Here is a 134,602-nt window from a genome sequence, read left to right as displayed (position 1 = left end):
CTGAGCTTTGCAGAACCGCTTCATCTGGGCTTCCCTGGCCCGGCGGGTCAGCGTGCGCTGCCAGGTGGGGTATTTCTCCTCTTCCCCCAGATCCAGGCACTGTGAAGGGACGGTGACACGGGCAGCGGGTCAGTCCCTGTGCCGGGCACCTCCTGCCCTGGCAGCCATGGCAGAGCCGGACCCAATGGCTCTGTGAGAGGAGATGCTAGCAAAAGCCCCAGCCACTGGCTGGGCTGGTGGGGCCACCGCTGCTCGGGGAATGCACTCACCAACTCTGCCATGATGCCAAGGTCTGTGCCTTGCTCCTCCTCCTCCTCCTCTTCCTCACTGTCACTCTCCTCCAAACCTGCCCCAAGAAAAGAGCCATTTCAGGCCGGTGCCTCATGAGCAAGACGTGGGGCATGGAGGGACCCAGAGCCCTGCTCGGCCAGAGACTCCAGGTTGTAGCCACCTACCTTCCTCCACAGCCCTTTTCTCCTCCTCCTCCTCCGAGGCGTCTTGTCCCCGCCACAGGGCAGGGAGGACCTCGGGTGCTGCTTGGAGCCACAGACGAGCCGGCTTTGGCGGCGGCTCAGGCTCTGTTTCACTGGTGAGGTTCAGTGTGGACAGCTTGAGCTTCTCCAGCGGCGTGAGGACAATCTTCCTCCTGCCCCCGCTCTCCTCACCCTCCTCCGCCACCCCTCGGGGCTCCGCTCCGGGACCCTCCTCCTCCCTCGCATCCCCCCTCGGCTGTGCCAGCAGCCTCTGCTCCTCCATGTCACCAGCATCCGCAGCATCCTCCGCTGCCCTGGGCTCTTCCTCTGGCCATGGGGCTGCTGGTGGGGGCTGCAGGGGACTGGGTGCCCCCTCCTTGGGGGACACACAGGGGCTCCCAGCATCTGAGGGTGGGCAGGTGGCAGCGGCATCCTAGGGCAGAGCCAGCGGCGGAGAGGTGATGCAGCACAGGGCCGTGCCCAAGCATCCCCCTCCACCTTCTACCTTTCCTCCATCATCTATGGGGATTTATGGTGACTTACCCCATCGGGCAGCGCCAGGGGCTCGTCCCGGGGCACATCCATGCCGGGTAGGTTGGGGTAGTGAAGCGAGCAGTAAAAATGACCTGGGGCAGGGGAGAGGGGGGGCAAACCCGTGTGACAACCTGCAAGGTGGAGAAGCCTTGCCCGGAGCATCCCCTCTCCCCAAAACCCGCCTCACCGTCTTCCTCGTTGAAGGCGTAGTCGCCCAGGCGCAGGGTGGCCCCGCACTGCCAGCACTGGAAGCAGCCGCGGTGGAAGAAGCGTCCCTCGGCGCTGGCTCGCTCCAGGATGTAGACGCGGCGGCCGCAGAAGTAGCAGGCGTCGCTGCTCTCCCCGCGGGCTGGTGGCTGCAGGGGGAGAGGACAGGCTGGGGTGGCACCGGGGTGCTGGCACCCACCCTGCCCCTGAGCTTTGCCGGCAGCTCAGGGGGTTCAAGGGGGTGGGGGGAGCGCTTTGCCCCTCTTGCAGAGGTGGGTCTGGGTGCTCGGGACGGGTTTGCTGGCACCAGCGAGGGAGCGGCAAGTCTTGGCTCCGGAAAACCAGTTGGGTCAGGAAACAGGCAGGGAGGAGCCGGGAGCCTGTGGGCGTTCGCTTGCGCAGCCCAGGTCCCAGCCCTTGGCTCGGCCCCACCAGCCGCCGGTGTCCCCCCCAAGCACCCACTCGCCCACAGCCGGACCACCCACCCCAGGGTGACACGAGGACCGACCTGCCCTGGGTCCGTCGTGGTGGTTTGCGGTGGCTCGCGGGCACTGTCCAGCGTGTCTCTGTCCAGCCCTGTGTCCAGCTACGAGCAACCCGAGGGGAGGGTCAGCCCCCCACTCTCCCCCTGGGTCGGCTGCACCCCAGCAGAGCACCCCTCGAGGCACCCAGGGCAGACCCACCTCAGCATCCCTGTGGCTCCTCTTGGCCTCAGCATCCTTCTGGGCACTGTCCTGCAAATGCAAAGGGGGTGGCTAGGATGGGGAGGGGGGGCATGGTTTTGGGGTGTCACGAGGGTCTGGGTGGGGGGGTCCCTCACCTGGGCACGTTTGTGTGTCAGGTTCCGGCTCTTCTGCAGCTTGCTGAGGAAGAGGATGGCCCCTCGCGTGCCATGGGGAGACAGTGGCTTCTTGCTGACCTCCTTCGCCTCTGCACAGAGGGGACACGGCCATGCTGGTGGGACCCACCCTACAAAGCGGGGGGCACCCAGCCAGGCCCAGTGGGGCTCAGGATGGGATAACACCACCACCACCCCCCCCCCCCCCCCCCCCCCCCCCCCAAAATCTCACACCTGGAGAGGTCTTGAAAGCTTCATAAAACTGGCTGAGGTAGGTGATGAGCCCCAGGCGGTCGGGCTCTGCCATGGTGGCCATCTCGGTGCTGGAGAGGACGGGCTGGATGCCCAGCTCCTGCTCCGCCATGTCCAGCATCATCTGGTGGGTCCGGATGGGATCCTGGGGGTCCACGGAGTCAAAGTCCCTGTGGGGAGACACAGGTGCCATTAGGGTGGGCTCCGCAGGGTGAGGGGTCCCAGGAGGGGTCCCAGGCACTCACACCAGGTCGGGGCGGAAGCGGTGGACGAGGGCACAGAGGGCCAAGCCGCTGGTCCAGGAGGTGGTGAAGTTGCTCACTGCCACGCCACGGTACCCGGCCGTGCTGGCCTGGCACCAGCTCAGCAGCTCTTCATAGGCATCTCCGGAGACTGCTGGGGAGGCAGCACACATGTCCCCATCCCAAAGAGGCAGGGGACACCCCCTGCAGCCTGCTCCCCCCACCCAGCATCAGTGCTTTAGCAGGGAAGGGGTCCCATGGGAGTGACGCAAGACGGCCCCCCCATGCAACCACCTCCCCCAAGGCTCAATAAATGGGTTGATAAAGCATCCATCAATATTTCACGGCTCAGCATCAGTGCAGGCCAGAAGGAGGGGGACAACCCACCCCCCAAAGGCAGCTGGGGGGCTGTGTCCCCGCGGGGCCATGGGCAGAGGGAATGGAAACCAGCGGTGCCACTGGGATGGAAACACAGCCGCTGCTGGGAGGAGCGCGGCAGCCAGCTGGACACCGGCCAGGGCTTGAGAAAAGAAGGATGGGGAGGAAAATCAGGGCAGGAACCACTCTGGCATGGGCTACTGGGAGGAATGGGGGGTCCTGGTGCCCGGGGAGCCAGGGCAGGACCAGTTACTCATACCGGTGCTGAGCCGGTTGTCGCTCTTCCTTTTGTGGTCCACCTCCACCATGCCCACGAGGTAGAGGTCCCGGACCTGCCGATGGGGACACACCGGTGGCAGGTCACCACCTGCACAGAGCCAGCGGCACCATGCAGGGAGCCGGCCCTGGCAAGGGGGACACCCAGACCCCCCCGTCCCTCCCCAGAACCACCCACATCTGCAATGGGCAATGCATTAGGTGCCCTGGGGACCAAGAGCTTCAGCCTCACACCCTTTGGGGACAGGGGACCGTGCAAATTGGTGTCACCCTGATCGCCGGGGAGGCTGGGCTGGATGGCTGCCCCATGGCAGGACCTGGGCTGGGTACCTGGTTGGCTTTGATGGCCTGCAGGTTGATGTTGGGGTAGCGCGTGGCCGGGTCGATGCTGTACTGGCTGATGTTCTTGTTGGTGTTGTCCGGGGAGGTCTGTGAGAGGTGCTGGTAGATGCTCTCCCTGGGTGCAAGGGACAGGGCTGGGCTCAGTGCCACCATCCTCACCCACTCCGGAACCAGCCCAGCGGGACGAGGACACTCACCTCTCGGCCAGCACCTCCAGCGGGGGGGTCCCGGCCGCCCACCGCCGCACCATCCACGCCGCGTCGAAGGCGGCGAGGAAGCCCCTGGCCACGCCGGTGCCCAGTGGCCAGAAGGGCTGCAAAGGGAAAGGCAGAGAGGGATGGAGCTGGAGCCGCGCGGCCGGTCGGGGCAGCTGGGAGGAGGCTGGCTGGGAGCTGCTGGGCTTGGCCGGGGATGAAAGTGGGGAGCGGCGGCAGGACGCGCAGGGAGAAGATGGGCGGCCGTTTCCTCCCCGGCCGGTATGGCTGCGTCTGGGGAGGAGCTGGGCTGCTCCTCCACCCTGAACCCACCCCAGATCTCCAGTGGGGCCGGGGAAGGGGATAACCCCACCAAAGCATCCCACTACATCCCACTTGGGGAGCCTGCCCCCGGGAATGGGGTGCACCGGGCAGTCGGGGCAAGAAGCGCTTAGGGAGGGGGAATATATTGCAATCAGGGAGAGGGGAAACTGAGGCACATGGTGCTGCAAGGGGGACCCTCACCTCCACCAAGCAGTCGCCCACCAGCCCGATGAGCAGACGGGCCCCGTTGTGCTCCCGCACCAGCGCCGCGTTCTCCGAGCGCGTCATGCAGGTGAAGTCGAACATGTCGACGTCTGGCAGGTCCCGGTGGTTAAGGGCAAACTCCAGCTCGGGCAGGCGGTAGTTGGTGGAGAAGTTGGCAGCTTCTTTGGCATAGCTGAGGAGGGCGTCCCGGTTCACGTTCTCTGGGGCCAGGAGGCTCTCGATGTCCGCTTTGTCCTGTGGGGATGGGGTGAAGCTGGCCGGGATGCAGGAGGTGGTGTTTGCCCCCCGCCTGGGTGCAGCCAGGTCCGGGGTGAAGCCGTGCCACTGGGCTTGGGGCTGTGAGCCCCCCAAAAGGAGTTTTTCCCCCGGCACAGGCATCGGCTGCTGAAATCCCCCACCATCCCAGGGGTGCACGGTCAACCCAGCACCCATGATTTGCATCCCATCCTCCAGGCTTTCAGCTGCCCATCGCTATGGGATCCTAGGGCCAGATCCTGCCCTCCTCACCTGGAGGATGACCCCCTTCTTGAGCAGGCTTTGCTTCTTGGCCGTCATGACGAAATAGTGAGTGTCATCCTTGTAGTAGACGATGTTTTCCAGGTCGATGCCTGGTGATGGGAAAGGGGCTGAGCTGAGCCACGGGGCAGAGCCAGGGCTACAGGGAGCCCCCGCACTGGGCTCAGCCACCAAATGTCCCCTGCAATGGGGTACCATGCGGGGACATGCATCCCATCACACAGGGGACATCCCGGGGCTGAGCCTCCAGTTGCACCAGGAGGGGACAGGGACCCCCAGCACCCCCCATGCCGGGGCCAGGACCACTGACCCGTTTTGTTGTAAAGGTTTTGGAAGAACTTCTGGTTGTAGATTCGGGCCACGCCGCTGATCTCAGCCACCTCCACCTCGGCCCGGCTGTGGCGGTTGATGAAGTTGGTGGTGATGCCGATGGCCAGCTTCCCCCGCGTCTCCTTCCGCTTGAACCCTGCGGGATGGGAGAGGCGTGAGCCCCCACCCGGCCCCCATACCGGTCCCGGGGGTGCAGGGACCCGCTGCTGTCACCTTCAGGGACAAATTTGCCACCGCCGGCCGAGATGAGGACGTCGAACTCGTAGTGGCTGAGAGGAGAGGAGCTGGGCTGCAGCACAGCCCGCCAGCCGCCTGCGGGGAGAGGGACGGTCATGAGCGTGCTGGGTCTCAGCTGGGACCTGCTCCAGGGAGGGGAGAGGCTTGCATCTCATCCCCCCGAAAAAGGCATGCCCCGGGCTAGCAGAGGGACTGGGGAGCTCTGAGCGGCCACCCGCAGCCCTGTCCCTGTCCCCAGGGATGCCACCCGCCCCGCAGCGATACCTTACCCTGTCTGCCCACCTTGCCCGTGGAGGGGACAAGGCCCTTGAACTGCACGTTGATGTGCACCTCCACCCCCAGGAGCAGAGCCACCTTCAGCAGGATCAGCTGGAGCTGCCGGATACCTGGGAGGGGAGAGAGGGCACCCAGGGTTGCACCCCCCATTCCCTGGGCTCCCCACAGTGGGGGGGACCCTGGGGGTGCAGAGCTTGGTGCCCCCCCCCCCCTAAACTCACTGATGTGGTCCAGCGTGCCGGTGCAGAAGCGCCCATAAAACTTCTTGGCGCCCAGCGCCCGCAGGTCGTGGATGGTGAAGGGCCAGAGGTGCAGGACGTTGTTGCGGGAGAAGGAGTCCCGCTTCTCCAGCAGCACCACGCGGGCGCCCAGCAGTGCCAGCTCGATGGCCGCCCGCAGCCCGCAGGGGCCGGCCCCCACCACCAGGCACTGCGAAGGGGACGGGCGGCGTGAAGGGGACAGGCATCCCCCCCCAAGAGCAGGGCTTTGGGTAAATCCCCAGGGAGCTCAGCACCGCCGCAGGCAGCGTCTCCCCCCTTCCCCGGGTCAGGATCTGGCCCTTTTCCCCCGGGCTGCAAGCACTGCTTCTCCCTGCAAAGTGGGGGGCCCTGTGGGGTGGCCCCCGCCTCCTCGGCTGCCTGAACCTTGCCTTCGCGTGCGGCAATGGCAGCAATTAAAGCGCTCGGTGAGATAAGGTGTGCACATCTCCTGCCTGCTGCAGCCCGGGAATGGGGAGATTTCACCAGCAACAGGCTCAAAACTGGGACTCGGGTTTGATCTCCTGCCAGCCTCTGCACAGGGCTGGGCGGACGATGGGGCACCAGCAGTGGGGACAAAAGCCATCAGCTCTGGGACACGGGGACAGAAATAGGGTCCCCCAGCCCCAGGGGGATATCCTACCCCAGCGTGCTCCTGTCTCCTAGAAAGGGCTCAGCAGGTCCCTCTGCCCCTTTGCAGCCCGCCATGGGATGTCCCCAGTGAGGAGCAGCCGGGAGGAGGAAGGACGCCGCTGGCACGGTGGCACCGAGGTGGCGTCACGCCATGGGGAAGGGAGGGGCACTAATTAACAACCTGTCCCATTAAACCCCATCAACCTCCCACCCGGCACATCCCGCATCCTCCAAGGCTGGGGGCCAGGGTACCCCAATGGATGCTCTCACGCCGGGGACAAGGATGCAGGGCAAGGAGGGACCCAAACGCCACACCCCATGTCCCCGGTACCTTGGTGCTGGCACAGGCTGTGCCCTGGTCATAGTCCTTGTGCCCGGCTTTCTTATCCAGCTTGCTCCACAGAGCCTTGGCACTCCAGTAGTTGAGGGCAGCCTTGAGGCCATGGTAGAGCTGCAGCCCACTGCCCTGCAGCCCCAGCTGCTGGCACAGCTCCCTGAAGCAGCCCAGCACCTCCCGGCACTCCCCGGCACGCAGGAACCTCTCGAAGACGGCATGGGCTGGGTTGCCCGGCTCGTCGGCCGGCACACTCATCCTGCTTCACCCAGCAGCCTGGTGAGGGATGGCAGAGGTAAGTGTGGGGGACACACACACACTCTCCTGGACCCCCATCCTCAAACCCATCTGATACCAGACCTGGTGTCTCGGCGTGAGGTTTCCCAGCCAGGGGTGTTGTTGGGTGATGGTTGCACCAAAATCGGGGCCTTTCCAGCAGCAGCTGGCGGAGCCTCCCCTGGGTGCTGCACCCAGCGAGCCACAGTGTCACCCTGCCGTGGTGACGTCAGGGGAGCAGATGGGGAGGGCTGCGGTGGCAGCAAGTGGCTTCTTCCGTACAGCGTGTACCTGCAGCAGCCGAGAGCAGAGCAAAGATGCCGATTCCTTCCTCTTCACCCTCGGCCTTGCTGGGGGAGGGATGGGGAGGGGGGTCCCGGCCACAGGGACAAACCGCAGCTGCCCCAAAAACCAGCAAGACCCAGCCTTGGGGCAGGAGGGAGCAGGATTGGACCCATCCCACCAGCCTGGCTTTTGCAACTGGAGTGGAGTGACTTTCCCCCCCACCTCCGCCTCTGCCACCCCCGGAGTGGGGCGGAAGCAGATTAGCACAGAGGAAGCACCGGTGGGGAAACCAAAAAAAGCTAAACCACTGTATGAACGGCCCCATCACGCCAGGGAACCCGCGGGAGGAGGGGTGCAGTGCATTCCTCCCTGGGCACCCCAAACCCCCCCCGCCCCTGGCATCTCCAGCACTCCTTGCATCTGCCTCCCACTCCTGCCACCGTACCCCCAGCACCGTCCCGTGCCACCCTCTGTCTTGCCAGCCCGAGCATGAAGCACAAAGCTTTGCCCTTTCCAGCCGTTGTCACCAAGCCCCGGGGCTGGGAAAGCCTCCCGCAGCCCGGCGAAGCAGCTGGTGGAGACGTGGCACTGCCAAGGAGGAACCGGTGCAAAGGCTCGGGAAACCGGAGCGCTCCTACCTTTGAACCATCTCTCTTTGCTCTCTTGCTGCTCGGTGTTACTGGCAAGCATGTGGTGGCACCTCGAAGATGCCACAGCGGGATGCCAGAGGGGGAAGGACACTGAGTCTGAGCCAAGCTGCCTTCGATGGGGCAGGGGAAAGGAGGCATTTAAGCCTGGGTTTAAATTTGGGCTGGAAAGCCCAAATTCTACCTGGGTTTCATGTTCGGTCTCACTCCAGCAGCTTCCCAACACCCTCACGTGCTTTGCAAGGCCAGCTGGAGCCACGGAGGGGATGCAAAGCACTTCTGCAGGTCACCTTCCCTCCCCAGCACCACAACCAGGAAATCCTGGCATTTTAACCTCTTCCTTCCTGGGCAGACACAAGGATAAAGCATCCAGCTGGGCCAGAGCAGGAGCTGGCACCCACCCGTCCCCAAAGCGGCAGCGTGGCGACAGAGGACACGACACGAATTGGCAGGGCTGTGAGACCCGGGGATGGATTTCTGCTCTTCCCCTGAGCACTGCCAGCCCTCTGGCCCTGCCAGCGGGACAGAATGAGGAGCCTGGGGAAACTGAGGCAGCGCCGCAAACCTCACTGGAGAGTGCAGGCATGCTGTCCCACCAGCCACCCGCCCTCCTCCCGCAGGAGGCTGCCTGGGCAGCCGTGCTGGCTGGCTGGGCTCCAGTGCCCCGTGCTGCCTGGGCACGATGGATTTTCCCCTGGGAGCTCGCGTTACTGCACTGGCACCTGCTGAGGCCACCACGCAGCAGACCCAGGGCGATGGGGAAAAGGCAGCTCCCTGGGCTCGGAGCACCTACTTCAGCATCACCAGCCCCTGGCTCTGAATAAAAACCATCTCCAGGCCTCGATTCACACTGGACATGATGCCAGGGGGGAGCACGCCACCCAGGAAAGCTTTCCAGCCCCAGCGCTTTGGCAGGGAGGCTCGGAGGAGGCAGAACAACAAGCCCTGTGTTACACCAAGTTTCCTACGGAAACGATGCTCGTGCTGGCACACCGCATCCCCTTTGGCATGCTTGAACGCCCCCCCCGCCCCGACAATTGCAAGCAAGGACAGAAACCCCCACGGATACTCAGTTCCTGCAGGTTTGATGCAAATAAACAGCTTGCAGCCCACAAAGGCCGGTGCCAGCAAAGGAGGGCACGGTGCTGAGCCAGGCTGCCTCCGGCTCCGCTCTCCCCATGAACGCCTTTTGCATTTCTTCCCTTGAAACTGCTCCTGCAAACTGGAGGGACGAGGTGGGGGGGGGTTGCAGCCAGCCCTGACTCAGCTGATGATGGCTCTGGTTGGAGTGGCTGCAGACATGCCTACGGGGACATCACCCGGGACTGGCACATGCGGAGCATCCCTGGAGCAGGGACACCCCATCCCGCTTTGCATGTCAGGGTCTCCCCCCTGCCCTTGCACGGAGAGAAGCAGCCCCTTGAGAGATGGCGGGGGGAACCGCCCCGGGGGTGCTGGGCCGCTGGCGAGCTCACGTGTCTTCCAGGCACGTGGAAATGGGGTGGGAAAGGACACAGCTCCATACGGAGCTAATGAAAGCCGGGAAGATTTCCAGCAGCAGCAGATCCCCTTCCAGCTGAACCTCTCGCCTCGCCGCTGCACTGGCTCCCAGCATGGACCAGGCTGCTCTGGGTTTGGGATCCAGCCTGGAGACCCCTGGGCCAGGCTGCTGAGCTGTGCTGGACCCCGGGAAAGTCTTTCCAGCAACCTCAGGGATGGTCCCAAGGCCGGCGGGCAGGATGGAGGGTTTCTTGTGGCCATCCAACAGCTTGGCCAAAGATCCTGCTTTCGGCCGCTGGCTGAGCGGGGCCAGTGCCAGGAAGGGGCGAAGGCAGCGGGCGCTGCTCTTCCCAGCGTTATTGTGCTCAGAAGAAACATCCCAGGCGTGGGACCGGGCAGGGAGATCGCCTTGGCCGACCTCATGGAAACCTGCCCTAATTTGGCTGGGTTTTAATCCTTGGAGGGAGGGGAAAAATCCCTGTTGGCTCCTCTGGTTTGAGCCGGGGATGTGGGTGCATGGGCATACCCTGGCTGAGCCCCCCCTTAGCAAGCCCCCAGCGTGGAGCTGTGGGGAGAAGGGCTAAGGACAGGGGACAAACCTGCCACCAGCAGTGGCGAGGGCAGAGGCTGGCAGCTGCAGGGACGGGGTGTTGCGGTGGAAGGGGTTCCCTTTCCAGGGTGCATAAACCCTCCCCCCCGAAAGCACGTGCCAAAGTCCCTCCTGGGAGATGCAGGACCCAGCCTCAGCTCCTGCAGCCGCCGGCAGCAGAAGTGAGCACTTCTCCGGGGCATTTTGGCGTTGCCCTTTGCAGGGGATTCACAAGCCACAACCTGGCCATGTCCCAGGGAGCCCTGAGCAGGGACAACACTTGGGGGGGAAGCAAAACTGCCCCCCTGTTTTGGCTGCTCAGCTTTGCCCTCCTGCCTAGCACCAGTCCCACGCAGGGAGCTGCCTCTTGCAGCCCAATTTTGGCGTGAGAGGAAGTCTGCTCACGGCCAGGTTTTGCATCCCGCATCCTTTTCCTCCTCCTGCTTCTCCTTCGCCCCCAGCCACAGTCGTCCCCGCCAGGTCGGCAGGAGATGTGTCTTGGGGTATGGTGGTGAACCCCGGGTTCGGTTACCCAAATGTACTGAGGCTGTTATCCAGCCCAGGCACAGGGACTGGGGAATGTGTCCCCCAGCCTCAGCCCTGGGATGGGGCACAGCCCCGAACCCCGAGCTGGGGCTCGCTCCCGGGGGCCCATGGAGCATCCCTCCCCCTGCACCGGGCAGAGGGGTCGGGATGGGGGAAAAGCGCTTAGCAAAGCTCTCCCTTCCCACCCCATCCCACTGGGCACTGGGAGCACTGGTGGTACTGGGAATGGAGTCGAGGAGGAGGAGTGGGGGCTGCTCTCTTTTCCCTTTGTCCCGGGGGGGAGTAGAGCCCAGGGGCTGGAGGGAAAAAGCAGCGAGGACGGGGCGGGGGGACCCCGCTGCCCCCCCGGGAGAGGCTTTGGGGAGGGGGCAGCCGGAGACAAAGCACTACCCCGCCACCGAGCATCCCTGCTCGGCATCCCGGGGACACGCAGGACACGGGCACGGCGGGGCTGAGCGCCGCCCGCCCCCCAGCACCCCAAAATCACCCCTCGGTTTGACAAACCCCCCCCCGATCCCCAGCCTGCGCAGCAGGGCGGGCCCGGAGCGATGCTCTCCGCGGGCGGAGGGGACCGGCCGGCGGGATGCTGTTCCCTCCGTGCCCGCATCCGAGCGGGGAGACACGGGGGTGGGGGGCAGCAGAGTCCTGAACCCCCACCCCCCAGGGATGCTCTGCCCATCCCCACCCCCGACTCACCTCCAGAGCCTCTCGGAGGGGGAAACTGAGGCATAGCCCGGGGGGTGGGGAGGGGCTCAGGGCTGCTTGCAGCCGGGCGAGGACGAGCAGGAAACGGGCTCCGGCTCTGCAAGGAGCTGCCGGCTGGCCTGGCCCGGCCCTCCCCTCCCCTCCCCTCCCCTCCTCCCCCCTCCCCTCCCCTCCCCTCCCCCACGGCCGGGGGACCCAGGCGTCCCGGCTGCTGGAAGGCGGTGCTGGGAGCAGCCCAGCTCATGCCGGGGCTGGGGCTGGGGTGGGGGGGGCCGGGGTGCTCCGGCTTTGTGCCGCTGCAAATGTTGCTGCAATTGGGTTTTTGCAGTGCTGGAGGCTGAAACACCGCCCCCCTCCCCCCCACCCCCCACCCCCCCACCCGCGAGTGGCAGCCCTGCCCTCCCCACGCCGCGCCGGGAGGTTTGGAGCAGCGGGATGAGGGGATGCGCAGCGCAACCCCGGCTGGGTTATTTTGAATTTTAGGGTGAGAAACCAGTCTTTTCGCAAAGCAAACGAAAAGATTCCGATGATGAAACCAAACCGCTTCGCTTTCCGCCCCGGCTCTGGCCGCTGTGCCGTACTTCCCCCCGCAGCCAGAAATAGAGGCCAGGAGGGAGTTGCGGGCGCGGGGGGGGACCCGCTCAGTGCCAGCCCCGGACCCCGACCAGTGTCCCAAACCACCACAGCCCTCGTGGAAACTTTTGGGATGATGTTTCCACCTGGGTCCCCTGGGTGGGAATGTCCCCAGTGGGGTGAATGTACCTTGGGGCAGAGGAAGGAGTCACCGAAGATCGCTCCCGGCTGGGTGCTTTTTGGGGTTTTTCTGGTGGCGGTGTCCTTGGGGTGCTGCTGGCTGCTTGCCACGTTCCGGGGCGGGTGTCACGGTGAAGGGGCTCGCGGGCCAGTGACGCACAGGGACAACCTGACACAAGGCTGGGGATGGTGACTCAGGGACACGGGGTGAGCTGGCATATGGGGCAGGGGTTACGTCGGCAGCTGCCCGTGAGTCACCCGTGGCACTGCCGGCAGCCACGGCGAGTGGGGCCAGCCAGCCCAGCACCTCCATCCCTCCTCCCCGTGGCCCCCTCAGGCCTCTTCCTGGGGGTCCTGGTGCAGAACCCCCCCCACCACAGCCCCCTTCCAGCTCGGCCGGGGCGTTTCGAGCCCACCAGCCCCCTGCAAAGCTGCTGGGTGCAGGCACAGCGGAGCCCACCCGTGTTTCAGGGCTGTGAGAGGCCGGGGCGGACACGGAAACGGGGCGTCTGCGTCAAACCAGGCGATTTTCCCAGGCGCCGGAGCGGTCGAAAACAGCTCCCTCTGTTTGTGAGCCCTTTGTGGTGCCACGGGAAACTCTGAACACTGACCCACTCCTTCCAGCCCCAGCTTTGTCCCCCGGGGCAGCAGCAAACGAGCATTAGATCTTAATTACAGATCCTGAGGCAGCACAGACCGAAGATATGCCGTGGTGGAAGGCACCTGGCCAGCACAGTGGGGCATGGCTCTAATGCAAACCCGCCGTCCGTGGGCAGCCCGGTCTCTGTTCCCCAGCACAAGAGGATGGACGGTGGCATCCCTGCACCCCATGGTGTGCCGAGAGAACAGGCAAACTCATAGCATCGATGAGGGCTGCTACAGCTCCCTGAGCCCTTCACGCCTGTAAGGAGGTGCCAACCAAACCTTAGATCCTACTACAGGATATTCCCCCCTGCTCCAGCATTACAATTCCCCCGTTTTTCCTCCAATTTTATTATTCTAGGGTTTTGGTGTTTTATGGCATGGGGAAGGAGCAGCGACGGAGAGCAGGAGCCCCCCGGCTGCCTCCCCCTCTCCGCTCCGGCTAGGCCTTGGGTGATGCCGCAGGCTGCAGCCGCTGCAGCTCCAGGACACGGACGAGGAGGAGGAAGGCGATGCTCAGGAGAAGCAGCCAGAAGAAAACCCAGTAGTGCTGCGGGAGGAAGAGCCATGGCCGCCACAGCTCCGCCGGGGACCCCTTGGACCTGGGGAGAAGGCAACCGGGGACACTGGTCATCCAGGGCAGGAAAGCAAATCCCACCTCTGCCCCAGCTGGGGATGAGGAGGGTGTTTAACTCAGCCCCAAACCTCACTGGCCCTTTTGCAAACCCAAATGCAACAAGCCCAGGGAGGGCACGGGTGACCTGCAATGCACAGGGGAAACTGAGGCAGAGCAGGGTCGAGCTGGGGCAGCCAAGCAATATCCCAGCCTTCCATCACAAAATCCTCCAGCCCATTTCCCACGTGCTGGCCACCATGGGACCACAGAGAGTCCAGTAGCCACAGGGGGGATGCTGGGCACACGCAGAGTGCTGCTCACGTCAGCCCAAGCTGCTCCGGCTCCTCGTCCCCTGCACTTGAGCCTCTGCCATCTGCCTCGGCCACTGGCTCCCCGGTCACGGTGCTGCTCTGGCCCTGCGGCTCCAGCTCGCTCCTGGGGAGGGAGAGGACAGGGTGCTGTGCCGTGCTCTGTGGGCCAGCAGCAGCCGGTGCCGTGGCCTCCCCACCACCCAGCGTGGTTACCTCTGGATGCTGGGCCGGCGCTGGGCCCTCTCCCTCTCCAGCTCACTGGCCAGGGCTGCTCGGCTGTCCGGGCTGGTACCTGGCTGGGCACCAAAGGTGGGAGCATCAGTGGGGACCCAGGTCCCCGGTAGCACCGAGCCTGGGGACACATGTCTGACAGCAGGGCACAGCTCTTGTCCGTCCCCCCAGCGCGTGTCCTTACCAAGAGCTGCTTGGGGATGACGGCGATGCTGACTCTGCGCCGGGCAGACCCCTGCAATGGAGGGGCTGGGGGTGAGCACCGTGCCGGCTGCCTCCCTGTGCTCCCCATCCCCTTCCCTCCCCATCGCCTCCCCAGCGCAGGAAAGGGACACCGAGGAGAAGGGACACTGCCAGCCTCCCACCGGCCCTGGCGCTAAGGGAGGGAAGCTGGAGAGCTGGTGAGATGAGGGAAGGTCAAAGCCAAGAGGTTTGCGCCTGTCCTTATCGCTTCAAGCCATGCCAGTGGGGCTGCCTAACCCCCTCCCCGAGCGCTCCCCTACCTCTTGAGCTGTAGGGGAATCAGTGCCGAATTCGAGCTGGTGCTAGAGAACAGCCAAGCCTATGGCTCTCGCGCTATGACCCTGCAACGGAGAGGGACCTGCCTGAGACCTCCTGGACAAGCAGCCCCCAACCCCGGGCACCCTGTCTCCCCAACCCCGGGCACCCTGTCTCCCCAGCCCCGGACACCCTGTCTCCCCAACCCTGGGCACCCTGTCTCCCCACAGCCCTCCGAGGCCGCCCCTACATTTTGCCTCATCCCCGGCATTTCTAGCAGACCTTGCCCACAGCAAGCAGCTGGCAGGAGTGGCATTGCCTGGGGACTAGTGGGTGCATGGGGACCGCCGGGCAAGGGAGAGCGGCAGGGCACGGGGAGGCGGTGGCTCTGGGACCACTGAACTGGGACCAGTTACCTGCTGGAAAGTTCGCATCACGGGGTGAGGCCTCAGTCGTGGCTCCGCGTCATCTGGGAGCAAAGAGAACCAGCCTTACATCACCCCCAAAAATTGAGACAGGGCTGATGCACAGACGGTTGCAAACCTCCCTCCGGTTGAAAGCTGTCCTGGCCACGTGCTCTGTGCTTGGCACAAGTCACAGGGGTGCCCCGGCCGGGCAGACCTTGCTTGCATGCACGGCGATGGCATGCATGGGGTTTGGTGTCCAGGGACAGAGCATCCTTTGTGTGCCCAGTGCCCCCCTGCCCCGCATTCCCAGCTGGGCCGTGGGACGATGGCTCTCTGGCCACCAGCACCTGCTCCCACGCTGCGTCTGCTGTTACAGCGGCCCCTCGCATTTGTCATCGGGTCCCAGCTGTCACCCACCCCCGGTCCCCAGCTCACGCAACCCGCTGGATCTGCAGTGTGGGGTCACACTGACCCCCCCGGAGGGGTTCGGGACCAAATCCCGCAGTGTTGCTCCGTGCAAACCCCGCGCGGGCCCCGGCGGCAGAGCCCACCTCACCCTGGGTCTCCGCCAGCTGCCGGTTGCGGGAGTTTTGCTGGATCAGGCGCTTCATCTCCTCCAGCTCCGCGTGCTCCCGCATGTGGTGCCGCTTCAGGTTCTCCACGTGCTGGACCATCACCTCCGCCGCTCGGCTCATCCGGGCCTCCTGTGGCCGGGCAGGATGGGGGATCAGGCCCCCCATCTCCTGGTCCCTAAGGATCCATGTCCCTGCCAGTCCCTCACTGTGCATCCTACGGTGCCTCCACCCAGGGGGTGTAAATGCACCCCCTTCCTGCTCCCAAGGCAGGCAGATCCCTTGCAGCCCGGTACGTGCAAACATGAGGTCAATGCCAGCACCACGAGGAGGAGGGACAAACCCCAGCAAGCCCAGGGATGGGTCCCCAAGCCCAGCCGCAGCACCCTCCGGCCCTCCCGGCCCTGGCAGGGAGTCCCAGGCTATGCATAGACCTGATGTACGGCCCCCAGCTTCTCCGCGGCGCTGGTTGCCCGCTCGACAGCAGCCGCCAGCACAGCCAGGCTGTGCTGCAGCTGCTCCAGCGTCTCCTTGCAGCCCACGTCGGCGCAGGATGGGCCCAGCCTCTGTGGAGGGAGAGGACGGAGCTGCCGGAGCCAGGACTTTGAGTTGTCCAAACCCCTCTGGGGCTGGATGTCCCCAGCAGATGCCAGTCCCCTGCCCTGGTGCCCACCTACCTCCAGGGCAGCCCGGCACTGCCCCAGCTCCTCCTGGATGTTTTCCTCCGCCGCGTCCCGTGCTCGTTTCTCCACTTGCAGCCGTTGCCGCAGGGTGAACACATCGCAGCGAAAAGCCAGGGCGAGGTGGGCAAAAGCTGCCTGTGGGGTGGGAGGGCGAGAGGTGGGACACAGGGCGAAGGGGAAGCCACTGGGGCCATGTGCTGCTGTCCCCAAGGCACAGACAGACCCCCCTAGCATGCCACCAAGCAGGGCAGTGCTAAGGATAATTAGCACTTGTCTTGCCCCAGCACCCGTTAGGCTGCTGCACGCTGGGGACAGTCCCCATGAGATGCCAGCCTGACCGTGACATGTCCCCCAGGCAGCTGATAATGCATGGAAATCCAAAGCCCTCCTGGCAAGAGCAAGCGCCGGGCAGACGCCAGCCCTCGCTGCAGGTCCCAGCTGACAGCAGAGCCTGACTCAGCCCCGCAACTCGCAGGAAAATTATTTTTATTAGCGTGGCTTCCACCACCTCCCCAGCTAAGGGCGCTCTCAGTGAGCTGCAGAGCACTTTGTGGGATTGCCGGGCACGCAGAGGACGGGCTCATCTTGCCGTGGCAATGCAGCTGCCTTCGAATGCCAACAGCATCACCGGGAAAGGGATTCGTAAGGCGGCTGCCAGGGGACTGCGGTGCCTGGAGGGCAGCCAGGAGCAGGGCACAGCCCCGGGACTGTGAGCCAGCAAAGCGTCCGTCCCTCTGTCCCCCTTCCCCAGCCCACCCGCGGCCCCTGGCAGCCCTCACCTCCACATCCTGCTCTGTCAAAGCCACCCTGCAGAAAGAGAAGTGCTGTCAGGGATGGAGGCATCATGGGGACTGCATGCTGAAAATGCCCTTGGTCTGCTCCCAGGGGTGCCAGCCACCACCAGAAGTGGGGACCCAAGTGCCCCTCGCCTGGAGAGCGGCTCTTGTGCAGTAGAAAAGGAGGAAAGTCCAATCCCTGGACAACACGGTGCCCTGGCACCCCCCTGTGCCATAGCCCCCGGAGGGATGCAGGTGCTCGCTGGTCTTACCTGTGCAAGCCTAGTCTCTCCAGCACCGAGAGCTCACTGGAGAAACTCAGCAGCGGCTCCTCCGGGGTTTCTGCATCTGCAGGGAGGCAGTAACGCCACGGGAGAGACCACACGTGAAGGCTTTTGCTTGGCCTTTCCTCCTCCCTCTGCCCTCCTGTCCTGGCAGGGAGCAGGTGCCCGTGGTGTGGGACCAGCCCAATCCTTCCCCCAGCATCAGCAGGGTTTCGGGTCCCCCCAGGCCAGTCCCCCCTTTCCCCATGTCTCCACCAAGGGAGATGACCCCCAATCAGGCCACACTGTTCCCACGCTCGTCCCCAGCTACTTCAAGCTTTCCCCTAAGGGGACCCAGCTGGGATGTGGGATGGGGACTCACTCACCTTCCTCGGTCCTGTCAGTGTCCCCGGTGCGCACAGCCAGCTCCTGCCTGTCCGTGCCTGGCACCTGGGGGGCACAAGGGTGCTATCGGAGCAAACCCCTCCCTGGTGCTGGACAGCATCCCAAAAAGAGCAGCACCAAGCAGCTGGGGGTCCGGCTGAGCCTGAGGGGCCGGGGAGGGAAGGGGTTCCCCAACCTGTCACCCTCCCCTCCCTCTCACCTCACCGACGTGCTCCACACTTTGCTCGCTCCCGGCCAAAACCCCGTCCGGGTGCCCCTGGGGACTGCTCATCCTCCCTGGGGACAGAAAAGGTGGTGGGAGCTGGGCAGCAGCGTCCCCTCCTCAGCCTGACACCACTTCAAGGGAGACCCCCAAAAACACTGCTGGCATTTCTGCAGCCTGCAGGCTCCCAGGGGGGCACGGGCTGGCAGGTGCCCCCCAAAATACCCCTGTGGGGTTAAGGGAGCTGCAGCTAGGCTGGGCTAGGGCAGGAGGAGAAGGGCGAGGGATCTGGTGCAGCGGGTGGGTTACAGCTGGCGAGGCAGATCCAGGGGACGGGTTGGGGTCCCAGGGCTGGTAGGGGCGTAGGGTTGCAGGCAGGTACTGGCAGGCCAGGGGACACCCTCCTGCTGGACCCGTGCAATGCTGCTCAGGGAGGGAGGGTGCAAAAATCACCCCTTTCCCCCCATCCCCACCCTGGGCTGCCCTTACCTTCATCCGGAGACGTGGGGAGCCCAGCCAGCTCTGCCTGCTGCTCCCTGCAGAGAGAAGCCTGGGTAAAACCCCAAAGAAACTCCAGCAGCAGAGGCAGCATCTCACCCCCTCTGCCCTCCCCGGCCGCCACAGCACCCCTCGACAGGATGCTGCTCCGGACCTGGGTCCTTTCCGAGCATCCTCTGCAGCCCGCTCCGTCCCCGTCCCCGCTCTCCCTGGCACGGGCGCAGCAGCCCCCTCCGCTCCCACAGCCACCGCAGAGCCGCCACCGAGGAGCCCGCCGAAGCCGTTTCCAGCCAGCAATGAGTCACCGGGCCCACGGCCGTGCTTCTCCTCAGCACATTATCTTTTTTTTTTTTATTTTGCCCCAGCTGCCAAGTGGACCTCACTGCGAGCCGGCCTCTTCGCAGGCACCACAACAAACCCGGCTGCCGGCAGAGCCCGGGCGCCATCTCACGTCACTGCCACGGGGACGGCAGGCCTTCGCACATGCTCTTGCCCCCCAGAAGTGCATCGGGATGGCCTCACCACCCCAAAACCCTGTCCTGGGCGCAAGGAAGTCTGGCAGCTCTGTAGCATCCCTGCTCGCTGGGGCCGGGGATGCTGGAGCACACCAGGGATGGCAGGTCACCTGTGCGCAGAGATACAGGGGCTGCCGTGCAAACAGCCCTCTGCGGCCTCGTGCTGGAGCTCAGCACCCACTTGGGAAAGGATCTGAACCCCCAAACTTTGCTTCTGGCTCTGGACAGGGCTACAACAGGCTCTTCCCTCTCCTCCCTGCAAGCCTGGGGGTCGTTCCCCGGGAGCGGTGGCCACAGGAGAAGGGCCTGCTGTGCTGAAATGATACTCGGTGCCTCAGAGTGGGGTGATGCTCCAGCCAACACCCCCCCTTGCCTGGCACTGCCGTTCCCGTCCTGTCCTTGCTAGCACCCCGAAAGCCACGGGGCGAGCCTTTTGTGCACATACCTCCGAGGCGAGGGGCTGGGTCGGCAGCTTGTCCTCTGCCGCGGCCACCGTCGGTGCCCCCGGGTGAGTCCCTGTGCCTCCTCTTCCCCCTCTCCCAGCGAGGTCCCTGCGAGCGGCTTCATTTGCAAAGCGCGGAGGCTCCAGGACCAGCACACCTATCATGAGAGACACATATTAGCTGTGCGCAGATGGGAGAACGCCTCTAAATGTTATATTTTTAAAGCATTTTCTCACCCAGCAGGAGCTCCAAGCTCCTCTGCTTAGCATGGAGGCATCTGTGGGAAAAGAGGTGGGGAGGCCCGCTGCGATTCAGGAGGCTGCTGCTGGGATTCGGGCGGGCACGGAGCGAGGCGAGTGAGGAATTTAATACAAGCCCCATTTCTGTGCAGCGCTGAGGGTGGACTTTCTTGCTCGCCACCCCTGTTTCCCTCTTGGGGCTCGTGATGTGGGTTATCTCCGTGGGGGGAGATAAGTTTGCACCCACCTACTGGTGCGAGCACCCGGTACAGAGCCGGAGCAACCCGCTGTACCCCAGGCAGGGGACAGTCCAATCCCCGAGCATCCCCCTGCCAGGCCGGCTCCCAGATAGACAAATATAAGAGATTGCCGAGTCCAAGGGAGCTTGGACATCTCATTTAAGCTGTTTTGCAATGTTTAAAAATCAGAGAAAGCCAGCAGAAAGTCCACAGAGTCCCTCTCCCAGCCCAGGGTAAAGTCACTGTGCAGAAGGGACTCTCCTGCAGGATGCGACTCCTCGGGAGCTGTGCCCACGGACGTGCAGATATGGGGCAGAAGGAGAATTTTTTTTTTGTTGGCCGGGACACAAAATGCAGCAGAGATTTAAGGGGACATAGAGGAGGGACTGGTTGAAGCCCTGCGTGCCTGTGCAAAGCCTTGGCCAAGCTCAGTCTAAGTCACCCCAGCACCAAGCGGGGCCATCACCCATCTCGCCCCCGTGCCGAGTGGGGCCATCACCCGTCTCCCAGAGCCCGCTCAGCCCTGATGGAGGTGTAAAAGCAAGCAGCACTTGGCATCTGCCAAAACAAGCCCATTTCATGCCTATACGCTGGAAATTGTCCCTGACACTTCTGCCCGGGGGCTTGGGAGCCCCCAGCCACCAGGGATCAGCCAAACTCATCACATCAGTGAGCATCAGAGTTTTCCCAAGGGCCGGTCCCTGCTGCAAAGCACTTGCTCCATAACAGCCACGGCAGACCCTGCAGCCTGCTGATTTACTACAGCTCAGACAGCCTTACAGACACTCGCTCCTTATCTTTGTTTTACGGATGGAAATACAGAGGCACGCAGCTTGTTTGCCCAGCATGCCATAAATAACCCCCCGGGAAGCCAGACCGAGCGCTTTCCCTCGGCTTGGCGACTTTACCAAACGCTCCTCGGGTCGTTACCTGCCTGAACTTGTCTCAAGCAGCCGAAGGCAGATGCTGGGGCCACCCAGCTCGGACCCGGCACTCGCCACTGTCAGGTCCCCAGCAGACCTGGGAGGGAGGTCAGGGGACGCGGTGTGGCCGGCAGATGGTGGGTCGGGGGGTGCCGGGGCCCCACACGGTGCAAGCTGCCGGCGACAGATTCTCCCCGGAGGGGAGAGCGACCGCATCTGCGGCAGAAGGATCTGCCAGGGAAGAGCTCGATGCAAGAAGACCTTTAAAGGACATGCACGAGAGCGGCTGGGAGCTCCCTGTGCGGGGCCGGGGCGGGCTGAGCTGTTTGCAGGTGGCCAGGAGACCTCTGCTTTCAGTGCGGGGCCAGATCCTGCACCCGCACTTTGGAGGCGAGAGCTGTTACTCAGAGCTGGGAGAGACCACGACTGCTCCCTCCGTGCCCGGTGTCTGCAGAGCAGAGCAAACCTGAGTCTCAGCATCTCCCTGGCAGGAGGCTCAGGGCAGGGCGGTGGCACTCAGGACCTCCATGGAGATGGGGGATCCCCCCATGCCTTCATGGTGGGCACAGCATGAGGCTAAACCAGGATGGCTGATGAGAAGCCCCTGCAGCATCGTATTTCATGATGCAGGGAAGCCACTCTGCCCAGGACCCCCATCCCTCCTGCCCCTCTTAGCAGCCCCACTTTCCCCCCAGCCATCACCCCCACTGCTCCTTCCCCTGCCCAATCCCTCTGCTCAAATCCATCACATCCTCTAAAGCTGCTTTCTTCCCCTAATGAGCTTACGTGGAGTCAGACTCGATGCTCAGCGCTACAGAGGACCAGGCTGCAGGCAGGCAGCCGCTGTTAGCCCAGGGACCCTGATGTACCATGAGGAACAAGGCAGGTCCTTGGGGTCTGCAAATCTCTTAAGCCCTGAGAGGTCAGCCAGCAAACGGCATCTCCCAGCCCCGGGGCAGGGCTGGCCCGAGCGCAGGATGTGGCCCCAGGGCCAGGGAGGGCTGAGAGAGCCCATTTGCAGCTTTGAAGCAGGAGCTGTGCTGTGCCACAGTGGGATGAGGCTTTGGAAATGGCCATCAACAATGGTCCCCACCAGGTCAGGATTTCAAACATCCTTGAAGCTTCAGGGATGGGTTTTCCCCTCTTGGGGCAAACACTTCCTGCTCAGACCTGACCCAAAAGCAGAGCTGCTGAGAAATCATGAGTTGTCTTAGGGGAAGGATAGCCCCAAATTCCTGTGCTATCTTCCCTATAACACATGCACCCATCAACACAAGCTATGGTATGCATGATTAGCACCAATTAATGACAGTTAGCACATCGTAAGTTCACACTGCCAGCACCAGGGAGACACAGGACATGCTGAAAGGCAGGCTGGCACTGTCACCCTCTGCCTTATGGTCTTATATATCCTCTGCTTTTCCTTAAAAATATGTCCCCCGGGATTTCCTCTCTTCTCCAGCCCTTTCAGTTTTCTGTCCGTCTCCATGAGTTTCCAGGCGCAAGGGTTGACCACTTGTGCTTCTTTTCAGAGAAGGATTTGCCAAGACACACTTCCCGGAGCGAGCAGGTCGCCTGGCCCAAGCAGCGAGAGGATGTTCAGGGCTTGCGATGGCAGGGCTGGATCCATCCCACAGCTGAGTACATCCATGCATGTCCGTCCAGAGGCACCCGTCCCTGGGTGCTGTGCAGCAGTGATAACCCCGAGCAGCAGAGCTTCCCCCCTGCCCCTTACCACCGGTGCTTTCCCAGCCGCTCAGCGAGTTTCTCAGCTGGCTGGTATCTCAAAACACAGATGAATTCTCCAGGCATGAAGTCAGGTTTGCATTAGCACCGCCAGTCCCGTCACTGGGCTAACGCGCCTCTGGGCACCTCTTTGTTTCAGAAAGGGGAGACCCAAGGAGATGAGAAGACCTTTCCTTTGGGCTGAGACTCAGCAGACGGAGCCCAGTGCCCCATCGCCCCGATGCCATTCTCCTCCTTCAGGACCTCCCCGTGCCCGCAGGGTCTGCTTGGGCATATGGGTCTAAACTATATATTTTATTGTTGAGTGCTTTTTCTAGCTGAGCATAAGGTCTCTCCTCAGCAGAGCCTGCAGCCAAGGCTCCCATAGCAGGGCACGGAAGTAAAAGCACCTTCAAAGCATGATGCTGAGCAGAGAGAGGGTACAAGAACAGGAGGATGGAGGACAGACACCTTTGCATACACCAGTGCCTTGCCATCAACACAGCCTGGTCCCGCTTCCTCCCTGAGAGTAGCAGCCTGGCACCGGGCAGGCAGCAGATCAGGCTCTGTAGCCTCTGCTCTAGTGTCCTGGCAGGTCCACGGCTGCAGCAAGTTGGTCTGTGGGGGACACAGACCTAAGGACACCATTACATTGGTTCCCCACACCAGAATACAACCTTTCTGCTCAAAAATTCCTCTATTCCCTCCCACACACACATGCTGAGGGGTTCAATAAGAGGCAATGCCTCTCTTCGCAAACCATGCCATTCAAAGAGCCTCTAAAAGCGTTTACTAAAAGCACCCAGGGATTTTTATGGATTCTTATTTTTAACCTGGGAGCATCTAAATCATGATTGCAATCTAGGTATCGTAGGGCCTCAAACAAGCAAATGCAGCCCACCTCCCCACGCACAGACCTGTTCAGCAGGGATAAATAAGACCCTGCTGGGAGATCTCCAGCCCAGAGTGGTGAGCAGCAGCAAGGGGCTGCGGGCCCTGGCTTTGCCCCTCGTGTCTCCTTCCAGGGAGGTCCCACCGGCGATGCAGCAGCCTACTGCGATGGCACCTTCCCAGGGCTCCTCCTGAAGCTGCGCTGAACTTGCAGCTCAGATCGCAGAGACCGTGGTCATCTGGATTATCCACTTGTCAGAGGAAAGCTGCTCAGACCGACACTGGCTGCTACTGCTGATGCGGCAAACGTGATTTATTAGATCTGTGCAGGGGGCCCAACCATAAAGCAACACCCCAGCCCTTCAGCAAATTCATCTTCGTGTGGCCCTGGTCTCCCCAGCTGACAGGGACCTGGCAGCCACCAGACTACCCAAGGGAGAACATGATTCTCTTATTATGATTAAAAGGTTGTTGGCAAAAAACAGATGAGAAGGAGCAGTTTTGGTTCAGTTTTAAGTTCCAGGTTGGGGGGGGGCGGGGGAAGACTGCTGAGCCTTCCCCAGAGCAGTTCAGCCTCACATCTGGGTGTCACAGCCACCAGATTTCAATGCAAAACTGCATCAGCATAGTGGGGATTACAGGCATGTGATTACCAGGTTGTCACTGAAACACGGTTACCTCCAGGGAGAAGCAGGGTGACTTTATCAGCTCCCAGCATTGCTGCAGAAGGGGACACAGCAACTACCTGGACATGCCTGCAGCTCCTTCTTGGAAAGGGGCAGCCCCTCAGGGGATGGATACGGACCATTTTGAGGAAAGCAGCTGAGTTCCAGCCCTTTCCAACAAGGTGTTGTACGGATCAAGGTGGTCTGGCTCCTATGTGGCTCTGACGTCTGGCATTTAACATCCGGGGATGCAGCGTTCGCATGCCTCTGCCCACCCGAAGGAGGTTCTCTGCTGTCCGATCATGGCACCAAGATGCCAGTTGGGGAGTGGAGAGATCATCTTGTCATGAAACTGGTTCAAAAATCACCAGGGGAGGATGAGGAGGCAGCAGAGTGGACAGATAACCCATGCAATTGTATAATATTAATTTCCTTTAAAAAAACCCCCAAACATTAGGCCAAAAAGGGAATTCCTCTCTGTACCATGAAGGAGGTAAATCTCTACGAACAGAAGAGGCGGCAGACAAGGAACTACTGTCAAATAGCCCAAGTAAATTGGCTGAAAATTATACACTGCCTTCTACCTACAGCCTGGGAAACATCTAAGACAAAACTTCCGACCTTTCCCTTCACCAACACTGCTAATAAATCAGGACAAGGACAACCCAGCCCTGGCTCTCCCTTCACTCCTGGATAAGGGTCTGCTGAACTATAAAACCTGACTGGTGTTTTATGCCATGTCCACTTCTTTGCACTGTTCAGGCTGGATTTTAAAGTTCTTGAGAGGGTCAAGAGGAGCCAAAAGTAAAGTTTTCCATGCGGGTGCTACCAACCACCACCTAAACAAGCAGTCTTCCACCAGCATGTCTAGCATCTCCAGGGTTTGCTTCCAATTGTCCTAACATGACTGTTATCTTGCACATACACCCCAGAGGAATCCATGGTACATGATAAGCTGCAGCCAAGAGCAAAAAAAGGGCTAAGAAGTCTCTTTCCACAAGCCAGAGTAATGCTTCCCAGCAGAACAGGAACCCCCCTTGCAGTTTGCAAAGCCGATCCCTGCTTGACTACTGTTTCTTGCAAAAACCACGTAGGCTGGCCCAAAACACAGCTCCCAGTATCTCCAGATGAGTTGGAAGTGCAAGCTGCATACGGCACGTAGCAGCCAAGAACAGCCTGTCAAAATGAGACCGTTGCCTAAAGAAACCAGTAAGCAGTTACAAAACCAAACATCCATCAGGGAAGAGACGCACACAGCGGCCAGGAGATTTCAAACCATTTATTGCTGCCCAGTCCACAGAGATGCCGGGGCTTCCCTACGGTGCTCTCGATATACATGGCACACACGTTCTTCCAGTTCTTCTTCAGCAAGGACGACCAGGAGAATTTTGGAGATGAGTTTGTCCTCGGTCATCTTCATGTGACCGACGGCCACAGCCAGACGGAGCACTGGGGACAATGACACCGAGGTCACTTGGTAGAAGCTTTGCAGGGAAACTGCAAAGACCGGAGCGTGCTGCCTAATAAAGCCAGAAGAGCAGGCTCAGATCTTGATGATCAGGGCACAATTTCTATTTATGTCATATTTTGGGCAGCCCTACAATAGCTTCAGTATACTCAGCCACTAACTCGCTGGTATGGAAATACATCAACAATTTGGCTCCCTGGAGGTTTCTTTCCTCCAGCTAACATACTTTGAAGCCTCATCAGTCCACTGTCACCTAAAATAGGTTAAGAGATTCTTACTGTAAAGAAATCTGTGCTCTCAGCATTAAGAGCATCACTTCATGCTTCAGTTTCATTCCTCTGGCTGGATCTAAACATTAATGAGCAAACTTGAAGCAGTAACATGTCACACCTACATGTTTTAATCCCTCTTCTCCCTTTGTAGATGTAAATGTTTATGAATTTTTAAATAGTTCCTGAAGCATGCAATGCTTCAAAACCTCCACTAAAACTCTAGCACTACCTCCCTCAGAGTTCATCCACTCTGTCCCATCCTTATCTTTCCAGTCCTCTGACCAGAAGATGCCCCGACAAGGTTTCCAGTGGGTGTTTTCAAGGATACAGGATAGAAATTTGGAAACAGTCATGCTATAGAAGCACTTTTTATTAGCGTGTCACTAAACACCTTGCAATGGGAAGTGTCATCATCACCACATTGAAAACCAGAAACGCCCCGGCAAAACAGGAAAAAAAAAAGGCACATTTAAAGCAGAAAATTCAAGTTTACCAGCTCCTCATCTAAATCCTGCTCTCCTGCATCCCAGCAGACCAGATAACCAACCCAGCAGGTCACCACTGTACCACCCAGAAATCAGCTTAGCCATCGGAGAGAAATGCTGACGCGCACAAAACGTACAACTTGTGTCCTGGCTCCTTCGAGCCAAGATAAAACCATGATGGTCAATTAAGCCTGGTCCAGAATTATCTTCAAACAGCTGCAAATCAATTTCTGTCTTGATCCAGCGATGCGTTAAGGGCATTAAGAACTAAGGACCTGTGAACTCCACCACGCAATATTGCTTGCCAGGTGCTCCGGGCCACCACAACATTGGAAAAAACACTTAAAATATAAAGGTTTTGGACAAGATGACTCTTCGCCTTAGCTACCGGGCTGCCACCGTGAGCGAGGAGAGAGGGAAGTTTCCCAGCTTTGTGCAGACCTGGAGCCAGCAAGGAGCAACCGGCTTCATCGAGGGTTGACGCAGGGAAGGCATCGTACTTCTCAGCCGTGAGAAACAAAACAAGGGTGCAGGTACACACAGGAAATATTGCAGCCATGTCACTCCATTTTTAACCAGGAAGTGGATCTAGGTGGATTAAAAAAAGTAGGGACGCCTGCAAACCAGACTGATGAGACACATGGATGCTCAATCAAGCTCTTCAGATTATCAAGTTATCGGAGATGCTGGCGCAGGGTATGAGACATCACATCATCCAGCACACTCATCACGCCAAAGGGGATCTGAAAGCAGAGAAGGGCTTCTGCTTCTTCTGCAGGTTCTCACTGCCCGGTCAGGTAACGTGGGGACCTGCTCGACAGAAAACCCTTTTTTATAAGGGAACATTCAGGGAAAATGGGCAACCTTTCCTCTCTGAGGGGAAATGGTAGCTGGCCTCGGGGCCAGGATCGCTGCAGCCCACCTTCAGGCGCTCTTCAAGCACTTGTGTGCCAACATTACTCCATCGATAACACAAAAATAATGGATTTTTTTGTTTTCCTGATTAAAAAAAGCCACCTTTTGGGCACAAACCCTCTCCAAAAGAGTCACCTTTATGCAATTACCCCCCTCCAGGCGATGCTCAGCCCGGTCACCCCTCACACCCGCAGGCCCGGTGCCAATGTGGGGCAACCCAGGGCTTTGAGGTGCCCACACCGCCGCAGGCTGGGAGAGGGAGACGAGAGCCGCTGCCCTGAGCCATCCTGCAGCCCGGCCCCTCCACAGCTCCTCCTCTGCCGCCATCTTGGGAGAGGCGGGGAGGGAGACGCCATCTTGAGCGTGGCAGGGCAGGAAGGCAGGAGGTGCCATCTTGAGTGCGGCAAGGCGCCCGTGGCAGTGGGCTCTGAGGCGGCCCAGAGACAGACCAGACACAGAGATGACTGGAAACGTATTCATTGTTTAACCAAGAAAACCCTCATCTTCAAGCCTCAGGGTGTGCGTGGGGCTGGGATGGCGTCACCCAGTGATAGCCCACCTCAAACCAGGCTGGCTGAGCATAAGGCACCGCTGCAAGGCCCCGGGGAAGAGGTATGGGCACTCCGTGTGCCACAGCCCACGCTCGCTGGGTCTCCATCATGCTGGTGGTGAACTCCAGTGAGGGACTGGGCTGCAGCTACGACCGCCTAATGAGCACCTTCTGCCCAAGGAAGCCATCGCCTTGTGGTTCCCTTTGGTGGTCACCTGGGAGGAGGAGAGCGGAAGAGCAGAGAAATCAAGAAAAGGGAAACCCACCGCCAACCACGCTCCAGCACGGCTTCTGCCAGCGCTCATCGGTTTCCCACCACCCAGGGCAGATCAGGAGTGTGGAGGCTGCCATCCCCCATGAGGGAGACCGCAGCCCAGCCCGGAGGGCGCAGCATCCATCTCACCTGGCTCCTTCCAGCATGGCCTGCAGCGATTTCTTCAGAGCCGCGTTGCTCCGATCCAGAGCAGCAGCCAGACTGCTCCGGTGGGCTGGGGTGACCTGGGATGGAGACGAGCAAGGAGCTCAGAGAGCTGCACTGCCAGGAGCCCATTGAGACCCCGGCCCAGGTCCTGGGTCAGCTGCCAGCTCACCAGCTGATCTGCAGGACCCAAGCCTGGTCTCACTCACTTGGCTTTGGTACATGGTGAGCACAGCCGTCACCAGCTTGGCGTAATTCAGCGACGTGGCAAAGGCTGGAGCCTGCCGGCACAGAGTCAGGACCAGGAGATCGAAGAGCTCGGGGGGCAGCACCTCCTGGAAGAGAGCCACGAGTGGGGAGGAGAGCTGGTCCTTGTTCCAGCGCTGCTGGAGCCAGCAAGGAAACCTGGGGGTACAAGGGGGGGGTCCCCTCACCTGCCGCTCCAGCACGGCCTGCACTACCGGCAGGAGCTTCTCTGACAAAGGCACCTCCAGGACTTGGCTGCAAAGGACAGTGAAGAGGAGATGCGATGCTCACACGGCCTCACTGGTGCTCCTGAGTAGCTGGAGCCAGCCGGACCCATCAAGGCAGGCGCGAGGGCCGAAGCAGAGCTGTCGCCCCTGTAATCTCTTACCTTAGCACCAGTCGCACACAGTCTGGCTCCAGGCACTCCTCCACGAGCTCGCACACCAGCTTGGTCTGCTCAGTGCCTGCAAGGGCAAAGCAGAAAGGGGAGAGCCTTCAGAGGCTGCCAAATCCATGGGGATGTGCCCAACCCTTCCTGGCACCCCTTCACGCAGGGGTATCAGTTGGGACACCCAGAAACCACGTAGTGCCCCCTTCTACTGTTCAGGATAATCCAGCTTCCTTTGCCCATCTGCAGCAAGGGTTTAATTAGCACGAGTCCCTAGGAAAAGGGGATGCTACTGTGACAGGGATTCATGCAGGACCCTCTTCTCGTGCCAGCAGAGCCACCTTGGGGCAGTTCTGGCCCCAGCATTAGGAGCTGTCAGGAATCCTCAAGTCCATGGAGGGATGGCAGCTGTCCTTTGGGAGAACTGATGCTGGAAACCAGCCTGGCCTTCCCTCCCTCTCAAGCATCTGTAAACCCATCTCCCATCCTAACTCCCAAGTGTTCACCTGCCCAGATAAAACCAGCACCATTCCAGATAAAACCAGCACCATTCCTCCGTGGTTCCCAATGCATGTTTTGGGTGATAAATGCCACCCAGGAGACAGCACTCTGCAGCTGGGGCTTCCCTTCCTGCTGGATGCAGCCCACGGCCCCTCTCCAGCTCCCTCAGTTGCTCCCAGAAGAGGCCGTGCCTCCTGCGAGCCCACCGCACCTTCCCCCGGCTCCCGCAGGACCGCAGCCACCAGGACTCGACAGAAGGGCTGGGAATACTTGGAGCAAAATGAAGCGAGGGCAGCCATGAGGTGGCGGGAGGGCGGCTGGGTGAGGGACAGGACCTACGGACAGAAAAGGCAGGAGATGGGGATGGTGGTGAGGGAAACGGGGTGCAGGAAGCCTCTGCTGCCCTCACACTTACTCGCTTGAGGAAGAGCTGCTCTGCCAGGATGGCTGCGCTGGTGTAGCTGAGGTTGGGGGTGAGAGCCAGCAGCCAGCTGCAGAAACGCACCAGGAGGTGCTCCGGGCACGTGGAGAGCTGGAGGAAGGAGCACAGCCCCTCAAGCTGGGGATGGCAGAGGGGACAGGGACATTAGGGACAGCAGCAGGCCCTCCGTGGCACCGGTAGTTGCAGCAAGGATGCTGAGGCTCACCTGGCCAGGAGAGCAGTTGTTCAGGACGAGCAGCTCGGGTGGGATGCTCAGCTCTGAGTGCTGCAGGGAAACATGGTCCTTAAGTAATATACCAAATAAAGCAACCCACAAAATACAGCTCCAGGGCTTTTCTCTTCCCTACCGCCCCCCACTTCAGCCAGCACTGACCCCGCAGCCTTCCCATCATACAGCAAATCCCCGCGAGGTGGAGGCAGGTATTAGTACCTGAGCCCAGAGGAGGTGGCAGCAGGGCTGTCTTTTTATCCCCCTCCAGTCATCCCTGCAAAACCCACCTCCTCTCCCATCCCTTCTGGAGGCTCTGGCATGAGCCCGTTTAGACCATCACCTCCAGGAGAGAGACAGAAGCAACCACTTACATTGGACTCCTTCTGCAGCAGCATTTTCAGCCTCTGTCCGTGCATCTGAGGAAAATGAGATGAAAGAATAGAAATCAGACTGTAAAGGCTCGCTGGCTGGAAGGGGAAAGCAAACCCTGCCCGGTACCTGGAGAAACGACTGGACCTCCCCTGCCAGCTCTGCCTGGGAAATCTTCCTGGGCTCCCTGGCTGCATCCTGCTGGGAGTTTTCTGGAGCAGCTCCAGCCGGGCTCTGAGCAGATCTGTCCCCTGAAGGCTCCCCAGGCACCTCCTCTTCCACCTCTGCCACATCTCCACCCTTCTGGGTTCCCGAGGGGTCAAACACCACCTCCTCCAGCAGCAACCTCTTCCCCTCTCTCTCCTCATCCAACTCCAGGCTCTCCTCCGACACATTCTTGCGCTTCCCACCTTGAAGCACAGAGTCAGCCACATCCTCAGCAGCACCGGGCAGCTTGCTGAAGCACCAGTTTAGTTTTCTTCGCCCCTCTGGTTTGTTCTGGGCGATTTTCCGGCACAGGCACCTAAGCTGCTGCTGGCATGCAGAAGACAAGGAAGCGGGAGGTGGGAAGCACTCCTCTCCCCTTGGTCCCCGGAGCAGATCCCCCAGCGTCCGCACCCAGGGATCCACATGGGAATCCTGCTCCATGGCCTGGAGCAGCCGGCCGAGGCAGCCCCCTGGCACCATGGCTTGCACCACGAGGAGCAGGGAGAAGAGGTTTCTCTGGCACACGACGGGGAGCAGCAGCAGCCGTGGCTTGCTGGAAAAGGGGAGAAAAGGGAGAGGCGACGCGTCAGAGCAAAGCCCCGAGTATGTTATTGCCAACCTGCCCTGCGGAGCAAGGTCTAATGGGACTAGGAAGTGAGAGGAGGCAGCAGACGCCTTCACCAGCTTTTGCAGACACAAGCTGGAAGACCGGCAGGTCCCTGCTACGATCCTGACTGCTGCACCGGAGGGAAGAGGATGCACGGTGCCGAACTGGGCACCTGACGCGCCAAACCTCCCACAAAACACGGAGTTTTGGAAACACATCCGACTCACACGGCCAGGGCCCCCTCCGGCCCCTCCAGCGTGGGCTCCTCGGCACACAGGGCTGCGGTGAAGGTCTGCCAGGGAAACGCCTGCCCCGGTCCCTCACGGGCCTGGACCCGCTGCAGCATTCGGAGGGCGGCGAGCACCCCGGAGGAGCCGGAGGCAAGTGCGTGGAGCAGGAGGCGGCACGGCTTGTCAAAGCTCCGCAGCCAGGGCAGGGAGGGGGCCTCCATTGCTGCTGCGGGGGCTTCACAGCTGCCTGTAAGAAAATTAGGGAGAGCCTGACATGGGTCACATCGAGAAGGATGCAGGGAGGATCCGTACATCCAGGACCTAGCCAGCCATGCTCTGGAGCAAACCCCGGGGTCCTCCCTCACCAGCTGCAGTTTCGGGGGCTGCCCTTACCTGTGCACAGGGGGGGCCGTGGTTATCCTCATCACCCGAGGATGCAGAAGCATTACCGAGGATCACAGCCAGGCCAGAGGACCAGGAGCTCCTCTGAGCCCTCTAAAACCACTTCGCTTACAGCTCCCCCATCACCAGCTCAACGCTCCCCCCGCTGCCCTCCCGGGGGGGCCGAGAGGGAGAACCCCTCCTCCGGGAGCAGACTAGCCCTAACCCCCACCCCCCCCCCCCCCCGCCAGGGGCCCGCAGCCACCCGGCCCTGGGGCTGGACGTGCACTACCCCGGTTATTGTTATTACCGTGCCCCGGTTATCAGCTCCCGTCTCCCGGCAAACCAGGCCGGGCACAAGCCGCCCGTCCCCGGGGCAGCCCGCACCGGGCAGACACTCACCGCGGGGGGAAGACGGGGCAGGGAAGAGGATGGAAGAGGATGGGAGGGCACCCGGTGCTCCCCCCCCGGCAGCCGCCCGGTGCCCGTGCCCCGGGGCCCGCCCGCCCGCGCCACCCCCGGGACCGGCAGCGCCCGCCACTTCCGGGCCCGCCTCACTGGAAAAGCGCGCCGCGTATGCAAATCAACCCCGCAGGCAAAATATATACATTATGCAAATGAACCCTTAAAGCCAAACCCCCCAGCCCCCGGAAGGAGAGCGCCCACCTCCAGGCAGCGTGACGTTACACAGCCCATTTTATTTCATAATTTCCAGATTTGGCTAAAAGCAGTTTAAAACAGTGCCCCACAGCTGCCCGGCTCCCCCCGCCCCCGCCCCGTGTGCATTAAAACCCCCCGCTGTCCCCCAGCACCCAGCCCAGCCCCCCCGCCTCGGCTCCCATGAGGACTCCCATGGGTGCAGAGCGCTGCACCACCGAGGAGGCGAGGGCAAAAGAAGAAGTGGGGCTGTGCCCCACTGCCCTGAGACCTCCCCAGCTCTGTCACCCCCCCGGCTTCCTGGGGGGAGCGGGGATGCGGGACCCGCTGGGGGTTCAGCCGTCGACACGGGGGTGGCTGATAAATACCAGCCAGACTATTTCCCCATCCCACCCCATCCCTGCAACACCCTCCATGCCCAGAGCCAACCCCAAACCAATGCCGGGAGCAGCTAAACACATCAAAAGCAGATGTTTCCCCCTCCCAGAAGACATTTCCTTGCCACCAACAGCATCCAGGCCCAGTGGGGCACCCCATGGCTTAGTTGGAGTCGCTGAAGTTGGTGAAGAGCATTTGATGGCCATAACTCGAGTACCGAAAGTCCACCTCCGCCAGGGTGAGAGCCCATTCGAGCATGCAGAGCTCCTCGTCCTCCTCGTCAGAGCTCTCCGAGGGAGAAGGGCTGAATTCCTGCAGCACAGCAGAGAGGATGAGCCCCGGCCCCGAGCCGCGTTGCAAGGCCATGCCGTGCCCCAGCCCCCCGGGACACGACGCCCCACTTACGACGGGCATCCTGGGCCGCTGCTGTTGGCGCCGCGGCAGCCGGCCGGCGGGCAGCTCGTGCAGGTAGATGCAGTCTGACTTGAACGGGCAGCGGCCACGGTTCCGGACAAAGAACTTGCACCTGATTTTCCTGTGGGATTCAAAGCACAGTTGTGAGCGCAGCTCCTGGAGCAGCACAGAGCCCGCAGCCCTGCAGCCCACAGTGCCACGCACTCACCCTGTCCGTGCCTTGAAGGTTTCGATGAGCTTCTCCTTCTCACCCGCATCCGAGACCCAGTATTTGTGGGGAATGTAGTAACTGGAGGTAACCCGGCACTCCGGGCAGGCTCTGGGTAAAGGTAACGGGTGCAGGTGGGTCTCCCAAAAAGGGAGCAGGGAGCACGGGCTCAGCACCCATGCTGGGTAGTCCCACCACCACGGCCTCATCCGGCATCCCCGTCCCCATCACAGCTTCCAAACGCCTGCTCCCAAAGGAAAGTCGCTCCAATCCCAAAGCCACATCACCAGACCCATGGAAAGATTTCAGGGTGCAGAGGGGGTGACGGTGACCACCCTGCCAGGTCCCCATCCCCACTCACTTGATGACCGTGCTCTGGAAGTCCCGGCTGCGACGCCACTTGCGGATGCAGCCCACGCAGTATGCGTGGCTGCAGTTGGGAAGGATCCCGAAGAGCCGCTCCTCCGGCAGCGGTTTCTCGTACACCCGGTCCATGCAGATGCCGCACACCACGGCCTCGCTCCGGGCCCTCAGCGCCGCGGTGGGGACCGGGGCTGCCGCAGCAGCCGGCTCCGTGGGGACCTGCAAGCAGAGCAGCGCGGCACAGCAACCCCCCGGCTCCATCACTGCCCCGGCCTAGGGGACCGATGCAGGGTGATGGGGACTGCCCGGCCGCAGGAGACCCCCAAGCCCACCTCTGCAGGGTCAGTCCATGTCGCTGTCTCCACCACTGCCTCTCTGGGGTCAGGAGAACTTGGATCCAATCCCAGCTCTTGCGGTTGGGAGCCTGCAGGCAGGAGAGCTCTTAAGAGGGGAAAAGCACATCCTGCCCATCATCAAAGAGGCAGGCTGGCTGCTCAGAGAGCACAGGCTTAGCAGTTAAGGCCCCCACCCTAAAAAAGCTGCTAGGAGAGCTTTCCACAGCCCCAGCTGGGCCCTGCCCAGAGATGGAGGGAGGAGGATTTGGGTCAAGGGCGGACACATGCACAGGATGCTCCACTGTGACCACCCCAGTATCCTCAGCCCCGCTGGTCCCCTGGGCAGCCTAGCACCTACCTGAGGCACCCCGAGCTCGTGCAGGGACAAATGCTCCGCTGATGGCCCCACAGGGGATGTTATCAGGTGCTGGGATGTTCTCCTTGTCTTTCTCTTCCTCCTCAACCTCCATGCTTGCGAACTTGAAGGCCACGTGCATCACACTGGGGACAGGGTGGGCCGAGCTGCGCCGGGCTCCCCCCCAGCCCCGGGCCACTGCTGCAGGCACACGGCTGGGCTCCAAGCCCCAGTGGCCGCGGGGCACGTGTCCATAATGGGTCCCCACTGGCACTGGCACCTCTCGAATGTGCTCATAGCTGGAGGAGCCCAGGGACAGACAGACAGAGGGTCCCGTCAGCCCAGCAGGACACCTCCTGGCTCCCAGCCCATCCTCGTGGCATCAGGCCCCCTCCTCACTGCCCCTTACCCGCACTGCTCTCCGTAGCTGCAAAACCCGCTCTGGAAGTACCTGCAGATGTGGGCTGACTTTCTGTCGTGCGAGAAGCGGCAGCTCTGGCCCCATCGACAAGATCCGCGGGCAAAATTCCTGCCAGCCGGAGAAGCCGCATGGCCGGGGTCAGACCCCCCCTCCAGCCCCGCTTCACCGGCCACCCTCAAATCCCCCCTGGGTACCAGCTTTGCCTGGATGGGGCCATATTTTTGGAGCCCCCAGGCTGGTGTCTGGGTTCAGGAGCCCTCACCAAGGGCAGAGCCCAGCGGGGGAGCCAGGGCTCTCCCTGCCCCATCCAGCCTCATCTCCCGGCTAATTGCAAAGCAAATGAAGCCCAGGGCTGGACTGGCCGAGGGGACTCGAGCAGCCGCTGCGCAAACCTGGGGGCTCTCCCCAGGGCTGGGGGAGCATGGAGACAAGCTAGGGCTACGGAGGGCTGGGGCAGCCCCCAGCTCCCTGTGGGGGCATGGAAAGGGGCAGGAGCCCTCGGCTTGGGGCTGGCAGGGAGGGGGTGCCTGGCTGGGGTGCTGCCAGGGCACCCCCAGCTCTAGAGGGGGGGCAGCCGGACAGACAGGCTCTCTCCCCTCCAGCCCCTCACCCTCCAGGGGAAACGGGCAGGGGGGGTTTTCAAGAACATCACAAACCACTCTCTGCCCCCACAGCCAGGGGCTCACAGCCCCATCTCCAGCCTATCTGCCCCAAAAGCTGCTCCCAGCTGCCCCCTCCCACCAAGCCCTACCTGCACAGGGGTCTCAGACAGCCCCCCCGGGCCCTTAATGCCCCAGATGCCACCAGCGAGCCCGGCTCCATCTCCTCCCTGGCAGTCAAGAGGGCTGGGTGACCTCCCAGGGCTATTTATGGCCTTGGATGGTGTCCTGGTTTCGGCTGGGATAGAGTTAATTTTCTTCCTGGTAGCTGGTACAGTGCTGTGTTTTGGATTTAGGATGAGAATAACGTTGATAACACGCTGATGTTTTAGTTGTTGCTAAGCTGTGCTTACACTAAGTCAAGGACTTTTCAGCTTCTCATGCTGGCCTGCCAGCAAGGAGGCTGGGGGGGCACAAGAAACTGGGAGGGGACACAGCTGGGACAGCTGACCCAAACTGGCCAAAGGGATATTCCATACCATATGATGTCATGCTCAGTCTATAAATTAGGGGGAAAGCTGGCCGGGGGCCGCTGCTCGGGAACTTGCTGGGCATCGGTCGGTGGGTGGTGAGCAATTGCATTGTGCATCACTTGTTTTATATATTCTAATTCTTTTATCATCACTATTATTATCATTTTCCCTTCCTTTTCTGTCCTATTAAGCTGTCTTTATCTCAACCCACGAATTTTACTTTTTTTTCCCAGTTCTTTCCCCCATCCCAATGAGGGGGGGGGGGGGACGGGAAGTGAGCGAACGGCTGTGCGGTGTTCAGCTGCCCACCGGCTTAAACCACGACGGATGGGCCGGTGGGCGCAGCCGGTCCCCACTTGACCCAGGTAACCGTCACCTGCCCGGCAGGCACAGCAGCTCACCCTCGCCCTGCCGCTCCCCCCGTCCCAGCTGGGACCTTTCGGGCTCTCTGTGCCCCCAGCTGCCTGGGAAAGGCTGGGGGCAATGGTACACCTTCCCCTGGGGGCACTCGAGCAGGGGAGGAGAGGGAAGCCTCGGGGTCTGCAGCTGCTCCCTGCAAACTCTCGGGGGTTCAGACCCGGCCAAGAGCAGAGCCTGGTGCCAGCACACGGCCGGGCTGTCCCTGAGCCCATCCTCGCCCATCTTGGGGTGGCTACGCCTGGGCTCAGCTCATTGCCCAGCTTCACCCTGCAGCAAGGGCTACGGCAAAGATTTGGGGCAGGGAGCGCTCGGTTCTGAGGCCAGGACCCTGCTCAAGACCGGCTCTTGCTGCCTTTAGGTTTGATGGCAAACGCAGGCAGGAAAACCACAGCAGCTACGAGACCCGGGAATCACGGAGACCTGGGAATCATGGCAAATCCCTGGAAATCATGGCAAATCCCTGGAAATCACAGCAAATCCAGCAAATCCCATCGGCTCTGCTGGAAACCCTCCCAAGGGCAGCCCCCCTGGGGCCGAGAGAAATCCCACAAAGAAAGGCTGGATGCTAAAAGGTTCTTAAATACTTAGTTCAGATTTATTTAAAGTCAAGTCAGTTTGTGGACACTATTTATATTATTAAAAACACTTGGAGGTTTGTACTTCTAGCAAAAATATACATTTCAGTTTGAGGGTTGTTACACTGTCGAGGAGGGAAGAGCAAAAAGTTCCCCAGGTGATGAGCACACGAGTCCCGCATGCCGGCCACAGCGAGGGATGCCACCGGGGGCTTCGGGAAGGACAAATCCCCCGGGCTCCATCCAGCACACGCACATCTCCGGTGCCTTCCCCAAGAGGGCTTCAAAGTGCTTTAGAAACGGTAATTCATAACACCCCTGCGAGGTAGGGAGGGGAAGGGGCTGGGCGGGCAGAGGGCTGGGAAACTGAGGCACGGCAAGGAACCAGAGGGCAGCGGCAGGGGCAGGTTTGGGACCGGCCAGCCCTGTGACACAGAGGGGAAGCCCAGCACTCTTCCCCTTCAGCTTTTAAAGGAATTATTGCACCAGGGAAATCTGCTACCCTGAAGAGGAGGAAAATAAAATAAAACTGACTAATTTGCTCCCACAACCCCTCCTTGGGAATATCAGTATTTTAATAAGGCTGCTCGGGACACACGGGACCACAAGCTGCAGATGGGTAAGCGCCGCTTCTTAGGTCAGACACCGTCATCCCGAGAGGGGACCGAGCCCTTCCCGGATCCATCCTCTCCCCCAGAGCCCGGGTGACGCAGCCCCCCACGCAGGGGTCCCGTCCCAGGCACAGGCAGCACCGTGGCGTTTCACTACAGCTGCGAGAAGTTGCGAGGTAAAGTTCCAGAATGGCTCTGGGTTTAGGCAGACCCCGAAGCCTGGAGCTGTCCCCGCACTCGGGATGGCGGCAGAGGAGGACAGGGCAGCTTCCCCGACCCGGCTGCGCTCGCCAGAAGCTCCGGCTCATTGTGAGCATCCCACCTTCTCCCTCCCCTTTTATAAATACTTGGCATTTACACTGTGTTTTACAGCTGCAAAGCTCTTTGCAACCAATGCACTAATTAATCCTCGTGCTCCCGCTCCGAGCAGAGAGCAGGTGACAATCCAGCTCCCTTTCACAGAGGGGAAACTGAGGCAGGGCAGTTAACAGACAGGTCAATGCCTTTTCAGCATCATGAGCATTGTGGGCTGGCCGTGGCTTTCCCCTTGCTGGCGTTGCTGAAGGCTTTGCTTGCTGCGGTGCTCACAGGAGCCCTGCCGCTGGGGAGCCTCTGCTGCCCGCACCGCCCTGCAAAACCCCCAGAGCCCCCCCGGGGCTTGGGAAGGGAGCTGCAGGACAAGCTGCAAGCCCTGCCACCTAAACCCCGAGCAGTCCCAGGCCTGCCCCTGGCCCTGCACAGACCTTTTTGGTAACTCACGTCTGTGCAGAACAGCCTGGGGAACCAAACAGATTCTGGCCTCTGCTCTGAAGGTGAATTTTTAGGAGTCGACCCCTTTCCCTCCCACCTCCCCATCCCTCTCCCTCTCATACTGAGGTGCAGAGGGGCAGGCTCCCTCTGAAATGAGGGTACCAGGAGCAAGGGCTCCCACACGGCACTCAGGGGAAGGCAGAGATCACGCAATCCTTCTGGGAGACAGGAATATGCTGCCCAGCGAGGGGAGGCTGCGGCTGAGGGTCTCTGCTAGGACAGCCCTAACCGTCTTCAAATACTCTGACTTTTCTTTGGGAAAGAGAGAAACTTCCTTTCATTACACTGTCCTAGACTTCACGGCTCAGGACTGTGTCTTCGGAGTGCAATACAAAAAAGAAAATAAAGACAGGCTGTAAGTGCTGTTGCTGGCCCCGCCGGACACCCACACCGTGCTCGCGTCTTCTCATGACCAGAGCGTCCCCCACCGTGCCCAGCTGCCGCAGGAACCCCACCGGCTGGGCCATGCGAACCGGCCGGCTGCCCCAGAGGCCCCACGAAGCAGCTGAAGAGCTGGGCCACAGTAACGGAAACAATAGCTTATGATTTGCCTTTGTAAATTAGTTAGTGTGTGTTAGTGGAAGCCCTGGCCTAGCAGGTGGTGGCTGCAAAATCTTACGGCATCTTGCCCTATGTACTGTACCTCAGGGTCACATAGAAAAGAGTTTCCAGTAGAAGAAATGGAAGACATGGGGAAAGGTTTTCTTTGTTTCTGTACAAAGAGTCTTGATGGGAATCCATGGCTTCATTCTCATAAATAACAGGTCCTTAGTACATGTCCTTGTAGATCTCCTGCAGAAGCGGGTGCAGAGATGTCTCCGTCTCCGTCTTCTTGATCTTCTGCACCAGCTGGGCGTGCTCCGTCACCAGCTGCCGCAGGTCGGCCATCTTCTGCAGCAGCTTGGGGAAGAGGTACTGGGCATCCGGGTGGTTGGACTGCAGGTGAAACTCCAGCGCTTGCAGGATGTTGTCTTGGATCTCCTCCACCTGCTTCACGTTCATCAGGCCAGGACGGTCTGCGGAGAGGAAGCACGGTAGCTGTAGCGTTATGGTGTAGCCCTGCAAAGCACATGCTTCTCCTGGGGAAAGGGAGATGCGGACTGTAACCCACCCACCGTGACTCCAACCTCGTCAACTAGACAAGGGGAGAAGTGTGCCCCTGGACACATATCCCACAGCAGCATACGAGAAGGAGATGCCACTTCTGCACTCCTTGTGCTTGGTTCAAGCTTGCTAGGCGTCACCACCACGGAGAAGCTTTGGTTTCACTTCTTCTCTCGTCCCCCTAAGACTTCCCTGGCTGATCTCAGGGCCAGCTGCAGCTCAGCTCCCCCAGCCCACCCCAAACCACCTCTAAGTACGGGAGGACTCTTCCTGACACTCGCGTGGCCAAGAGCGCCCGCTCACCTCCGCACAGGATAATGGCAGCCACAAACAGAGAGAGGTCACTGTCATCCAGCTCCAGCGCGTTGAACTTCACAGCAAACTCAAATTTGGGCTCCATGATCTCGTTGAAGGGCTTGCGAAGGCTACGCAGGAACTCGCGGGTCACGAAGCCATTCCCATCGGCCACCAACAGCCCATCCTTGTTCATGATAGAGGCCAGCATGGCGAAGATGGCCTCGTGCACCCCGTACTTCAGCAGAGTCACTTGGTCATTCAAGTAGAGGCCTATGAAGCTGGGGATGCTCTTGGCGAACTCGGTGAGCTCCCGCACAGTTTCCACTGAGGTGCACTGGCAGCGGTAGAAGACGTGCACCCCGATCTCCTTGTAGGGGGGAATGCCGTTCACTAGCTGTTTCCACACCAGCCCCTTTTCTGCCTGCCACAAGGTGTCCATGTCATGGATCACAAAAGGCTGCTTGAAAAAGAAGCAAGAAGTTAGGAACCTGCCGCGGGGACTCGAGATACCAGCTCTGCCAAGGACACTCGCATTTGTCTGCCTGTCCTTTGCTGTTCTCTCCCCACTGGGGCTGACAGTGCCCGGGCAATCTGCACTCCCCCATAACAGCAGAAGTCTGCAGAGCAATGGGAATTTTCTCAGCGAGGGGCAGGACGCGTAGAGCCCACCTGGCTGCAGCTGGGAACTGGTGCATGTGGAACAGCTACAGCAGGAGGGAGACGAGCAGCATCTCCCAGAGAACAGCCCCCCTACGCTGCTCAGGGCCAACCCCGCCTGCCCTGGGGAGGGAACTTACTGGGGTGCTGCTGGCCTTCCCGGTCAAGATACCTCTCGCCTTCTTTTTGGTCATGTTGAAATTTTTCAGGTAGGCGTTGTAGATGTGCTTGGAGAAAGCTTTCAGGTCAGCCACCTGCGGGTTCTGGCAGCTGATCTCGCTCGCCGTCAGCCCTGCCACCAGCTTCCTCTTCTCTGCCTCTGGCATGCGGCCGAAGCGGATTGCTGTGGGGGGGCAAAACCGGCGGGTCAGGACACTGGGGATGACCCCAGGAGACGCGACCAGGGAGGCAGCAGTCTGCTCTGCCACTGCAGACAGAGGTCTGCTGGTGAACACCTGCAGCAACGCAACACGGTGCTTCTCCAGGCCTGCAGCTCCTCCAGCATCGACACCTTCATGAACCAGCCGTTACTGCTACCCTTGCCAACACAGCCTCACACTCCTCTGGGCTCTCGCACAAACCCTGCTTCCCACATAAACACCTTTCCTTGGCCAGGAACAAGATGGTTACACCTGAAGTTTAAAAATCCCAGCATAGAAGAGCAATATATGTCCAGTTCCCTCTGGGTGAACCCGTAAGGGACAGCCACGTGCCGACAGCCAGCCTGCACGGTAGGAATGAACAGCCGCTTCTGGTAAAGAAGAAGGGGATGAAGAGTCAAAGTCTCAAAGCATTGGGTTTGAAAGATGATCCCCTAGCAAGAAGAGAGCCACAGGATAAAGCAAGCTACATACAGCCTCCCCGGGCGAATCCTTCATAGAAGGGCAGATGGCCCCGTGGCACCCAGCCGGCCAGGCCTGTGGACAGCGGTGACACTCACCGTTATGTGACATGCCCAGCGAGAGGCATTTCTGGAAGCGGCAGTACTGGCACTTGTTCCGGTTCTTCTTCTGAATCTTGCAGCTCCTCTCACATTTCTCGTACTTCAGCTTCATGCGGATCGTCCGGCGGAAGAAACCCTGCAGGCAGGCGGCACAGAGAGGGACGGGGAGCAGGGGAACAAGGGAACAGCAGCGTTAGCACCTGTGGTTTGGGACCAGGCTGGTTTCTTATCCTCAGGAGCCTCACGCAGGTTCAGCCGGGTGGGGAGGAGGAGTCCTGGGTCTCTTTGACACAAGCAGAGTCTCTGTCTCAAGGAGAGGTTGTGCGGTGGGAGAAGGGGGCTGCAGAGGAGGAACCGTGGAGGGCAGCCCACGGTCCGGTGCTGGAGAGCTGCGTGTGTGATGCTGCAGGCAGCCAGCAGGGAGGGATGGAGGAACAAGCTGCGGGCCAGCCCCAGCCTGCAGGAATGTCTGGCAGGACCTGGGCCGCTAACACAGCCCCGCTGGCATCTGCTGTGGGGGAAAGAATTTCAGAGGCACATCCAAGCTGCTGGCCAGTGATCCCAGGGGGATAAACACACAGCTCACTGCTGATCTGCAGCACAGAAAGCATCTTTAAAAGCAAAGCCAGGGTCCCTGTGGGGACAGACGGATTTGCCTTACAAAGTAAAGCATGACAGGGCAAGATTTGGGCTATACGCATCTCAGCTGCCTCCCCCAGGACAGTATTTGCGTGCCTGCCTGTACTCTCCACACTCTCTGGACAGGTTGCAAATGAGTTTTTTACAATCACTCAATCCCGCATCCCTGTTTTGCTGCAAATCTGCTTGTCTGAAGAGACAGCATGGTCCCTGGGGTCTAATCTCTGCTTGGTGTGGCTGAACCCAGCCCTCCCCAGGGCGTACGTACCTTGCAGCCCTCGCAGGCGTGCACGCCATAGTGAAACCCCGAGGCTTTGTCTCCGCAGACCCTGCACTCCATGTTCAGCGCTCCCGAGGCCGCCTCCTCGCAGCCCATCTGCAGTTGGTCCGACAGGGAGGGAGAGGAGCTCTGCGAAAGGTCTGCAAACACACAAAGGGATATGTCCTTTCGTGTAGTAGCCACAAGCCCAGCGTTGCGTCTAACTCCTCCAGCCATGGGGCTGACGAGGGATTTCCAGCACTGTCCCAGCCTGCCGCTGGCGTTGCTTCTGAGCAGTTAACCTCTGAGATCAGGCACTGGCTGCAGGCAGATGCCATGCACAGAGCCAAGAGTACCCCCAGTGCGCCCAGCAGCTGAGAGACTCCACATCAATGCTGATTTCTTCCCTCCGGCATTCACGTCTAGGCAATGAAACCCAACCAGCAAATTTTATAATCCCCAGTTGGCAGGCAGCTGGCACCGGGCTGCCCAGCTGCAACGCCCAGGGCTCTGCAGGAGCCTCTTCAGCACCAACAAACCTTCTCCCCCAGCTCCTACAATCAGTTTGTACTGAGGACTTCAAGAAGTGGCCAGGGAAGCATTCTCAGGCACCCCGGGAGTCTCCTCACTCTGGGGCACAACGTTACCTGCCTGTCCTTTTAATTTCCATCTCCCAACCCACTGCTAACAGCTGTGCAAGTGACCGCCGAAGAAGAAATAAGCCTCTCCATAACTTGGCTCTCGATGCATTATTTCCCAAAGGGAAGAGATTAAAACAAGCCAAACTCCGTTCACGGGCAAGTCCTCTGCCCATGCAGCTGAGCACGCTGCCCAGAGGACGTGGATGCCTGGATGCTCCAGAGACAGATGAGCTCCCGTGGCTCCACTCACCTGTGTAGCTGCTCGAAGGCAGCGAGCTGTCTGGTCCTCCACTTGGGTCCGAGGCTCCGCTTGCCACCATCACTGCCTCTTCCTCCTCCTCTTCCTTGACCTCAGGTACTTCCTCCTGTAGTTGTTCCATAATTGATCACCCCTCAGTGCCAAGACTGCAATCCCTGTCATAGCTCTGGCATCATCCACGTCTATCCGAGATGGACCCTACCAGGCTGTTCCTGCTAGCCTGCGGGACAGAGGGAGAAACGTGCGGTGTCAGCTCTGAACGCCCACACAGAACATCTCAGCAGCAGGGCGGTGTGTAACCACGCTAGTTCTGTTCTGCTTTCTCTCCTTATCCAGGGAGACAAGCAGAACTCGGAGCCTTTTAAAGGGTCACTTTGCACTCTGGTATAAACACTCTGTAGGACTCAAGGAAGCAAAAGCTCACCGGAATCGTATTTAAAGCCCAGGAGACAGAGCCCAGACCACGAACCAGCCCAGACGCCACCCAGGGACCTAGGCTCCCCAGCTTGCAAGTCCCATAGCAGAAACACTGCCCCAGACAATGTCCCCCAGAGCCGCTAGTGCCCTGGGATGTCACGGTGGTAGCCAAGGCTGGGGTTTGACAGAGCCAACACCACCAGAAAGATTAAGGTAGGGCTGGCTTCACCCTCCATCCCCACCCAGCCAAGGCAGAGTTCGGATCGAGGGCAGCAGCTCAACAGGGAGCAGCAGTTCCGTGCCCACGGGTGGGAGATGCTGGGGGAGCAGGGCTTGGTGCAGCAGCAGGCGGTGGCTGAAAGCCCCTGGCCCGTGCGAGCCATCTGCAAGACCGATGGCTTCCTGCCGGCCCCCGTGCTCACGCTCCTTCCCGTTACAGCACTGCCAGTTACAGCATTTGTGTTTATTTTCACTCATCGTGTTGTAACTGGCCCCAGCTCCTCTGCCAAGAGCCGCTGGGTTGAATGTGTTGCTGTTGCTCCGCACAGCTGCCGGGCCGTGCTCAGCCACGGGGTCCAGCAGCGTGATCGTGATGGCCACACAATCCAGCTAGTGTCTTAATCCTGGGTTTCCTGTGGGAGGAACGGCCCCGTCCTCCCGCCCTGCGTGCTTCCGCTCCTTGTTTGCCTTAGTCCATCCCAAACAGCCCACAAAAAACTCAAGCCGTGCAAGCGATGCATCGCCGGTACCATGAACATCGCAGAGCCGTTCCCACCTCCCTCCTAACCATGCTGGATCTCGCCCGAGTGTCCACCTCACGCCGCAACATCCCGGCACTCATCTACCTCCAGATCTTGATTCCTAAACTGACTCTTGCTTGAGTAATTAATATCTCAAGTCCAGTTTATGTAAAGTTGCATCCACTTCCTTAAAGGAGCTATTTTTAAGTGGAGAAATATCCATCGGAAAAGCCACTGAAGTCCAGCTTCCACCAGGAAAGCCTCAATTTGCAGGCGCAAGTTAAACTGATGCGGCATCTTCAAGCCTGCAACAGAGTGAAGTGAACAAGCTACTCACAGGGGACTCGCACAAGGGCAACTCCCAAGCACCAGGACGGTCTGTGACCCATGCCCAAGCCCACGCCGCAGCACAGGGCTTGCTGGGGGAGGGCAGCAGTGACCCAGGACTCCCTGGACTCGTTTTCCCACCCGCAGCAGACCCTCACGCCTGGCACTTCGAACTTGAGCCGCAGCCAGCTCCTTGGATTCGCTGGAAAGCTGTCAGCGCCGAGCAAGGTCAGAGCTCCCTGCGAGATCAAGCAAGCAGCCGAGGGAGAGGACAAAACCTGCAAGTGGGAGGTTGAATGCAAACATGTCGCAAAGCCAGGACACAAGTCATCCCCCGGAGCCGGCGCTGCACCGGAGCCTGGGTCTCCTGCGAGCGAGGGGGCTTTGCTTTTCCCCTCCACGCTGGGAATTCAGGCTGCAGGACAGACGGCTTTGTTTCAAGGAGAGGTACGTTAGAGGCAACTAGCAAGCACGACTGCCCTGCTCTCCTTTACAGCAGGAGCAGGCAGAGGGGTGCTCAGACAAGGGCAGAGCGCTCCCTTCCCGTGCCTCTGCAAGAGCACTAAGGGACCATTGAAGGGCTGTGTTATCCTTGGCCTCCTCTCACACATCCCACGCGGTGGGACATGGCACACAGGCAGGAAAACCTATTCATCGGAGATGGAGGGTAACGAGCTCGATCGTTTTGAAGGCTATATATAAATGAATGTACAAACATCAGGAAAACGCTTTTGCCTGGAACAGCAGTTAGTGGGGGAAGCTTGTGGCAGGAGAAACTAGTCTACAGTGGAAAATACATCCAGCAGCAGCTTAATGAGCTTCTTATTAGCTCTCCTTTGTCTCTGGCATCGAGCACAGGCCACTTGCTTTAAACTCAGCGCAGACGGAGCCCTCCGCTTCGCCCCAGATGCCTCATGGCACGTTGCTGTTGGAATAACGTGGGCACATTCCTTCAGCCGCATCCCTGGCACGCTGTCCTCCATCTGCTGGGTCTACTCAGGGTCATGTACTCCTGCGGTGGCAGCGAGTTTGTGACACACAGCTTGCTCCCCAAAACCCACCAAAGCAACCCCAAAACTGTGCTTGGAGTTGGTCTGGCTAGAGATGGGCATGCAGCCCTGAGAAGGGGGAAAGCAGAGGGCGAGATGTGCACAGACAGCAATGCCAGGCTCCAGCTAAGGCTCCCCATGTGCACGCAGGCATTACGGGAAGGATAAGGATTGGGATCCCACCCTTTGAGAGTGGCTGGAAAGCCAGAGAGAGAAAAGCTTTTACCAGAAGGCTCTGAATGTATTGTTTTAATATCTCCTTGCACGCGAAGAGTACAGGGGCCTGGGCAGAGGGAAGCTGCGAGAGCTGTTTGCACACCTGCCTTTCCCTTAACCGTTCCCCTGTTTTCTAAACAACAGAGATAGAGGGAGAGGAGGGGGAAAAAGGAATTGTTTTCACACGGGAGGCTGCACCCCCTGCCTTCGGCAGATGAAAGGCCAAGGCAGCTGCCGCCTGGACGAAAGGCAGGGCACAGGCCGTGCCTGCGCACCCTGGCGTGGAGCAAGCCGGCTTGGCAGGGCCCCCGGAGAGATGTGGACCCCCAGGCCTCCCCTCCGGGACTGCAGAGATTCACACAGGCTTCTCCGTTCGCCTGTGAGCCCGGCGGTTCAGAGTGGGGTATCCTAGGAAGCTGGAGCTCCCCAGAGGTTCGTCCGAACTCTGTCCCTCTGAGTGTGAGGAGGGACCTGCCCTGCCAGCACAGCCACGGGCAGGGTTGTCACAGCCCTGCATCTTTGTGGGACGGCACCGGGCATGGCTGCGTGGATGGCAGAGGATGGCCAAAGGGTCCATCTCAACCCCAGGACCTCTCCATCTGTTCGGTGCCTCCACATCCAGCTGCTGAGTGAGCACACCCAGAGGAGGGATAACTCGGTCTCCTCCCCTTGGCTAAAAAGCCACCCGCCGGAGCACAGCACACAAGCTTCGAGCTGCAGGGAGAAGGGGAGAGACTCCTGCCGGGCATAGCCACCCCCTTTTTCTGTTCAGTAGCTATCACAGGGCAGCGATGGAAAGAGAGGATGGAAACAAGGACGGGGACCATGAATTCCTTCCCAAGCTTCTCCGGAGAATCTGGCAAAGCTGCTTCCCTTCCTCTTCCCACAGGATGGGAACGAGCAAGAGGGCAAGCATCTCGTGACTTGCTCTGCCCTTGCCTCAATCCCCATTCCCAGGAGCTTCGGTAACACTGGCTGAGACAGCAGCCTCCCTCCTGGGAGCCTGCAGCCGGCGGAGAGTGGGTTTGTTTGCTGGCTCCGGGCTTGGGCAGATGCCTGCTGGCTGCCCCCCTCCCACGCTGCAAACAGCACGGGCAACAGGTTTATCTTTACTAGAAGCAGGGGCTGGCACCTATGCCAAGCTAAACCATATGGCAGGAATGGGGGGAGAGACATGGTATGACGAGAGGAGGAAAAAAACAGGAATAAAAGTTAAAAGGGGACAAATCTTCAGCGTGGACCCCCTGCAAGAAGGCAGTACTTCTCCGGAGCTGACCAAGATCCAAGCCTCCAGTTCATCAACCCGCAGCTTGTACCCTTTAGGTCTGAGAGCTCCTCACCGCTGATTAGCATGTAGACCTTGGGGCCAAGTTCAGAGACGAAGAAGCTGACAAACTGGTGAGAAAGTGCCTGCTTCCCCATGGTCTGTGCATGGGAGGGGTGGTGGGGTGATGTGACAGAAAAGCCCAGTTTCTCACCAGTGTCCGAGTCCCGCACGCAGAGCAAAGAGTCACAAAGAGATGCGCATTTCAATACAGACACACGGGCGCTGGCAGCCAGACAACCACAAAGTAAGAGCAAGGAAGTGCTCATAATTAGAAGGGCCTCTTCTTTAAACCAGGTGCAGTTTCACTGGTGGTGAGCTCAAACAAGAGATAATTTCGGTGTGCTCACGGGGTTGGAGAGAGGATGCCTGCCCCCATTCCCCTCCAGGAGAGCCTACATTTGTTTCTAATATATTTATACAGATGGGATTGACCAAGTCCCCATTGCAGTCTGGAGTGTCACCACATGAGATCCCTCCCTGGAAGATGGGAGTTTCCAGGCAAAGTGCCAAAAAAAGGTCCAAACCTCCCAAGGGCCAAGTCACGGAGTTGATCCGCTCAAAGCGGTTGTTCAAGTTACTGTAAAAGAGGTCACCAGGAATTGTGAAAGGGATTTACCGTGGGAGCACTTTTGGCTTGCATTTTTATTCCTCTGGACAAAAATGTTAGCCGAATTCACAGTCAACAGAAGTGAATCCTTTTGGAAGGGACGAGATGAGAACACAGCCCTCTGTACGGCAGTGCTTTCTGTGACGTGCAGCACATATTGAATCCACAAACAAAAACTGAACTGAATCCATAAAAAAAATCTGCTTGCCACTTGTTGACCATCATTTGCAGACGTCCCTTGGGTTATGTCACTGCTTCCGATATCTGCTGATCAAGTACCAGCTTCTGTTCCTCCTCCTACACGTCAGCTACTATTAATAAAAGCCGAATAAGGGCTAAGCAGATGCTGCAATACAGGAAAGGTAACTAAGTGCACAAAACAGGAGAGACAAACATTGAAAACATGTTTGTTTTTGTTCCTGAAAGATCAACATACCCCCTCATTAGCTAATGAGATCTCAGCAGCACTTACTACCCAAGTGCCTCCTCCCTTACTCAAAGTCTTGGCCGCAAGACAGGCTACAAGCAGAAATAAACTTAGAGCTAGCAAGGAAGAGCCCTTCCACGCAGCCCTGGCCAGCGCTGACACTCAGGGCCAGATTTGCCCCTTGAAGCATCTGCTCAGACATTGTACCATGCCCCAGTCCAGTCCCGTGATCTTCTCTCCAATGCTGCTCTGTGCAGGCTATCTGCGTTTCTCCAAGTATGAGCCCAGCCAACTAAGCAGCAGGGTGCTGCCAGAGCTGTTATTACCATGTTGCTGCTAATTACTCAGGAACATGTGACAGAGGGTGCAGGAGATTCCCTCGCTTGCCTTGAGCAGGCAGGCTTGCCAAAATGAATCACACGTCTACTGCATGTTTTAACTCACCCACTTCCTGGACACTGAGAGTAAAAAAAAAAGATGCTAAAAAGGTTACAAAACTCACTGGATTCTTCTCCTTCCATACCACAGTTGACGCTGTTCCCAAAATCAGGTCACGATATTTTGCTCCGAAAGGAACTTCCTGCTTTCTTGCCTGTGCTGCAGGCTTGCTCTGTTTCTTCACAGAGCGAGAGGTATCGCAGAAACAGAAGCAAATCAGACTTTGGGCAATGAACTCACAACCACGTGCAAAAGGGAGTTCTGCTGGGCTGCTCTTCTCTTTCAATTCATCCTCCAGGAGCTGCAGACGTCTGTGGCTCCAGCAGCTCCAAGCACGCATCAGATGAGCTCCGAAATCTTGAGATGGCAGATACTGGGAGAGGGTTAATGCTTCTACAGGAATCATCTCCACACACCTTTCCAGCGGAGGGACTCCCTGCCCTCTTCAGCCTCTGATGAGCCAGGCTCCACGGCTACCTTTTGCAGAAGGGGTAACAGCAGGGTGGACAGTGAAGAGCTGAGCAGTTGTTAGCTCTTATCTGAAGCCCTGCTTTGTGACCTTCAGCAAATCCTGTCAACCCCTATTTCCTTCACTATCACAAAAAAAAACCCAAACCCCACACCCAAAAAACCCAAACTCAGGACTTTTACAGTGCTTCCTTCCTGTTCCTTTCCTTGCTGCACTAGTTCACAGAGACGGCATGTTTTGGAAGCGCAGAGGAATACATCAGTGCCAAGCGTCATCGGTTATTCCCGTATTATGGATTTTGACACCTGTTCGCAGTCACGCTCGCAAGTCTGGCCTCCCCGGCCCCAGGTCAGCACACCGCACTGCTCGTGACCATCTTCTCCTGTTGTACATTCCTATATGAAGCATTCCCAGGATTACTTTCAGCAAATAAACTGGCACGTCTCCTCCTGGCAACTGCTGACCGATATTTGTGTTTTGCTGTCAACTCAGGACAGCCCAGAGCACCCAGGGGCAGAAGGGGCATGTGGGTCTGACCCCCTGGAACGAGGACCACAGCCAGGAAACAAGCAAGTACCAGAAAGGTGACACCATCGGGGCTTCTCAGAGCTGGAAATGGCATAGAAGTGTTGCTATTTGAGAAGATCATGAAGTCTGGTAAGGAGAGACGATCATCCCCACCACACCCCAGGGCATAGCAGAGGTGGCCGTGAAACTGTGGCAATGCTTTGGGAACACACACGCTGCTGGGAGAGAGGCACAGAGCAGCTTGCACGCGGCTGCAGAGATGGCTAAGTGTCCGCAGGGGACTCTGAACCCACGGGCTTGCTCCCGTCTCCTGGTAGGGACCCGCCGCCCAGCCCCGCATCTCCTATTCGTGCTCCTCCAGCAGCCTCTGTTGCTGCTCCACAAGCGCCAGCTTTCACATCCCCGCTTCTTCTCTGGAAGTGCCAAAGAAGCCGTCTGGGATATATTCCCCTTTCCTTTACCATCCCGAAGGCGAGGAGGTTGGCGGCTCAGAGAACCCACCGAACCACTGTAAGCTGATGCTTTCTGAAACTCCTGAAGTCCTCTCACGCTTTACTCCCGGGCACCCGGTTTGCTTACGGACCCCTGCTCCTCCTGAACCTGAGCAGGACACATGGAAGGATCTGGTTTCAGGAACAGCAGTAATTATAGAACAGGGCTGACGAGGGAGGAGCTTATGGGAACAGCAACAACACTTCCCAAGGCAAACAGTGGGCACAGGGTGTTACAGACTCGGAGCAGCATTTAAACAGAAAATCAGGAAAGCAGCAGGTGGAATAAGCTGTCACTGCAAACGGGAGCACGGCTGGCAGCGAGTAAGGCCGTCATATGGCAGGACCCATCTTAGTTTTCCTCAAAGTCTCAGTGTCACTGGGAGACCAGCAAGTGTCACCCCTGCTTTGGATGGGGCAATCAGCTCCCCAGAAAAGCAATGAAGGGTAGAAAAGCAGCAGCAGGCCAATGCATTGCCCTGGATCACACACATGTGCGTGCAGCCTGCTCTCTGGAGCCAAATACCCAGCAGGCCAGCAAGTTTTATTGCTAGGCTGCCAGTGCTCCCAGATCCAGGAAAATGCCCACAAAAACAGTAGCAAGCCTTCTCCTCTTTGCAGCGACAGAGATTTTAGATCCCATGGGTTAACCAGGGCGGGGGGGAGAAAATCCACCAGCCTGTAAGTTTTGTTTTGCTTACACTTGGACTCCCAGAGAAGGGCTACTGGTTTTGTAGACCTTAGCAAAATATCCTGGGCATCAGCCATGCCGCTCTGATCCCAGGACGCAGCTGACAGTGAGCGATTATGCCCAGGCACAAGTTCAGATGATTCAGCAGGGCCTGGGAACGTACGCACCGAAACGGTTAGAACAAATCACTGTGTTCGCTGCATCTTCATTTCAACCACAGAGCAGGAAAAAAGAGAGAGTCTGAGTTTGACTGCATACATCTCCATACGGAAAACTCCAGAGAACATCAGAATAACTTTGTTACACAAACTAGTTCAACACCCTCTTAGGGAACTAGAGGGGAATGATGTTTCCTTACTATTTTTGGCCACATTCACACAGCAAGAGCCGACTGGAGGAACAGAGGTTTCCCTGTGTTTTCAGCAGCGATACGAGCAGCGATCATGTCAGCGTGATCCTGCCAAGACTCCTCTGCCAATTAGAGGATCGCAGTGTGCTCTGACCATTTGGATTTCCACCTCAGCCCCTAGAAAACAAAACGCTTGAGCAAAGCATTAGCACCTTTCATAACATCGTCACGTCTTTGGCACCGTCGTGGGGGTATGGAGAGAGCCGCAGAGGTACACAGCGAGCCAATGACTACCATTTCCCAACACAGCCAGCTGCTGGGAGCTCAGAGGGCTCCACCAGTTCCAGCCCCAAGCTCACGCTCACCAACAACCCTTTTCCAGAGATCCTCATGTCCCGAAGTCCCACAACACAACACCTACCCCATGGACATGAGAACCCACGGATTTCTTTCCGAGATGCGGGTCTCTGACCATCAGCCCTCATGGGTTTAACAGCTTTCAAGGTCCAACAGCTCTAGCAGAATCCATATAATCAACTTAAAGGTGAGAAGCACATTTGGGCATTTTCAGAAATACTCCAGATTTGCATTAAGATGAAATCAAGAGTTGCATTAAAAAAATGTTTGTAAAAAGTCAGGCAGGATAGATATTTGAGCTTAGGTTCCCATCACCAAGGTGACTGCACAAAACACTGCTTATTTTGAAACCATCTCACCCGTCCTCTCTTCGGCCTGACAAAGCCTTTCCTAATGAGACACTCATCCTAATGAGGTGGTAGTATGGTTCATAGTAACGTTTGTCTTAACAGACCATCAAAAGAAATGCTTCCCTATCAGCTCAGGTAGGAAAGTTCATCTGCCCTTTTAAACCACCAGAACTGTTCCCTGTCTCCATCCCACATCTCTGTTACGGGGTTGAACGTGCATGTTCTGGTTTTTGCTATTCCAAGTTCCAGTTCCCAGAGCAGGGCAAACCAGAAATTGCAGCATGAGGGCAACGATTCTGGTTAGCATGGACATTATGTGGCTGTTGCTATCCACAAGCCTCAGAGATGTGCTCTGGCTTGACCCAACACCAGGAGAAATGTTTGCGTTTCTGGCTTGTGCTTTCATCCTGCCACCTCCTCCCCGGTCAGGATTCCCCTGCAAACCACTGCCTCCGCAAAACCCAAACCTTCGAGCAGAACCTGTCCACAGGGATCCCCAGGGAAGCACCCTGACACACACACGTATGTCAGAGTCCTTTGCAAAGCCCATTTGAAAGACCTGACTCACATGATCTCAGACGTTTACAAGCTCTTGGCTAAGCCTTGGAGGACACAGACATTTTCCAGACGCAAATCATAACAGTGAATATTAGAGCATTTCAAGAAGTCATCCTGAAACTAAGATACAACTCGAGTCAGTTCTGCTCTGAACCCTTCTTGCAACCAAGCAGGGCTCCAGTGAACGTCATCCCAAAACATTTATTTTGGGGAAGATGCATTTCACAATCTCCTTGACCAAAAGGCTTCATATTGGCATTAATCGTTCCACTCTACACCCTGCTTTGGGAAAGTAATTTCCTCGGCTTTCTGCCAATGCAAGCGCATTTCAGAGTATAAAATAATAATAAAAAAAAAATTAGTTCTGCAGAAAAATTGTATTTGTACTCACTATGGAAATCACTTCTGCTTGTCTAGACTTTCCCAGAGTCTCAAAAATTATTGCAGCAGTGATAAGCAGTATATCTCTGAATAGTGACACTTCTAGAAAAGCAGAGATTGCTCTGCAGCGCCTGATGAGAAAGCAGCTACACAGCCTGAAAAATCTGTGGGTATCAGCAAGGGCAGTTGTTCCTGCTATAAAGCAAGGGAGCCAATACAACTCACAAAATAAACCAACATCTCTAAAATTTCATAGTGAGGGCAAGCCAGGCTGGGTTCTGGCAGCAAATAACCTTTCAGGCATAAGCACTGTAACATCATCTCACCCAATTAAAAAATCATTTGCATGCCAGGTCCCGCTGCACGAAGGAGCCCAAGAGTCTCTTGTCATGCTAATTCCTCAGTCTCTAAGAACATTTGCAGATTTCCAGTTCATAATTCAATAGCCACAGATGAAATATTCCCCGAAAGGCAACAAGATGTACTGTACAAAAATAAATATTTGTCAACAGGCAACACGCTAGAGAGACGGAGACCATTAACATCAGTAAGCAATTCTGTGTAACAATGCTCTTCTGATCAGCAAAGCCTCATGTGGCTCATTACAAAATCCTCTCCACGCGCTGCGAGCATCCTTGGAAGTCCATGTCTCGAATGCCAGAACAGAGACAGCACAACAGTTGCACAAACTCGACACAGAAAACCACATCTCTGTCCAGCTAAACACCTTAGACGTGTGTTGCGGCAAAAACAAATCCACCCTCTACGTGCAGACAGCCACAGCACCGTTAGAAGCTACATGCAGCATCTGGGTGCAGGGCGACCGCAGTGAAGACTTTCAGGCATCGCTTCAGAGGTGTATGGGCAGGAGAATGTCCGCCCGAGCCCGTGTTGACCCCCTCCTCAAAACGCCTGTCCCAGCTCCGCTGTAACCTGCCCAGCTTTGTCCGAGTAAGGCAGTTACATAGCGATAGACGGTATCATTACTGCTGCCAGATCGTGTGTCCGGATCGTTAGGTGATTGGTTACCCAAGTACAGTCGCTGATCTCATGTGCCCTCCCCAATCTACAGGAGCCAATTTCAGCCATAAAAATCAGTGAAATAATCAAATATTAAGTCGCTGTACTTTGACGGTAACAGTCGGCTTACAAGAACAGGATTAGACCATGATACTCACAGCATACTCCTAAGCGTAATCCCTAAAGATCGTATTCAGAAACTGAACAAAAATAAGGCATGGAGTTTAAATTTAAAAAGAAATTTAAGAAAGTTTAAGCTCGCGGACAAAAGTAAAACTTGCTGAAAGCAAGCCGCACTTCCTAGGCTCTTCCCTATCCCAAGTTTTTAAAAACATACATAGGATAAGTGCTTTGGTAGCTTGCCCACGTGCAAAAGGGAAGGGTTACCTCTCCGGAGCAGCTGTCCCCGTCTGCCTGTCGCTGAAAGCCGTTCAGTTACCATGTCAGCACAGAGAGCTGAAAACCGAAGTAATCTGCAAGAGAACACAACGCGAATTTCCACGGCTGTGCTGAAGGCCAGATATTTATGCCGCTGGGAGAACTGGGCTGGATCCAGCGACAGCTCTGAAATTTAAACACACACTCCCTCTACTGCATGCTGAAACCATAGGCTGGGGTGACTCCCCTCGTGCCGCAGGGAGCCAACTGCTGCATACGATCGCAGCCATCTCCCCCGGGCTCCAGCAACTTCTACAGACCGGGAGGTCGAGCAAAACCCCGGGTGTCCCAACAGAGACGGCCCTGACGCCTCACCAAGCTTTGAGCATCAGGATGTCACCTTTGCCTTATGTCACCCGGTGACAGGCCGATGACCCCGAGCTTTTATAACAACGCATGAAGTTGATGCTAGAAAAAGGTCTATGGTGGCCATCAGGTAGCTTGTTTACTCAGCTTGCTTAATCCACCTTTAAGAGGCTGCCAGAAAGTTACTGCAGCTTTAATGAACTTCCCTCTCGGGTGGTTGAAACTTAAGGATTCGACAGAGTTCATTTACTCTTCTTGGTTTTCCTGATAACTTTGCAAATAGCCTTGTAGGAATTTCAGGATCAGGAGAGCAGTAAGAGACCAACGCTGGAAAAAAAATGGCTTATGAGGCTTTGAACTAGAGGACTTGGAGAAAATATGTTCTATTTTTAGACACAGTTATGCAGACTAACTGGACTAACATATTAAACAAAGATGTTGTGAACATGATGCTACTTGAACCCATGTACCCTCCCTGACATTACCCAGGCTTAGCTGCTCCTCCCACCCCAATGGAAAAGCCCCATTTCGTATTGCTACCTCCAACACGGGATGACTTGCAAGGCAGTCAAGTGCCGGCAATGAACCCGGCATCGCCAGCCCCCCGCCAAGAGGGGCAGCTTGGCAGACAAGCCGGCAAGTTCAGGGCAGAGAGTGAATCCCACCCAGTGCTGCACGCCCTCCTCCGCCTGGGTCAGACACGGCACCGGGAGCTGCAGCTGCTCGGAAGAGGATGAAAAAAGAAAGCAAATCCCCTGCCCCAAAAGCCGAGGCTCCCGGCACACCAGCGTGAGTGTGGAGGGTGTTTCCTACGCCGCCGAGCAGCCCAGGTAAATCCAGGGGAGGGCATGAGTGTGAGATCCAAAAAAATAACCCCAGTCCCTTGCATTGGAGCATCACTCGCATCAGGATCGCTCTTTCTTGCGGTCAGCGATATAAAAATCACAGCCCCCCTTGAAGAAAGTGATTGCCCTCGGTTTAGAGGCAGGGGGGCCGAGACACAAGCTGAGACAAGCCTGCCCGAAGGTCAGCTGGCAAGGAAAGGAGCGCAGATCCAGCACCCAGCCCTCTGCTTTTATGGGGGCCATAAAACTGCACACAGTAACTTCACTTTCACAGCAGGAGGTTAAAGCTACAGCAAGTTTCTCATCCCCGCCCCCCCCAAAGGAAGGTAGTTTTTCTAAACACCCCAGACAAAGTTTTTCTTTAACCTTCCTGATGAGGAACAATAATAAAGTCATTACAGCCCCACCAGCACATCAGGAGCGGGCTTTCTTCATCTCCACCAGCAATAAAGCCCGTCCCTGATTCACTAACAGAGTGTAACGTTGACACTGTCAACGAGGGCATGAATCACATGCTGGGAGCGCACAAATCACGCCCTGAGCTCTCTCCCATCGCAGATCAGAGCGCTTTGCTGCTGCTGCTGCCAGAGATCTGAGAATTAAAACTAAATTACTGGCTCACCTTGTCCTGCTCACAGCTAAATGCCAGGGCATGCCCGATCACCATCACACACAAGGCAATACTTGCATCAGCTCAGCAGGGCACAGAGGGAACCTGCCAGCACATCCCTCCTGAAAGCTTCTTCTTGTATCCCTGGCTGACACACAATAAGTCACGGAAAGAACTCCCACCTCAGCACAGCCTGGAGCACGTTTGTACCAGAAGGGGAAAGGGATTCTCTGCTGAAGGCAGCAAGGGAGTTTGCATGAAGGGAGACGGCAGCAGGAGGGCCAAGCGGAGCAGAAACGAGAAAATGGGACATGGGCCGCTTCAACCTGCAGGTCACCGGTTCAAGAGATCAACATTGCTACCAGCCTTGGGACTCCGATGTATCGGGTGGCCACCGCTGCATCCTCTTTCCACGCTCAGATCCCTCTGCATTGCCATGATGGACGTTGCCCGGACCCTACGGCACGTCCAAAGCCTGCTTGCCTCTCTGCCCACCCATGGCCCGTTCACAGGGGCTTTCCCAACACGTGGGGGCTCAACAGACAGATTCCTTCCTACAAGCACGATTGTCATTCACGTGCAAGAGGCCTCCCAGCACAGCTGTTGAAGGGGAAGGTGGCCAAGGCTGAGATAAGTTACACCGGGACGCTGTTTGAAGCCATGCAGATACAATACAGTCCATGACAGACAGATGCTTTGGGAAAAGCATAGATGGGATCGTCACAGAGGGTGTGTATTCTCTCCTGCTCCACTGACAAGCTGCATCTTCAGCCGTTTTTCCTCTCCGTGCCTTGATTTTCCATCCAGGGACACTAAAACACACCTACCTCGTAAATAGGTTTTGAACCTCAATTCACTGGCTTCTGTAAATAGGGTGGAGGCTCTCTGATCATAAATAAATAGGGCTGTTAAACATCACTTGAGGTGGAGTCAGTGCACACAGACTTTTGGAAGTATAGCAAGGCCAGGAGGCCTTTTGACCACACGAAAAAGGGGAAGTCAAAACTCATCTGGGGAGGAACAGTTCAGTGTAACAACAGGATCCTAGTTGGTTGTAATAACAGAGCTTGGAGCTAGCCAATGAGGGAGGAAAAAATGCAACAGGTTGGTAGAACAAAACAAAGGAGGGAAGCAGGAGGTGAAAGAAAATTAGGTCTCTTGCTTCAAGATCCTGCCACCTACTTCTGCGTGCTCCTTTACCTTTCACCTATGATTTTTTTACAAGTGCTGTTAAAGTTAATTAAGGGTTACACTCAACCCAGCCAGCATGCAGGTACCACCTTCCTGCATTCGGCTACGAGCGTTCGCAGCACGGGACAAACGACCTCGTGCAGAGGTCAAGCAGACCTCAAGTGCTTTAGAGCCACTATTTAATAAAGGTGGCACTACCCTACTTTATAGATAGAAAAAGCACGGCACAAAAAGTAAACATCTTTTATCTGGGATCTCAGGGAAAGCAGGAGCAGAACGTGGAGATATGAGGGATGAGAAAAGGACTCTCAAATCCTTTCTCCTCGAGCAACCCCTCACCTGATGCACCACCGATGGACCATCCTGACCCTCTTGCTTCTCCTTGTTCCAGCCCCAGACCCCAGCAGTGCCCCTCACTGGTACCCTAAAACCACAGGCCAGTTCCCCCCTCTGCTACCCCACCCCTGGGAGAGAAGAAAGGCAGACTGTCCCCCGCAGCCTCCCCCGTGTGGGCCACGTCCCATCCTCCATCTTTCCTGGTTTCCCAAGCAGGAACGAGAGCTTGCACCCTAAAGTCACTGATGTGTCCCTGCCCTGCCAGCCCCCTCCAAATCACTGCCCCCCAAAATCCCTCCCTGCCTCCTCGACGCTCAGACCCATGCCACCAGAGCTCCCTGCCCCTTCCGCCCCACACCCTCAGAAAGCCCCCATCTCCTCAAACCTACACCCACAGAGAGCCCCCGTCCCCAGCCTCATCCCCCATCCCGCAGCACAGCCTGCCCCTCCACCCCATACCTTGACTCCCACCTTCTGTCCCCTGTACGTTCCGCGCCCCACACCCCGTGTCCCTGTCCCCCACGTGTCCCTGTCCCCCACACCCCCTGTCCCCCACATCCCCCTGTCCCCACTGCCCCACACCCCCGTCCCCACATACCTCTATCCCCACTGCTCCATAACCCTGTGCCCTTGCCCCCCATATACCCCTCTCCCCGCTGCCCCACACCCCCTGCCCCACACCCCATGTCCCTCCCATACCCCCACCTCCCCACACCGTCCCCCTGTGCCCCCCCACCCCCACCCCCTCCGAGTCCCCCACCACCCCCGGGACCCACCCTCCTCCCCACAGGCCTTGCCCCGCTCACCTCCCGCGCCAGCACCGCTCCCGGCCCGCCGCTCACCCCCGCCGCCGCCGCCGCCGCCGGCGCCCCGCTGCCCCCCACCCCCGTACGTCACCGCGCCCGCCCTGACGCCACCACATACCCAGCACCCCGCAGCCAATCGCCGCCGCCGGGAAGTCGTTACCGCATCACCACGGCAACGGCCCAAGCCCGCCCCGCCCCGCGCGCCCCCTGGCGGGCGCGGACCGCACTTCTCCCCTCCTTCCGCCCCCCCTCCCTCCCCGCGGGCGCGGGGCCTCATGGGAAATGTAGGCGCTGCTCGCGGGGCATGCTGGGTAGGGAGAGCGGGGTGGGTGGGGGTGGAGGCGCAAAATGGCGGCGGGTGGCGAGCGCTGTCTGCCGCGGGCTCCCTCAGGCACGGCTCTCCTGCGCACAGCGGAGCCTGAGTAGTCCCTGTTCCCCCTCGGCTTCACGGCCACCCTGTCCCAGCGCCTGCGGGCTGCCCTGCCGTGGCTGACCGGGACCCGCCACGGCTGACAGGGACCCACCCGCCGCTGGGCCCGAGCCTTCCCCCTGGTCCCTCACCGCCGTCGAGGGAGCCGGGGGCCGCGTCCGTGCAGCGCGGGCTGGGGGGATCCTGCCTGCGGACGTGAGGGCAGAGGGGACAGCAGCCTCCCCGGGAGCCTCCCCACTAAACCCTCCCGGGTCAGGCCGGTTGGTGGCTGTAGCTGGGGACGTGTCAGGGAGAGGAAGGCCGCGGAGGCGGCGCTGAGCTCCGTGTCACAGGCAGCGTGGCTCATCTGGAGGCATTCACTGTGGCAGGAGCAGAAATGGGGCTGGGCATGTGGTGCTGAGCCCTCACCGGGCAGCCCTGGGCAGGAGGCTGTAACCAGCGTGCTCCAGCCCACGCTGTGCTGGAATGGAGAGGGAGCAAGGACTTTTCTCAGGCAATGAAACCGGGACCTGAGGTCCAAATTGCTGCTGACACCAGCTCTGCCAGGCCTGGTGTTCCGTCGGATGCTACGGGACCGTCACGACATGCGGCTCGAGGTGCCTGCGGGAGCTCTGGGGCTCTCCTCCCCTTCCCAGTCTGCTTTCCACCCCCCGGGCTCGATCAGCTGCCCGCCGGGGGTGCTGCAAGCTTTCTGCTGTCAATGCCGTTACTTGAGGTCTAGGATGGAGCCAATTTTACACCTTCACACTTGTGTTGGTTTTGGCTGGGACAGAGTTAATTTTCTTCACAGTAGCTAGTATGGGCTGTGTTTTGGATTTGTGCTGGAAACAGTGTTGATAACACAGGGATGTTTTAGTTACTGCTGAGCAGTGCTTACACAGAGCCAAGGCCTTTTCTGCTGCTCACCCCACCCTACCAGCGAGGAGGCTGGGGGTGCACGAGAAGTTGGGGGGGGACACAGGGGACAGCTGACCCCAACTGCCCAAAGGGATATTCCAGACCATAGGACGTCATGCTCAGCATATAAAGCTGGGGGAAGAAGAAGGGAGGGGGGGACGTTCGGAGTGATGGCGTTTGTCTTCCCAAGTCACCGTTACGCGTGATGGAGCCCTGCTTTCCTGGAGGTGGCTGAACACCTGCCTGCCCATGGGAAGTGGTGAATGAATTCCTTGGTTTGCTTTGCTTGTGCGCGGGGCTTTCGCTTTACCTATTAAACTGTCTTTATCTCAACCCACCAGTTTTCTCACCTTTACTCTTCCGATTCTCTCCCCCATCCCACCGGTGGGGGGGCAGTGAGCGAGCAGCTGTGTGGGGCTTCATTACCAGCTGGGGTTAAACCATGACAATACCCTAGGTAAAGCACAGCGGTAGGTAATCTAGTCAGTGATGTTATGTTTAAAAAGCACAGGCCCTGTTCTCACTACAGTTACTCAGGGAGCGGTGCAGAGCTCAGATGATGGCCCTCGTTAATGCAGATGTAGCCACAATTAGGATTTGGCCTGTCATTCCCGAAAACATGGAACCCCAGGACAGCGGAGTTTGGGCAGAGCTGTGGGTTTGGGGCCGCGAAAGATTCACGTAGAGAGCAGCAAGGTTTGTATCTGACTCCGCAAACGCTCACGCACACGATGTTACCCCACAGAGAGCTCCGGGTTTCCCACAGGAGACCCCCCACGGGCCTGCAGACCCCGCACGCACCCACGCTGGTGCAGGGGCGGGACGGTGGGAGCGGCGGCAGAGAGCTGCTCTTTCCCAGCGCCTCCGTGAGCTCTCCTTGTGATCCCGCTGCTGGAGTTTATTCTCAGTCGGAGGCGCCGGGGCGCACGCCGACGATGCGCATCAACTGCTGACTTAGGTAAGCTCCAGCCCTCGGTCGGCCGCTCCGGGAGGATGAGGCGGATCCGGGCGCATCCAGACTTGGCGGCAGACCAAAGGCAGGTGCTGACACTGGTTCCGGCTGTTCCCTCCACGCCTGTCCTTGCCTGCGGCAATTAACGTATAGTTTTTTGCCACGTGGGAACTACTCGGCTCTCGGGAGCAAAAGCAACGCTCTGGTGAGCTGCTTTAAGGAGGGATGATGCAGCCCCGGAGCTGGTGAAAAGCGATGACGCTGTCACCGGCAGGGATGCGGCCCCGCGTCTCCCGGGGGCCGTGCACAGGATGAGAGCCCTTGTTGACGAGGCTGTGGCACGGAGACGGGTGGGAGTGGCCCTTTTCCTCCCCGCCTAGGTGTGGCGTGGCATGTACCTGTCCTGACGCCTGATCGGGGACGAGATTGAGCTAAAACGAAGCTGACGAGGGAGGATGCCGTCTCCCATCAGTGCATTTCCACCCAGCCCATTTCCTTCCCAGCGTTTGGCACCCTCCCCGCTCTCGCTCTGCCTGCGGATCGCACGGAGCGACGAGCGGCTTTGCCAGCGTCACCCCAGGAGGCTGCACCGATTCGTACCGCGGCCCCCACGCACCTCGACGAAAGACAGAGCCCCAGCCTCCGGTGCAGTGTGTTGGGAAGGTCTCGCTCCACCAGAAAACCTGTGCAGAGCGGAGGGATCCCGTGTCCGAGTGGACCAGCCAGGATGGCACAGGGCCAGGCAGGGACCCCAAATCTGCATGGGGCTGTTAGGGGCCACGCCGCTGCTCAGGACCGCCCTGCTGCGTCCCAGTGCAGTGAGAAGGAGGAGGAGAGGTGATGAATTTGACCTGCAGCCCCTGCAGGGGCCAGGGCCACCACGGCCATCACGGTCAGGGCTGCAGCCACCCGTGCCCTCCCTGTGCGTCAGCGAGGCTGCGTGGGACCGGGGCACGGGGCCACCCAGTCACCCTCATGAAGCACACAGAGCCACTTTGTCCCCGGGGCAGCTGCACCGCTCCACTGGCACCCGCGGAAACGGCCTCTCCCGCAGTCAGGCACAACGAAAAATAATTGTAAAAAAGAAACACTGTAAAAACTGGGGAGGGGGGGAAGGAGCTGTGTGAGCAAACGCTGAAAGCCACATGAGTAGGAAATAGATTGTAATCTCCCTAACGAACTGCAGTTAATCAGCGTGAGCAACTGTGAACTGGGGTTTGATGCAGGGCTTGCTACCAGTGCCTGTTTCCAGAGGGGACCCTTATGTGATCGGGGGCTCTGTGCCCCATAGAAGAGAGACCCCAAAGTCACAGGTGAATGGGACTGTATTTAAACAGAGGTGCTTGGAAAAACCAACCCAGATGTTGGCGTGGGTTGGTTGGGTTTTTTGTGCAGGGTTTGCCAGCAGACTTGGCTGTTGTTCTCCGTTTTTCGGGGAGCAAATTAGCTGGAGGAGACAGGCCAGGCCAGCGTTACTGACGAGAGCTGCCACATCCACCGGCTCCCGGTTCACATGGCCCCTGGGAGTCTTTGCTATTGCCTTCTGCGGGCCTTGGACCAGATCCTGAGCCAGGACTCCTGAAACAGGGAGTCCTCTAGTCCAAGGGCAAAGACCTAAACAAAGCCCAGAGCGCCGTTACCTTCCTATACAAGCACTTAATTAATCATATAGAGGTGCTGGCCCTCCCAGCCGTTACCCCTGTGCAAGCCCTGCATCCCAGAGGGGAGTTCATCTTCTACGGCCAGTTCACCAGCACCTGTGTCCCTCTTGGCCCTCCACAGACCAACCCAAAATCCACTGGTGGAGCCTCTTTCCACGGGTGGCGTCTGATTTCTTTTAATGGGCTCTTTCCTACAGCGGGAATCAAAACCCCGCACTGCCGAGGACCGAGGTCTGGTGCCTGCAGGGCCACAGATGTGCCGGGAAGGAGGTCTGCGGGCCAGCAGCTCCAAAAGCTTTATTGCTTGTTGGTTTCTGCTAACATCTACGTGACTCCAGTGACTAACAACCACCTTCAGGGAATGCACGTGTTAGTTAAGGACACCCCGGACTTTCTGTGGGGGCGGTGAGAAGGCACCGCTCAGTCTGCCAAGGCTTCCCTGGCAGCCGCCGTTGCAGGGTCGTGCACCCAGGGGTGCTGGTAGAAACCAAGGGGGAGCTGCAGCCCTGGGCCACGCGGTCCAGACCCACCGGTGGCTTTGGTTTTTTTTTAGGCAGGGTGGAAACCAGAGTCTGGGGAGTTGAGTCCAGGTCCCACACCTGGGCAGCCCAGAGGAGATAGCCCCGCTGCCTTCTCCCCAACGTTGGGCTGTCTGAGCCTCCTGGCACATCGTGGCTGCAGCCCTTCCCTGAAGAAAATGGGAGCATCTCTGCCTGTAGGCTCTGTGCTGGTCCCCACTTGTCTCCATCCAGAGATGGCCGTATTGACTGTGTCCACTCGGAGGGACATGCTGGGCCCCGCCGTTCCCCGCTGGGCTCTGCCATCCTGCCGGGCTAGTTGCTGGGCTCTGTGGCTATGGTGTCCGCATCCGGAGATGGCGGCACGCCGCTGTTCCCACCGTTGCTCACGTTTTCCTTGCTGTTGTCCCTCGTGGGGTTGCTGCCTTTATCCTCCGCTTTCTGCTTGAGTTTGAGGGAGGAATCTCTCCGGGAGAGGAGGGGTTGGTAGCCAGCGAAGCCTCCTCCGCTCACGTTTGTACGCTTGTCTGGGGACGGACAGAAAAAGAGGATTGTTCACCTGGGGTCCAAATTGACCTTTCAGCTAAGGAAAAGGGTTGCGCGGTCTCTCCTTGCCAGAGGCATTGGGGTGTCTTCTCTGAAAGATGGGGGTCCTTCCAGCCCCCGGATGCCCTCAAAGAGGGGAAGATGGGTGGGAGACTGGGCTCGTGCCCCAGTGTGGCCGTGCTCAGGAGGGGCAGGGGAGGGTGTGATGGCTGGTCTCCTACCTCCTGGCCCGATGGGGTGCATCAGTCGGTTCATCTGGACGTTCCAGTGCTTGACGTTGGTGCTGGCCTGTCGCAGCTTCCGCTGGGCCGCCTGGGAGGGGATGGAGGAGAGGGGTGAGCCAGCTGCCTGACAGCCCCCGACCCAGGACCGCGGGCAGGAGTTTCCCTTCCCTGAGTAAGCCTGGATTGGAGACTCCCTCTGGGATGGAGACCCAGCTCACCCTCCTCTAGGTCTTCTGCTCCTCCTCCAATCCTCCCCCCTCCACACACTCCCACTGTCGACATTGCTCTGGACGCCAGCGCTGTCCCCCTGGGGTAGGACACGCTTGTCCCATCTCAGCCACTGAATCACCCCACGCCTGCGCATGGCACAGCTCAGAAAACCCCCGAGGCAATGCCAGCTTGGTCCCCAAAGCTGCTGGGTCCTCCCCAGTGTGGAGGTGACTCAAGGAGGGCTGGGAAGTCCCCCGGGGCTCGCAGCGTGAAGGGATGTGGCACCAATGTGATGCTCACCATGACATCTTGGTCCACCCGCTGCCTGTTCACTCTCACTTCTTCCAGCTGCTTCTGTGCCTCTTCCAGACACTTGTTCTTGTTCTCCATCTCCTGCTTGAGGACTTGCTTCTCCCGTTGAGTTTTGATGATATATTCCTCTTGCTCCTCCTTCAGCTTCATCAGCTGCTTCAGCTTCTCCTCTTCCTCAGCCAGTAGCCTGTCGATGAAGAGCAAGGAGGTGAGGATGTCCCTCTGCCACTTCATCCACCAGCTTCCCCCATCCCTGCTGGCATACTGGGAAGTCACCAGCACACCCCAGCACCCCAGGGAGCATTGCATTGCCCTGGGGAGCGTGTCCCCACGCCCAGCCGCTGCCCTGGGAGTGGGGCTGGTCGAGAAGGAGCAGGGATGCCCTGGTCCTACCTGGCCTGTGCGTATCTCACGGACTCCTCGTCCTGCCGTGCTTTCACCTCCTGCTGCAGGGCCTCCTGGAGACGCTCCTGCATGTCCTCCAGCTCCAGGATGCGCTTGCGCTGACGTTCTGCCTCCGCCTCCTTCAGGACCATCTCTGCCTGCATGGAGGCGCGAGCCTGCGGCAGGGACAGGAGCCATCAGCACGGGCGGCTGGCAGAGCCACCGCCACCATCCCCAGGGCCCCCATCCCTGGGTGGATGGGGCCAGACATCTCCCACACCAGGGAGCGCCCATGGAGAGAGCTCCAAAGCAAGGCTGTTTCCCTGCTCAGGAGACACACCGTGTCATTTGGAGCCGGCGCCGGCTGCAAGGTCAGAAATGGGCTCTCTGGCCATCCCGGCACTACCACTCGCCTCTCACCTGCCCCCCAGCTTCATACACCCCGGGGCAGGCTGTCCGCATCTCCTGCTCCTCGAGTATCTCATGCACAGCGGTGCTGACCCCTCCATCCCTCGTCCCCGGGTCACATACAGCTCCTGGGAGCCCAGAGGTGACGGGTGGCAGCAGCATTGTTGCAAGAGCGGGATGTACTCCTAACAGCTCCTCCAAACCCCCTGGGCTGCCACGGGCAAGGGAAGGGGAAGGAAGCACCCACCCCATGAGCAACACAGCCCTGTGGCAGGACGTGCCGTGAGGATGCACCCACCTGCTCAGCCTCCCGCAGCTGGATCTCCAGGGTCCTCTGCATCTCCTCGTGCTGCTGCCTCCGCCGCTGCTCCTCCTCCTGCAGGAGTATCTCTGCCTGCCGCTGGGCCTCCTTGAGCAGCTCCAGCTCCTGCAGCTTCCTCTCCTTCTCCTCCTGGAGCTGCTTGAGCCGCTGCGTCTCCTCCTCCTTGGCCGCCTTGCGCTGCTCCCGTTGCTCCCGCTGCTCCCGTCGCTTCTGCTTCAGGTCTTTGTGCAGGGACTTCTTGCCCTCAGCCTGCAGCCGGATGGCCGTCTGGATGGCTGGGGAGGGAAGGGGACGGTCAGTGGGGACACGGTGGGGGGCACGGGGAAGCTGGGGAGGGGGCACAGGGCGGGCACGGACCTAGCGTCCACTCCTGGCGCTGCCGAGTGTCGGAGGCGCTCATCTCGTAGGTGCGGGAGGAGGTCTTCACGCAGAACATGCACCTCTTCCCATCCCGGTCGGGCAGCACCTGCAAGGAGAGGACACAGGATGGCGTTACCGCCCCGTACCCCACCTTATCCCCACGTTCGTCAGCCATAGGACTGGCTCTCCCATGCTCATGGATGTGAAATGGTGTATTCTTGGCTTCCCCTTCCTGGGGTCTGAAGGGGATCTCCTGGGTCTCCTGTCCCCGAGCTGAGCATGGCCTGGGCCGTACCTCCACGCAGCAATGCTTGTCCAACGCGATGCTCCCCTTCTTCTCCTTCCGTTCCTCGCTCATGTAGTAGGACAGGACACTGGGCTTCAGCGTGAACCACCGCTCTGACCAGTTCCTCCTCAGCTGGCCCTTCTTCCAGAGGTAGCCCTGCGCCCGAGAGACACGAGGATCAAAAACGGGGTGGGGGGCAGGACGGGGTTTGTTCCCCAGGACATGTGGGCTCCTTGCCTGTTTGAGCACATCCTCGATGACCTCCTGGTACACCTCCTCCACGGCCATGCTGACGGCCTCCTGCTCGATGCCTCGCAGGAACCGCCCCGAGTTCACCATGTCCAGGAACTGCCAGACCGTCAGCCCCCCCTGCCCCTGCGACTCCTGGGAGAGGTAGTCATCCAGGTCGCAGGAGTTCAGCTCCACGTTCATGGCCGTGCAGATCTTCTTCAGCAGGTACTCCACCTGTGGGGACAGGGAACTCAGCGACGGGGAGACGTGAGAGCTGTCCCTGCCCCACCGACCCATTTCAGAGAGCCCAAGACCACGTCTCCTTCCAGCCTAGAGATGCAGGACCCTTGTCCCAGAGGTATCGCCCCTTGCAACGGTTGATGGCCATGGCCAAGGTGTTTCAGGCAGCAGGCAGGCTCAGGAGGTTGACACTGGGTTAGAGCTTGACCGCTACTGGGAGGTTTTTCCTTTTAACCACAAGGCTGAGATGGTTTTGGCTTGTTTGTTTGCAGAGTGAGAAAACTCTGCAGAAGTCAAGTGCCTGAGGGAGAACAGAGCAACGCCGCTGTCACCCACAGCCAGCCTGCAAGGCAGGCGTCTCAGACCACGGCCCTGACCTCAGCACCGCTCTGGTTTCCAGCTGATGTCGTAAAAACACTGGGGAAGAGTAAGGGAAGAGGTCCCTACGGAGGAGATGAGCGTCGTTTTGAAACTGTAAATAAATTGCTTTAAAAAAAAAAGAGCTAAAATGGTTGACATGATGTCAGGAAGACTTATTTCAGCTCAAGTTTTGCTGCCAGCTCTTCTCTACCCACGCTCTAAGGACCAAGGAGGGTGGGTGACTGCAGAGAGCCACGCAGAAAGGCGAAACACAGCAGAGTCCCTGCACCCAGCTAGACTTTTTTTAATATCATCTGACTAGGAGAAGGGCAAGAATTTAATGTAGTTTATTTTTTTCTTTTCTTTTTTTTTTTCCCCCCGAGCTCAGCCCTATAAGCAGAAAGATGATTCAGTTTGTCATGGTCTGGGGAACAGGAAACACCTCTCCCGGGGAGCAGGAAGTGCGGTCGCCCTCCTACGTCTGCGCAGCACTGTGCTTCTTGTCTTTTTTTGCCCTTTTATTTTTTTTTTTTTTTTGGCTTTTCTGCTGATCTCAGGAGGTTGATGGTGTAGAAGCAGACGGCAGCTGCTTGCCCAGCTGAGCTCCTCCTGGCAAGGCCGCTCTTGGCTTCTGAGCTTGTTCCTCCTCCCCAGATCTGTCCACCTTCTCGTGGGGGTTCAATCTGACCCCCGGAGAAGGGAGAACCTCCCCCTCCAAAAGCCGGGTGGAATTTGGAGATTTGGAGATTACTGCCAGTAGCTTTGCAGGGGAATTTGGAGATTTGGAGATTACTGCCAGTAGCTTTGCAGGGCAACCAGGGCAACCTCACTCTTCACTCTCCGGATGCTGGGCAGGGGGTGAGCGTCTGGTGGCAGCGGGCACGGAGAGGGACAACTGGGTCTGCTCTGCCACTGCCTTCGTGGTGGCACGGGCTGAGAGCAGCACGAGGGACACAGCCCCGTCCAGCCTGACAGTGATTTCTTGGGCAGCAACCTCCCATTGCACCAGACTTTAAGGGTTTTTTTGTCATCTTCTCTTTCTCCCCCATGAAAATCAGGAGGAGTCCTCCAACACCATGCTCGACACAGCCCTTGGGTGAGATGGAAGGGCTTGAGGCAAGGGACCAGCCCCAGGAGGAGCTGAGCTGCAGATGCTCCTTGGTTGGGGCTCTGAGAACGGGCACATTCATTTCACAGCCGGCAAAAGAGCTCGTTGGCGTAGGCTTAGACCATGGAAAAGCAATACGGACCAGCCCACACCTCATCCTCCAAGACATCTACGTGTGAGAGGCTTCAGCATTTTGGAGGGGTCCTCCCAGCTGCTCCCCAGTCACCCCCCTCTCCCTGGGCAGCAGAGGTGGCCGTGGGCATAGCGGGGGGTGCCCAGGGCAGACAGCCCCCTCCTCCCACCCCTGGCCTGCTCTCTCTCGCACCCTGGAGCACCACATCTTGCAGGATGTGGTGGGCCATGCCAGGAAGCGATAGCGGGATGTGTCATCCCCAAACGGGGCTCTGCCAGCGCGCAGAGCCCTGGGAGGACAGGGATCAGGGGGGGAGAGGCAGGTCCTACCTCATCTGGCACCATGACGAGAGGGTATTTGTCTTCAGACAGAAAGTTGAAGAGACACCAAAGCTTGAAGGCATCTTGGTGGGATACAATGCTATTCCCGTTCCGGTCAGGCTTGTAATTCTTCTTCGCCGTCAGGGTCCAGCAGAGCTCATCAAAGTTTTCTTTCACAAAAGCACCTTCCTCCACCTGTGGGCAGGAGTCAGGGGGGTGAGCGTGGTGCTGCAGGGCTACGGAGGGGGTTTCGGGGCGGGGGGGTGAAGCGCTGGAGGTAAGAAACCCTCACGCCTGAAATCTCCTGTCCCTGCCGGTGAGAAGCACGGGGTGATTGATACGTGGGACTCACAATTAGAGCGTAAGTGGGCACTGACCTATGATGCCAGAGTACGCGTCCCCAGCACAGGTCCCTTACGCAGGCAAGCAAGGCGTCCCGACCAGTAAAGAGGATGCTACGGGACTGCTGCAGCGCTCGGGCACCGTGGCATGGCCGTGGTGGCTCAGCCATGTCCTGCCGGGCTTTGGAGCACCAGCAGGAACCCCATGGTGAAGCACATGCAGCATTGTGTGGTGCTCTCCCAAGCCCACATCCCCAGTGCCTCCACGGCTTTGGGTCATTCTCGTTATCCCATTTGCCCATAAAGAGGAACTGGGGCTCAGCAAAGGGAAGTGATGGCCCACGGGCAGGCAGCAGTGGAGGCAGGAACGATGCCTCCATCAACCTTGGCCCCGCTGCCTGTCCATGAGCTTTCTGTGACCGCTTGCCCGGCATCGCGAGCCACTTCGCGTGGCAATTTTGGCGCGGCATCGGTGAACTGCGATGGGGACCAAAGGAGCCTGGCTGCGTCTGGCTGCTCCATCCCAGCGGCGCGAGCCGTGCACCGCCGGCACGAGGGCAAACTGCAGCCTGCAGCAGCAGAGCTGGAGAAAAACCTTTGGGTGGCAGAAAGCTGAAAGTCCCTCTTACTAGGAAAACCCACTTCCCCTTCTCAGGCTGCCTCTGGGATTTTATTAGACATGGCAAAACCAGAAGAAGGGGGTTTAAACATCATCTTGCAAAGAACCACATGGGAAACTGGAAGGATTTTGGCCGCTCTGTGACAGGCAGATTGGGCTGAGCTGACCTGGGGCAGCTGCCTGCCCTGGGCCGAGGGAGCTGGGGAAGGCTCTGCCCTCGCTCGCTGCAGATCAGATCCCCACAGCTGAGATCAGCATCCCTGGACCAGGCTGGGCAGCTCCTGACCAGCTCAGGGCAAGGCAAGGACCGGCACGGAGCCCGGCACGGAGCACCGCACGCTGGGGAGAGGCATGGCCGAGCCCTGGGGAAGCGGCAGGGGAGGGAAGGGTTACTGCACCCAGCTCCGGGCCCCCCCTTCTTTCAAGCACACGGTGGAAGAAAGTTGTCAGTCATTTTTCCTCTCCTCGCATGCCTGGAGGAAATGAACACCCAGCCGCAAAGTCTCGCTGTGCCAAACAAAGGTGCCTTTGAGCCGCGCGGAAAAAAGGGAGAAAGCCCCTGCCCACCCCAACCTCTGCCCCTGCCCGGCACCTCGTCCTCCTCCCTCTCCTCCTCTTTGCCAAATGAGGTCACACCTCAAATTTGAACAGGGGTGGAGAGGAAAAAGGGGCTGATTTCTCTCTCTGAGCCCTTTAGGAAATGTGGGCAGGGATGCACCTCCATCCAGAGCCTTGATGGAAAGGGCTGACTTCATCCTTGCCAAGGAAATGTTGAGTATTAAACATTTCTCACTCGTTTTGGCATTCACCTGAGTGCTCCCCAACTCTCTGTATCCTTTTTCCACCCACCAAGGCAAAGGATCTCCAAGAGCAGAGGGGAGCAGAGCCGTGGGGCTCCCACGGGATGTGGGAGCAGAGCAGGCACCGTGGTGTCCCCACCCGAGACGCAGCAGGTCGGGGGGGATGGCCGAGGGGCTCACCTTATCCAGGATGTACTTGTTGAGGTACGGCATGTAACCCTGGCTAGACACCGGCCCGTCATCGTCATCGCGGAAATGCTCTTCCAGCGCCACGGGGTCGTGGGGGATGCACAGCACCGTGTACAGGTTGTGAGACAGCACCTGGCCGAGCACGAGGGACGGGGAGAAGGTGAACAACCTCCAACCCTGCCCCAGCACATCCCCACCGTGCCACCCACCCACCCGGGGACTGTGCCCTGCCCAGCGTCACCTCCCTGCAGCCGCAGCATCGAGGCACGGTTTGGGTTTGGCGGAGGGACAGGGGGATATTCCCAAATGTAAACCTCAGAGAATCATTTAGAAACAGGCAAGAATTGAGGATTTTTCCACATTGGTTTCTTTTCTTTCTTGGCATGTGGGGAACTTTTTTTTTCTTTTTTTTTTTTTTTTTTTAAAAAGAGCTGTTTCAAACATTACAGAGCAAACAGGACATGCTTTGATCTAGAAAAGATGATAAGCCACCCCAAGCCATGCTCTTTGGCAGGTGCCCTTAGTGATTTCTTGAAAACGTAACAAACGACAGCGCCCAGCCTGGCAGCGGTTGCTTTCTGCCAACGGGGCACAGAAAGACGCAAAGATGAAAATAAGAGAAGATTTGTAAGAAACTAAGAAAAGGTTTTGTCTGGAATGGAAGCAGACAATAGAGATCTGGAGACATACCATCTCCAGAAGCAGTCTGTGAGCGTCACCAACCAGCCCGTTTTTGTTCAAATCCCCGAAAACAAAGCATGTTTTGAAGCTCCCAAATTTCCCACGTGCTGGAAAGCCCACGCTGCTGCCAGGCCAGCAGCCAGAGCCCGGAGCAAGGCTGCCCGTGAGCACCACCAGCATCTCCGGCTCACGATGCCGGGCAGGCAGTTGTCTCCTTGTCTTTACCTCCCAGCAAGCAGGAGATGGTTAAACGAGCGTTCCAAACTGATGCCGTCCCATTGCACCAGGGTTTGCAGAGACGGCTTGTAGGGTTTGCAGGTGCAGCTTGCCAGGGTTTCAAGAGAGGGGCTGGAGGAGATGGCGTGCAGCATCCCTGCTCCTCTCCGTGCGGGGCTGGAAATTTCCTCCCAGCAGGAGAGGAGCCGCCGGAGGCCACGCCGGCTGCTGCAGCTGGAGTCGGTTCTTGCTCAACCAGATTTTCTTTCTCTTTTTCACCCTCCGGACCGATGTTATCGGCAGGACTCCACCCTCTGCTCAAACACCGCGCGGGCTGTAGCCCTGAGCGCCGCTGCTACGGCTGGGCCTCTCGGGGTTCAGTGCAGCCCCGGCGTCCGCGCAGGGGTAGGGAGAGATGGAAACACCCTGGGCATCCTCCGGGATGACTAACGAATCCATCAGGATGGCTTGAAAGTTTGGGTATTGCATCCCATTCCCCGTTTCCCATGTGGGACCTCGTCCCCATCCCTCGGACCTCCTCTCACAGCACCCCAAAAAGCCCTGGGAGGTCTTGCATGTGCCCCCCGGCCGCGGCCGGCACCCCGAGCCCCTCCATCTGCTCCGGCACACCGCAAACCACAGCCTCTCCGCTCACCGGAGCGGTCACCTACAAAATGAAAGTGGGGCGGTGTGGGGAGGAAAGCCCCGGCCAGGCTGCCGGCGGGGTGCGTGGGGCCGGGGCTGCCCCAACCCCACGGAGAGAGGAGAAGTGGGAAACCCCGCCTCAGGATCTGAAACGAGGAATAGGAGGGGAAAATAACGGGGCGGGGAGGGGGGGGAGAAGGGAAGGGATGCTCTGAGAGCGGTTTAGTGACGCAACCTTTCCCCTGCGGCGTGCAGGGGATGGCTGGGGGGGGGCACAGGTCTGCCCGACACCCCCAAGCACCCCAAATCCCTCTGAGCACCAGCCCTGATGCTGTTCTCCACCCTCTCCTCTGCTCTCATGCCCCCCATCACCCCCCACTCCCACCTCTCTGCAGCCGCTGTGGACGCCAGCCGGAGCCGGGGGTGGAATATTTAACGCGGCTGGAGAATGGCAGCCCCTCTTCTCCGCTGTGGGAGATGCCAGGGGCGATGCCAGGGCTGGGGGGGTGACCTTTTGGGCTGAAGCCTGGCTCCCTGTGTTAAACACAAACCCCTCTGGCCCTGGCGGGTGGGATCAGGGCTCCTGCACCACGCAGGGAGTGTTGCTGCTGCTGCCTCGGTTTCCCCATGTGCAAGCAGACTGGCCCTGCTGAGAAAATCAAAGCCTCCCCAGAGCTGGCAGTGCACGGAGTCCTGTCCCAGGGGACCCCCAGTGCCGGGAGCCTTTGCCAGCGGCGAGGGTCCCTTTAGCTGCTCATCTTCTGCAGCAAGGAGGACACGAGCGGGGACGGCTGCCTCGCCACCCCATCAGCCAGGACCCCTTGGCTCAAGCCCAGCCCTGGGACCATCAGCTCCTGACCTCAGGGAAGGCTTTCCCCCCCTGCTTAAATGGATGAGCTGCTCTCAGACCTGTTACTGGCCAAACTGGGACCCGCTGCCCTGTGCCAAGAGCCTTTTGTGCATGTAACAAGCAGAGGAGCTTTCAGTCCAAGGCAGGCACCTCCGTCCTGCCCCCGGGGGGGTCCATAAACCGGCTGTGCTGTGCTAACACAGCCCCCCAAGGCACCAGTTATACCCAGAGACCCATACGGGCTATGGGTTCTTTCTCAAAAAGCGAGCAAGAGCCACCTCCCCTGCCATTTGCACCCCGAGCCTGCAACCCCACGCTAGTGGGTGGGGGATCCCTGTGCCCCCCGACACACATTTAAACCACTCGCTTGTCCCCCACCTCCTCCTCTCCGCTCCCCAAGGGCTTTGCTGTAGCAGGCAGCCTGAGGAGACTGAGCTCTCGGACCGCTCAGCAAACCGCTCCTCTCCCTCCGCAACAGGGACGGGAGCGGAGCAGAGATGCCGAGAAGCACCAGGATAGTGCTCGGTGGCTCCCACCTGCCTGCCCCAGCCGGGCTCGGCCACCCCGAAGGGCTCAGCTCTGCCCTGCCTGCGGCAGCCGCATCCCGCATCCCAGCCAGCATCCGCAGAGACAGGGAGTAGCTCCCCCGGCTCGGCCAAGGAGGATGCAATGGCACGGAGAGGATAAAAGCTCGTCCAAGAGCAGGGCTGGCGCATGCCCGCGCTGGGAACAGAACTACCCGACATCTCTCGACGCGTAGCACTCAACCACAAGACTGTCTTTCCTTCCTGTGCAGATACACACCTACACTCACATACATATATGCACGCGCTTGCTCGCATAGGAGTGTCCATGCAAAGAACTCAACTGCTGAACCCAACGGCTTCCCACAGCTTCGCCATCACGCTTTGAAACGCTGCTAAATTTACTTATGCAACTAGCTGGAGAGAGGGAGGAGGAGTTAAGCACCCAGCTCCCGCCGGCGTGCTGCTCATCTACCAGCAAAATCCCACCCCACCTCCTGGGGCTGGTTTTGTTTCTGGAGGTGCAAATGCTGCGAACACGGGCGTTTTCTCCCACCCTTGTTCAAGACCCTTCTTGCAGCAACACGCCTGGGTGAGGGAGCAGAGCGCAGCCCGGCTCGCACAACCCGGGAGGGGTTTGGAGAGGGCACGGCCGCCGCGGCTTTAACACGTTATTGCTCAAACCTGTGAGACCCTAGATTTCTTCCGCACCGAACGAGCAGAAACGCCACTGCTGGCTTGCGTAGGCTGGGGCAAAGCTGAGCCAGTGTTTGGCAGCAACGGGGGATGGAAACCAGCTCTCCCCAGCCTCGAGGCGGGTGGAAAGTTATCCAGAGTTGAGCAGAGCTGTGCAACGGTGCAGCCCGACCCGCCGCCGTCCCGTCCCGTCGCTGAAGGTGGATGGAAAAACAGCGAGGGGCGTATCTCCCTTCCTCTCTTAAATGTCACCCTGGGCAAAACCACTGCGGAGACACCGTCCCCAGCATCCCCACAGCCCCTGCACGAGGGTTTGCAGCTCCCCGTCCCCCCCTGCACAAACTTTCTAGGAAATTGCCGTTAAAGTGAGGGTCTCTGTGGCCTCAGCATCGTCGCCGGCGATAAAGATCTCTCAAGACGACCGCTGCACATGTTCACGCCGGCGCTTTCGGGACGGGCAGCATGCCTGGGGTGGGCTCAGGACCCAAAGCCTGGGTGCAGGGGATGCTGTGAGGGGAGCACAGCAGCCCTTCTCGGGGATTAGCAAGGGGAATTAGGCCCTGGCCTACTTTGGGATTTTCCTTAATTCCTTCAGGTATTTCTACAGTTTTAAGTAGGCAAGCGTGGCTCGCAGGGCACACGTGCAATGAGTTTCTGGGGAGCAGCTGAAGGCTCTCGGCTGCAAAGGCAGCAGCCGAGCAGGAGGAGCCCAGCTCCTGCTGCTTCTCCTCCAGACCCCTGCAAACAAAACTCTTTAATTTTGGGGCAAAACATGCCCCCCCCGCCAAGCCCAGCACCTTCCCTGCAGTCTGTCCCGAGGGAAGCCCTATAAAGTAGAGGGAATAAAGGAAAAGAGGTTTCTTTGCAGCGTTTCACAACTCATCTCGCAGACTGGCAGCAGCTGCCAAGCCCTGACGCAACACGTCTCCGTGTTTTGCATGTTTCTAGCTCAGGTCTTTCCGCTGCATCGCAGCCCCCTGCTCCAACCGGCATTTCCAACCCCGGCGCCAGCCTAAGAACCACAACGGGACGTTTATGTGGCAACAAAAAAGGAATCCCATCATTTGCAAAGGGGGAAAAAAAAACCAACATTAAAAAAATCAATAATTATTGTCGAAGCCAAGGTGCAACCTGGCGGATTCGACCAGACCCCATCCTGGAGGCCGACAAAAAGGTTTTTAAAGCCATGATGGTTTTGAGGAAAGGCTGAACGCAGGAGCCCTCTGCAAAACTGCTAAGGGGGCGGGGGAGAGGGGAAAGCAGAGATTTTTTTAAAAGCGCTGTGTTATTTCTGGCCAGATCACCGAGGAGTTTGAGTTTAAAAATGGTCTGCCTCTACCTACCGACCCGCTGGCTGAACAGGAAGCAGAAACGCGGGTGCTCTGGCAAGCAAGAAAATATAAACTGAGTTTGGGCTGTTAGCTGGGCATAAAAAAACCGTAAGAAACTGAAAACAACTAAAAATTACATTTCTCCTCATTTTCACCTAGAAAATACGTTTGAGCATTAACTCCCCCCACCTTTTTTTGTTTTTAAAGGGAGACGAGGCAGAGACGGAGAACTTCACCAAAATCAGCGTGGAGGCGACAGCAAGGTCTTATTAACCTTCATATTTAACAATTCCTCCGTGGAAACCCAAAAGGGATGCAAAGCATCCCTTGGACCCGCTCTGCCCCTGGCAGCCCACCCACCAGCCCCACGCCGGGGCCATCCGAGCCTCCCCCCCCCCCACCCCACCCCACCCCACCCCACCCCAAGGACTCACTTTGAGCTGGGATTTGGAGACCTTGCCGCTCTTCTCCACATCCAGGGCGGTGAAGGCGTACCAGATGGACTTCAGCAGCTCCGCTCGCAGGTCCATGGCTACAGGCGGCGATGGCAGAGGCGGCTCTGTCGAGGCCGAGGATCCGGTTCCAGGAAACCGCCTGCCTCGACAGCCTTGGGCGGCGGGGGACGCGCGAAGCAGGAGCGCCATCTGCTTGGGCGCGCCCCGGAGAAGGCCACGGGGCCCCACCTCGGCCCCCACCGTCCCCATCTCGGCCCCACGGTCCCCTGGGCTGCAGGGCTTTCCCCCTTCCCCTCCACCCGCAGAGAGATTTACCCCCCTCCCTCCACCCAGGGAAGCACAATCCAGGGCTGAGGGAGCAGCACAAACAGGACAGGGATTCGGAACGCTTCGCTAGCTCAGCCTAGAGATCAAAAAGCTTTCTCGGCATTCGTGTTCTGCGGAGAGAAATCCCCTCCCTGACTCAAATAGCAGCTTCCTCTTCTGGGATTTAAATGAAGAGCTTTCCCTCGCAGCGGGAGCGCGGGCCGTGCCTTTTTGGAAAGGCTCCAGCCCTGCTTGTTTTGGGATCAGTCGCACCAAGGAAGGTGAGCGGAGATCCCTCCCGGGTTATGCCCGTTCCTCGCCTGCAGAAACCTCTTCCTCTGTAAACTCCTCGGGTATATCCAAAAAAATAAACACCTGATTGCTGGGAGCCTGCGCTGGTGTTAGGTTTACGGTTGGACTCGATGATCTTAAAGGTCTTTTCCAACCTAAATTATAATTCTATGGTGCTCTCTGCGCTGGCTTTGTGCACAAACTGCCCGGGGCGGAGGTACGCAGCGGAGGGGCTGAGGTTAATCCTGCTGGGTTGAGGAAGCCAGCCCAGGTCTCTCTCCCCAGCTCAGAGGGTTGTAGGATGCGTTCACAGACACATTTTTCTTGTATTGACACAATTCCCTAAATCTAGGCTTGCTAGAGAAGAGCCAAGGCCTGATCTGAGATTCAAGAGACAGCTCGTAGCCCCTCCAAGACACATGCTGAGAGCTCGGAGGTTAACAACTTATGTTGCTCGCACCCCTCCTCAGCGCTGGTTTTGGACAATCACTGCACTTTTGGTCAATTCAGCGAATCTCCTGAACTTCCTTAATCCTTACATCTGCAAAACAGTAACATCCGTCCCACCCTCTGCCAGCCACTGGCCCCAGGGACTGAAAGAGAGAAGGGTGCTTCTTTTTTTAAAAAGGAAAATTTTAATTTGTTTTTATTGTAACTCAGTATTTACATCCAAGTCTAGCTCAGCCCCCAACAAGTGCTGGTTGGCTTCGGAGGAGGGAGCGCTTTGCTCCGCTCCACAGCGCTGAGTCTGCCAAGGAAGTCTGCTCGAGAGCGGAGTGTGATAAAGAGATGGGAAAATTACTGTCGGAGCCAGCCCAGGCGCTCGCTCCAGCGTTGGGAACTGGTCACCACTCCAGACACCGAGCCCAGGAGAGCCTGGGCTTGCTTTGATGTGGCTTTATTGCTTCTGTGCCTAAGCTGCCCACTTGTCCCTTACCTGGAGGGGCGGGCAGGAACGGGGAGCTGTTGGACCATTCCTAGAGGGAGAGGGCAGGAAGTGCCTCTCCAAAAAAATCTTGCACTCCCAGAGACTGCTGAAATCTCTGTGGCTCCACATCTGCTGCAGAAGACTGGCAGGTCTTGGAAATATTAGCCATGAAGAAATAAGTATGAGAAGACACAATCTGCCATCTCCTCCAGACAGAGGGAGTCAGTGCCCAAGGCAAGGAGCAGGGAAGTTGCTGCTCAGAGCTCAGGAAAACAGCAGAGCCTCCAGGAAAAGGCAGCAGGCAAGTATCTTTGACATCCCTCCACGGAGAGAGGAGCCCTTCGAACAGGGCCACTCTGGTAGCCCACCGCTGCCGGCATCAGCCCTCACCGCCTGCGCGGTGCACACGCTGGCTACTGGTCCCAGACACCTTCCCTCGCTCGTGTACCGCACCTCTTCTGCGCACCAGCCGGCCCGGTTCCTGCAGCTCCCGTGGAGAACAGGCTCGGGCTGCCTGCTCTCCCTGCCCGGGAGGCTCTGCAGGGTCTCAGCACCCATTCTCAGACACGGCTGCGTCAAGTGTTACAGGTTCACGCTGGATTGCTGCTGCGGCCATGCTGATGGCTTCCTCCAGGCTCTGCTGTTCTTCTAACTAGGGGAGGAAAGAGAGAGAACGCTGTCCTCGCAAAAGGTGGGCTCAGGAGGTGCGGGCTCGCTCGGGGCAGCCCCCAGCAAGGACAGAGGTGCGAAGGATCGGCAGTGGGTGACACAAGTATGAGGCAGAGGGGCAAAGCAGAGAGAGATCCGGCTACGATGGGGAAAGGCTGTTTACAAAGGAGCGTTCTGCAACCCAAGGAGCACGTCCCTGCTCTCCTCTGTGTACAGGGCATCTGGGAATTAAGGAGCAAGCACCCTGGGCAAGAGGCGATGCAGCAGAGCAAGAGGGTAAGTGCTGAAGCCAGCGGGTGGATGGGGGAACGAAGGGGAACGTGGCAGGAGCTGTGTGGTACCTGCACTGCGATGTGGGTGCCGTTGGCGGTAGCCAGCAATGCCACCTGCTGATGACGGAGGGATGGGATGGCTGATTCCTCAGACATGGCTGCCCCAGAATTGACTATGGTAACCTAGGAAAAGTTAAGATAAAAAACGATCATGATTTAAAAGAAAATGCAGTTCCCTTCTAGCAGGCTGTTTCTCCGCAGGCAAAAGGGAAGGTCCCAGTTTTGTCCGTACCGGCTGCGTCTCGGTGCCATCAGTGTTGGCCACAGTCACGGTGTGTGTGTCATCACCCGGCAGCTCTTCCTTAGGCACGGCGAGGGCACCGCTCTGCGTCACCATGCTGATTGCACTGCCCAGGGCCTGCAGGTCTTCCTGCGACAAACTGACCTGGGCGGGATAACAGTGGATGCTCTGAGCCAGGACGGCTTCTCAGGAAGCCTTACGCAACTCCCGAGTTTAGCAACACAAAGGTCTCAGTAAGGATGAAATATTCTCTCCTCCTCTGCATGCAAGAGCTAGGGCACAGAGAACTCCAAGGACTTTTGCCCAGGGTCATGGACAGAATCAAGGGAGAACTCCCAGACCTCAGGTCTCCAGCCCTCCCCCCTTCTACCACACCTCCCCTTCCCACTTAGCATCTTCTCTCCAGGCTTTGAAGGGACAGCTTGTGCATCGCTGCAGCGGGGAGCATCTCAGACTAAGAGGAAATAAGCGTTACTCGTGGCAGCTGGGTCCTTTGCCCCGTGCCACAGAAAGGAGTTTTTCCCAGTCAGCACACTGGCAGCTGCTGGAGGGAAGTACAAGAAAAGCACTGCTGTGTACAAACAACGAAAAAACCGATCTCCAAATCCAGCGTGTGTCAGCAGAAGTCGGGAGCTGCCTCTCGACAGCTGTCCGGGAGGCGAGGGCTGCCAGGCGCTGCACGCAAGCCTGGGCAAACACCCGCAAGACCCCGTGTCCAGCAAGAAGGCGAGGCGGGGACGAGAGGCCTGTCCTTTACCCTCCACGTCAAGACTGCACAGTGGGGTAAGGCCGTAGGGAGGGAGCCCTCATGACAGACAGAGCCCAGGAAGCCCCAGGGCCTGTTTCACGCTGGAAAAAAACCTTAAAGAGAAGAGCAAGGCTGGGTAGAGGCAGAATCTCACTCAGATAACTGCTGTCCCCCATGTGCTGGAGGCTGTCAGTGTCCATACCTGCTCTGTCCCATCTTGAGAGATAAGCGAGACCTGCGTAGGCATACCATCTTCCTCTTCCTCTTCTTCTTCATCTTCCTCCATCTCTGACAGGAAAGCAATACGCTGGCTCTTCAGGGGGAAGCCTCTGTCAGCAGCAGCAGCTGAGTAGGGAAGGTGAAGAGCAAAAAGGGTGAGAGAAGCGCTAATCAGAGTGTGAAAGCACACGCCTGACCCCCGGACCTGCCTGTTGCCTTAAAGGCCAGCACAGAAGAGCACAAGATGATGACAAGAGCCCAGTGTTGGCCTGGGAAGAAGGGTCTTTACCTCTCCCTGTACTACAGAGCGGGCAGGAGTCCGTTCCCGACCCGTGACATACAGCGAGGACCATGGGGAGCCCTTTTCTCTCATCTGTGCCACAGATCTGGGTTTGACGGGGGAGCCAGGAGGCCACAGCACAGACCTGGGTCTGAGAGAGAGGGGAGCGGCCGCAAGCTCTTGCTGTCATCTCTCTCGCCTTTGCCGCACGGCCTGAGCCGAGCCTGCCGCAGGCGATGGGGGATTGCTTGCTCACCCTCCAGCTGCTGCTGTTCGTAGAGGGCCTGTTCGCTCTCCTCCGTGGCCTCCAGCTCGCCGTGGCTGCTGCGCTTGTGCATGGCCAGCGTGGAGGTCTGGCGGTAGGTCTTCCCACAACTGTTGCAGGTGTAGGGCTTGCAGTGCGTGTGGACCACGTGGTGCTTGTAGAGGCTGGAGTACTCGGTGAAGCGCTTTCCGCAGCCTGGCACAGTGCACATGTACGGCTTCTCTCCTAGGGCAGAGGCCACAGAGCAGAGCTTAACCCGCTCACCCTCCTCATGCTCTGGGAAGGGATTCCCCACCAAGAGGGAATAGCTGGAGACAGACTGGTGGAACAATAATCAGCCCAATAAAGCAATTCCTATTTCCTTTAACTCCCTGGCTACCCCCAGATCTACCCCTGCAATACCCGGCCTGGAAACGGCCGTTTCAGTCCCACAGATTTCCCTGCTGCCACACGCTGTGAGTGCAGGCAGCTGACTGGGGAGGAGCTGTCTGCGTTTCACCCTCTCCTCCTCTTACCTGTGTGGATTCTCATGTGGTTCTTGTAATTGGTGGCACTGGTGAAGCCCCTTCCGCAGTTGGGCTCCGGACACATGTACGGCCGCTCGCCTGTGTGCGTTCGGATGTGAACCTTGCGGATGTTGGATGTGGTAAAAGAGCGGCCGCAGCCCACAAAGGGGCACTTGAAGGGACGCTCACCTGCATGGACAGAGTAACGTGGATGAGAGTCCTGCTACAACGCAGCTACCTGGAATGCCCTGGACACCTCTATCCCTTCCCTCCTCCACAGTATTACAACAACAAGACCTCAGATCAGATGCAACCGCTGGCATGTTTCCTCTAGCAACATTGGCATCCCTACACCTTTTGCTCTGCTGTTCGTAACTGAGTCGAGAATCCCTAGTACTACGACTGCCACCCATCTACTTCTGTCTGAAGACAACTTCAGTTCTGCCTTGCTTCAGCCAAGATACAAAAAGGCTCGTCCTGGACAAAGGCTGAAGCAGTACTTTATCTTGGAGACCCTTTCAACGGGCAGCTCAGTTCTCCTCCTGTACTGCTCACCTGTGTGTGTCCGGATGTGTTTCTGTAGATCCCCAGAGGTTTTGAAGGCTTTGCTGCACACATCTTCGGGACACTTGTATGGTTTCTCACCAGTATGTGTTCTCACGTGGCTCTTCAGCCCATACCCTGTCCAGGAAAGAAACCACAATTAATTTTATAACGAGAAGGGAATAATATGGCAAGCTGTGTACCACCGCTGAGTTCATGCATTTTTGAATGTCTGTCCTGTGTCTGCAAAGCTGAAGGGGAAGAAATATCCAACCAGCCTCACACCACCACTGACAACTCAGCTTGTTCCTGTAACTCCTTTAATCTGTCCATAATCAATCAAGTCCCGGGCAGTCTCCTGTGCTGCAATTCCTTTTCAGAAGGCTTTAAAAGCTACGCTCATTGTGCTCTGCTGGAAAAAAGCCAGGGCAGATACTCAAGAGTGGCTTGGACAGGACAGAAAACAAAATTTCCTCAAAAGAGAAATTGTTACCTGTAGCAAATGCTTTCCCACAGCTTGGGAAGTCGCACGTATATGGCCGGTCACCTGTGTGAGCACGTTCATGTACCTGGAAAAGAAAGAACAGGTCCCTAAAATGAGGTCCAAGACGAGAAGGAAGGAAAACAGTGTGGAGAAATCTAGCCGGTGGAGAGAATCTGAAGTTCTCTGTTGGATTTCACCTTGGCCAATTAACACATCTGGATCTCTTGGGGAGCCAGGCACACAGCTCAGCCTTTTGTACAGCAGCATTCTGCTCTGGCACTGTAACACGGGGACATGTCTGGTCTGCACACTGCGTGACTGCATGTTACCTGCTTTACCTTTAGATGGTGGGCGGTGGTATAGAGGCGGCCACAGCCTTTGTACCCACAACGGAAAGCTCTACTGCCAACCTGCTGCCCCTTCTCGTTGCTGTGCACTTCCTCCTCCTGCAAATCCTGCCGAGAGACGTATGGAAATTAATTCAGCGAGCCACTACAGCAGGCTTCACAAAGCCCACACAAATAATTTCCCTCCTTGCTATACATACGCGCTCCTTCAGTTATCCTCACAAAAACATGTTCCTGCAAACACAGCTTGTACACATATGGTGCAACGCAGGTGACAGGACAGGGGTCTAGGAACCAGCATTTCCCACTCCCACCTCCCAGCTCACTGGGTGTTCTCAGACACATAACTCACCTCTCCGTGCTTCACTTAGCTCATTTGTAAAACTCGTAGCTAATATATTTGCTAACTTTGCAGAGAAGCCACAAAGCTTTTTTAATTACTAGCTGGCAAAGTGCTCTGCATCAAGAGGAGTTTGGCCTAGTTTCAGAAATGCATCCCTGAAAAATTCAGACCTGGGAAGGGACGTCACTGGAGTCCTCACTCTTCATATGGCAGGTGTCTGTCGCTCCCTCCTCTTCCTTGTCAGACACCTGCAAGCAAAGAAGGATGGGCACTGTTCGTGCCTCCCTGTACAGCATGGAACAGGGTGAGCAACCCAAGCAGGAAGGCATTCACATCAGCAGTGCCACTCCACTCTTCTCCAGACAGCTAGGGGAGGCTGGTCCTACGACAGCAGAAAGGTCTCCGTCGGCAAATCTTAGTGCTGCCCAGCTGAGCACTGTATCAGCACGCTCCTGGTAGCCCCTTCTCACACACCACCGTGAAGATGGGAGAAACTAGCAGCACCCAAGACATTGAGATGGAGCACTGCAGTGACAACACGTTAGGATCTGAAGCTGGTTTGGTTTTTGAGGCCTTTGTCAATGTGGGGAACAGTGGCCATAACTTAGCCACTCCTGACATGTAAAAGGCTAGCCTTGATCTGCTGCCTGAATCATCTGTGGAAGAGAACATCATACCCAGGTGGCGTTATGAGAAACCCAGGCAAAGAGAAAGAAAACACCTACAAGGAGGGACACTGTAGGAACCAGCTAGAGGGTCCAGCAGGAAACTGCCCTGTTCTACACCCTTAACTGTCAGCCACCTGTCAGTGGTGGCACTCCCACTGCAGCCCTGTCCAGCTTCTCTTCTCAAAGCTGGCATTGCTGAAAAACAAATATACAGAAGTACTAACGAAGGGAGGACACTTAAAACCCAGGCCAAACGTGGACTACTACTCCAGCCCCTCAGTGCTGCTGGCAGACCATGAAAGAAGCGTTGCGTCCTCACCTTACTGGCGTACTGCTTTAATGCATTAATGGTCTCGACATCAAAGGCATCATCTGCCTCCTCTCCAGCCAACTCCTCTAGCCCAGTTTCTGCCTGCACTTCCAGGATGGTGCTGCCAGGTGGCACGATGACAGGACGATGTACATAGGCAGTGGAGCCATCCTCCAGCTGGACGGCCTCGAAGGTGCTGGGGTCATAACTTTCTGCAAGAGGAAACCAATAACATCAAATGTAAAAGAGCTGCTGAGTGCGAGGCACTCTTCATCTCCCTGGGCCACCTACAGCCTTGGAAATCTGTGACACTTTAGCAGCTTCTACTCCGGCTGCCAAGGGAACAGGGAACACTTTACCTTTAGCTGTGTTGTGTATGTAGGCCATACTGCCATCTTCCAACACCACTGGCTGACCGTCTTCAAAAGCCACAGACTCTAAAAGAAAAGAAAAAAATCCACACACCTTACTGGAAGACTCAGGTGGGATGGCGGGGATACTGCATCAGTTCCTGAACCCTACAGTCTTCACGCCCACAGAAGAGGACACAGCAGGGCTGCCTGCTTGCACTGAAAGTCAACTACAACTCCAGGTTTTAAGACACCACTTGAGCCCTTCCAACATGAATTATGAGGTTTTTAAGGCTTCATGCATAGCTTAACCACACTTCTTTAGCTCATTGGGGTAATGCAGTATCTCACCAATTCCAAAATGCCAGATTATGTCCCGGACAAGAAGGATGGCTCTGGCACGGGGGTGTGTGATGGAGAACACAAACATCCCATGGCAGGGGAAGCAGGGGTGAGAAGGAAAACCCCTCTCACTGTGCATGTGCATTTGGAGGCAGGGAAGAGGATGAAGGGAGGAAAGGGGAACAGCCAAGCATAGAAAGTGGGTTTCAAGCATCCTTTTAAGAACAGAAAAGGGAGGTGGCATACAAGGAGCTTGGGAGGGTGAAGGAAGGACTGCCCAAAGCAACAGAGCTCTTTCTACCTGCCCTTTTACATCTTATCGTGGTCAGGGAGGATCCCTCTGTGCCACTCTGGTGCCTGTCACATGAAATGAATTCCCATCACCTCTCAGATTAATTAATGTCACCTCATTTTGGCAGTGACATTGGCTGATGGGTCGATGACCAAGGCGGCATTGCTTCCAACAGTTCCCACCCTCCGCCCCCGAACACCTATTCCAGAAGTAATATATTATCTCATAGTTCAGCGGAAATTCCTGTCCAACTGCTCCCATGTGAAACAAACTTTGTTTGGGCTCTGTAGTTGGCACAAACACAGCACACAGCTTACTGGCCTTGCTTGTAGACTTGTGATCTGTCAGACTGACAACTGTGAGAGAGCCCACAGGTGAAACAAACATTTGCTTACACCACCAGCAAATTTGCCTTCTGGTCAGATTGCTAAAAACTTTGCAGGAAATCACATGTTCTATGTCCTTACTCATTCAGCCTCAAAACCATGGGCAAGAAAAAAAACCCTACACCTATACGGACTTCTTAAAGCTAGAGCTAATAGAGGAGCCCGACTGTTGGAACACAGACAATTGCAGTTACATCTACAACGTCCTGCTAAAAAGAAAGAGGTGAACTTATGGTCCTCACCTTTCTGAACTGTCACCTGATGGATATAAGCTGTGGTCCCATCTTCAAGTTCAATGACTTGCCCTTCAATCAGCTTTTCACCTGAAACAGTTAAAAAAATGCCATCAGCACTGCCTGCAGAGTCCAGTCTTTCTGGTCCCATGAGCTGTCCCCTTTGCGGCATCTTCGCAAGGAAACCAGTCCCACAGAAGACAGTGAAACTGTTACTTATAAGCTGTTATTTATCAAGCTTTCCCCTGAATAGCCATAGAGGCACTTAAGTTCCCAGAAATGCTGGAGCTTCCCTTTCCTAGACAGGAGGATACAAAACAAAGAACCTCAGTCATCACTTGTTTACAAGCTGCCCTTCACAGCCGTGTAAGCCAAGAAGCAGAAAGAATGATGTGTGCTAAGCGTTTTGGATCTAAAGTAGAAAGCAATTACACTTGTGCTGGAGAAAAATTCAGCTGGGAGCTTTTAATGGCATCAGCAGGAGCCTGAAGATTTATTTTCTTCTACTTTGGTGGAGGATCAACTCTTGGAAAAAATTACAGGACCTAAAGGGACCTAAAGTGTTGCTACCCTTGATGGGTTGTGAAGACTGGACTTTTAAAATAACGTAACCCTGAGTAACCCTATAATAATGTTTTAGTTACCAAATTATTTTGATGCAGAGAGGACATTGCTCTGTCCCACTTGAACATGAGGAATGCAGGTTCCTTTCACCTGGTGCACAATGTTTGGGCGGGTCACAAAACCTAGTGGTTTTCAAGATAGTCCAACTCCACACACACAATAAACTTGCAGCGAGTTTGCACAGAAAAGCAAGCAAGAGAGCAATCCCTAGGACATGAAGCCTCACAACTCAACCATCCTGTTCCACAGGCTGGGAAACAGCATGTTCCTTTTCTCAGGAACAGTGGGTGGTGAAGCAGCACCTCACATACACCAAAATAAGGGCAGGTGTTGAATTTGGCACTGATACCGCTTCAGTTAACCAACACCAAGCTCAGCACCCCTTTGAGTGAGAAAAGCACTATCGTGAACCAAATCTATGCATCTCAGTGAAGTAAAACATCCTGCTTAGCTTCAGAGGAAGTTTTGGTTGAATAGAGTCCTGCAGGCCATAGCATGAACTCCATTTCCCCAGTTACCCTGGAGAGAACAAGGCTCACTCTAGCCTGAACAGAACCTTCATTTTCTACAGCAACAGCTCTCCCATCTCCAAAGCTTTATTTCCAAACCAAAGGCATGTTTTATTTCTGCTGTGTCACTCTTCTCTGCAAATCTAACAGAGAGCTGCTAGTTTCCTGTACCAAGCAACCACACAAGATGCACGAGAGTTCGCGTGCCGTGAGGGCACTTTTGATAAGTCTGACTTTAATTTCACAGTGTCAATCAAGAGACTTTTAGACTTCGCAGCCCAAAGGAACCGTTACCTTTGACAGCCTGCTGAATGTAGGCTGTCGTCCCGTCACTAAGGGTCACTGCTTGCAAGCTCAAGCTCTCCATCCTGCCCCGATGACTGGTCCTCAGACATGAATTTCACTTTACTCAGCGTGCTCGCAGAGAGCACCGGGACCCAGAGCAAGAGGTTTGTGGAACAGGGGGTTGTCGTCTTTGTTGCAAGCCTTAAATAAAAAGAACAATTCAAATTTTATTTTCTCCCCACATATGTATACTCACTTTTGCACATTAATAAAAGCTTGAATGGCAAACTATTTTGGAGATTATAAAGGATTAAACTGGACAAAAGATGCACCCCTTCCCATAGCAATGGCAGGCAGGGCTAACAATCTATTCCCCAGACAAATATAAGATAAAGCTTATCAAACCAGAACTGAAACTCTTTTTTGGGATAGTGTAAATGCCACATTCAAGCCCTTCCCATCCTCCAAATGATCTGCACGAAAGGTTTCCGAGTACTTTAAAGCCCGAAGCTACAGGCTGAGGGTGTCCTGTACTGCAAGAGACAGGGGCAGGAAGATGAGCTTTGTCCCTGGAAGCATCCTCATTCTCTCCTCCCTTTCCTGTCTAATTCCCGGCCTTCCGAGGAACAGTATTTCAGGCTATAAGCAGATGATGTTACGACATCCACCCCCCCAAGAGAACGTTTTGCTAAAGAGGCACTCTGCTGATAGATTACCTTTAAAAGCAGCTGCAGTGGATTCTTCATGAGTAATCTCTGAGATAGCCTAATATTTTATCATTTTGATTTCCAGGAACAAGTCTGACCGCTCTGTCACTGCAGCACCCAGACTTTGTGCCACGCTTAATACCCTCTCACCCAAGTGCTCCCTACACCCAACAGACAGCTCCTCTCCAGCTGCAGCAGATTCTACCAGCTTTTAGGGCTGACACCTCCTGAGAGGCACTGCAGCTTGTTTCCCAGCAAAGGCTGTGTCCCAGCAGGGTCACTGGGCATCGCTGGGGAATCGAGGCCCCTTTGAGCTGCTATGGCTGCCATGCAAACTGCTGTCAGCGCTGCTGGAGGGGCCACGACCCCCTGGAAAGGATGGGGCAGGCGCTGCCTGAGGAAAGCCAGGTGTAGGCTGTGGTGTGAAGCCACCCAGGGGATGACAAGGAACGTGCCTTCCGCGTCAGGGCAGGCTGAGGACAGGGCAGGGCCGGGCAAGGCAGGGCCTGGCGCCATGGCGAGCCCTGAGGGGAGCGGCGGGGCGGGGCAGGCCCAGGTGCCCTGGGAGTAGCGGGGAGACACGGCGGGGCTCCCCCCGTGTTGTTAGCCAAGGGGGGTGGCGGCAGCAGCTCACCGGGGCCCGGCTGCCCCTCGGCCGGCATCTCCCCCCCTCCCCTCAGGCCTCCCCCAATACCACCGGTACCAACCTGAGGAAACCGGACGGGACCGAGTCCGCCGCCTGACCGCCATGCACCGGGGCCCGGCCCCTGCTCGCCCCGCCCCGCAACCCGCATAGCCACAGGGCTCACCGCCACGCCTCAGCCTCCCGCAGCCCGCCACTCAGGTTCCGGGGCACCGCAGCCCCGCCCCCCGGAACAAGGCTGGCAAGGCCGGTTGAGGGAGAGCGAGCCGCTGGGCGGTCAATGCGCATGAGCGCAGCCCAGCAGCGCATGCGCCATGCTGACATTGAAGCCTAAAGGCACAGCTTGCCCTCAGGAGCCGTGCCCTGGGCCATGCCCTTCCCAGCTGGCGGGCAGCCCGGGCCTTCAGCGGGTACCTGCCCGCGTAAACTTAATACGAAGGTTTTATAGCACTGAAGCCCAAGAGGGGGAACCTGTCCCAGCAGCAAGGCGTTGTGCCCCGGGAGCTCCTCACGCAGGGGCTGCGTCCCGTCTCCTTGCCGGCGGCTGCTGAGGGGAGGCCAGGACTCCTGGGATGCGTACCCTCATCGCCGCGCTGAGGAGCTCCTGGCCTGGTAGACTGAGACAGGAGGCAGAGAGACCACAGCCGTTCGCTTAACAACGAAGGAGACGCGGACAGGGAACTACCCGCCGAGGGGAGCCGAGAGGCGGGGAAGCCGGTACAGCCCTCCGGCATCCCGCTCCGCCGCTCCCAGCATGGCGCCCACCGCGCCACACCCAGCATGGCGGCCGCACGGTGCCACACTCCGCCGCTCCCAGCATGGCGCCGCGCGACCGAGTCTCGCGAGATCCCGCCCCTATTTATAGCTCGCAGGGCGCCACCACGCCCTTTCGGTCCCGGCCAGCCGCCGCCATGAGGTGGGTGCCGGCCCGCCGCGCCATCCGCCGCCATCCGCGCCCGGCGGGCGGCTGCGGGGCCATCCGGGCGGTTGGCGGGGGGCGGGCAGCGGGGGGCGGCTGAGGGGGAGCGCGGATGGGCCAGGGTGGGCTCAGGGGCCTTGTCGTCGTCCCCCCCCCCCCCCCCCCCGCGGCCTGCGGGAGGCCCAGGCGGGGTCAGCCCTGAGCCCGCGTTGTCTTTCCCCCCGCAGCAGCAAGGTCTCCCGCGACACCCTGTACGAGGCGGTGAAGGAGGTGCTGCAGGGCAGCAAGACCAAGAAGCGCAAGTAAGAGCCGTGCACCATGGCAGGACCGGGTGTGTCAGAGGCCCCGGCGCTTGGCCGAGGTTTCCCCCTGCCAGGCTGGGCCCTTAACCCGCACCGCTTTCCCCTCCCCTCCCTCAGGTTTGTGGAGACGGTGGAGCTGCAGATCAGCCTGAAGAACTACGACCCGCAGAAAGACAAGCGGTTCTCCGGCACCGTCAGGTTCGGCATCCTTTTGCTCCCACCCAGCCTTCAGCCTGCGCCCCTTCCTCTGCTGCCAGGCCCTGCCGCAGGGCAGGCCGGCTGTCACAGCAGAAGGACGCAGCGCTGAACCGCTCGGGTAGTTCAGACCACCCCAGCTAAGTGGGTGCGGCTGGACGGACCCCTACCCTGGGTCTTAAAACATGAGGGGAGGTGTGGGAGGCCCTTGTGCTGTCCCCACCGACCTGCTGGAGAAGGCAGGTTAGAAGCTGTGGAGGAAGATTCCCAGGCACTGTGGTAAGGTATCTCCGTGGTGGCTCCTGTGGAAGTGTGTGTGGCGCTGGCGGTTTTCAGTAATTTGGACCTTCTGTCCCCAGGCTGAAGTCAACTCCACGGCCCAAGTTCTCGGTCTGCCTCCTGGGGGACCAGCAGCACTGCGATGAGGCCAAAGCGGTTGACATCCCTCACATGGACATAGAAGCTCTGAAGAAACTCAACAAAAACAAGAAGCTGGTGAAGAAGCTGGGTGAGTGGTGGTGTGGATCGGGCTCCGAGTACCCTGGCTAACGTGGGAGGGCTGGGTAAGCAGGATGGTTTTCCCTGTGCTCAGATTTTCCATGTCGTGGTTAACTGCAGGGAATAGAAAGCTGACCAGAGTCAGCCTGATGTACGGAAATCTGTCTAGAAACTACCCAGAAGAGCAAACAACCTGTTCAGAGTGCGGAAGGTCTGACAGGTCAGTCTTCCAGGAGTAAGGTTGATTCATTGCTCTCCTTGGGAAGGAAAAGATATAGGAAAATCGTTCCTGTCTTCCTGAAAGTTTCACCCTTAGCTGGGGTTCCTCACTTTACCGGTCAGGGAGCTGGAGTGCAGCAAAAGCTGAGTAAAGCTGGAGGCAAAAGTTTCCTTTAGTCCTGTAGTATTTAAATGAATAGAATGAAATTTGCCTGTTTTCACTTGGTAAGAGAGAAAAATCCTTCCCTCCCTGCAAAGTCAAAGTCATTTTCATACATGTCTTAGGCAGACAAGAAAAACTTCCCACTGAGTCCATAATTAGCCGTGGAACCATATGCAATTAGGAAATGAGATAGGATACCACGGCTGGTAGCTAGGCCTCTCTGAGATGTGTGATCCATCCATCCATCCATCCCCATGCACCGGCTGCAATAGGAGGCTCCTGGTAGAGCTCGGAGTTCAGCGTCAGTCACCTGTGGCTCAGCAAATGCTTCAGGGAAACTAACTGCATACAGTCAGAGCGTGGGACTGCTGTCAGGGTGTGAAGCTGGGTGCTGGCGGGCTTGGCTGGTGTGTCGGGAGTAATTTCTAACATTAATATTAGTAAAAACTGCTTCAGTTCAGCTAGTCAGGACTCTGGGAACGTGGAAATGCACATGTGAGGGAAGTGGAGCAGCGCAGTCTCAGCTGAGCTGTTAGTTTCAAGCTCGGTGTAGGAGCTGAGAGTCTGTCCTTACCTACATTGGTTCTCTCCTCACAGCTAAGAAGTACGATGCCTTCCTGGCTTCCGAGTCCTTGATCAAGCAGATTCCTCGAATCCTGGGTCCAGGTCTGAACAAAGCCGGCAAATTCCCTTCTCTCCTCACTCACAACGAGAACCTGGTGGCCAAGGTTGATGAGGTCAAATCTACCATCAAATTTCAGATGAAGAAGGTAAAGCAGGGCTTTTCCTCTCCAAAGCAGCTACATACCTGAGGGTTTTTTGCGACGGGTGGTCACTTGTACGTGGCTGCGATCTCTGGTCTGGGCTGTAGGTGTCCCTCGAGCGTCTTCCTAAAACAGCGGCCGGTGACAATCATCTCCTCTGTAGCGAAGGGAGACAGTACCCGGAGCATTCAGCTCCTCGCTGAAAAGGAGGAGTAATTTATCTGTGGTTGAAAGATCTTAGAGCAAATGATTAGGAGATGATCTTGATGTTTCAATGCTGAGCACAATCAGTCATAATTAATGCTTCTTACACTTAAGTGGGTGACACTTGTGGGGTGGGGCCTGCGGGCCAGGCGTGCCCCCGTGGGTCTGCGCACACAGCAGTGCTTTGCCAGAGGCAAGTTTGGGCCTTGACTCTGCAAGTGAACTTTGGAGCAGCTCCGCGGATATCTGCTCTTGTTGTCGAGATGTCAAGGCGAGCTGACTCCCTAAAACCAAAATAACCCTGTTCAGGCATTTTAATCTCGTGTCAGCGGTCTAAATGTGACTCATGGGTATTATTCAGAATTAACAGCTCTGCTAGCTGAGGTGCATCCTTGGACTCCAGCTGATCTGGGCCTGGGGGCACAACAACTGGGAGGACACAGCAAATGTGATAGTTTGCAAATGCTGGAGCATTTAAAGTAACTGAGCTAACGATGTCCTGACACTTTGTCTGTCAGCTCGCTCGTAAATCCTTTTGTCTTCAGCCTGTGGGGAACATTGACTTACAAGCTTCTCAGCGAGGCTGGCAGGCAGAGGCTTGGCCTCTGTGTGTGTTATGTGCAGAAAGAAAGGGCTGGTGCCCAAAACAAAAAGTGAAGGCGGCGCCATGCTTAGCAGTGAAGTTTGGAGCTAATCGTCTGTACTGCGCTGGGTTAGCGGTTTGCAGGGCACATGCCAACGCTGCCTAATGAGCAGGGTGTGGGAGTGGAGTTAAACCAGAGGTCTGCTCCCGTTCCAGCACAGCTTGTGATGCGTCCTTCCCGGTTTCCCCATCTCTGGGAGGCAGCGGTGCTCCCTGCCTTCTCCAAGTCACCTTTGCGCTCTGAGGAAGCCAGACCTACCCGAGCTGTTGTTCAGAGATGACATCCAGATGCGACCAGACGTGTTCATGGGAGCCACGTCCCAAATACAACAAGCTCTGTGGAAACACGCATGGATAAGCTGGAGAGGTCGTGTCCAGCTGACGGAACATGAGATAATTTGATAGCCTGATGAGTTTAGATCAGCACTAGGCTGTTTTGTCAGTCGCTTAGCCGTAATCTTTGATTTTCCCCACCAAACCTTTACCTGCGTGAGTGACCCTGGTGTCCTTGTCCCCCAGGTGCTCTGTCTGGCTGTGGCCGTCGGTCATGTGAAGATGACAGAGGACGAACTCGTCTACAACATCCACCTGGCCATCAACTTTCTGGTGTCCTTGCTGAAGAAGAACTGGCAGAATGTACGTGCTTTGTATATCAAGAGCACCATGGGGAAGCCCCAGCGCCTCTACTAATGGGGCAGCAATAAACTTTTAGGACACCTACAGCTGTGTGTTTGGTTGTGTTCCTCCAACAGTTGTTGTGAAGGGTTTGCTAAAGAGCTGCTCGCTTCCTTGTAGCGAGAAAGGTCTCAAATGCTGTGTTGAGCTGATAGGGACGTGAATTCAAATGGAATATCAGACTGTCAGAGCTTTTGAGGGAAGGAGCCTCATCATCCTGCATGCAGAGCAGAGCAGGGAGGGGGAACAGCTCTGCTCACATCCAGAACAAGCAAAACCGAGGTGGTCACCACAGCTGAAGGCACGTGGTGGGGGTAGAACTGCTCAGCAGTCCTGCCGTAGCCCCAAGACCCCCCAGCTCGCCTGCAGAGGGGACCCTTACCTTGTGCTGCAGTCACCTGAAGCCATCCGCGCAGGGCTCTGCCCTGTCCCCGCAGCCTCCCTGCTCTGGGGGAGCGGGCTGGGGGGCACTCGGCATTTAAAGGTTGCTGCTGCTCCCAGGACAACCAATGACTGGGGCTGGGGGTCCTGCCCAGCAGCAGCTCGTGGGGACTTGATGGGTGTCTTCCAGCTGGCCCCAGTTACCTATGGGATCCAGAGGAATGGAGGGTGCTGGGGGGGTGTGGGGTGGGAGCTGCAGCTCAGCAAGGGGGTTGGGGCCAAGGTAAAGAGTGTTTTCCATCCCCTCTGCTTCCCTCTGAGCTAGTCCCTCTCCAGCTCTGTGTTCTGGGCTAAAAATGAGATACGTTGCATCTAATTAATGTATATAAATAAATACATTGCGTAATGACTGGCGAGCTTATGGAAGTGTGTAGGATTTAAGCTTCTGGGGGGGGAAAAAAAAAACCTTCCGCCCTTGAAAAGAGCTTGTCTTAGCATCCGAGGGAACAAAACAATGAAAATAGCTTTAGATCCTGCTGTTAGAAACCTTTAAAATAAGCATCGGAGCCAGTTTTTGAAAGATCAACACAACACCAAGAAATTCCATTTAATAATTAAAAAAAGACAATACAAAATGCAAACATTTCTTTTTACAAAGTTCAGATACATTTTTTTTCTTTTAATCAAGTGCAAATAACTTCATGAACTACATCTTTCTCATTACTTTAATCATTTTTTGCTGGAGATGGTAAGTCGTGGCCCGCTGCAAAAGGCAGATATAAATATTCCAACATGAAAAAAAACCAAAAAAACCCAACAACCCTTATTTCTGCTCACCGCGTCGAAACATTCAATACATCCGAGAGGTGGCTGATGATGCAGTTTTCAGCCTTTCGAACCCTTTCTGAGTCGTGGGTGCGGGTGAAGAGAGGGGCTGAACCACACTGGGGTGGTTCTGGTGGCCCCGCGGACTTTTTTGGGGGGATTTATTTGAGATATAGTTGGTGAAAGGAGGAGGAGGAGATGTTACCAGGTGTCTTTGGCCGTTACAGGAGGACGTGCTGCCCACCTCGCCCTTCTAAAACTGCTTTAGGGGAGCGGAGGTGGTCGGTGCAGCGACAACGGTGACAACCAGGACACGCCGAGGCTCCGGGAGCCCCGGTGCCCCACAGGGTCAGAGCGACGGCAACCCCGCTGTTAAATCACAAAGAATTAATAAACTCCTCTGTGAGCACGAGTGGCTGCATCGCACCGGGGCCACCGCAGCGGGGTTAGTAATTCCCAGGTTGTTTTTATTTTCGCTGCGTTTTTTTTTTCTTCTAAATATGAAAGACCCTTTCAATGGTCACCGCTCTGCTGCAACTGCCCCAGAGCAATAAAAAAAACCAACCCTCCAAATCCCTACGACAGCTTTTGTGCATCAAAGCAGCTGCTTTCAGACACCAACCAAGTGACAAACAGCTCAGCCCACAGATGTCGAGCTTCCAAACAGGCTCGGAGCCGGGCGGCAGGAGGGGTAAATCCACAGCTGGGATGAATCAGGACAGACTTTTCCAACCGACGCATCTTGGGGACAAACCTCAGCCCCCTTTGCCAGCGCTCACCCAGCCCCGCAGCCCCTAACAGAGCCCCGAAGAAGCTCTTGGGGCGCCGGAGCAGCATGGATTGAGGAGGGAAAACATGGGCGAGCAGCTGCCTCCCGGTTTCGGCAAGGACTGACCCGGAGGGACGTGCAGAGCAATAAATAATTGGTTCATTAAGAGCAGGGCTCGCCCCAGATGCGCTCAAAGGGACAGTGAGAGACAAGCAGGGATGGGGACGGGAGGGGATCTGCCAACAGGAAAGCTGTAGGCAAGTCGACCACATTTAGTCCTGGCAGCTCTAGGTCTTTGAGAGGATGAAGATCGGGATGAAGGTGCAGGGAGGTGACAGCCGAGAGCCGGTGGCAGGGCTGGAAAGGGAGCGAGGCATGGGGAGGAAGAAGGGGGATGATCGGTGGCAGCGGTCGCCTCTCCCTGGGGGTCCTGTCCGGCCGCGTGAAGATGCCGGGGGGACAAACCCATCGGTGAGGTCCACCCGGCCACCGTCCCCAGCCGTGCCTGTCTGCGAAGCTGGGGGAAGGCAGGCGGCAGTGAAAGGGGGGGGTGGGTGAGCAGGATGGGGTCCCCCTGGGATCCGCGCCCCGCTCCCTGGGGAGGGGCTCCCGCAGCATCCCAGCGGGATGACCACATGTGGAGGGAGGGAGCCAAAAAGCACCTGAAGGGACTTGGAAGCGCAGAGCTTCCCCAGAGCCGGGGAGGGATGGCTCTCCCTCCAGGGATCTCCATACCTGGGGGAGAGATTTCGGGGCTGAGCGGAGGGGCAGCTCCTCTCTCCTCCCAGCGTGCCCCCCCCGGACCCTGCCTTGGGATCTGCCCCCGGTCTCCCCCAGGTCTCAGCTCATCCCTGAGCCCCTGCAGGGAAGCAAAATGGTTTGCGAGAAGCAGGTGATGGGGCCAAATTTTGCATCCTCCTCGCAATGGGGCTTGAACAACCCTCAAACGGCAGAGGATCAGCCCAAAAGCACACAGCCACCCCAGCCGCTCCATCTCCTCCGTGGACGGACCGAGATGCCTCGAACCCCCTGCAAAAACTCACCCCATCACACGCCGAGCAGGAGAGGCACATTCCCCCCCGAACAGGGGTTTTCATCGGGGACAAACGTGGCAGAAAAGGTTGCAAGGCCTGAAAACGCCATCCCGCCGGTCAGCGGCAGCCCCGGGCTGGGTTTGCTTTGGGTGGGTGGGTTTTTTTTGTTACAAACGCACATTCTCATTTCTCAGGCAGGTATAAATATTGTCGTTTCTAGTAGAAAAAAAAAAAACTTCCCTCTAAATAATATAAAGAAGACTCAAATGATTGCACTTAATACATATGAAAAAGGTAGAAAGGAGGATATCCTAGTGCACAAACATTTACTCCTGCTCTTCAAAAAGCTTGCTTTTCTGAGTTACTCTTTGGCAGAGCTTGTAAGAAAGTCTGGTTTCTTGGCACAAGTGTCTGGGGTGGGGGGGGGGGAAAAACCGAACCCGGCTGCAAGTCCTTCTCCTTTGCTGCTTGTTTTCTCCCGTGCAGCCAGACATTGTTCTCCGGGAACGTGGCTTGGCTGTGCTTTCCTCCCAGCGCCAGTGCGGCTCTCCGGCGGGACGGCCACTGGAGCCACCATGGTTGCCGTTCGCTGGCGTGCTTTGCCGATCTCTTCCTTTAAATTTTCTTTTTAATCGAGTATGCTTTTTTAAATTCTTTTCCCCCCGATCTCTGCAAAGCAATGCCGACACCCACGACCCAGACGCTGCGATAAATACGGCGTTACCTTCTTGCACTCCTCTGCGAAAGGGCTCGGTGAGGCTGCAGCCGGCGCCAGCCCCATGGGCTGGAAGGATGATGACCCCCCCGATGTCCCGGGCTGCCGGTGGCACCGGGGAACGGAGACAGACTTGGCGTAAAGGAAACCAAAGGGAGGACAGAGGCCGGCGAAAGGACCAGCGCTTCGGTTTCCTAAAATGAAGAAGCTGCTTTGGAAGAGAGGAGCAGCTTCGCCAGCGGCTGGATGAGACTGGAGCATCCCCCCCGGCCGGGGGCATGGCTCTGCGGGAAGCAGCGGAGAAATCGTGGGGGGACGTCTGCGGGGCGAGAGGTGGTGGTCCTGCCGGAGCCGAGCAGAGGAAGGAGAAAATCGGAAAGGAGGAGGAAGGGAGAAGAGGGTTTCCTTGGCTGCGGGGTGGCCCAGGGGCGGCGGGGGTGCGGGGGGCTATTTGTAAGGCCGGAGGAAGCTGGAGACTTTGGAGCGGAGGAGCTTGATGAAGGAGCGGGGCAGCATCTCCTTGTGTTTCTCCGTGTACTTGAAGTAGTTCTGGGGGTGCGCCAGCACGTCGAAGAAAGCTTTGATGAGCTTCTTGTCCTGTGGGGAAGCCAAGCCGGAGGGAGGGTCACCATCCCACCCCGTGCTCCCCCGCGGCGGCTCCGAACCGAAGCCACGAGCACAGGGAGGGCATGGGGGCACACCCAAAGGGAAGGATGCTCCTGCATGCCAGCATCCCCAGAGCCCCGGGCAGCGAGGACCTGCCGGGCACACGCTCACCTTGAGGATCTCCTGGTGGTTTTCGGAGGCGTAGAGCCTGCCGTCCCGCACGATGTCCTCCACCAACTGCTCGTAGTCCTCTGCAACACCCAGCCGAAAAACACGGTCAGGGCATGAGCTGTCACTTGTCCCCAAACCTCTGGTCCCCATCCCTGAGTCCGCTCCCTCCAAATACATGGGAGGTGTGAATTGGGGGTGACCTGGGTACCGCACTGGGCAGGGAGGCACCGGCACGCTGGGATGGCATCCCCTCGTGCCCCGTGCTCACCGTCATAGGTGACGTAGGGGATCTGGAAGCCCCGGGCGCTGTTGGCTTCGCTGGTTTTGAAGTTGATCCACAGTTTCCGAGAGCGGGCGGTGAAGGCGATGGGCCTCTCGTAGGTCTGGCATGTCTCGTAGGTGGTGATGGAGGATGGGGAGGCTGTGGGGAACGGTGAGGGGACGCGTGATGCTGGATGCTCATCGGTGGAGCTACCCCCAGCCTTGCTGTGCTTAAATGCTCAGGGCAAAGGGGGGCACCAGGGATGGGGATTGTCCATGTTCGGCAAGGCTGAGCCCCCCACAACCCTCACATTACATACCAGGGATGTTGTTATTCCTTCCTTGCTCTGGAAAGCTCCAAATGGGGCTTTTTACCCCCAAAAAGGAGTGCTGAGACCTGGGTGTGCAACCCAGCCCATGCTTAGCCCATGCACATCCCTCTGATCCAGCAAGACACCGGGGCGGCAGGGTGATGCCGACTGCCCCGCTCACCCAGTTCCCAAAAATCCCCTCCTGCTGCCCGGGGCTGCGGCTTTCTCTCTTTGCACAAGGCAACTCTGCCAAACCCCAGCTTTTTCCTCCCCCGGCTTCTCCCGTGAGCACCGTGGCGCGCTCGGTTACCTACAGTTTTTCCGCATGACCAAGACGTCGCCGCACTCGTCCTCGGACGGGAGGAAGATCTCCGGCACCACGATGAGGATCTTGCGCTTGGGTGGCGGGTTGATGTTCCAGGTACACTCGACGTTGGCGGGGTAATTCCCCGGGTAGTTGGGGGACTCGATGTAGCCCGTGTACTCGCCCAGCTCCCCCCCGCACTGCCGGTCTGCAAGGCATGGAGAGCCCGTTCAACTGGGAACCAGTGGCGTGGGCACTGGGACAGGGCGGGGTTTACTGGGCAAGGGGGGGGAGTGCTCTATTAGCACTGCTCCACGCATCCCCCCATGCCTGCCTGCATGCATAAAGCACCCAAATGACCCCAAACTCTATTTTAAGGGATTTTAAAACGCTTTTGAGGAAGGACCCCAATTCACGCCATGCCTGTCCCCGCCTCCATCGCACCCCAGCTCGCCTACTTTTGCACTGGGACACGGAGGTGGAGCCGTCGAAGTCGGTGGTGGTGTTGCCAGGACAGGCGATGCAGTAATTCTGCCGAAAATCGGGCTGGTAGGTGCCCACGGCGCAGCGGATGCAGCGGTGGACGCTGGTGTTGTAGTAGTGCCCGGGGGAGCACTGGACTGGGGGGGGGGGGGGAAGGTGGGTGTCAGAGAGCAAAGGGGGCTGCGTCAGCCGCCGGCACGGCCCCACTGGGTGCCCCCCTCCCTGGGAACCGGCTCTGACTGACATACCTTTGGTGTCGCAGTCCTGGAAGGAGAGGGCTCCCTCGTGGCGGGTGGTCAGCCCCCCGCCGCAGGGGAAGCAGAGCGCCCGCCCCACCTCGGGCTGGTAGGACCCACGGGGACACGGCTGGCAGGGCTTGAAGCCATCGGCTGAGTGCTGGCCGGGGGGACACTGACCTGTGGGCACAGGCATGGCTCACTCCTGGCATCCCACGTGCCCAGGGCTCTCCCGCCCCGTGCCCGGCTCCTTTCCCCCCCAGCCTTGGCAGCATCAATATATCCAGAGCAAGCGCTGCCCTTCCCGGGGTCCCCTCTGAATGATAAGTGCCCAAAATAGCAACTTCTGTGGGTCTTGGAGATGCTCAGGGCTTTCCCCTCTTCTGGATAGGGGCTGACAGCTGATGGTTGAGGTTGCAGCCCCGGACATCCCCCAAGTGTGCCTCCCAGCCCTGCTCTGTGCCCCCCTTACCCGTGCAGCCGGTGATGTTGGTGGCTCCCACCGGTCCAAAAGCATCACCGCGGGGACACAGGTCGCAGGAGAGCTGCCCTTCCTTCTCCTGGTAGGTGCCGGCGGGGCAGGGGACGCACTGCTCCGTCTGACCGTGGTAATACGTTCCCTGCGAGCAGCTAACTGAGAGCCAGGGGGGGACGTCAGTGATGCGGGGAGGGGGGGGCTGTCACCGCTGGGGGGGACGGGGCCGATCCCCCACCCTGGGCACCCCACGATGCTCCTTACCACACTTGCCACCGAGGCGCTGCTGGCCCGGCCCGCAGCTCTCCTGCCGCTCCGGGGCCACGCTCAGCTTCCTCGCCACCTCGTACTCCATCCCCGCGAAGCGGAGCAGGAACCGCTCCTGGTTGATGGATTTCTTCAGGGCTTTGATGGCCGACTTCAGCTTTTTCTCCACTCTCTGTCGCAGGCAGTGCAGGTTGCAGCTGGCTGGGGGTGCAGGGGGAGTGGGGGTGCAGGGGGAAACAGGGATGCAGTAAGAAGGGAGGGATGGAGAGGGAAACCCAGCAGGATTAAAACCATCTCCCAAATGCTGGGTTGCAAGTGCTGCCCAGCACATCCCAGTCCGGTGTGGGATGAGGACTGGTTCGGCTCTCCTTGCTGCATGGGGATGGCACCGTCCCCCCGGTCCCACCACCCCTGCCTGCACCCGAGCCGGGCCAAGCCACCTCCATGCCCACCTGTGATCTCCTCCGGCTTGATCTCCGCCTCGAACTCCAGCGTGATGCGTGTCACCTCCTTGTTGGAGGAGTTGCGAGCCCGGCGGCCCTTCCCCTTCTTGGATGAGTCGCACTTGAGGTTGACGAAGGCGACCTGGCAGTCGGAACAAGGTGCCGAACCGCCTGCGCGTGGGGGGACAAGTCAGCACCCCGTCCCTCCTGGGGGGACGGGCATCCCCGCCACCCCCCTGCCATCACGCCTCACCTTGTGCCCCAGCCTTCCCGGCCTCCTCCTGCTTGCCCTTGGCCCGCGGGTGCAGGTGGCACTTGGCATCCTTGATCTTGAAGGAAGCCTTTTGCTTGATTGGCGCGGCGACAGTCTCTAAAAGAAAAGGCGGGTGCTCAAGGACCCCGGCGCGGGGCAGCCCGGCCGGCGATGGCCGTGGGCACCCTGGGAGCCCCCTTACCGAGGCACTGCTGGCTGCTGTTGGCGGGTTTCTGCTGGCCGCCCTGCCGCAGGATGGGGGTCCCACAGCTCACCGTGTAGCTGCTGTCGGACTCTGCGGGAAGGAGGAATGGGAGTCGGGGGATGCCAGAGCGGCTGCCCGGTCCCTGCAATGCTCTGCTGGGATGCTGCAAGGAGGCATGGCTGCACCGTGACGGGATGATGCCCAGCACACCGCCGTGGGGATCCTGCACCGGGGACCCATCCCACGGATCTACACCCAGCGACGAGCCCCCCCGAGCAACCACCTCCCTCCCTCACCCTGGCCACTACTTGGGTGCTCTGCACCCTGGCCGTGCAGCTGCTCCTCTTCCCCTCCAGTTTGGGCCATGTAGGGAAATGGGGACCCCCTTGCCCATTCCGGTGGTGGCATTGGCACTGGTACCTGGCAGAAAGCGAGCCTTGGAGGCGCAGGTGAGGGCACAGCTGTCCTTCTTGCCCGTCTTGTTGCAGGTGAGGGTGGCCCGCGGCGGAACCGAACCTGGCAGGCATTTCACCAGCTCTGAGGGACATGCGCCGGCTGGTGATGACAAGCGGGGACGCCCATGGCTGGCACAGCCCAGGGACCCGCGAGGGACCCCTGCGCCCTCCCAGGTCATGGGGGGATTCACCGGGGAGGAGAAGGTGCCAGAGTGTGGCATGGGGACCCCGGACCAGCATCCCAACCCCCCCAGCTCCTCCTTGGAGATGTGAGAAGTGACTGCTGGGATTTCCTTTTTTTGGGGGGGCAACGAAGGGGAGGCAGTCGGGTACCAGGGCCATAAAAACAGCTCCTTTAGGGACATTTGCTGGTGCAAAAGCTCACGGCCAGCCCCAAGCATGGTCGAAAAAGCAACAAGATGACCAAGGGCAGAGGGAGCAGGGCAACACCCTACAGCACTTCCCATCCAGACCCATGTGAGATGCACATGGGGCCCCAGCCAAAAGCAGCCCACCCCGGAGCATCCCTGCGCCGGGATGCCCCAAAACCCCCGTGCTCCCCCCACCCTGACCTTAATCCCAACAGCCCCAAGTGACGGAGGGGCCATGGGGCATCGGGAGCATCCCCCGCCGTGGTGTGTCCTGCCCCGACGTACCTATACAGTCCTTTTTGTTCCAGTGCAGCTTGCAGCCAGCGGGACAGGTACACTGGTAGCTGCCGGGCGTGTTGATGCAGCCGAATTTGCAGCCCCCTCGGTTGATGCTGCATTCGTCGACGTCTGCGGGGAAGAAGGGAGAAGCAGTGGGCGAGGGGCAGCGGGACCCCCCCAGCTCTGACGCTGAATCACTGCGTTGTCTCAGGGCTGTGATTTTGGACGGATAAATTGCATGACCCGTGCCCAGCTGGAGATGGAGGACGTGCACCGCAGGGCTCTTCCAGCCGTGCCTCCTCCTTGCAGCCACGCCAGCCCCACGGGGATGAGGGAAACCCCGACTCCCGGTGTCCCCAAGGGTTGGGCGGTGACGGGTGCAGCCCACCCAGGCTGAGCCTGGCCCCAGCCCCGCAGCGGGCTGGGGAGCTGCGGGGGGCAGCAGACGGAGCCGACATGGAAGCACTTAGCAGTCGAATTCAAAAGGCAGCTGCTCGGCAGCCCCGGCCCCTCTCCCCGCGGCGGGGACCCTCTGCCCCGGCCCGAAACAGGGGGTCAATCCTCCAGGTCTGGCATGAAGCAGGGGCGGAGGTGGGGAGCAGCCAGGGATGGAGCTGCCCCCCAAACACCCCTCTCTGCCCGACTCCCCCTTCTTGGGAGCATCGGTGGGAACCAGCAATCCCTCCGCTGCGGGGTCACACCAAGAGCATCCCGGGGGCCGCGCTGGCTCATGCCGGCTGCATATTTTGGGAGCACGAGGAGGGTTGCCCACGCTCGCCGGCCAGGCAGTGCTGGAGCACTCGGCCTCATGCTGCCATCTCCCCGGGCTGACGGCACCGCTGCCGCGACACGCTCTGGCAACCCCCCCCAAAAACGTGTTTCATCTGCCTCCCTGCTTCCCGGGGCGCCGCACGCCCCCGCCCTTGGGAGCTATCTGCCTTGTGAAACTTAAATCAAACCCTTTTGATGTTTCCCTTCCCACCCCATCCCAGCTCCCTGCCAAAAACGCCGGGGATTTCTCCCTCTCTCCCGCTGCAGACAAGTCGCAAATTGTTCCTGTCGCTCTGTTTGAAGTTGCAGACACCAGCGTCTGGCTGCGAGCCCCCTCCCTGCCTGGCCCCAGCTCGGGGTACGTGGGGAACCGACCCTCCCCGCAGGTCCTTGGGGTGAGCGGTATCCCCAGGGGTCCTGCAGCAACCATGCTGTGGGGCTGCCCCATTCCTGGGGCTCCTCCTGCCAGCATCCAGCCGGCCCTACCTCCGCAGTGGGTGAGCCCGTACAGCGTGTAGCCCTTGTTGCAGAGGCACTGGAAGCTGCCGGGGGTGTTGATGCAGAGGTGGTCGCAGGTCCGGTCGAAGGAGCACTCGTCGATGTCTGAAGGAAAGGTAAGGGAGAGAGGTGAGGGCTGGCACGGCGGAGGGGCAGCCCCAGGCACAGGGATGCTCCAGGGATCCAGAACCGGGATGCTCTGGGGACCCTGCACTGGGATGCTCTGGGACCCAGCACCAGATTGCTCTGGGGAGCCTGCACCAGGATGCTCCGGGACCCTGTGCTCCCACCCCACCTGCCTCCAAGCTCCCTCTTCGCCCATTCCAGTTGCTGCTACGTGGAAGCAGCAGCCCACTGCACCAGCATCTCCCCCTGCCCTAAGCTCCTGCAGCCCCTCTGCACCTCAAACGGGCCAAACAGGGCTGGCACCGTGCCCTTGGCACAGGGTGGCTGCGAGAGCCCCTCGCTGCTGCCCAGCCAGGGCGCTGCCCCGTGCCAGGGAGGGATGCTGCACGGGCAGGTCCTGCCCCGGGGACGGTGCCAGCGATGTCTGCTCAGCCCCGCGGGGCACCTTGCCGGGGCAGGGAGGCCCTGGCTGGGTGGGTGAACCCAACCCGGCGGGTTTGAGCATCATTTCATTGGCTTCATTAAGTTAATTGCTGCGCTCGCATCAAAATCCCAAGAGCGCAGAACCTGGACGGAGATGAAAGCGGTCGCAGCCCCGGAGCGCACCGGCCCCCTCCTTCCCTGGCCGTGCGCTTTTGGGAGGCAACATTTGGGCTCTGGGCCCAAGTGCCGGCCTCGGCGATGGGTTGGGGGGGGCAGAGCCCTCTACTCCCCCCAGGATGGCCCAGCAACCTGCCGGATCGTTTAAACCTGCTGGGTTTAGGTGGGGTGTGCAGGAGGATGTTGGGACAGGGAGAAAAAGGTGGGAAAAGCAACGCGGAGCAGCCAGCTCCCTCCGGAGCGAGCAGGATGCATCTTCCCCCTCCCCTCCTGCCCTCCGACAGATGGGGGAAAGAGGAATCCTTTTGCAAAAGCCACTGAAATCCTTGCAAAAACGGCGCGTCCCCGAGCAGGGCACAATCCAGCCCCTGCCGCAGGGCTGCTGGCGGAGGGGGAGAGGCAAGGCAGGACACGTCCCGCTGCTCTTCCCATCACCCAGCCCAGGAAAACGGCAGCCTCTCGAGAGGGAAGGAAGGAGCTGGTGCGTCAGCGTGTGTGCTTTAGCAGGGAGCTACGGTCGTGCTGCTGCGGGATCGCTAGCAAAAACTTTGTGCAATAAACTGGAGCAGCTTGGGAGAAGCCTAGAGGTGCCAGGGTGGGTGCTGAGCTCAGGGTGCCCTTCCAGGACACATGGGGTGCTGCTGGGTTCCCCAGTCCTCTGGCATGGGTGCTCTGGAGCAGAGCTGACAGCACCGGGCTCGGGGCATGCTCGCTGCCAGGGCTGCTGGCGAGGACGCTCCCTGCGCCTGGGGAAGAGCTGCGTCCCAGCCCACGGGGCTGCAAGGAATGTCATGACCGTCATCCCAGCCCTGAGCAAGGCCGGAGGATTTCACCTAGCATCTGCCTAATTGCTGGCTTTAACGCTGCCGTGAGAAGAGCCCAGAAATCCCCAACTTGGGAGCGGGGCTGGGATGGCAGCCCAGCTCTGCAGATCAAAGGGCTAAGCCCCAGACCAGAACCCAAATCCAACACTAATCCCCCGAAGGATGTACGCGGTCCAGAGGAAAGCAAAGAGGAATGAGTAATGGGGCCAGCACTCCTCCAGCAGCCGCCGTGGGAGGGCTGAGAAACGCCGGAGGGCAGGGAGAGGCGATGTCCCCGGGCAGGGCAGGGTGCCGGGGTCCCGCTGCCCCTTACCTTGGCAGTTCCTCTCGTTGATGAGCAGCTTGTAGCCCTTCTTGCAGCTGCACTCGAAGCTGCCCACCGTGTTCCTGCAGATGTGGTCGCAGCCGCCGTTGTTGAGCCGGCACTCGTCGATGTCTGGTGGGGACGGGGGACACGCGTCACGCACCGGCTGGGATGCCCTCCCCTCTGGACCCCGTCCCCACAAGGAGCCGGCAAACAGAGGAAACCCTTTGGGCTCTGATGGTCACCGGGGGAACGTGGCTGCTGGTTTTATCTGGGTGCATTTGGGGAGCCGATGCGTGACACTGGTGACACTGAGGAAGGCCAGGGCTCCTGGGCTTGGCTCCCTTTGGAAGTTGTACAAAACGTTCAATTTCTGCAGGTCTCAGGATCCCCCGGAGCAGAGCCAGGAGCCAGGGTCTCTGAAAGAGCCTCGCAGCTGGGGAAAGCACCAGACCAGAGTCTGCAGAGTCACACGTTTGGGCTGGGGGCTGCTTTTGGGGACTGGGAGCAGCGGGAAGAAAGAGCAAGCCAGGAGGGGAAACCGCCTCCTTCAAAAATAGCTGCTCGACAAAATAAATACTTCTCTACCCTCATCTCTCTGCTTGCCATCTCCTTCCTGCCATAAACAAAGCTAAAAATGACGATGCACAATAACTGCAAAGAGCCCCAACAACCTGGAAAGAAGCTGGGACTTGGTTTTTTGGTTGTTTTTTTTCCTTTTTCCACTAATCACAAAATTTACTGCTAGGAAATGACCTGTAAAATGGAAGGAGACTAGGAAGAGGCAGCCGCCTTTCCCGTCCCTCCATCCCCCAGCCACAAGCGCCGGGGCGGCAGCTCTGCCTCTCTGGGGCTGGGGCTTTCTTTTTACGACTGTGAGGGAGCGAGCTGTAAACCAGCTTGCAGCCGTAATAAAACCCCCAGACACAGGGGACGTGGCTCCGGGTTATTGCACGTTCCTGGAAACTGTAGAATTGGAGAAGCCGGGGAGGGGGGGGATGCTCTGATAAAATAACAGGGGGCAGGGGGTTTCTGGAAGCAGTCAGCAGGTAGACAGGCAGCCGGCAGCAGGACGGGCTTTCCTTTCAACCGGGGTCAAGTTCCCGGAGCTGCCGAAAGACACAATGCAGGCGCCGGCCAGCTCCGGGGTCGCGGCGTCCCCTTGCCCGGGGTGGGGACAGGTTTGGGGTGGCTGGGGTAACCAGTCCGGACTGCTCCCCCTTGCAGAGGCAGGTGGATGGGGACGTCGGTGGGAGCGTGCAGAGGTGCACAGCATCCCGTGGTGTCCTCCCCTGAGCGGGACGCGGTGCTTGGACCCGGCTGGACAGTGACCACAGAGGGACTCGTGCATCTCAAATTCTCAGAGCGGGTGTGGATTTCCTGCACACCCAGCCCCTACCCATGGGGAAACTGAGGCAGCGGGCTGGAGCGAGGTGGGACAGGACCCTCCAGCCCCACAAGTGCCATGCCATCGCTTCCGACTTGACCTGACCCCCCTTTCCTCTTCCCCACAGGCTTCCTGGGGGAGCAGGGCCAACCACGGTGCCTTTAGCAAGGCGGCTGAGTTCCCGCGCCTGGGAATGATCCCCGTCCCCACCCCACGGATGCAAACACCAAGCAAGCGAATGCTGCGGGCAACGTCGAGCCGAGCTAAACCCGCGCCTTTTCTAAGGGCACCGAGGACGCAAGGGGGGGTCTGAGGCACCCACGGGTGAGCAGTGAACGCCCCGGCCCCACTCGCACCCACCTACCTTTGCACGTCTTCCTGTCGGGCTGGAGCATGAAGCCCATGGGGCAGCTGCAGTGCACACCCGTGGCCGCGTCGTGACACTTGCTGTCGCAGCCCCCGTTGTTCACAGCACACGTCTCTGCGTGGAGAGGGGAGAAAGCGGCCGAGGTGAGGGACCGGTGTCTAAAAGGCTGGAGGGGTCAGGCCACCCAGATGTCCCCACACCACCCAAACATCCCCATGCCACCCAGTCGTCCCCACGCCACCCAGTCGTCCCCACGCCGCAGCCTGGGAGAGGCAGTGGGTGCGAACCTCCCTGCAGAGCCCACTGAAACCGCCCTTGGCTTTTCACGCAGCCGTAACGAGGTCACGGAGCCCCCAAATTAATAAACACCCAGGATACAGAGTGTGAGGGCTGGGGAGGGTAAGGCATTAACACTTGGCAATCCCGCAGCATCTTCCACCTCTGCAGACGACCTGGCGCTCGTTGCCTTCCCATTGCTCCGCCATGCACCCGGGTGCTGCTCCCCAGGGATTTTGGAGGTGAAATAAGGGTGCCTGTGATTCACCCCAGGTCGTAGGCAGCGCTAAGGCAGGAAAAAGCACCCAGATTTCCCTGTTTGCCATCCAAACCCCTGCGCAACCCTCCCACCTTCCAACAACCTGCTCTTATATACCAGGTATCTGCATTTAAGGCAGAGAGGGGAGTGGGGACAGCCCTGTCCCCTCGTTAGAGGATGCTTTACTAATTGCAGGCAGGGAGCAGAGCAGCACCCGGCCATCCCGGGGAGGATGGGGTCGGGGACACAGGCAGGGACGTGCAGGCAGAGCCGCTGCCTGTTGGGAAACAGCCGACACTCAGGGCGCTGGGAAAAGCGGAGGTGGTTCGACGGAGGCTCTTCATTCCCGAAACGTGTCAGCTTTTCAGCTGACGGAGGGAAAAGTGGCTCCGTGGGATTAATCCTGCCACGCTCAGCCCCGACACTGGCATCGGGGCCACGTGTCCCCGGAAAACAGGGTCTGGTGGAGTCCAGCTTTGGCAGCTCCAACGAGGAGGAATTGAATTTCCAAGTGACAAAGTCACAGCACTTGCTGTGCAAAACGCAGCCAGAGTCGGGTCTCACTGGGGGAGCCTGGGCTGCGGCTCCCCAGGGATGCAGGTGCGCAGCCCCGGTCCCCCCGGCGGGATGGCGGGGGGGGTCCCGGCCCCCTCGCTGCCACCGCCGCCACCGAGCCACAAAGCCACGGGTGACCCCGCGCTGCCGGTCCCTAACCATCACCCGCCGCTCGGGCACGCCGGCCGGTCCAGTGTCGCGGGCTAATTTGGGAGACACTTCGTATAATTAGAACACACACACAGAGGCAGGCAGCATCAGTGGAAAAAAAATCCAATTTAAAAAAAAATGCTAATTATTTCAGTATTATCAAAGTCAGCTGTTGCTGGTAGGACTAGAAGGGACACTAATTTAAATGAAGCATTTTCAGCTTGACAGCTTCCCTGTGAGATCAATCCTCAATTTCGGTCCTAACCACCAGAACAATGGTTTGAAGTGCATTAAGTTGTTCACAAAGGATAATAAAATATTCCTTTCAGAAGGCCGGTTGCTTGGATAAATGAGGCATTTGGGCTTCAAGGAACCCAAGATGAAAATGCCTTGAAGAAATTCCTTGGAAAGAGCAAATCCCAGGTTCTCCCGCTCTTTGCGAGCACCGCATGGGGTGGGAATGACTGAACCATCCAACCATTTGCCGCAGGGCGAGGGAGCTGGGATCGCTCTGTGCTCGTCCTGCCGCTGCTATTTTTATGATGTCCCATAATAAGAGAACAAAAGGGACCATTTTACGAAATTAATAGCCAGCACAATTACAAAACCTAACGGCAAGGGAGGGATTTCTGCAGATATTATTCCTCCAGCCCGGTCCTCGCGCCACATGCAGCCCGGCCGTGCCAGGATCGTCCCCGCCGGCGGCGCCGGGGCAAAGAGCGCGGTGCGGGTGACACCGCGCCGAAGGGAAGGGAAACTTTCTGGAAGCCCGATGAATTATTTAACACCAGCCTTTGTTCCAGCAGCTGATGCAGAAGCAGCCCAGGGAGAATGGATTTAACAGGGTTGCCGCTGAGATGAGACGGGCTCGGCGCAGGCGCTGCTTTTGGCGGGATCGAGGAGCCAGAGAAGCGGCTGTACCGGAAAGGACGGGGCTCTCCACGGAGTGTGGTGCCCTGGGCACGCTTCACCATGCTCACAGCCTCCTCCAGCGCTGCGGCACCCATCTCCCCTCCCGGCCCCTTTGCACCTTCAGGAATTTCGGCTGAGATGTAAAGCAAGCCCTACCCGCCATCCCATGCAGGATGCGGCTGCTGCCCGGGGCGTGCACGGCGGGGGAGCTGAGCCAGCATGGCTGGAGCACCACTGCAAACCCCTTTGAAAAGGGGGGGACCATGTCCTAGGCTTGCAAAAAGCTTGGAGGGGGCTGCTGGGGTACCTGTGAGGCAGTGGAGGTCGGGTGGCACGGGGCCAGGCGCTGGAGCGGGGCCCCGGGAGAGCGGCATTGTTCGGTGGTGCCGGCAGCCCGGGGGCTGCTCCCAGCCTGGCGCGAGCCGGCGTGACTCACCCAACCACACAGGGCTTTGGCGAGGGCCTCCATCGCTCAGGGAGGGAGAAGACAAAGCAGCTTGCACACACACACACACACACACACACACACACGCACACTCTTTCCCACCCTCCTCCATCCCAGCTCGGGTCTTGCATCCCGACCGCCGCGCCATGGAAATCCTCGCCCCGCGGCACCCTTCACTGCGCCGGCCATCACCGGGGACCGACGGAGCCCCTGCCCGTGCCCCCGCAGCACCCTGCCCGCACACGCTCCGGCTTCGCCTCCACCTGCCGGGAAGCGGCAATCGCAGCGGGATTGCGATCCCACAAGCCTAAAGAGATAATTGCGTGGTAATTGGAGGGATTACAGCTGGGTCGGCTGCAGCACGGTGACGGCGCGGAGCTGGGGGTCCCCCCTTCTCCCACCCCTGTGGGAAAGGCTCTGGAGTGGTGACAGTGCAGAGCTGGGGGTCCCCCCTTTTCCCACCGCTGTGGGAAAGGCTCTGCAGAGCCCCCCAAAAGCCGCGGTTGGTGCTGCCTGTCACCGGTGAGCCCCGCACCCACAGCTCCTCCTGGATGTGCCAGGAGTTTGCATGCACCCAGCACGTCCATGAACAAGATTCCCCACCGCAGACAAGTCGCTGCACCTTCAGACTGCCTCGGTTTCCTTGTTGGCGGAGCAGAGGCGTCGCCTTACCTTCGTGAAGGGCTTAGAGACCCGACGGGGGTTGCAAAGAAATCCTTGGGGAAGCAGCCGAGGTGCCCAGCCCGCTAAAGGGTCACTGCAGCTCTGCAATTTGCTGCAGCTCTGGGCTGGGTGCCTCGGAGCGGGGTTAGCAGCTTTGCTGGGCCAAACCCTGGGACACCCTGAATGTCCCCGCACCCGCAGAGGGGACCATCCGCGAGCGGGTGGGCTCCGGGAAGGGGTAACTTTGGGAGCGCACAGCGCAGAGACGGGCACGAGCATCCCCCTCCCCATCACACAGCCGCCGGCAGCCCACCGCTAGCTCCTCTCAGGCTTGCTTGGCGGCGGCGGGCGGAATAACCATTGCCGCAGCCACTGGAAAGCGGATTATCACCCCCTGCACCGGGCTGGATCGACCAAAGCAACGCGAGAGCCCCCGCCTCATGCAAGCACAGCCAGGGGAGGGTTTCTTTCTCTGTCCCCAAAAGCAAAGTCCGCCTGCAGCCCGAGGCCAGGCTTGCTCTGCGGGGTTTAAAAGCAGCAGCGGGGGACAGGGTTAGTGAGGCATGCGGTTAGCGTGACAGCTCAGCCCCCCGAGCCCGGTTATGATCTCGAGATGAGAGACCGTCTACGGTTAGACCCCCTTCGTAGAGATAGAGAGAACAAAAATATTTACCATTAGAAAACGTCTCAAGGATAACGTGTTGCTGGAAGTGTCTCTCCCCTGTTTAACATTATAAAAAAGTGATTTAGAAACAGTGTCCAGCAAGGACCTCGGTTGGTGTCACACGTCAATGGGTTCGACTCCGCTGCCTTTCCAGCCTGGTGGAAATTGTCCCTTTGGGTTTTTTCTCCCCCCACCTCCCAAAAGAGCCAAAACCCGAGGTCTGGGGCCGGTGCTATCGACTCCTCCATCACCCTGTCTGAAGCATCCCGTGTCCCGCAGCCTCTCCAAACCCCCTCCGGTTTTGTGCTCTGTGTCGGGCTGGCCGGAGCCCCATGCGAGAGGGAGGAAGCGCGTTATGAGGAGCGTTAGTGCAGCCCGTTAGTCTGGGGAATCGGGTCCTTGCCCTCGCCGGAGCAAAACCAGCGTGTGCCAGGACGGGTTGCAGTCCCCGAGAGGAGCCGTATGGCCACTGCACGGCCATGGGCTTTGGGAAGGCGACCGCGTCCCACCAGTGGCACTTGCACCGCTTGGATTTAGCAGCCAAGCCGGCGGTGAGCCCAAATTTTGGGTGCGCTTGGGCTGCTCAGCCTCACCCGTGCGTCGGTGCACCGGGGTGCAGGGAGCCCCGGCAAGGCACGGCACAGCCCCGGGGTGCTGAGTACCTGAGGGAGCGTACGGGAGCCTGGGGGGGACGAATGGCCAAGAAGGGGCTGAGAGCAGCCTGGGCAAAGCTGCAGACCCCAAAATCAGTGCTAAAACACCCAGGGATCACTTTTGGGGATTGCCTCCAAAAATTAGCTTGAGCTTTGCCCTGCAAAGGAAACTCTGCTTGGCACCACCCATCCATGGCTGGGAGATGTCCCTCCTTCATCCCGGTCATTTTGGGGAGGGGACAAGGCACCCCAGCACTTCTTTTTGCTCCCATGTGGGGACAGAGCCCCGTGGCAGTGCTGGACCGAAGCTGGTGAGCCCCCAGGAGAGCACGGGGCTGGGGTGCTCGGGGCACGTGGAGCCCATCACCCACGGGACTGAGCAGAGACGAGCGCATCCCCGCTTAATGAGAAACGACGCCAGGTCCGTGCGGAGGGGAGGACGGTGGAAGGGGAAAAGAGGGGAAACGCAGCCGCCGGCTGTGCCTGTGCTGTCCTGGGGGGCTCAGGCTGAGGGCAGGGATTCAGCAGCCGGGACACGGGGTGCTGAAGCTCTGCAGGGACCGTGTCCTCCTCGGAGAGGTCGATGTGTGTGGAGGAGCGTACACGGCATGCCCATGGCCACCTGCCTCGCGTCCCCGTGCCCTGCTTTCCCCTTCCCAGAGCCCTCCTACGCCGTGGTCCCTTCGCTCTGGTGTCCCCAGCATTGACCCGGCAGCGGGGTCCGGCGCAGCCCCCACTCCCGGCACCGCCAGCTTCACAAAGCTGGGGAGCATCGGCGGTGCCGCCGCAAACCGCCCGGGCGCGGGTCAGGAAATCGGCCATAAAACTTGAGCTGGGTTTAGTTTCCTTCTCCATCTAATCGTATTTCCTCCCCATCCACCACCTCCCGCTCCGCTGGTGCTCGTCGCAAGCGGGGGGACAGCAATGGCCCTGCTGCACCCCAAATATCGGCGGGAGGGAGCGGCAATGATGCCTAGGCTTGCAAATCTTCCCGGAAAGCCAAAATCTGCATCAAACATGACAGCCCGGTTTGCATCTCCCCACGGGCGTTGCACCCTGGGCTGCTGGAGGGCGATTTTATGTGCTTTTTTTTTTTTTTAAAAAAAAAAGGCTGCTTTTTGAGCATAAATATAAATATATAAGGTCATTGGCCTCCTCTCCCGGCTCCCCCTCCCCCTCGAGCCTGCAGACATGTTGGGAGCCATTAGGGCTGGCCCCGCTTTGCTCAGAGGCATGTTATTCATTATCTGCATTTTTAAAAGCAGCAATAAAAAGCGGAAAAATGAAAAACACCGGCCGTGGCCTAATGAAACTGTCATTCAAAGGGGCTGATCGTGCTTCCTGCCGCGTGGTGTGATCTGAAGGGAACCTGGACCAGGGGCCTGTCCCGGCAGCCCATCAAACACACCGCGTACAATTTCAAAGCCCATGGCCCGGGGAGCGAGTTTGCGTTTCCCCTTGCTGGAAACTTTATTCCCCTTGAAATGATGAAATATTTCAGAGGAAATGGGGAAGGGGCGGCGGAGCGAGCACCGGGGAGGGGGGAGGGCTGTTTGCTGAGCCCCGGCTGTAAAACAAGAAAGGGTGGTTATAAATATCCAAGCAGGTACCTCGGCCGTAAATCTGCCGGCCGGGCATCCCCGCGGGGCGGCTGCCGGCTCCCAGCGGCCGGAGCACAATCCCGCAGTGTTCCCGTGGCAGGGCTGGGGGGCCGGGAATCCCCCGGGGGACGCGGGAGCCGGGTGGGCCCCTTCCTGCGGAGAGGGGGTTGCAGACCTGAAAGGGATGCGAAAAGCTCGGCGGTGAGTTTTGAGCTGGTGCTGCTCCTAAAATCCTCCGTCGTGGGTGTTTGATTTCCCCCGGGAAGGCGGGCGAGGGGAGAGCTCACGGGGATGTACCGGCTCCGGTGGGAGATGCCTCCCCAGCAGATACGGTGCACGGCATGGGGACAAACGGGAAGATTTTGGCCAAGGCCACGAGGATGAGCGATTTTTGGAAACTCCCAAATCCCACCCTCACACTTGTGGTACCCAGGGTCTGAGTGCTGAGACCCTCCAGCAAACGGACCCCTCTCAAGCATCCCCCAAATCATGACACGCTTCGGAGAGCTGCTCTCCCACCTCCTGCACCCAGCAGGTCAGGAGCATCATTTCGGTGCCAAACCTCGCCAAGTCCTCGCACCAACACAGACACCGCACGCGCAGGGACCTCCATCCAGGAGGAACGCACCAGCTGACGCACCCCGGGGTCCCAAAGTCCCCGTCGGAGGAGCGCTCCCCACCCCGGGCACGGCAATAACCCCACGGGAGGGTCCTCAGCGGGTGGGACGGGATGCAGCGGCTGCGGGAGCAAACATGGGGACGGCGGGGACAAGGGGCTGCGAGCGTCTACCAGCAGCCGGGAGGGACTGGGATTAATCCTGGAAGTGGGCTGGGTGACAGCGGTGACGTTAAGGTGGGAGGCAGCCGAGCTGACAGGCAGGAGGGCTTTGCTGGGGGCTCAGCCCCGAGCATCCCTCGAGCCGGCGGGGAGCAGCCGGGAGTTCGGGGGGCTCCTCTGCCGCTCGCCCCGAGGACGGAGCCGTCTTTGGAAAGCGCAGAGGGTTTTCTGTTCAGGCACAGCGGGGACACGGGGAGCCAAAACCTCTCTCTTGCTTTCAATTCCTTTTTCTTTTTTATTTTGCAATAAGAACTCAAATGTCTAGAGCAATTTGTGGACTTAATCACTCCCTGAATGTAACATTTTTTTAAATCAAATCAGCTGTTAAACAGCACAAGCATATGAAACCAGTAAAACTTCTATCTCTGTTTGATGTTTTACAATTTGAAAACACACACAGGAAAAGGACAATTCTGGGGGTGGTTGAGTTGTCAGGTTGTTGGGGTTTGGGGTTTTTTTTGCAAGACAATTGTTCCTGAGCCGAGACCCCTCAGTGCCAAGTCGGAACGGATCGCCGCGGCCAAACCTGACCTCCCCGTGTCCCTCCCCGACTGCTGCCGGTGACAGTGACAGTAACAATTTCTAGCGTGGGGACATCCTCACCCCTCTCCCTCCAGCAGCACAGAGGCAGGCAGGGACTCCTGCCCGCACGCCGGCACAACCGACTTGTCCCCAGATGTCCCCTCAAGCATCCCCGCAGCCACTTTTGCTCCCTGTGGTTGAGCACCGACGCATCCCTGTGCCCCGTTGGTACCCACAGCATCCCTCACACACACACCGAGTTTCTCCCATCCCGGCAAAAAGGAAACGCCACATCTCCAAAGCTTGGGGGGGGGGAAAAAAAAACCCAAACCCTTCATCAGGCCAAGAGGAAATTTCCCAGGGAGGAAGACGAGCCATCCCGCGCCCTGACCCACGTCCCCGCGGCCAGGCGGGGGCTCGCACCTACCTATGCACGTCACCCCGTCAGAGTGCAGCAAGAACTTGACGTGGCAGCCGCACTTGGGCCCCTGGTCGGTGTCGTCGCAGGTATGCTGGCAGCCCCCGTTCCCGTAGTTGCAGGTCACTGCGGGAGGCAAAGCACCAGCCGTCACCCAGGGCCCCAGCCCCTCTCTTTCCCACCCGGCATCCCCAAGCGGTAGCATAAAGCTGGCTTGGAAAAACCTCGGAGAGATCCCTCCCTCCCGGATAATTTCTAAAGCCCTTCGACTTTCCCTGCGGGATCTTGGCAGATGCAAACTGTTATGTGGTTTCTCGCGTCTTCCCTTTGCATATCTGCTAAATGCCACCGGTGGGGCCCGAGCAAAGGGGACCGGTGGGCTGGTTGCCCCTGACCCTGGATCTGGTGCTACAGGGGAAGGGTGGGACTTTCCCAAGCTCTGGAATGACTCAGGTGCTCCTGGGAACCCCTGCCAGCCCTCCCCGGGGGGCAAGGCGTACTGTTCATTTAGCTTGGAGGGAAAATAGGCTCGTAGGATTAAAACTCCATTTCATCAGCGATTTTACACATTTGCTGCAGACAGCAAATGAGAAACAAAATAAAAATAATTGCATAAACACATACATATCTATTTAATAACCCTGGCAGTGCCAGCGAGATGTTGGCAGGAGATCAGACAGGCTGAGAGCACCACGACCCCCGGGGAGAGGATTCCTGCGCTCCTCCCGTGCCGATCGTACTCTCCCTGTTCATCTCCCTTTGGAAAAGTGAAATGGTGGGACAGGGACAGGGGACGCTGCGCCTCTGGGACCCCCTTTAAATGCCATTTCAGCCCACTCAGTGTAAGGGCACGACGTCTGGTGGGGACATGGCAGAGCAGAATGCCAGGAGCATCGTCTGCAAGGGCAACGGAGGCAGAGCCAGGCATGCCACAGGAAAATGAAGCCAGAGGGCTTCAGGCTCGATAAATCAACTAGTACCAGGGGGGGTCAGGGCTTTGCAGCAGGGCCAGGAGGGGTCTGTACCACTGGGACAAGGTTAGAGGTCCCCGGGAGGCCGTATCCCCATCCCTGGAGTGCTCCTTACGTTTGCAGTCCCGCTGGTTCTTGGTGAGCTCGAAGCCGGGGCGGCACTCGCAGGCGATACCCCCCTTCGGGGTCTCCCGGCAGATGTGGGCGCAGCCGTGGTTCTTGTTCATGCAGTTCATTCCTTCTAAAAGAGAGAAGGAAGCAAAGAAAAGCTCCAAAAGCTTGCCGGCACCGGTCCGTGGCAGCAGAAGGATGTCTAGGGTGGGACAGGGATGGGGAGATGGGGGGCAACGAGAGGAAAACCTTGCAAGCGAGGACCTTAGTGGGGACAGGATAACCTCGTGCAGTGCCTCGAAGGGCAACATCTCCTGGCACAGAGCGGCTCGGGAAGGCGGACAAAACCACCCTGGAGCTTTGAACTTCTGATTCCCTCCCATTGCCTCGGGCGAGACCCCGCTCCCACGCCTCAGGGCAAGCAGTGGGCGCAGAAGCTGCCGCTGCCCCCCAGCCCTGCCTGGCACTGATGTGACGGAGCGATGCAGCTCCTTTTTGGAAGCCGAGGAGGAAGGGGTGAGCCTGGTTGTGATTACAGACCCCAGGGCAGGCAGTCATGGCATTGTTCAGCCGAGCAAGGAAGGGTTTTGGAGGCGGGCAGAGCCAGCTGCGGGAGGGCACAGCCCTGGAGCTGCTCCACCGGGATGAGCCCCGGGGCCATACCGTAAGCTATGGGATGTATTGACAGCTCGGGGAGGATTCACACGCTGGCAGCCCCTGGGGAATGAGGGTTTGGGGAACTGCTGGTTCCCATTATCGGAGCTGCCATTTCACCCTCGCTGACCTGTCCACAGCCCCCTCCTGCCCCAGCCTCTCTGGGGGCACGGGGACACTCAGCTGCAGAAAGCCGGGTTCAGCGGATACCGAATGGGGCATTGACAGGAGTTTATGAGACATTTAACAAAACCCACAGCAAGCCGGGGATGGCCCTCCGGGAGATGCAACCACATGGTCAGGGCCTTTTTCTGCCAGAGGGAGGGGGTCAGCTCCTTTCCAGGCACCCAGTGCTGAGCCCACCGTGGGGTAAGCAATGCCAGCGTCAGGATTGGGAACCGGGCAGAGCTGCAAGCCCATGGGCTGCCAAGAGCCTGGGGCAGGAGGGTGAGGCAAGGTCCTTATGAGGTCATGGCACCTCGAAGGAGGATGCTGAGATGCACCAAGCATGCAGGTTAAAGGGTTAAAAACCACAGGCTGGAGCCTGTGGGTGTCCCAGGCTGCTCTCCATCACCTGCCCGGCAGATCCCACCTGGCTCCACTCCAGGACAGGGCGATCATCTTTAATTGCAGTGGCAGGCGGGCCCTCTGTAATTAGAGCCTCTTGCCTCCAACCACACCAGCCCTCCCTTCCCTGGCCTCCGTGCCGGGGCTGGGAGCCCCCAACCTGTGGGGAGCCTCGCTTTGTCCCCCCGGCACCCTCCAGCCTGCCCGGGGCCGGGATGCTGCTGCGAGCCTCCACGCTCCACCCAGCCCTGCTCCGGGACCCCCCAGGGCACACGATGCCCCAGGGATGCCAGGGACAGCCAAGCGCTCTCAGCCTCTCCTCCGAACAGCGGCTTTTCTCTCCCCTTCTTTTTTATTGCTGCTCTTTACTACCCGGCAGCATCTCCGCCGTGTCCCAGGTACCACGGCGGACACAGAGACCTCCGAGGCTGGCCCTGCCCCGCCACGCCGCTGCTCCCCTGGCGATGCTTCCAGAGAAGCCAGATCCCGACGGCCGGCAGTCTGCAGAGATCCCCCGGCACGTCCCAGCAGAGACACAAGCTCTGGCGTCCGTGTGCCCCGGCTCCCCTCCAGGCTGGGACAGCCGCACGCTGTTTTGCTAAGACTCCCCAGGTGATTCCACCTGGGCACAGCATCCTCCTGCACTGCACGATGCCAGGACACAGCAATCCCTCGGTGCCTACAGCCACCGCCCGGGAAGAGATGCACCCCCTTTAATCCTTCCTCTCCCTGCGACATCGTCATCTGCTCTTCCACCGGCGCGAGGACCCTGCTCGCCCCTTTTGCTTTTGGTGGCTCCGCTGTCAACATCGGGCTGAGCGCAACGGGGTTTAAAGGCACCGATACCCAGCGAGCCCCGACCCTTGGCCTCTCCTTACTGGGAGGGACTGGCCGGTGCGAGGGAGAGGGTCGTGGTGCTGCAGGAGGGGGGTCCTGGGATCCATCCCCTGGGTCTCCCGACCCAGCAGCATTTCATCCCCTCTGCGTCAGGAGGGAGAGAGGAAAGCAAGAGGGAGATTGAGAAACAGAGAAAGAGCAGAGGGAGAGGAGAAAGCCTCCTGCCAGGGTAGGAGAAGAGAGACAAGGAGCTGGCAAGGACCCCAGAAGGAAGGAAGCACTCATAACGTTGAGGTTTAGCTCTCTAATACTGAATGCTTCTGCCTTGGCAGTGCCCAAGGAGCCAGGAGTAAAGTCAGAACAGGCTTTAACATCGGACCCCAAATTGTCCTCAGCTCTCCGCTTTTTCCAGGCTCGCAGCCCGGGGACCAGCTGCAACCCTCCCAGCAGCCGCGCCTGAGCCCAAGCTCGAGGACCACATAGCAGCTACAAGATCAAGCTCAGGGTGCAGAAGTAACACAGACCTCCCCGGGCCAACAACACCCTGCAGCCGTTCAGCTCAAAAAAAATCAGCTCAAAACCCAGCACCTGCATCCCTGTCCCCAGCGGGGCCACCCACTGCGTCACTGGGAGGCAGGAGCAGCCAGCTCATCCCTCCCGGACACACAGGGGATGGGGACGCGGGAGATGCCACCACGGCCGCTGAGCCGTCCTGGGCTGGGCGAGATCCCCCAGGGAGCTGGAGGGACCGACGCAGCTGGGAAGGGGGAAGGAGGAAAGCAAAAACACTCAGCTGGCTTTGCCAAGCAGTGGAGATAAAAATCAGCAGAGACGCAAAAATCTCTCATTTCCTCCTATTTTGGCTAAGAGATTGCTCCAGACGGCAGCAATTTAGAGCTGATATCGAGACGAAGGGCTCGGTGCTGCGCAAGACCTGGCAGGAGAAGACGAGTCTCACAGGGTGGCGTGAGGATCTCCGGGTACCTTTTATTTAATAAAACGCTCTGGATATAGGATTAACGTCCTCCGTTCGGTATTACTGTGCTTGATAAAAGGGCCTGCGAGGGTTTTGTTGCGGAGATGTTTATTAGCCCCGCAGCATCCTCTCCCAATGTGCTCATAAGAAACTTGCAGCATCGAGAAGGGTCATAAACCAGCACCCAAAGCCAGGCACCATGCAGGGGTGGCCAGGGGTGATGGGGGACAGACCTGCCCGAGAAACGCAGGGGATGGAGAGTGCCCCAGGGCGGGGAGACGCCGTGCACTAACCTTCGGGGCGCTGGATGCAGGTGTGCTGGTTGTCACTGAGGAAGAAGCCCTCCCGGCAGAAGCACTCGTAGCTGCCCATCATGTTGACGCAGGTCTGCTGGCAGCCGCCGTTGCCCTCCGAGCACTCGTCCAGGTCTGCAAAGCGAAGGTGGCAGGGGGTGAGCACGGCACCGCGGCACGCCGAGGGGATGGGGAACCGGGTGTGACAGATTTGCTACGTAGCAAATCAGTTCTGCTTTACATCCGCGATCCCTCAGCCAGAAAAAAAGGAGACACCTTAGGGCTGCAGGGGATGAAGGCAAAGCACATCAAGGGGTGGGTCTCAGAGGCAAAAAAGGTCTCATTGTACAGATGGGAACCACAGAGAAAGGGATTTTCCTTGTCCCGGGGCCCCCGGGCAGGCTGTGCCCCCTTTTCCCCAAAGCACCCAGGGTGCTCAGCCACGACACTGGCTGCAGCCGCCCCCCGCTCCCAGCCCCTCGGAGCCCGTCGCCGGCTGGGGATGCCTGCACTTCATTAGGGGGAGCTGGGAAACCTTAGCCCAGAGCGGGGATAATTACTTGTAAGGAGACTCAAATCCCCAGCAGCTCTGCTGCCCTCGTGCCTGTTTTGGTTTAACAGACTAAGGCTGGAAGGGGCTCGAGATGTGCACCCGTGGCAGCGGCAATGCCCTCACCCCGGGCTGCTCCTGCTCCATCCCTGCAAATCCCTCCTTTAATGAGGAGCAACAGCCCATTGCTCTCTCCAGAGGGTTTTTGGGGACAGTGGTCCAAGCTGAACCCGCCAGTGCCCCGAGGTGCCGGAGCAACCGGGATGCCGGGCTCGGGCAGAGAGGCAAACCTCCGCCACGGCTGCCCCTACCCCCTCTGCCCGCAGTCCCGGGGCCGGGCGATGGCGTCGGGCTGGGGAGCGAGGGGCCCTGTGCCAAAGAAAACCTCCCGTGAACTCGAGCGTTGCAGAGCTAGCGGCCGAGGGGAAAGCTGAGCCCCACCAGCATCGATCGCCGGAAACGCCGGAATAGCGGCTCGGTGACGGCACGCGCCGGGGGGGGGTCCCAGCCCCGGTCCCCCCAGCACCGCGCTCCTCTGTGCCCCAGCCCCAGGCAAGCCCCGGGGGATGCTGCAACCCCGAGGGATGCTCAGAAATCAAAGCCGAGGCTGCAGCTCCGACTGGAAACCGTAATGGGAGCAGAGCCCGGGAGCACCCCACAAACCCGCTACCTTGGAAAGGAGGTGCGGAAAACATCGTCTCACACCCGGGTGCCCGTGGGGCAGGCTAGGGCTGACAGCTGGGCTGCAGCCAGACACAAAAAGGACATCCTCTGCGATGGCAGGAGGCTTGCAGCTTCCTCCGAGGCTCGTCCCAGCCAAGCTATGTCCTGCAGATGCCAATAACTCTCCTCAAATCCCCCCCGCTTATAACAAGGGCTTAACGTCTTGCGACTTCTCCTTCAAGCTCCGCACAAAAATGAGGAGGCAGCCGTTCAAACCCGACGGCTGAAACGAGACTCCGCCGCTCTAATACCTGTTTTATTAAATACAACGGAGATGGGCAGAAGCCAGCAGGGCCCGTGTCAGGATGGGGGCTCGAATTCCTCTCCCAGTTCAAAAGGCCGCCCAGGGTGGGCGATGGGGGGGGCCGGTGGGCTCCGGCAGGCACACACCCCGACCCACCTCCGGCTCGGCCACTTTCTTTTGGCTAAGAGAGGATGCTTGCAGGCTGGGCAAAGCACAGTCAGGATGGGGGGGAAGGAGGACGGGAAAAACTTGCCGGGGTTGATCCCTGCTGCCCCCCGAGAGCAGCCACCGAGCAAACCCAGCCGAAGCGCAGAGGGTCTCAACATCCTCATCTGTAAAATGGGCTCCAGGGGATAAACCTGCACCATCCCTACAGCAAAGCAATGCGGCCAAAATGCCTCGCTGGGATGAGCCGAGGAAAGGCTCAAGGGGGAGCTGCGGCTGCCCCCCCAGGTCCCCCCCTAACCCGGCTGCTCCCCAGCCACCTCCATCCCCTCCCGCTCAACTCTGTAAACACATGACGTCTGCGGCTCACCGAGCCCGGCTTTCCTTTCTTCTCTTTGGGCTCATCCTCCCCCGGGAGAGGAAGGCAGAGCCGCCCGCCCGCGCCTCCTCCCAGCTGTGTAAATCTCCCCCCTCTCCGAGGAGGCTGCAAAGATCCCGGTGATGGTGGTTAATGCAAAGCGTATGTGTCCATAATCCCTTCCCCCTCCTCCTCCTCCTCCCAGTGATGAGCTCATTAATGACCCCTCTGCAGATACACTAATTAGAAAATAGCATCAGCTCCAGGCGGAGGGAAGGCGGGCGGCCCCATGCCCCGGCAATCCCACCCGTGGGTGCCACGGGAGGAAGTGGGTGCCGGGGCGCGGGAAGCCCGGCTGGCCCCGAGGCTCTGCCGGGAGCTTTGGCTTCGCCGTGGCCGGATGGAGTTTGGGGCGGTGGGAAGTGGCGGGGAGGATGCACGGCCGCTCCGTAGGCAGATGCCGGGTTTGTCTTGGCCTGGGGATTATTTACCCAGTTCCCTTTGCTGGTTCCCATCCCCACCGTATTTGCTATTAACTCATCTATTTTGGCAGGTGCAGGGCTGACCTCAAGCACGAGCGGAGCGAGCGGCAGGGTCCGGGTGAGCCCCGCCAGCTGGTCCTGCCTTCAGCAGCGGAGCAGAGCTGCCGGCCCGGCCGCTCGCCACAGCAGGATGCGGCCGCGGGGAGGCTGCGACTCGTGCCCAGCATCCCCAAACCCAACCCTCCCAGTCTCGCCTGACTCCAGCAACCCCTAGTCTATGGATGGACCCATGGAGCAAGTTTTCCTCCCAGCATGGGGCATCCTGTCCCAGCAACGGGGAGCAAGCCTGTCCCCGGTGAGCCATTGTGGCACGGGACATGTCTGCAGCCGGCTTGCTGCCCTGGCAGTGCCACCACAGTCCCCCAGCTCTGCAACGGGTCTGGGGGGGTCAGAGCTCGGGAGGTGCCCGGCAAAGAAAGCCAGCACGCTGGTCCCAAGATGCCAGAGCTGTTGAGTGGCTGTGACACGCCGGCATCCCACCCCGGCACGTGCCGGGGGCCCGTCCCTCACCTAAGCAGTTGTGGCCGTCGTGCGCCAGGCGGAAGCCATCATAGCAGGTACAGCGGTAGTTGCCAGGGATGTTGACGCACTCGTGGACGCAGCCCGCGTTGTCTTCCCGCTCGCACTCGTCAACATCTGCGGAGAGAGGACAGGAGAGCTGTGGGGCTGCCCTGGCTGAGGACGGCCAACTCACTGCACGGGTGCTGCTCCCCACCTCCAGCGTGTTTGCGACCTGGCTGATACTGTGCCCTGGGGTCTCTGCTGTCTCTGCGTATTCCAGCAGGTCCCCAGCTCCGTTATCACCTACAGCATCCCTCCACACCCTGCAAAAACATCCCTGTCCTCCCCAGTCTAGACCCTGGACTTCCAGCTAACCCGCTGTCTTAAAGCTTTGGCACAGCGCAGCGCACTGGGAATCACTCGGGATTTCCCGACGGTGGTGGGCAGAGCAGCCCGTCTCCATGGCGAAGCCTTGCTGTGCCTGGAGCGCGCTTTAATCCCTCTGCTATTTGTACTCAGCCCATCCCAACCCTGGACCTGCTCCGAGCAGAGCCGGGAATTTTTCCCCTGCCCCATTCCTGCTTTCCTGCTGCCGCTTCTCCAAGGAGCCCATTTTCTTTCACTTAGCTGCATATACCTATATCTGTATCTATACCAATATCTGTATCATCTATATCTCTATATCTTATTTTTAAGCTTCTCATGTTTTAGCTGCTAACCCGGTTCTGCAGCCTCTGGGTTGGAAATCCTGCAGGAAAAAAAGCCCAGCTTTGTTTAAAACAAGCCCGAGGTGACCCTCCTGGGACCGGGCAGCCCCAACGCGGCTCTTTGCAGAGCAGGGGAGGGAGCACGACGGCTGCCACCGCTGCCGGCAGGGACAGTCACATTCCTCTCCATCCCCATGTACTGCAGTGTCAAAAGGCCAGGAGTTTGGGGCAGAAAAGGGGAATAAAAGGTTTGCAACGGGCTGGGGGAAACAAGCAGCCTTTTTGCAAGGGCAGGGGACGTTGCTGACGAGCCACCGCCTGCCTCCGACCTGCCGGGGCTGTCACTCGTCGGAGGGGCTCCGGCTTCGGCGGCGGTGGCGTGCCCCTACCTTTGCAGTGCTTCCCGTCGCCGGTGTAGCCGGACTTGCAGATGCACTTGTAGGACTTGGGGGTGTTCTGGCAGATGGCGTCGATGTGGCAGTTGTCGGTGCCCTCCACGCACTCGTCGACATCTGCAAGGGGAGAGGCGGGGGGAGCGATGGGGAGAGCCGGGGGCAGCTCTCCCGGTCTCCCCACGGGAGCCATTGCCCGAGGCGATGAAACCAAGCAGCCCTCCGGCTTTTCAACCAGCCCGTGAACCAGAAAGGCTCGAGGGAGCGACGCTGTTGCTTTGCTCCTTAGTAGCTTCGCCGCACCCAGCCATGACGCAACGGGTGATGGGCTCGCTGTGGGACACGGTGATGGGCTGGGGCCGCTCCCAGACAGCACTACCTGTGTCCCTGCTCTCGTACAAGCCACCCTGAGACTCCCCGACCCTTTCATGTGTCTGATGATAGGAAACACCGCTCAGGCGCCCATAGTCCAGGCTGGAGCCAGCCCAGGCAGAGGTGAAAGTCTCTGTCTCCAATTAGCCGTTTCCTGAGCCGACCAGTCACCCAAATAATCGTCATCGCTTTCTATTCTTAGGCGCGGAGGAATGTGCACGAATTAGCAGGGACCACACGAAATAAACCTGGGAGCCGGGAGCGGGAAGCAGGAGGGAGAACTGGGAAAAACATCAAGGCTTCCTTGGGGACACAGCCAAAATCCGCATCCCCCCCATCCCCCTTTACCCCTCAACCTGCTTATCCGGGATGCAGCGCCGTGGTACCTGGGACATCACGTCCAGAGCACCGCGTGCCGGCGATGGCCTTAAGCGGCGATGCCCAAGGGTTTGCCATGGCCGGAGGCCGTGGGAGCGGAGCTTTTAATGGTATTTGGGAAACAGAGAAGCCTCGAGTGCGTGGGGTGGAGGTTTACGAGCAAGAGGCTGCTCACCTGGCTGCTCTCTGCCTTCCTTGCGCAGGCAGTAAGGGAAACGTGGTGCCCCGGAGCGGGCACATCCCCCTCTCTGGCTGTCAATGCCTGGCAGAGGTGTACGGCAGCTGGGTGCCCCCGCGGGGAAGGTGGGCACTGAGCATCGCCCGCGGCCCCTCGGGTACGGGCAGGGCTCCCAGAGCACCCCAGGCTCCCCGCTCCGACTCCACGGGCACGTGGGGAGCGTCAGCACTGCTCCCGGGGGGTTCGCCTCCACCGCCTCCCACGGGGATGGGGAGGGTCTCACCAGGGAAGGGGGATCTGAGGGGTCCCTTCAGCTTCCCTGTACCCCATAAAGAGGAGCCTGAGGCTGCGAAGCTCTCAGCTGCCTTTAAAAAGCTGCTTTTCAGCAACCCCAAGGACAGAAGTGCTCTGGGACGTCCCCAAAGACATGAAACATCCCTGCAAGCCGCAGGCGGGCAGGCAGCCCCACCGGCCCTGCCGGGACGGGGGCCACGGCCGCGGGAGCACCGGCCCGAGCCCTCTCCCGGCCACCCTGGTGGTTTTTTGCCGGGAGATGTGAGTCACCCGGCCGGGGGGAGGAGAGCTTTGCCTTTGCACCAGGGAGGCGGCACGTGCCTGCGCATTGTATAAATATTTACAGCCCGCATTCATATTTGTTATTTGACATTAGCCATGGCCCGCGGCCACCACGGCCTCCCTTGGGCCATTAATCACCGGCTGGAGGCTGACCCACCGCGGTGGGGACGACGGAGGGATTGCACAGGGGACCGGCACCCCGCTCCCGGCCAGCACTGTCGCCTCCAGCACCCACGGCACCGGCCACGGTGCTGCCGCGCTGCGACCACCCCAGCACCCGACGACATCCCCAGGGAGAGGCTTGCAGCGCACCCTGTGCCGGGGGTCCCGCGGGGACTTGGGGGGGCTGTTGTCCCTTCGGGGAGCTGAGCGTGGCTCAGGTTCAGTTTCTCCCCAGCCAAACTTCACATTTAGCTGCAAATCCCGTCTCCGCCCCGGGGCACGGCCGCCCCACCGCACCCCTGACCCACCTGCAAAGGGCCCATCCTACAAACCGAAAAGCGTGTGCCAATAATCACCGGCGGAAAAAAAACCTGCAAAAGCTGCAGGCGTGCAGAGCTCACTCCTTCCCAACCACGTTTTTCAGGCTTAAAGAGCCTTTCGGCACAGGAGGAAGGGCCTCCATCGCCGGCGAGCGCCGGTCGTCATCACAGCGACGTCGCCTCCGGCTCCAGCATCCCTCGGCAGGGCTCTCGGCTGGGCGGCGGCAGGGATGCAGCACCGGAGCGGGAGAAGGCGTGGGGGACGTCGAGCGCTCGCCGCTTCGTGGGCAGCGATGGGCACGGGGACTCGACAGCGACGAAGCCGACGCCGAACCAAAGATCTAGTGAATTTGCAAATCCTGGTCCTGACCCTGCATGGTTCGGAGCCCTCCCTTGGCTCTTCCCCCCCCCGGGTATAAATCACGTCTCGATGCTTCGAGTTGACAGTCCCAAGGTGAGAGCTGCCGGGTCTCAGCACCCCGGGCATCCACCCTGCCGTATAGGTGGGAAGCAGCACCCAAACAGCACAGACCATCCATCAACCCCCATCTCCTTCCCCTAAAACCACTCAAAACTTGAAGCATCCATCAGACATCACATCATTGAAATTTTCCCAGCCTTTTGCCAGAAATCTCACTTTTTGGGGGGGTTTTGTTCTATTTCTTTTTCCTCCTGCGCCCTCAAACTCAAGACAATGAACAACGGCTGCGCCGTGGTGAACACAATGCTGTGCCTTTCCCACTCGCACATGTATATTATTTTTTTTTCTATCTTTTTTTTTCCATTCTGTAACTTCAAAACTTCTCTAACTTTGGAAAGATTACACAGCAGCAAAAGTACAAAAGAAAACATTATAAATTTGCCACTCTGTAATTTTTCCAAAGCTGGAGACATTCTGAAAGGTTACAGGATTATAAAAAAAAAGGAAAAAAAAGGGGAAAAAAAGTATGTGTGTGTGTGGGAAGAGTGAATAAATACCCTCCCCAGCACCCCAGGAGCCATCCTGAGATTGGCAAAGATCCTAATTTCAGAATGCTGAAATTTTGGCTCCTAAGAAGGATCCTTCAGAAATGATGTAGTGAATTAAAAAAAAGCCCTCCGAAAAACTAAATTTTTGCATTTTTGTCAACGCAAGAGGTGTTTTCCCATGAAAGGGAAGGTTTGCCGTCGGGACAGCCCGCTTTTCCCGCAGGAGAATTTTCTCCATCCAAAAAAAAGCCCGCGGCCGCGCTGCAGGTGCTCCCAGCCGCCACCGAGGTGCGAGGGATTTCATTTTCAAGCCAAGCGAAGAGAAGATTTTTTAAAAAAAATTCCTTATGGATGTTCCCATCCCTATTTGCTCTTGCAAAATCCTTGCTGGGGTGCGCCCCGCTTGTCCCCCTCCTTGGGGGGACCTTTTGAAGACCAGGTCCTAAATCCAGGTGGGTTTTTTGGGGGGGTTTGCCAGCCAGGACCCCTTGCAGACCCGCACGAATAATCAAAGATGCCCTTTTTCACCCACAGTTGCCTGAAACGGGCCCAAACCGGATGGCGCAGATGCGCGCGTCATGCCCCAAATCCCCAGAACCGGAGGATTTTGCACCAGGTGGAGAATTTAATTTTGATGAAGACGCCGAGTCCCGTTGGGGACCTGAGGTCTCGCCCACGTCCGGCGGCCCCCGCTCCCTGCCCAGCCCCACCTCCGCCCCATCCCACCACACTTTGGGGCTAATTAGGGCTCGTCAGAGGGCAAGAGCATCCTCGGCACCGCCGCCACGCCGTGCCGGGGGGTTTGCGGCGAAGGGCAGGAGGCTGTGGCGCTCGCCCCGCGCCTCGGGCGATGTTTTTTATTCCGTTGTGGGTGGGATTTTCCAGCGCTGGCTGTTGGGCCCCGTTCCGCTCCAGCTGCAGCTTTATTCTCCATTTCAAAGGCAGCGGAGGCAGACGGTTTCAACGCCACTGCCATTTCGAGCGTGCCAAAAGCGGGGGGACCACCAACCCCCCGGGACTGGCGCGCACCCACCGGGGAGGCAAAGGGTTTTGACCGAGGCCGGCGGGGGAGGCGGTGGCGGAGCCCACGGGCACCCGGGTCCCACGCTTGCGCCCTGCCCTGCGGCGTCACGCCGCTGGCGATACGCGACAGTGAGTGGGGGGATAAAGCAACAGCTCGTATATTTTTAGAGCCTGGATTGAGGCTCTTTCCTCACTTCCTTATTTTGTTTTAAAAAAAAAAATAAATAATAAAAGATGGTTTTATCCATAGGCTGAAAGTCCCAATAAATCTGAGGAGGGGGCCGAGGCAGGGCAGCAAAAACTCGCCAGAAAACCCCTAAACAAACAAAACGACCGTCCTTTTTCTCTCTTCTGCAAGCGCTTCGGCTTTTTCTTTCAAATTAATTTTATTCTTTATTTTTATATAGGCATATATATTAACAGCCTGTCTGTATAGGGATGTGTGTGTAGCTGTTGGCAGACACGCGGAGTTTCCACTCGGCCTTAATGCCAAATTAAAGCTTTATAACTTCAGTAGCTCTTTTTACCAGGGTATTAATAACCACCTCAGACACTGTGGTGCAGTTTATTAATCATTTGTTCGCCCCGGGGAGCTCGCAAGGGCGACTCGTGCTGCGCCGCGGCGGGACGGGCACAGGGCACGGCCGCGGGCACTGGCATCCCGCCGGGAGCGGATGGGGGCCGGCGAGAGGGGAGGAAGATGCTCTGCGGGGCGGCTTTTTGCAAATTGGCCAAAGATGCGTCATCTGAACTCGAGATCCTAACTCAGGTGCTCGGCCATGGCTTGTTGGCGGGATAGGGGTGCCGTGCCGGGGATGCCGTGCCGGCGATGCCGTGCCGGCGGTCCCTGGGTGGGTACGGAGGGAATGTCTGCATCTCACCGTGCGATGGAGACCCCTGCCCCAGCCCAACGCCCCACACATCCACCCCACTGTCCCGAAAGCAGGTGGGACCCGGTAGATCAAGCCACAGTGGAATGACGGAGCACGGATGAAGGACGATGAACCACAAGTCGCAGCAAGGACCTGGGGGGGTTCCCAGCCTGGTGACCCCATCGCCCCATGCCCAGACCCCGCTCTGCACCCCTCGCCCCGGGTTTTGCTTCCCCAAAGCTGGCAGCACCCCAAAAGGGGCTTTTTTCCCCCCCCATCAACGCTTCCGACGCCCGCGAGGGCAGAGCCGTGTTGAGCTCCCCATCCCCTGCACCAGCCCAGGTCATCCCAAAGGATCCCAGATCCACCACCAGATCCGGAATCCCCTGGGTTGGAAACACTCCCTCCATCCCCATCCCACCTCCTTGTGCCAACCCCGGTCGCTTCAGCTCAATTCAGCTGCGATTTCTCTGAGGAGGGTTTGATGCTCCACGCCAACAGCGTGTTCATCTCCCCGGGGAATTGTCGGTGCTGTTGCCGTTCCTTTGGCTTATCAGGCTGACCAAGCCTTGCCTTAAAAAAAACGCGCGTGTTTGTTTTCGGCTTCGGGAGCAACAATCGCAACATCTCCAGTGGGGAAGACGGCCTCGCCGAAACGCGGCCGGCCGGGCTTCCTCCAGCGTCGCGAGACAGAGCAAACTTTATTTGCCATCCCAGGCTTCTCCTAAAGCCTCTCGGGGGACTTATAATTTTGAAAGTGAAGGTTAAGGTTATTCATGCATATTTTTTTCCTAAATGGATTACTCCGGTGTGACCGTCTGCAAAGGAAAAGTCTATATAAAAATAAAAGAAAAAAAAAAACCAAAAAACTCCTTAGCAGTTTGGAGACAGCAATACATCTCCACACTGGAAGACTCGAGGTGTCTGAATATTTATACTCCTGTTGGCAGTTACAAAAAAACTCTTCTTCCCTCCTTCCTACCCCCCCCTCCCCTTTTTAATCTCGGTACAGGCATGTTAGACGCCCTCAGTCAAAGATCTCCTTTGAACTGCTGTACGTTGAAATGTTTACAGTTTTACATTTCATATTTCAGAGGGGTGGAGGGGACAGGCACAACAGTCGCACACTGTGAATGCAAGAGAGGGAGGAAAGCGGAGGCCAAGGGGGAGGAGGTTCGGCGGAGATGGGAGGGGAATCAAACAGCATCTCCACGCTGCAATTGGAAAATTTTAGGCTCCTAAAAAAAAATATAAAAAAAACAAAAAAAAAGACCTCGGCGGTGTAGGCTCTGCAGGTGCATCCCCACCGAACCCAGCCCCTCGCGCGGGATGGTGGCTCCGTCCCCGGGCAGCCGCGCGGCACCGGCCAAAAGGGCTGGTTTTACCCACGGGTGACCATCGAGCCGGGCTGGGACCGTGGTCCCACTCAGGATCCCACGCTGGGTGGGTGGCCGGGGCTGCGGGAGTGCCACAGGCTGCAAACTGGGGTGCCGGGGTCCCCCAGGGAGATGCTGCATCTCCCTCCCAGCCCCGTTCCCGCGGCACCATCCAAGGGGATGTGGAATTCGGTTGCAGGAAAAGGTGGTGAATCCTGCGACGTGCCTCCAGTTACGGGGGTGCTGCCAGAGGAGCGTGGCAAGGCCGGATCCGGGCGCTGCCTGGTACAAGAGGAGGGTGCAAATCTGCCAGCCCTTGGGCTCCATCCTCCCCGGGGCACAGGGAGGGACCGATGCCGGCAGAAGATGGGCAAGGGCACTGCTCCACTGAGAGCGGGAGCTCAGGACAGGCTCTTCTGCCTGGCAGGCTGTGAGACGGACTGACGGATGACGGGATGGGACAGCGGGTGGCATTATCTGTCCAAAAAACAGGGGAGCTGGGGGTACGGCAGCAGCTTGGGGCCGTTCAGGCAGCTTGGCATGGGGACCGCAGGGAGACTTTATCCCAGCTGAGTGCGTGTCGGGAGCCTCCCCGGGGTTATCTGGATTTATACTGTCGGTTCTCCTCTTGAAAGCTTTTCTAGCCCTAAACTGACCCAATAAACCCCGCAGACAGCCAGGTCTCCTGGCAGACACCCTCCAGGCCCGGCAGACAGCTTTGCTAAATCCTTCCTTCCCTACAGACTAAACTTTCCGGGGTAATTCAGTGCGAGAAATGAGCCAGCAAGCCCTACCCGTGGTACGACGTTATCACAGCAAAACAAGCCCATCTGACGGGAGAGGAGCCGTCCCCAGCCTGTGACAGTCACCTGGCGAGGGTGGCTGTCCCCCGAAAGGGCAAAGGCTTCAGTGAAGGCGGAGGGGTGGTGTGTACCCCATCCTTGGGGCATCACCCTGCAGATGCAGGGGGGATACCCAATGCTTTTCAGAAATATCCTACTAAAACATGCCCCAGCCGCACGGGGTGGCTTTGAAAAGCTCAACGACGCTTGTGCGTGCAGAAAAACAGGCGACAGTGGGTTCCTAGGAAAAGCATGGTTTTTATCTGCCATCGGTGATGCCGGGTCCACGAGCTCAGCCTCATCCAAAAAGGACCGGGTCCACTCCTGCCCAGAGCCCTCGCATCCCCGCGGGCACCAACCTTCACCTCTCTGCGGCTGCCTCCCCCTCACCAGCCCGCAGAACCCCCCAGCAGCAGCCTCGGGGATTAACTCTCCGCCACAAAACCCCCCCGGCTGGAGAGCATCCGGACCCCCTGGGACTGCTCAGTGCCTTCGCCGGGGGCCGGGAGGAGCCAGCACCATCCCGGGCGTACGGCGGGCGATTTACCCCAGCGCAGGATTGAGCTCACCTCTCTCCACCCCCACTCCACCCCTCTCCTTCCCCGAAGGGATCTGTCAAGTCTCTGCACGATGGAATTTTACTTTGCTATTTTAATGCAATTCTGGCTCAGGCTTAAATGGAACTGGAAACCAAAAGGCCTTAATAAATAAATATTATGATAAGAAATGAAAGCAATGCATACACTCAAGATAATTTGAGGGGGGATAAAAACCTAAGCATTCCTTTCTAAGCCTAAATCATAAAGCTTTACGTGAAGCTGGACGCTTTCTTACCAAACCTTTGCCCTGGAAAATCTCCCCCGTGCTTGCCCAGACTGCCCTCCCGAAAAGTCGCCTATTGTTTTAAAAACACTTTAAGCCAGATAAGACAATAGCCTTGAAATTCCTCCTAACTTTGTCGGTGACAGGGCTCGGGGCGACCATGCGCGTGGCTGAAATACGCCTATTACTAATGCCTACAAGAGATCTTTAATTATATCCTGCGCTTCTATATTTCATTCGCACTCTATTTAATCTCACCATATGCATAAACACGCAGCTACTACAATAGCAAGAGCCAAAGCTGGTTTTGATAAATCTTACATACTGTTAAGTGCTATGGAAAAAAAAAAAAAAAAAGAAAACCCAACAGATTGTATAGATAGTGGTGAATTAAGGAGGAAAAATCCCTTTGAGACAGCCAACAGGATCATGCACATAGGGCTGTGTGTGTTTGTGTGTGTGCGCGCACTCCTGCGCGTGTGTGTAGAGAAAAATCCGAGCTAAATATAGAGGTGCTATAGAAAACCTAAGGTATAGATAGACCATACATAAAACTACATGTGTACGTTTGTGAAGGAGAAACTCTGGCTCGATACGGGAGTGGTGAAACAGAAAAGCCTGAAGCTGATAACGATGGGACATACCTCTCTTTTCTAGAGATAGGGAAAGAGCTCCCGTGTTTTTCAGGCTTTGCTGTGTTCAGCTACCCGAAGTTTTCTGCAGCCCACACCCCTATAGCACAACATTTGAGATTCAGCCCGCGCCTATGTAAAGCACACAAACGCAGATGCAACCTCCCAGCGTTACAGACACCCGCTCCGCTGTCCCTTCCCTCCGACCCAGCCCGAAACGAGCCCTCCTCGCCCGCACCGCCGTGGCTGTTATCCCCATCTCACAGACACTGCAACCCGAAAACCAGAAAAGCCCCCCGAACCCCTCCAAAACAGCAACATTTTCCCTGTGATGGGTGCAGACTTGTTTGCACCCCCTCATTTTCTGCCTCTGCACCCCCTGCCTTGAGATAAAGGGTCCAAAGCAAAAAAAATAAAGTGTAAGAAACGCAACTCATTAAAGAGTTCACAAAAAACCAACCCCAATCAAAGGCAGCAGGCAAGAATATCTGCAAGCAACATTTAAAATCCCCTCCACTATTTGTTGTTATTGCTGCTAATTTCTCCAGCCTGCATATAAAATCCCAGATCTAAAGAGGAGGTCCGGCTGCCTAATACACACATCAAACAGCAAATCTTCGAGCTGGGAAGATTTTCTCTTACCTTGACTGGCTTTATTTGCCAGTGTGTTTCCAGAGTGGAGGAGAAAGAAAAGGATGGAAAATCCAGCAATCTGCAAAGCTCCCATTGCAATCCCAGTCTGCATGGAGGAGTGGGGGCAAGAAGGGGAGATTTCTAGTGCTTTAAAGGAAACAAGAGGCTGAGCATGCGAAGGGAAATCAAGAGGAGGAAGGGGCTCTCTTCTTGCCGTGTGCGAGACAGAGGGAGGGAAGGGAACTGAACTGATGGAAAAAGCTGCTCTGGGTTCAGTTTGGGGCTCTTGGTGTTGCTAAAGAGGAGAGAGTGAGGGAAGGAGACCCAGGGCAGTTGGAGGAAAGTGGACTCTATCGCCCTCTCTCTGGCGGCTGCTCTGATCCCTTCTCCTTTTTTTTTTTTTTTCCTTAAATAATCCCAGCCAATTCCAGTTTTGCAAGAGAGCAGCAGCAGCAGCAGCAGCAGCAGCAGCAGCAGCAGCAGCAGCAGCAGCAGCAGCAGCAGCAGCAGCGCTGGAGGGGGGAAGCAGGCGCCTTGCCCTGGTGCTGGGGACCTGAGAAAGGGGAGTGGAAAGGAGAGCCCATCCAAGCAACGCCCTTTTTCTCCCAGCCTTTCTTTCTTTCTATTTGGCTTTGGTTACTCCTTCCCGGCTCCCCCCCTCGCACCCCCAAGGCTGGGCTTTGCCTGCAGGAATTTACAGTCTGCGCTGGAGGAGAAGGGCCAGTAGCCATGGAGACTGCTTCCCTGGGAGCAGGGAGGTCAGGCGGAGACCATGGGCGATCAATGCATCAATGCAAAGCCCCCCGCAACCCCCAGACCCACCCCGCACCTCGCAGCCCCTCGGCCAGCCGAGGGCTTGGGGTGGTGGCAAGGGGAGGGGGGGGGGGAAGCAGGGGGAGGCGTATGGCATGGGAAAAGGCAATGGGTGGAAAAGAAAAGGGGAAGGAAAAAAAATATATATATAAGGAGGGAAAAAAAAAAAAAAGAGTTTGCAGATGGCACAACCTGGCTGGGCTCGGCGGCTGCGGGAGCGTCTTGGGGTGCTGGGACAGTGGAAAGCGGGACCGGAGAGCAGCTCTGCTGTTTGCAAGGGAGAGGTGGGGAGGGGGGACTGGAAATACAGGTGGAGGGGGGAAGAAAAAGACCTTTCTGAGATATTCAGGGGTCTTTTGTTTGTTTGGGGGAGCCTCTCGCAGCCTGGCCCCCTGCAGCTGGCATCCCAGGGGCGCAGGGGGACCCTCTGCCATACCCCATGACCGTCCCTGCACTGGGAGCTGCTGGCACCATCTCTCTTCCGGGGTGCTTCTGCTCCCTGAGTCAGGAGAGGCATTGCCAGCCAGGAAATTGCAGTGGGAGATAAGGCTGGGAGCCAGGAGCGGGGCCAGGAGGAAGGTGTGCAGTGATCCCACCTGTCCGGGGACGGGGGCCCCACGGCCCCAGCAGTCATCCTGCCCACGGGGTCATCCTGCCTACGGGGTCCTCCCAGCCCACCGTCCTGCCCCTGCAGCCTCTCGTATCCCCTTTTGTCCTAATAACCCCTAAAGATACAATAAAGGGGGCTGGAGGTGATGGAAAACATCCAGCTAAGCCAAGGCACCCACTGCCATCTCGCTGCGGAGGGGAGGGGAGGGACCGCGGCTGGACAAGAGGATGCTGAGGAGTCCCTGGGTCTAGTTATGCTTTCCCTGCAAAAACACATAACCCTTGGGCTGCCTTCATAGGACAGGGACCTTCCCTGAGGGAGGAGGTTTGCAAGAGCAGGTCTGCTTTAGACAGGACACATGCAGCATGGCCAGCCCAGGAGAGCAGCACGCGTGGAAACCGGCAGCTCATCCGTACGCCGGGTCTTTCCAAAGGCAGAGGCCAAGGGCAAGGCTCTCCCTCCTGGCCCCGCGGAGACGTCCTGCACCTACGAAGCTCTGCTTGCTGCCAGCATGTCCCCCACGCAAAGCATCGGGGTCCTAAACCCATGCAGGAACCGACCACTTCCAGGGGAGCAGGAGACCAGCATCAGCTGAAGGACAGATGTGCAGACATGCCCTTTACACCCAACACAAATCTCCAGCGTTCAAATTCACGTTTACATGGTGGCTGCAGGTGAACCCGGAGCCAGGGGAGTCTGCGTGGCTCTCGTCTGCCTGGGCTGGCAGCTCAGGGCAAGGCAGCTTCCAGCCCACCATAGCTAAAAGGGGTTTCTCAACAGGGACAACTGGTTCTGCCGTAGCCCGCTTGGATAAGAAATCCAGCGGAAGAGCACTTGCACCGACATGACCAGCCCCAATAACTCACAGCGCATCTCGCTACGCTATATTGAATCAAACCAGTAATGCAAAACCATCCCTGGCACAGCCAGGCTCTGGGGCAGCCTGGGAAAGGGCAAAGGTGCAGAAACGATTATTAAAGCTGTAAAAGAATTTTATATATAAAAATATGAGTGCAGAGGTTTCATCGTTAGGATGTATCGGGAGAGGACCACAACCCACCAGTGGGAATGTGCTATCCTGCTGGGCACTGCCGCTGGAGGAGGCTCCTGGCTCTCCCGCCAGCCCCAGTCTGTGCCAGGAGCTCTTGGGGACGAAGGCTGCTCCTCCTCGTATGCGGTGCCGAGCGGGAAGGGGCTCTGGTCCTTGCAGCCCATGTCCTAGCAGAGAACGTCGCTAGTGGGATGCCACTACCCTCCCACGAGCATCGGCTCGGCAGCCGTGGCACTGCTTTTCTTTCTGGGCTGGGATTTGCCATGTAAACACAAGTCTCTCTTACGGCTGTCGTAAGAGCGGAGTCAAAATGGAAACTCTCTGCTTGTTTACGCCGGCAGATCCCTGTGCCCGGCTGCCGCACCTCAGCGCGGGACACATTCGCATCCCATCCCGTGATCCTTTATCATCATAACCAGAGGAAAACTAAACAGTCCTTTTTTTTTTTTCCCTCTAACCTGCCTTCTAAATCTGGAGACCGATCTCAAGGCACGAGGGACAAGACCTTCAGCGATGTTGATTTATAACTGAGCTTCTAAATTACAGGTTTACGCATTAGTATAAACACCCATAAACCAGTCTTAAATACACAGTATCGTATGTAATCAAAACGCCAAAACACCGGGCAGCCACGTGACGGCACGGGGGGGACGAGCAAACTCCTTGCT

The 134,602-nt window shown here is 58.3% G+C and overlaps 8 protein-coding genes across 11 annotated transcripts in view; 1 reads left to right on the top strand and 7 right to left on the bottom strand.

Moving 5' to 3' along the window:
* MICAL1 (microtubule associated monooxygenase, calponin and LIM domain containing 1) overlaps window positions 1–7,311 on the bottom strand; it is a 9,518-nt gene extending 2,207 nt beyond the window's left edge. The window contains exons 1-21 of the mRNA XM_050911406.1: window positions 7,229–7,311; window positions 6,866–7,144; window positions 5,866–6,073; window positions 5,638–5,754; window positions 5,345–5,443; window positions 5,112–5,267; window positions 4,793–4,893; window positions 4,262–4,519; window positions 3,740–3,855; window positions 3,531–3,657; window positions 3,184–3,256; window positions 2,550–2,700; window positions 2,287–2,474; window positions 2,035–2,144; window positions 1,898–1,948; window positions 1,723–1,800; window positions 1,195–1,363; window positions 1,017–1,099; window positions 456–906; window positions 270–346; window positions 1–99 (exon numbers count right to left, since the gene is read on the bottom strand). Of these exons, the coding sequence (XP_050767363.1) occupies window positions 1–99; window positions 270–346; window positions 456–906; window positions 1,017–1,099; window positions 1,195–1,363; window positions 1,723–1,800; window positions 1,898–1,948; window positions 2,035–2,144; window positions 2,287–2,474; window positions 2,550–2,700; window positions 3,184–3,256; window positions 3,531–3,657; window positions 3,740–3,855; window positions 4,262–4,519; window positions 4,793–4,893; window positions 5,112–5,267; window positions 5,345–5,443; window positions 5,638–5,754; window positions 5,866–6,073; window positions 6,866–7,126 (2,973 nt within the window). The 5' untranslated portion in view covers window positions 7,127–7,144; window positions 7,229–7,311. The remainder of the gene's footprint in view (window positions 100–269; window positions 347–455; window positions 907–1,016; window positions 1,100–1,194; window positions 1,364–1,722; window positions 1,801–1,897; window positions 1,949–2,034; window positions 2,145–2,286; window positions 2,475–2,549; window positions 2,701–3,183; window positions 3,257–3,530; window positions 3,658–3,739; window positions 3,856–4,261; window positions 4,520–4,792; window positions 4,894–5,111; window positions 5,268–5,344; window positions 5,444–5,637; window positions 5,755–5,865; window positions 6,074–6,865; window positions 7,145–7,228) is intronic.
* Window positions 7,312–28,002: 20,691 nt separating this feature from the next.
* On the bottom strand, window positions 28,003–32,040 carry FANCE (FA complementation group E). Its single transcript, XM_050911354.1, has 11 exons — window positions 32,006–32,040; window positions 31,220–31,469; window positions 30,308–30,938; window positions 30,181–30,225; window positions 29,804–29,863; window positions 29,572–29,715; window positions 29,368–29,491; window positions 28,656–28,731; window positions 28,456–28,522; window positions 28,231–28,356; window positions 28,003–28,101 (listed from the first exon to the last, which is right to left on the bottom strand). Exons 2-11 carry the CDS (start codon window positions 31,441–31,443, stop codon window positions 28,003–28,005), a joined length of 1,596 nt encoding a protein of 531 aa, XP_050767311.1. The 5' UTR covers window positions 31,444–31,469; window positions 32,006–32,040.
* A 632-nt stretch (window positions 32,041–32,672) lies between these two features.
* Window positions 32,673–35,556, bottom strand: LOC127026108 (probable E3 ubiquitin-protein ligase makorin-1). The gene is made up of 8 exons (XM_050911176.1): window positions 35,486–35,556; window positions 34,723–34,842; window positions 34,317–34,612; window positions 33,956–34,047; window positions 33,622–33,842; window positions 33,261–33,371; window positions 33,044–33,173; window positions 32,673–32,950 (listed from the first exon to the last, which is right to left on the bottom strand). The coding sequence occupies exons 1-8, from the start codon at window positions 35,554–35,556 to the stop codon at window positions 32,801–32,803; spliced, it is 1,191 nt and encodes a 396-aa protein (XP_050767133.1). The 3' UTR covers window positions 32,673–32,800.
* Window positions 35,557–38,338: 2,782 nt separating this feature from the next.
* On the bottom strand, window positions 38,339–54,270 carry PPARD (peroxisome proliferator activated receptor delta). Of its 2 annotated transcripts, none has more exons than XM_050911269.1 (7): window positions 54,211–54,270; window positions 43,073–43,301; window positions 42,191–42,342; window positions 41,281–41,419; window positions 40,481–40,683; window positions 39,690–40,143; window positions 38,339–39,298 (listed from the first exon to the last, which is right to left on the bottom strand). In XM_050911269.1, the coding sequence occupies exons 2-7, from the start codon at window positions 43,200–43,202 to the stop codon at window positions 39,051–39,053; spliced, it is 1,326 nt and encodes a 441-aa protein (XP_050767226.1). In that variant the 5' UTR covers window positions 43,203–43,301; window positions 54,211–54,270; the 3' UTR covers window positions 38,339–39,050. The 2 variants fall into 2 exon arrangements, with proteins under 2 accessions (XP_050767226.1, XP_050767227.1); XM_050911270.1 differs by having other exon boundaries at window positions 39,690–40,140.
* An 8,567-nt stretch (window positions 54,271–62,837) lies between these two features.
* Window positions 62,838–75,679, bottom strand: DEF6 (DEF6 guanine nucleotide exchange factor). Its single transcript, XM_050911443.1, has 11 exons — window positions 75,584–75,679; window positions 70,198–70,338; window positions 68,267–68,452; window positions 66,103–66,330; window positions 65,875–66,021; window positions 65,577–65,685; window positions 65,196–65,494; window positions 64,499–64,665; window positions 64,094–64,292; window positions 63,581–63,671; window positions 62,838–63,340 (listed from the first exon to the last, which is right to left on the bottom strand). The coding sequence occupies exons 1-11, from the start codon at window positions 75,677–75,679 to the stop codon at window positions 63,129–63,131; spliced, it is 1,875 nt and encodes a 624-aa protein (XP_050767400.1). The 3' UTR covers window positions 62,838–63,128.
* A 1,155-nt stretch (window positions 75,680–76,834) lies between these two features.
* ZNF76 (zinc finger protein 76) lies at window positions 76,835–86,291 on the bottom strand. Of its 3 annotated transcripts, XM_050911582.1 has the most exons (14): window positions 86,115–86,291; window positions 84,697–84,777; window positions 83,444–83,521; window positions 83,094–83,296; window positions 82,277–82,354; window positions 81,755–81,871; window positions 81,426–81,501; window positions 80,945–81,070; window positions 80,399–80,578; window positions 79,875–80,108; window positions 79,322–79,464; window positions 78,363–78,515; window positions 78,140–78,253; window positions 76,835–77,781 (listed from the first exon to the last, which is right to left on the bottom strand). In XM_050911582.1, the coding sequence occupies exons 1-14, from the start codon at window positions 86,185–86,187 to the stop codon at window positions 77,677–77,679; spliced, it is 1,761 nt and encodes a 586-aa protein (XP_050767539.1). In that variant the 5' UTR covers window positions 86,188–86,291; the 3' UTR covers window positions 76,835–77,676. The 3 variants fall into 3 exon arrangements, with proteins under 3 accessions (XP_050767539.1, XP_050767540.1, XP_050767541.1); XM_050911583.1 differs by lacking the exon at window positions 82,277–82,354; XM_050911584.1 differs by lacking the exons at window positions 78,363–78,515; window positions 82,277–82,354.
* A 1,945-nt stretch (window positions 86,292–88,236) lies between these two features.
* RPL10A (ribosomal protein L10a) lies at window positions 88,237–92,082 on the top strand. The gene is made up of 6 exons (XM_050911585.1): window positions 88,237–88,371; window positions 88,602–88,676; window positions 88,794–88,874; window positions 89,231–89,379; window positions 90,349–90,521; window positions 91,882–92,082. The coding sequence occupies exons 1-6, from the start codon at window positions 88,274–88,276 to the stop codon at window positions 92,050–92,052; spliced, it is 747 nt and encodes a 248-aa protein (XP_050767542.1). The 5' UTR covers window positions 88,237–88,273; the 3' UTR covers window positions 92,053–92,082.
* A 4,126-nt stretch (window positions 92,083–96,208) lies between these two features.
* SCUBE3 (signal peptide, CUB domain and EGF like domain containing 3) lies at window positions 96,209–131,572 on the bottom strand. Its single transcript, XM_050911581.1, has 23 exons — window positions 131,470–131,572; window positions 122,303–122,425; window positions 121,216–121,341; window positions 118,124–118,258; window positions 114,801–114,926; window positions 113,724–113,840; window positions 109,692–109,739; window positions 105,756–105,872; window positions 104,014–104,136; window positions 102,139–102,255; window positions 100,888–101,010; window positions 100,197–100,331; window positions 99,774–99,866; window positions 99,572–99,688; window positions 99,328–99,489; window positions 98,873–99,076; window positions 98,606–98,767; window positions 98,146–98,313; window positions 97,873–98,034; window positions 97,425–97,622; window positions 96,807–96,959; window positions 96,539–96,618; window positions 96,209–96,358 (listed from the first exon to the last, which is right to left on the bottom strand). The coding sequence occupies exons 1-23, from the start codon at window positions 131,570–131,572 to the stop codon at window positions 96,209–96,211; spliced, it is 3,042 nt and encodes a 1,013-aa protein (XP_050767538.1).
* Between the last annotated feature and the right edge of the window lie 3,030 nt (window positions 131,573–134,602).

Source organism: Gymnogyps californianus, chromosome 27 (assembly GCF_018139145.2).
Source record: "Gymnogyps californianus isolate 813 chromosome 27, ASM1813914v2, whole genome shotgun sequence".
Lineage (NCBI taxonomy): Eukaryota > Metazoa > Chordata > Aves > Accipitriformes > Cathartidae > Gymnogyps > Gymnogyps californianus.
Note: the sequence above shows the minus strand (reverse complement) of the source record. Positions and strands in the feature narration are given on the sequence as shown.

Coding starts and splice junctions, on each gene's coding strand:
- PPARD (XM_050911269.1), bottom strand. CDS start 43,202: ATGGAACAACTACAGGAGGAAGTACCTGAGGTCAAGGAAGAGGAGGAG. Junction 42,343..43,072: donor GCCTTCGAGCAGCTACACAG/GTGAGTGGAGCC, acceptor GTGTGTTTGCAG/ACCTTTCGCAGAGCTCCTCT. Junction 41,420..42,190: donor ACGCCTGCGAGGGCTGCAAG/GTACGTACGCCC, acceptor GCCTGCCTGCAG/GGTTTCTTCCGCCGGACGAT.
- FANCE (XM_050911354.1), bottom strand. CDS start 31,443: ATGGAGGCCCCCTCCCTGCCCTGGCTGCGGAGCTTTGACAAGCCGTGC. Junction 29,492..29,571: donor AGCAGCTCTTCCTCAAGCGA/GTAAGTGTGAGG, acceptor TTCTGTCCGTAG/GTCCTGTCCCTCACCCAGCC. Junction 28,523..28,655: donor TGTGTGCGACTGGTGCTAAG/GTAAGAGATTAC, acceptor TGTCCTTTGCAG/CCAAGTCCTGGAGGTGCCTT.
- SCUBE3 (XM_050911581.1), bottom strand. CDS start 131,572: ATGCAGACTGGGATTGCAATGGGAGCTTTGCAGATTGCTGGATTTTCC. Junction 105,873..109,691: donor CCTTGAGACGTTTTCTAATG/GTAAATATTTTT, acceptor CTCTCCACGCAG/AGACGTGTGCTGTGAACAAC. Junction 98,035..98,145: donor CCAGGACTGCGACACCAAAG/GTATGTCAGTCA, acceptor CCCCCCCCCCAG/TCCAGTGCTCCCCCGGGCAC.
- DEF6 (XM_050911443.1), bottom strand. CDS start 75,679: ATGGACCTGCGAGCGGAGCTGCTGAAGTCCATCTGGTACGCCTTCACC. Junction 68,453..70,197: donor ACAAGTACATCCTGGATAAG/GTGAGCCCCTCG, acceptor TCCTGCCCACAG/GTGGAGGAAGGTGCTTTTGT. Junction 63,341..63,580: donor GCACCCCATCGGGCCAGGAG/GTAGGAGACCAG, acceptor GTCCGTCCCCAG/ACAAGCGTACAAACGTGAGC.
- LOC127026108 (XM_050911176.1), bottom strand. CDS start 35,556: ATGGAGCCGGGCTCGCTGGTGGCATCTGGGGCATTAAGGGCCCGGGGG. Junction 34,048..34,316: donor ACGAGCTCGGGGTGCCTCAG/GTAGGTGCTAGG, acceptor TCCTGCCTGCAG/GCTCCCAACCGCAAGAGCTG. Junction 33,174..33,260: donor ACCTTCAAGGCACGGACAGG/GTGAGTGCGTGG, acceptor TGAATCCCACAG/GAAAATCAGGTGCAAGTTCT.
- RPL10A (XM_050911585.1), top strand. CDS start 88,274: ATGGCGCCGCGCGACCGAGTCTCGCGAGATCCCGCCCCTATTTATAGC. Junction 88,677..88,793: donor AGCAAGACCAAGAAGCGCAA/GTAAGAGCCGTG, acceptor CCCCTCCCTCAG/GTTTGTGGAGACGGTGGAGC. Junction 88,875..89,230: donor CGGTTCTCCGGCACCGTCAG/GTTCGGCATCCT, acceptor TTCTGTCCCCAG/GCTGAAGTCAACTCCACGGC.
- ZNF76 (XM_050911582.1), bottom strand. CDS start 86,187: ATGGAGAGCTTGAGCTTGCAAGCAGTGACCCTTAGTGACGGGACGACA. Junction 81,872..82,276: donor CCAGTGACGTCCCTTCCCAG/GTCTGAATTTTT, acceptor GTCTCTCGGCAG/GATTTGCAGGAGGAGGAAGT. Junction 78,516..79,321: donor CTCAAGATGGGACAGAGCAG/GTATGGACACTG, acceptor TATCCCGCCCAG/GTCAGTTTGTCGCAGGAAGA.